The 125,509-nt window shown below is 36.5% G+C and overlaps 5 protein-coding genes and 1 long non-coding RNA gene across 11 annotated transcripts in view; 4 read left to right on the top strand and 2 right to left on the bottom strand.

Moving 5' to 3' along the window:
- Positions 1 to 4,148: 4,148 nt before the first annotated feature.
- LOC575737 (26S proteasome non-ATPase regulatory subunit 4) lies at positions 4,149 to 17,505 on the top strand. Its single transcript, XM_030986316.1, has 11 exons — positions 4,149 to 4,273; positions 8,251 to 8,391; positions 9,301 to 9,412; positions 10,357 to 10,443; positions 10,991 to 11,059; positions 11,821 to 11,882; positions 12,344 to 12,512; positions 12,940 to 13,039; positions 14,384 to 14,536; positions 15,022 to 15,110; positions 15,755 to 17,505. The coding sequence occupies exons 1-11, from the start codon at positions 4,248 to 4,250 to the stop codon at positions 15,920 to 15,922; spliced, it is 1,176 nt and encodes a 391-aa protein (XP_030842176.1). The 5' UTR covers positions 4,149 to 4,247; the 3' UTR covers positions 15,923 to 17,505.
- A 1,236-nt stretch (positions 17,506 to 18,741) lies between these two features.
- Positions 18,742 to 57,882, top strand: LOC577778 (nicotinamide/nicotinic acid mononucleotide adenylyltransferase 1). 3 transcript variants are annotated; one of them, XM_011662792.2, is made up of 9 exons: positions 18,742 to 19,395; positions 25,815 to 25,903; positions 29,725 to 29,841; positions 38,656 to 38,818; positions 49,330 to 49,401; positions 51,929 to 52,065; positions 52,850 to 52,951; positions 57,046 to 57,104; positions 57,721 to 57,882. In XM_011662792.2, exons 1-9 carry the CDS (start codon positions 19,056 to 19,058, stop codon positions 57,836 to 57,838), a joined length of 1,197 nt encoding a protein of 398 aa, XP_011661094.1. In that variant the 5' UTR covers positions 18,742 to 19,055; the 3' UTR covers positions 57,839 to 57,882. The 3 variants fall into 3 exon arrangements, with proteins under 3 accessions (XP_011661094.1, XP_011661095.1, XP_783084.3); XM_011662793.2 differs by lacking the exon at positions 49,330 to 49,401 and adding an exon at positions 39,340 to 39,390; XM_777991.5 differs by lacking the exon at positions 49,330 to 49,401 and having other exon boundaries at positions 18,747 to 19,395.
- A 6,663-nt stretch (positions 57,883 to 64,545) lies between these two features.
- On the top strand, positions 64,546 to 75,856 carry LOC583302 (tetraspanin-33). Its single transcript, XM_783217.5, has 7 exons — positions 64,546 to 65,004; positions 67,064 to 67,258; positions 68,683 to 68,757; positions 71,140 to 71,235; positions 71,633 to 71,809; positions 72,333 to 72,449; positions 73,240 to 75,856. The coding sequence occupies exons 1-7, from the start codon at positions 64,921 to 64,923 to the stop codon at positions 73,363 to 73,365; spliced, it is 870 nt and encodes a 289-aa protein (XP_788310.1). The 5' UTR covers positions 64,546 to 64,920; the 3' UTR covers positions 73,366 to 75,856.
- A 7,529-nt stretch (positions 75,857 to 83,385) lies between these two features.
- On the bottom strand, positions 83,386 to 100,342 carry LOC100888634. Of its 2 annotated transcripts, none has more exons than XM_011662794.2 (5): positions 99,521 to 100,342; positions 90,052 to 91,797; positions 89,193 to 89,466; positions 85,810 to 86,074; positions 83,386 to 84,054 (listed from the first exon to the last, which is right to left on the bottom strand). In XM_011662794.2, exons 1-4 carry the CDS (start codon positions 99,998 to 100,000, stop codon positions 85,836 to 85,838), a joined length of 2,739 nt encoding a protein of 912 aa, XP_011661096.2. In that variant the 5' UTR covers positions 100,001 to 100,342; the 3' UTR covers positions 83,386 to 84,054; positions 85,810 to 85,835. The 2 variants fall into 2 exon arrangements, with proteins under 2 accessions (XP_011661096.2, XP_011661097.2); XM_011662795.2 differs by lacking the exon at positions 99,521 to 100,342 and adding an exon at positions 94,550 to 95,292.
- Positions 100,343 to 111,959: 11,617 nt separating this feature from the next.
- LOC115924253 lies at positions 111,960 to 112,635 on the top strand. Its single transcript, XR_004064236.1, has 2 exons — positions 111,960 to 112,045; positions 112,237 to 112,635. It is a non-coding gene; the product is annotated as an uncharacterized LOC115924253 (long non-coding RNA).
- The window catches only part of LOC583358 (WD repeat-containing protein 34), a 21,160-nt gene continuing 8,076 nt past the window's right edge, over positions 112,426 to 125,509 (bottom strand). For all 3 annotated transcript variants that reach the window (XM_030986312.1, XM_030986313.1, XM_030986315.1), the window contains 5 exons: positions 124,757 to 124,910; positions 124,115 to 124,222; positions 121,387 to 121,544; positions 119,085 to 119,293; positions 112,426 to 113,312 (listed from right to left, as the gene is read on the bottom strand). In XM_030986312.1, coding sequence (XP_030842172.1) covers positions 113,180 to 113,312; positions 119,085 to 119,293; positions 121,387 to 121,544; positions 124,115 to 124,222; positions 124,757 to 124,910 — 762 coding nt within the window. In that variant the 3' untranslated portion in view covers positions 112,426 to 113,179. The remainder of the gene's footprint in view (positions 113,313 to 119,084; positions 119,294 to 121,386; positions 121,545 to 124,114; positions 124,223 to 124,756; positions 124,911 to 125,509) is intronic.

The raw sequence follows: 125,509 nt of genomic DNA, 5'->3' as shown, positions 1-125,509 counted from the left end.
AACCCAAACCTTACAATATGATACTATTTATTTACTGTTCTTGAGATGAATACCTACTGTATATTAACCAAGGAGTGTTATAACTCCTTGGCGTGACATAATGTGGAATGAGTGGAACCTACATTGATATGACAAAGGCTGCCATTTACTTTTATCTATGGATTGTTAAATTAGTGTCATGTTTAATAATGTTCCTTAAACTCTTATTTCAATTATTTTCTGTCAAATTAAAATCACAATGAAATATGTATGACTTTCACTTAAATTATCATGCTCGATGCCAGTTGTCATACAATCCTTAAAACAAACACATTTTTTTGAAAGATGTGTAAACAGAGGCTTAAAGCATATGAATCTGTTATATTGCAGGTCATTTTCACAAATGTTAGTTTACATGATTTTGCTCCTGATTTCAGACTTCCATGTTTAATAAACCTTTTGTGTAACGTAAACCCGGCATTATTATTGTGTGCAACAATTGATACCACTATCTATTCTATGTACTATCAGTTAGCATAATTGTTGATATTTCAAAAGTTTCCTAGAAGTTGAGAGTGATTTAGTTGGATACAAAATAAATGTTATCAAATGAGTTCGTGTTTTATGCCTATAGATTGTGTGTAATGATTTAATTGAAATTAAATGTTAACAAATGAGCTCATATTTTATGCCTATCAATTGCGTGTAATGAACAATTGAATTGGAAACAAAAGAGCTCATATTATTTTAGGCCTTATGATTCTGTTGATTGATTAAATATTAAAACAAAATAAAAGATGTTTTTAAATGGTCTCACATCTTATTATTTTGTTTTTATATCAAGAGCAAAAGAAATATTTGCTGAGATACGAGCAAATCCCTTTTTTTGCATTAACGTTGCAAAGGTGCAATTATTATAGAGTTGGGAAGGGAGCGGAAATAGAGCAGAGAGCATAAAAGCGAGAGGGGAGCAAATTGAGAGGAGAGGAAACAGAGTGCAATAATTGAATGATTGTGAGAAGGAGAGAGGGAGAGAGAGCTAGAGCAAATGAAAAAAGAGATATATTAATTAACACTATTACCACTTCTGCTACCACTCATCCTACTACCACTACTGCTACCCCTCCTCTTAATTCCACATCCTCCTACTGCTACTACTACTACTTCTATTACTGCTACCCTCCAGTTCCTCCTCCTATTGATACTATAACTGCTACCACTCCCGCTCCTCCTCCTACTGCTGCTGCTACTACTGCTGCTGCTACTACTGCTACTACTACTACTATACTACTACTACTATTACTGCTTCTACCACTACTGCTGCTGCTACTTCTACTACTATTACCACCAAGAACTGGGCTTATGTCGAATGGGTGCGTGGCGCCTGATCTAGCTGTGAATTGTTTCAATTTTGATTATTACTTATCTAAATTTCTATTCCTTAAAGGTAATACAAAGTTTCGGTATGGGGTCATGAATTTGGTTCAAATGAACATATTGGAAGCTTATGCGATCATACAATATCCAGTGATCGTTGTCGCGGTTGAAATCGAGTCTAAAGTTATGAAATTGTAAATAATAAACTCTTTTTGTTGTATAGCTCCCTCTCGAGGTCAAGATATTAATTAAGCTATAAAACAATGTTTCTTGACTATAATCGACCAATTAGCTATTCCCGTTTGGAAATTATATATCACACACACATATTCTGTGATTTTCATGGTCGCAGCTACCATTGTACGGCCGTAGGCGCTATTTGAAATTTATCAAAATTTACCGGGAGCACCGGTAAAATTTTATTTTCAATTTTTCTCGAAAGCGGAAGTGTTTTAGGGGCTGAATTTGTTAGTGCTTATAATAAATCCACAGGGGCATGCAAATATATCATAATTGTAAAGAATCACTATCCACCAAATTTTTTAAAAAATTTCCCAAAACTTTGTATTACCTTTAAAATATATTATAAACGACTGACGGAGAAGACTAGTTTAACAAACCCTTTCATGAAAAGCCACCCCCCCCCCCTGCTCATCCCGAAATGGTGCATTAAGGCGGTACTCTAGGAGGGGGGGGGGGGGCGTTTCTCGAAAGGGTGCGTTGAACGCACCACCAGGCACGGATACAGGGGGCTGAGCGGCATCAACAAAAAAAGAGCGAGAGAGAGAAGGAAAAGAAGAGAAAGGGAAAGAAAGAAGAGGAAGAAGAAAATAAAAGGGGGGAAATAAGGAGATCGGAGGCCCAAAAGGGCCTTGCCTCCCACTTTTGTTAAAGAGAATAGAAAGAAAGAAAGAATAGTGACCTGCCATGTGTCACAAAATAATGAGGTATCAAAATATGCTCATCTGACCGTAATTAAATGGCTAAAACCCCTGAGCTTCTGAACCAGTGTCACAAATAAGGTATCAAAATATGCTTATCTGATGCCTAAAACCAGGGGCGGATCTACAGGGGGGAGGGGTATTAGGGGGTTTAACCCCCCCCCCCCTTGTGCTGCCAAGTGAAAATGTGCTGTGCATAGAAAAATGCCATATTGTGAGAAGATATTCAACTCATCTGGTAACTTAACCAAACACATGATAACTCTAGATATAACTGTGTATTAAACTGTTACTTGATTTAAAAAAAACGTTATCATGCACTGCTTTTCATGGTCTCCATTGTGTTAGTAGATGCAGACAAGACTTACGGGGATCGAAAATAGCACCCCCCAAATAATTGCCTCGCCGCTATGCGGCTCGTCATTGGGTCAACAACAAAAAATTGCCGCTTTGCGGCTCATTGCAATGCTCTGCATCGCCATTGGGTCAACCCCCTCCCCCCCCCCCACCTTAGCAAAAAGCTAGACCCGCCCGTGAAAACCCCTGAGCTTCCGGGGGCCCCACCCTCTCGACCACACCAGGGGGCCTAAGGTGCCCCTTGAATGCTTATCTGACCGTTATAAAATGCCTCAAATCCCCGACCCCACGCCAATTATTGGGTTGCCAGTGTCATGAGGTATCAAAGTATGTTCATCTGACCGTAATTAAATGCCCATACCACCTGAGCTTCCGGGAGCTCCGCCCCTTGACCCCGCCGGTCCTTTGCCCCTAGACCCCACGCCAATTTATGCTACGCTCTACCTGATCATAAATACTTTTAATTAGCCTCTCCCACCCACCTCGAAAAACGTTCAGCGGGGCCTGCATGTAAGAATGGGGGTGATGTGTATTTTGTGTCTGCCCCCCTCCCAACGTTTTTGCTCATTACGCCAATGCTGGTCACCATTACGTGCCAGTATTTGGCTCGCATAATTTCAAATTTGGGCCCCCCCCCCCCCCAAGAAATCCTGGATCCGTGCCTGCATCCATCATCCATTTAATCATTTCATTGTTTTTGTCTGTGTACTTTGCTTTTTGTTGAATTATTATACTTCTACAAGCTTGTGCTTTTTATTAAGTTCCTTTTTTCACATGTAATTTCGAAATTATTTAGTGTAAATGCAATACAAACTTATGCTATGTAGATGTCTTTATTGTTCACGAATAGCAATTTTGTAAATATGCTATAGGCTATTGTTGTTATTTTTTTCATGTGAAATAAAAGAAACTAAACTGAAACTGAACTGAAGATGATCGAGAAAGAAAGAAAGAAGATTGAGAGAGGAAGAACGAGCAAGAGAGAGAGAGAGAGAGAGAGAGAGGTTGACAGTCCGTCAATATATCCGTTCCTATAATACAGTCCATGTACAATTACTGTGGCCGACTATTACAACGACTCCATTCGATATTAGTCTTTTGATGAACCTAACGTATTTCTTGTAATAATGAGTTTATAATATTGGAATGAAGCTAGAATATTGTGTTATATTCGAAAGTGGCATTCATATTTTTGCTAAAGCATGTCATGGGCGAGGATATGAATCTCACAATGTGAACATCATCATCCGACCAATAGTAGTGAGCACTACTTTTTTTTTGCCACCCCCCTCCCCCCCCCCCAAAAAAATGAAAATGAAAATCCCCCCCCCCCCCCCCCCCAGAGGAACAGGGGAGGGGTCCGACAAATATAGGTAAATTTTACGTGTTTTTACCTTTTTTTTCTCCAGGATTTATGATATTATGATGGCTGGTACCGCTTGGATGCTTTAATGTTTTCTTAAGATTTGCGTTTAGTTGGGCACTGATGGATTGATCCATTTCTCTTTGATCAGCGCGAGATCATCTGCATTTTCTAAGTGCATTTTCAAAGCGCCCTCTCTGTTAGGGTATTGAACACTTGAAGAAGCAAAAATGGTGCTCGAAAGTACAATTGTTTGGTAAGAAATAGTTATTTATGGGAGTACGCATTAATTATTTATACAATGTGTGGTCTTTTAATTTGTTTGATGGCCATATTTATTTATGTGAATCACCATTTTAATTATTGTAACCAAAATTATGGTATCGAATCTACATTCAAAATGATTGTGCACTTTTCTCTTCTTGACTTCGGTCCCACCAATTCTTGTTCATGTAATGTGATGTACATGTACATGTAATGTAATGTTTGATTGAAGAAGAGCTGTGATGTGATCTGTGTGAGCTAGACTAGATCTAGAATCTACATACTTTTTTAAAATCGAAGTCAAAGTTGTCAAGGGCTAAAACTAAAAGTCATCTTATTAATATGTTTAAGACAAACGTCTGAGATTCTAGATCTACACTGTTTGTAGGGTTTGGGACAGGTCTAGACCGAATTTTCCGTCTCTTTCGTTCGTTAGCCTCTTATTGGGGTAGGGTCGGCTGGCTCTCTCTTTAGAGACGGAAGCCGTTTATACACATGTCCTTGCTAACGCCACGGCCAGTTCTGGTCGTAGCGTTTTGCCCCCAAAATCCCCCAAAATGTCATTTTACCTCATGCATTGATTATTTAAAATTAGGAGAAGGTTATACTAACATCGGTTCCACTTACCAACTTGACTGTATAATCCGTTTAATGGTCCCTTTTAAGGAAATTACGGGTCTAAATTGACAGCCGTGTTGAAAATCTTGCAAGGCGTGTTAAACTCTCGCTGCCGGAGTCATCTAAATCAATCTCATCCCTTCTAGTCTACGCCGAAGGCAAAATGATTATGAAGGAAAAACTGTGCGCCATCTACACGTTCGTAATGGCGTTATCACAGTTTTTCCTTCATAATCATTTTGCCTTCGGCGTAGACTAGAAGGGATGAGATTGATTTAGATGACTCCGGCAGCGAGAGTTTAACACGCCTTGCAAGATTTTCAACACGGCTGTCAATTTAGACCCGTAATTTCCTTAAAAGGGACCATTAAACGGATTATACAGTCAAGTTGGTAAGTGGAACCGATGTTAGTATAACCTTCTCCTAATTTTAAATAATCAATGCATGAGGTAAAATGACATTTTGGGGGATTTTGGGGGCAAAACGCTACGACCAGAACTGGCCGTGGCGTTAGCAAGGACATGTGTATAAACGGCTTCCGTCTCTAAAGAGAGAGCCAGCCGACCCTACCCCAATAAGAGGCTAACGAACGAAAGAGACGGAAAATTCGGTCTAGGACAGGTCATGTCTGAACGATTTTTCAATTTTGGGATCGCTTTTCAATATTTTTGTTGGATATGGGAATAAAAAATGTAATCAGAATAGACTAATACATTTCAAATTTTAAGACTCACCAATGTTTTTTATCAAAAGATACAGCCCCTCAGAAACTCTGCAATATTCATAGCATTTTGGTCAGAATGGAAAAAAAAGTGGTTCACGCTGAGTTAAAATTTTTGCTCAAAAGCCGCACAGCTCAGCTAATGCACAGCACGATATGCAAAGCGCGGAGTAACAGTATTTTCAAACTGAAACTGCTCGTGATCCCTTGGGACTACAGACAAAATAAGCGCATGGATATATTCCTTACAGCTGGCCCAACTTATCCCTCACTTTGGGGGCTCACTTCGTGAAATTGGTAAATCTCTAAGTTACCATGGAAACAATGTTTAAATCGCTGTTTTGAGCAAGATATTTTTATTATTTTGGGGGTGGTTCCCTATGGGGAATATGGACAAAAAACGGCTCTTTCATACGACACCTCACTCATTGAGTATCACCTTCAAGATCACGAGCAATATTGGTTTGAATCTAATATTGGTAACAAAAACATTGACCAATTTAGCATGAGCGCGCATCGCACATGGACTGCATAGGGATGTGTGCAATCTCAATGGGAAGGATTTTAGCACACAAAAATGAGTGTGCGATCAGACACCCTATTAGGGTGTCTGGACGATTTTTCAATATTCAATTTGGGATCGTTTTTTGTTAAAAAATGTAGATCTAATCAGAATAATACATTTAAAGTTTCAAGAGTCACCGATGTTTCTATCAAAAGATACAGCCCCTCCAAAACTCTGCAATATTCATATCATTTTGGTCAGACTCGACGAAAAAGACGTAAACGCAGAGTTAGAGTAAAGGAGGGGGTTTTCGGCCACTTAAGACAAAATCCTATTTTTTTTACTCATTACATCCTATTTTTATCATTTCTTGTTCAAATCATGAAGCAAATACTATTATTATTTAAACGAAAAAAGAATCCCAGAAAAAAAATCATGAATTGCCATGACAATATTCATTTCCATTTCGATGTTTCGGAGGTGGTTTTCGGCCTAGCGAGGCAATTTTCGGCCGCATGTACAAAGTCAATAGAAAGCAAGCAAGCGCTGTGCGTTCCCCAGCTGATCTGTAGCAAATGTGGTTCTTCAGTGACTCTGCCATGTTGTATGTGTGTGATATGTGATATGCTGTTATGCAATGTATTTTAAAGGGATTTTACCATGCATCCAACGGACCGGCTGCAAACTGCCACCGACCGAAAACCCCCTCCTTTACTCTAACTTGTTTTGCTAAATTTAGCCAAACAGCTCCATCGCGCAATATGCATGCATATGCATAGCGTACGTATAGTGCTAAGCTGAAAGCGCAACTTGAGCACGTTGTCTCTGCGATATCGCCATTGACTATAACGTGTATTTACTTCCGGGTTTGAGAGTGCAATCTGCTAGCCATACCTTCATTCACTATAATGTGTATTGACTTACGGGTTTCATTCGTACACGATCCTAATGCATATTTATGTGCACAGTTGTTACGCGATGTAACCATTGTTTGGACTGAGCGGAGCGCACGCCTCCCTAATTAGCTGATCCAACAAATAGGGGGAAGGATATTTTTAAACTGTTGGAGCGAGCGATTTCTTGGGGCTAGCGAAAAATAAGTGCATAGATATTTTCCTTACGTCTAGCTGGACATAAGCCCGTGGGGCGCGGTTCAAGAAAGTGGCAAATTTTGGAGCTAGGATGCAAACAACATTTCAATCAAGATATTTTAAGAAATTTCGGGGGTGCGCCCCTTTGGGAAATATGGAGAAAAACCTTTCATATGACACCTCATTTATTGAGTTTCACCTTCATGATCACGAGTAATAAAGGTTTGAATTTCAATTTGTTCATAAAATCATTGACCAATTTTACATGATCGCACAATGCACGTAGACTGCATAGGGATGCGCGCAATCTCTATGGGAAGGATTTTAGCACACAACATCGGGTGCGCGACCAGACACCCTACTGTTTGCATACATTCTGATGTTGAATTATGGTTGAAATAACGACAGATACAGTATGTATGTCAAAACTCAAAAGACAAAAAGTAAAATTGCATGATTCTCCATTGTTTTCAACTTAAAAACATAGATCTAGATTTCAGTAAGAGCATACCTACAACTTAGCCTGGATTACTCATAGCAGCAATACTATACTATTGATTAAATGTAGTGTATACACAGCGTGGAGAGGATCCAAATGAGCTCTGAGCAAATGGCAAGCTATCGCAAGTCGAAGTAGATTTGTTATTTTTAATTTTTAATAAGATTCAGTGTAATATTGCAGCCAAAGTGGATATATCAAGACGTAAAGAGTGAAAAAAACTTGTTGCATATCTCATTCATCGCGGTCTGGCCGAACCAAACCATTCCTTCCACACAGTACCCCATAGGACATACTTCAGTCTATGTATAGAGGCGGTCAGAGGAGCCAGATCTATGCAATCTCAGCGGAACAGCTGTTGATATCAGAGACTGAAGCTTTCGGTCTAATCCAAAATATATTTTTAAACAAAAACATATACACTTACATGTATTAGTGTTGAATGAATGAAGAGTTAATATGAGAGTTATTTCTGATGTAGAATGGCACGTTTTTGCATATTTGTTTTAATCCATTGTCTTCTTTTAAATGCAGTGTGGACACCAGTGAGTACATGCGGAATGGAGATTTCCTTCCAACACGTATCCAGGCACAGCAGGATGCAGTCAACCTTGTGTGTCTCTCCAAGACACGCTCTAATCCTGAAAACACTGTCGGACTCATCACCCTCTCAGAGTGAGTATCAACATACATGTAGATGATGTAGTACATTTCAGGGAAAAAATTAATATTTATTTTTCGGGGGCTACTTTTCAAGCCTGCCTGCATGAAAATAATATTCTAAAATTTGTTTTGCATTGAACTCTATGCAAATTTTTGGGGCTCTTTCTGATTTTCGGGGGCTCTTTTGGACATTTCGAGGGGTAAATCGCCCCGAGTCCCTGCATATTTTTTTCACTGGTACATTTAAGTGATGTGACACATGCACCCCAACAGTTGCTATAGATTGTCTTCCATCATAGGTATAGGGTTAGGGTTGCAATAGAGTTTTAGGTATAGGCACTATGAACATGACGGACAAAGAAAGCAGACAAAATATACAGTTCCTCAGGTAGACAAAGGAACATCCCTTCACTGCTATTATGTAAAAAGTGAATATGCATGTGACACCTGTTTGTGTTATACACATTTTTACATAATAGCAGTGAAGGGATGTTCCTTTGTCTACCTGAGGAACTGTATATTTTGTCCGCTTTCTTTGTCAGTCATGTTCATAGTGAGGGTTGGGGTTAAGTATACTATTGAAGTGAAACAAATTTGGTTCAGTCTGCCTTGAGATTGACAAGGGAATTTTTCTTTAAAAATCAGTTTGTCATTCATTAAAACCAGTTTGGAATATTGCATTTTTAAAAGAGTTTAATCATCTCATGGAAGAGCTGTATTATTATAGGAATGTACATCTTCTTGACGTTGTGTGTAACATGATCATTTGATACACTTTTTCAATATACAGTGTACCCTCAAATTCAGGCTAAAATAATTCATGGTAAAATATTGATTGAATCATGATTGAGAGCTATCATTTCAGGAAATAAAAGGAATGTGTATAATATTAAATGTTTTAACATTTTTTTTTAAATACAGCGTAAAATGCCTAGTAACCATGACAAATGATGTTGGTCGTATCTTGGCAAGGCTTCACCAAGTATCTCCTAATGGCAAGCTGAGCTTCATCATTGGAATCAGAGTAGCACATGTGAGTTTCAACCAGAAACACCTATTGTGTTTGTGTATTGTTTACATTCCAATCTTGGTTCTTTCCATCGCACTTCCTTTGACCCCAAATGTGATACATGCTTGTACGCGCAACATTCTTGATGCACAACATTCCTTTGAGGTAAACTTTCCCACCATTGCCATATGTGTTATGTAATGTGATACACACATCCAGTTAATGTGTAAAGTGAACATACAGAATTGTGTACTAGCGAGAAGCATCTAATAAGGTACTCTCACTTGTTATTTGGATACCGTCAAATCAACTCGTCATGTCTCATTCCTTAGCCTTTCTCCTAAGTACACAAAAACATCTTAAATCAAAATATGAGTAACTTGTTCATGATTGAGCTTAGGCATACAGGTGTCCTACCTTGAAATTTGATATTGCATGACTTAAGCTATTTTTTTTAAATGGGGCTAGCCAAAGGAAGAATGGACACATTCTCCAGTGACTGTTGTTTAGAATTGGTTTTAAAGATATTTGAAAACCTTACTTCCACCTTGGACTGAACAATTTTTTTAAAACCCAATGCTAATCCTTAACATATTAAACATATTTCTTGTATAGGGCTCATCTGCTGACTAAACTTTGTCTAGACAACATCATTTAATGTGATGGCTAGAAGTATCAACACATGACCATGGAATGGATTTATCTGTATTTAAATTTGAAATCCAACAAATTCCAAATTGAAGATATTCACCTTTGCTCTGAATGTTTTTTTTATTTAATTCCTGAAACCTTCCTTTGACATTATTTAGACTAAATTGTTTTTATTGTTTATTTGTGGGAATTGTGGGCAGCTTCAAGTAGATTTTATTGGTCTAAATTCTTATATATACCACCTAACATTTCATTGACCAATCAGGTAATGGATCTCCTCTTGTTTTTTCAACATGAAAAATCTTTCCCATTTCTAGTTGGCATTGAAGCACAGACAAGGCAAGAATCACAGGATGAGGATTGTTGCATTCGTTGGAAGCCCAGTGGAGAGTGAAGAGAAAGAGGTATTATGTCTAAATTAAATCTTTTATTATTTAGAAACATTTATAAATCAGTTATTTATGTCAATATCATAGCTGCCAACCATCCAAGGAATGATTCCTGTTTTTTGACTTCCTAGCTATTGTTTTGAATTCTAGATTCCTCTCTTTTCAGAAATATTCTGTGTGAAAAATATATAAAATAGACTATTCCTTATTTTGCCTTGAGAGATTCTTAACTTTTGCTGTGAAAGGTTGGCAGATGTATGCAATATGATACCCTTTTGGAAGTAGCATATTATCAACAATTTATTTGATATTGTGTTTTGTTAATGCTGATATATTTAAATAAATGTGTGTGAAGCTATGTTGCAAAGGTTTGAACTTGGTAGTGATATATCATTGTACCTTTCTTTGTTTTAGAAGCATCCATGCAACATTCAATTTTTCAAAATATTCTAATGAATTTATCATGATTTGAGTGTGTAGTCTTCAGTGACTTGTATACCATTTTCCTTTGTCTTTAAGAAGTTGTATTTAACATTGATATCTTACTTTCTTTGTTTCCAAGCTTGTTAAAATGGCCAAGAAATTGAAGAAAGAGAAGGTGTCTGTGGATTTGATCAACTTTGGAGAAGATGTAAGTGTTATAAAGTGTTATAAGAGTATGATAAGTGATGAGGGATTACAATTCATTGTAGGGGCAACTTGCCAAACAGTATAACAATTCATTTGCAAGGCAACCTCTATTGTCTTTTAAATCATGCATGTCCACTGCAAGGTCGTCTTATGAACAGAAATATGCCTCCACAAGGTTTCCCTTTTTCCCTATCCTTTTTAATACTGTTATTATAATGTTAGATGATATACAATGTAATTCCTTGCTGCTATTGTAGTTATTTCTATTTTTCAAAATTCTATCTAAAGTTACTATATATGAGACGTAAATTAAAAAAAATTAGGAGTCTGTAATCTTAGCCATACTCGCACCAGTTTTCCCTTGTCAGAACCAGTGGCGGATCCAGGGGGGGCCCGGGCCCCCCCCCCCCCCCCTTGAGAAAAAAGTCATGCAAAATCACGCAATTTTTACCTTTTTGGGGGGTTGGGCCCCCCCCCCTGACGCTCAAGGGGGGGGGGTGCAAATTTTAAAATTTTCGAGGACCCCCCCAAAAAAAATGTGCTCACTACCCCCCCCCCACTGAGCGACTTTTCGGCTGGCGCGATTTTCAAATTTTCGGGAGCAAAAAAAAAAGAAATCCTGGATCCACGCCTGGTCAGAACAGCGCTCAAGAATATGACATGACATACAGATTTTTAGTTACAAAATGCTGTTTTTGTTAAATATTCGTATTTCGTAAGAACTATTTGTTAATTTTGTATTTCATGTTTGTTCATTTGAAGAGCGTGAACACAGACAAGCTGACAGCATTCATCAACACTATCAATGGAAATGAGGGCACAGGGTAAGAGCTACAAGTCAGGATATCTCTCACTCAAATGATAATTACAGCAATATGACATGATGTGGCCCTTTAAACATAATTATGTTTGAGATCACTTTTAACATATCTAACCCAAAATCATACTGTCACCTAAAGCTAGATTATTTTAATAATTGATTTGCCACTGTATTTACTGCCATTATATGTAAAATTTCAAAAGATGACTCATTTTTTGATAAGTTTCATTATGTTATCAGTATTATTTTCTTGCTATTATGCAAAGGTGTTCAACAGTTTAAATATCAGTTCAGTATTCACAATATTGCCAAATTGTATTAATTGATATGGGCACTGATGTTTTTTAATCTTTGTCTTCACCTAAGAAAAGATTTTCATGTTACCAGTCCTCATTTTTTGTTGTGTGTGTGTGTGATTTCAATTCAATTGAACTAACCCACTACCCTCTTCCACATGGTCCCTAGGTCTCATCTGGTCACCATTCCTCCCGGTACGATGCTGTCCGATGCTTTGATGAACTCCCCAATCATTGTAGGAGAAGATGGATCTGGTGCTGTACCAGGGCTACCTGGAGCAAGCGGTGGAGATTTTGAGTTTGGCTTTGATCCTTCCACAGACCCTGAATTGGCCATGGTAAGTTTCATTGTCAATACTGAAATATTGATGATTGAGGGGTTTTCCTTTATGCAGGCCCAAAATATGAAGTTGTTTTCCTGGAAACTTCCAATAGCAGTACTGTTATATTAAACAATGAGACCCGATTCTCTCTGTCCCAGGCTCTGTGTATTTCGATGGAGAAGCAGAGACAGAGTCTAGAAAACGATACCAAGAAATATCATAAAGATTTTCCAAAGTTTGTTTTCCCTGAATATTTCAGTAGGAGTACTGCAATCACAAAAACTAGTTTCTTTCCCCTGTCCCTGCGTATCTATATTTGGGAGCAGAGACAGAAATAAGAAGATGATACCATGAAATCTTTTGAGAAAAAGCTTTATTTTCCCTGAAATTGTCAGTAAGAGTGGTGCTATGTTATCGTGAGAGCTTCTTTTCTTTGTTCCAGGCCTTGCGTATCTCGATGGAGGAGCAGAGACAGAGGCAAGAAGATGTCACCAAGGAGCCTGGTGATGGTACCACCGATAAACCAATTGCTCAACCAGCAGGTTAGTATAAATAAGCAACAGTGCGCACCCCCTCATCCACTGATAAACCAATTGCTCAACCAGCAGGTTAGTATAAATAAGCAACAGTGCGCACCCCCTCATCCACTGATAAACCAAGTGCTCAACCAGCAGGTTAGTATAAATAAGCAACAGTGCGCACCCCCTCATCCACTGATAAACCAAGTGCTCAACCAGCAGGTTAGTATAAATAAGCAAGAGTGTGCACCCCCTCATCCACTGATAAACCAAGTGCTCAACCAGCAGGTTAGTATAAATAAGCAAGAGTGCGCACCCCCTCATCCACTGATAAACCAAGTGCTCAACCAGCAGGTTAGTATAAATAAGCAAGAGTGTGCACCCCCTCATCCACTGATAAACCAAGTGCTCAACCAGCAGGTTAGTATAAATAAGCAAGAGTGCGCACCCCCTCATCCACTGATAAACCTAGTGCTCAACCAGCAGGTTAGTATAAATTAGTGCTCTAGCCGAACCGCCGAACTAAACGGAAGTTCGCCGAAAATGGCACTTCCGAACCGAACCAAACCGAACCAAACCGAACCAAGCCGAACCAAACCAAGTTTGGGTGAAAAAATTGCCGAACTCTGCCAAACCGAACCGAACACGAACATAGCGTCTGACCTACAGCACTATTATAAATAAGCAACAGTGCGCACCCCCTCATCCTCCTTGTTTGGTTCCTAACAGGACGTTGAGGAGTATACTGCAGAAGAAGAAGGAGTATATCATTCCTTACAGCATTGCTACTTTTAAAAAATACATCAGTTGAAAGTAGTCTGAAAACGATATCAGAACTAATAGAATTATATCACAGAATTTGTCTTTGCAATCAAGGAGCTCTATACCACCACCGTATTGATACTACTGCAAATTGAACCTGATTCTAAAGCATTTTAAATCATTTCACTCAGTAGATACAATTCCAGCTGACAAAAATAAGAAAAATAATGACTTATTTCTGGTGACAACTAGCTAAATGATAGTTGACTGGACACTTGAGTTTGAGTTTGAGTTTGAGTTTGAGTTTATTGATTTCACATTTCACATGCAGAAACAATACAGATTACAAAATATACATAAAGACATATGGTTTTGGTACTGTTGGTTCTTGAGGATACTTTTCAAAGCTTTTTTTTGTACTCACTAGATGCACAATTTTATCTGTTTTATCTGAGCCATAAGGACAATCACTCTGTGTTAAAGTACATGAGTTAATGCCATTCAAGCTCCTAAGAGACAATATCAAGCACTAATGCATTATTAATCATCAAACAAGTGAGTATTTTTTTAAAATGTAGTTAAAATATTGTTGGTTGTTTATTTCAGATTCCGAGGAGGCTCTTTTGGAGCAAGCTTTGGTGATGTCCAACCAACCAATGAGTAGCTTTGAGGAAACACCTACACCAGACCTAGGAGCTATGACAGAAGAAGAACAGATTGCTTATGCTCTTCAGATGTCTCTAAGACAAACGGTTGTAGGTAGGTATATTTAGTAAGGAATCGGTATGAAGTTCCCCAAGTTGAAGCGTGGCTCTGAACCGGAAGAGAATGATTAGATATTCATTCACAAAAGAGTAAAGAATTATTGTACTGTATTTTATCATTTGTTTAATGACTTTACATTTGCTGTGCAAGATGGAGTAAGTTTATATACATTTTATACAAAGAAAATTTGTAATACAATTCTCAGGAAATAGTATAAGAAATTCCTTGAAGTATAACCTCAAGAAATAGTTTAAGAAATTCCTTGAAGTATAACCTCAGGAAATATTATAAGAAATTCCTTGAAGTATAACCTCAGGAAATAGTATAAGAAATTCCTTGAAGTATAACCTCAGGAAATAGTATAAGAAATTCCTTGAAGTATAACCTCAGGAAATAGTATAAGAATTTCCTTGAAGTATAACCTCAGGAAAAGTGCTTTATAAATTAAACTGTTATCTTTTTTTGTGTGATCTTCTCAGCTGATCTGCCATCATCAGCTGAGCCTTCGTCTCAACGAGAAACTCCTATGGAAACAGATACACCTGCTACAGACTCAGCAGCATCAAAGGTATGACTACTAGGGGCTCTTATTATATCACTTAATATATTCAAATGTGACTGATAGAGGTAGTTATTGGCTATCCAATATATAACACATCCTTATCAGTACAAAACCAGAAACGTTCATGTGTATTCATGTTGATTCAGATTCATGAAAGTTTTGTGCTGCCAAAACTGAGCCAACACTGACTCTTTGCAATAAAATGCTCTTGTTTAGAAATAATAAACCCTCTGTTATTCACTATTTTCCCTCTAATGGCAATGTGACAGTCTAATCAGGCTTTTGATGAGGAGGTAAAGCTCTTGGATGTTCTTTCAAAGTCCTGGAGAAAACATGGCTGCTCCTTCTCCACTGGAAAGTCTCCTGTATATTTTGTAGAGGCAGAATTGAGCGAGTTAAACTGCTGCTGATGTGTACTGTGCACATTGGCCCGAATTCACAAAGGAGGTTTGTTAAACCTAGGTTTATGTACGTCATATGACACGTTTTGACGCGTTTTTACAAACCTAGGTTTGTCAAAACGCGTCAAAACGGTGTCGACAAACCTCCTTTGTGAATTCGGGCCACTAAGTTTATGATTCATAATGATAGTATAATTGTACATGTGTGTACTCACAGGTTTTTCTTACTTTTCTTTTCTTTTGCGCTAGCCTGACGATGATTTCTCTGAGGTGATGAACGATCCTGAATTCCTTCAGAGTGTCTTGAGCACCCTACCAGGGGTTGATCCTACCAGTGAAGACGTCCAGAGAGCTATGGGCAATCTCACACAACCAAAAGACTCAGACAAAAAGGAGGATAAAGATAGCAAAAAATGATTCAATCAGTTCATGTCACTTTATGTATTTGTTTAGGATAAGCAGTTTGTATAGTAAAAATGTTACTGGACATAAAATGTTGAAGAATCCACATTTAATGAATAAGAGTCCTATCTAAGCCGATGTCGTTTAAAGTGCAGATAATACATTACATCAGCTTATAGAAGACAATTTACTGTAGAAAATTGTACATTGTTAGTTGTAAGCTTTGTAACACAATCCTTTTTCCCAGCAGGGATGGTGGCAATTAAATAATTTTCTTTGGAAAACAGAAAGGTAAAATAAATTCCTTAGCATTAGATAAAAAGAAAATAATTCACTTGGGGCAAAAATGTTTTTTCATGTACGACTCTGAGAGCAGTTATGGAATTCTTATTTGAACACAGGTATGAGGTGAGAGAGGATTTCTTTTCTTAGTTAATACAAGAAGACATTTTAACTTTTCTAACCAAACACCTGCCAATTATTCCACTATTTTATTAATGAATTTAATACACACATGTTTGCAGCAATATAGCAATTTGAAATTACATGTTTGAGATGAATGACTACTACGTAAACCTTATGGCATTATTTAACTGATGTTTATGCCTTTGTTGAACTGAGAATGATATCCTTCTTGTTTTAAAAGAGCTTTCTAGTTGCATGTCATACAGGTAAAAGCTCTGGTGATCAACAGCTGCAATTTGATAATTGCTAAGCTACTATGAATTTTCAATGACAAGTACACACAACGTCCCTACAGTTTGATCGCACACCTTTTTCATTCAAACTAAAACGTATGCTTCTTAAATTGTTACTTGGACTGTTTAATGCCTACAAGTAATTTTGCACAATGAAAATGTTTTTCATTGCCTGTAATTCACATGAAGAACACTCTCTAGCACCACCTTTGACATGTTTTACCGAATCGTTTTATGCAATCATGCGAGATGGTCGTCATACCGGATAAAGTGTTTTTGCATAATTTGAGATGCTATTTAACGCATCCTCCTTTACATGGGAATAGGTAAAAACATTATTTATTTACTGGTTTGCTGCATCACTGTTGGTTGTACCAGTTGACGCTTACCTTTCTGATGGAAAAAAACACAGTAGGTGAACAAAACCACAATGCTACCATCTGTGACATTTATTCTGCTGAATGTATTTGATATGGCACATATATGGCATTCACCCTTAAAATGTTTGAAACATAAATGTATGGAAAATACATGTACCTATATCTTTTAAATCATTCATGCATGTCTTCACTCAGAGTTATTTTAATTTCATCATTATTTATCTTAATTTATAATTATGATCCTCTCCCATTCCATCTCTCTTCTCTGTACTATATTTTGTCTGTTTAGAGGCAGAAGGACGTTAACTATGTGTTTAACGAGTTAACGCCCTTCTGGCTTGAAACAGACAATTCCATTCATACCCTCCATACAACATGAAATGGAGTATTTGCATTTATTGGTAAATGATAAATTGCTTGCACTTTGCCACTCTCATGTAAGTGCAGTTGTTTCTGATTTGTAGACATTTTGATGTAAAGGAATATGTTGGAAGATTAAATGTATGAAGACAAACAAAAAGCTGTATTCCTTTCTCTTTTTTCTATTCATTTGTGCTACTTTTCACTTTGCCTGGTTGAAAGTAATTTAATTTAAATCATTAGAATAATGACATTGATGCTAACTACAGTAAACAAACAAACAATGTAAGTGGTACTTTAGTTTTTGTGTGCAATTATCTAAAAAGTTTAATGAGAAAGATGATGCTAATGATGATGATTATGATTATGATGGTGACATTGACATTTTTTCAATCTATTCTATGGATCATTAATCTACTTTGAATTCAGATGATTATACTTGGGACTTGGGACCAATGGATGATCCATTCTTTCCCAAAGTAGTGATATTCAAATCTCATTATTTACAACTCTGCATACTGAGGGTCTCCTGTCTCTTTTACAGAGAATCATAAATTATACAGTATGAGCCAAAACTCTTTATACAATCCATAAACAGCAGTATCATGAAACACAAACCATATCACCCCCCCCCCAAAAAAAAAAAAAAAATAAATAAATAAATAAATAAATAAAAAATAAAAAAATAATAATAATAATAATAAAAAAATTAAAAAAATAATAAATAAATAATAATAATAATAATTGAACAAATATAAATAAATGATTTTTTTTTTTAATTATTAAAAAATGTGATGACTTTAATGAAATATGTTTCACTAGATAATTGCTTACAATTAATAATATCAAAGTAAAATAAAATAATTCTTGTTTTAGGCAGCACACTTGCAAAATATGTTGAGTTCTTTTCTTTATAACAAAATAAGCTTAATTTCTGGATAAGAATAGAATCACTCGTTTCTATTGTGTGTTTAATTTGTCTTTCAATTAAAAAGCTAAGGTTATTAGTGTGAACAAAGAAATAATAACACCCTCAAAAAGGGTTGGCTTAATATATGTGTACATGTACAATGTTCCTCAAAATACCAACCTTCTTAATAAATAAATATAACAAATCCTTTCTAAATTTGCTCTCATAAATTGAAATCTCGGAAAAGATAGGTATATATGTTGCTATGTGAAGTATGCAAGCACTTCCCTTTATTCAATCCATTCACATAGTTTATACTTTATTCAAAGTTCACAATTAAAATATATTTTAAAAACATGTTCTCATTGGAGGCTTGCTTGGGTTTCTTCCAGATAGAGCTAGGTGCTTTGCTCACCACACAGATTAGAAGAACAACTTAATTAGATAGCAAGTATGAATCGGAAAGAGTTACATGTACAACATGGGTCAATCTCAAAAAGGATTTACGATGTGACGTCAAGATATTCATACATTCCAAGCCGCTTTCTACAACCCCTGCCCACTCATTTGCTGAGAGCGTATTATCGGCTTACGTCCCGACCCGCCCACTCGGGACTTCTCTCAGCCAACCAACTCCGAGCAAGTGACCCGTACAAAATGACGAAAGCCAACTTTGGGATGACCGAAAACATGTCCTAGTGGGGTAGTTTCATTTTACTACTTTCACTTGCTATTTACACTCATGGATTTGTCGTTGGATAATGGAACACTTATCTTCCTTCTGATTTGTTTTATATGAAATGCCGGGAAAGTTTAAGTTTATAACAATCTGTATGAGGCCCAATCGAGATAGTAGTACGAGGCGATCTCGCTCGGTTTCCCCACACTTTTTTCGACCTCCGAATTCGCCGATCAAAACAAACTCAACGCCGTGTACGAAATGCGCTGGCAATGGAGCGGCGGCTGCTACGGCATTCTCCTACGCCGATGAGAAGCCGTCTGCTCCAATATCAGCTGGTGTGCACGCGAAAGTTCGTCAACCTCTGCGATCCATCGACAAAATGGCGGCGCCCACAAGAGTCTTGCTTCTGGCTTGCGGGTCGTACAACCCGATTACAAACATGCATTTGAGAATGTTTGGTGAGTATTTCTGCAGCATATTTGTCCATGTTGTGTTTGGATAGTGTCTAATGAAGATTGAATATGTGTACGGTACATTTTATGTGTGAATTTGATTTTTATTTTCTAAACAAGTTTGACCTTGGCTGCAGCCATCGGGCTTTGGCTTGCATTGGCTTCTGGTGCGAAATGTTGGGGCGGTGGCTAGGCAGAGTCAAACTAGCATTATTAGGCCTACCACAAAAGTACTGGCTCAGTGAATTATGAAATATATGTTTTTGGGGAGCTGTTTCATGCCAATTTTCTTATCTTTTTCGGAGTATTTTTCCTGAAAAACAAAGACTTTATAATGTGCACTTTCTCACATGATTCACAGCAAACTGAAGCACATGCGCACAGTACAAAATACAATTACATGTACATACCGTCCTGACGACCGGGTGCGCGTGCGGGTGCATGCGTGTGTAAGTTAGCGACTGTAATCTTAGTTTACGGCGCTCTGCAGGTTTCAGGTTCTCGATTCCCGCACTGGCGATGCGAAAAAATAATCCGCCTACTTAAAATACCCCCAGTTCGATCATATACTTTTATGGGTCGTCTTTCTTCCTGAGGATTTATCGCTCATAACATGAAAGTCTGTACAAAGTCAATGTAAAATGCATCAAGAAAATCACTGCGGAACCCGTTTTTTTGCATCGCCAACGCGCAGATCGGAAATCAGAATCGTCAGCGTAAATGCAGACGATACAAACTTTTGCGGACGCATCTGTCCGCGTTTTTCGAAGACGATCTTGTTTGTCTTTCTTATTCTCAGACCAGGGCCCTTACTGATATTATAAAAATAACATCAAAAATTAATATTGTATTATAATATTGATTTTGATATAATTATAAAGCATCAACAAATATAACTTTATAAGGAACTTACTTTTAGCTAATCTGTCCATTTTCTTGAAGCTACTGCGTGCAATGAGATTGGCAAACACATACAAATTGCAATGGAGAACCCCCTCACTAACCCGGCCGTACGATGTACTTACATGTAGGTCTCTGTATATAGATGCGGTTAGCGGAGCCAGACGAATCTAAATAGTCTCAGCGGAACAACTATTGATATCAGAGACTGAAGCTTTCGGTCTAACGGCAAACGAACATTGCAAAAACTACCCGGTACCTTTGACGTTTTGCTGAATGATTTTTCTTTCTACTCATGCAATACACTTTGAAATCAGTTTCATATATTATAAGCATTTTTTTGCAATTTACATGACAAAAAACTTTGACCTCTGACTAGAGTTTGCATTGTTGATCCTGGCTGGAAACGTATAACATTCTTGCGTACAGGAAAGGCTGATTTAGCATTGCCAATTTGATGCTGACAATCCATCTACAGTAGAGTAAATGAATGCAAGTTCAACTTTATTGTCACATGTTTTAACATTTAACCTTCTTACTCTTTTGGACATTCAGGAATAACATGAAAATAATCATAAAAGATAGCAGTTCTGCTGAAGTGTTGAAAAATAATCTTAAGAAATATCTGTTTAATTTAGCCTATAATTGATTACCATTACCTTTCATCTCCTTACCTTTCCTATCGCACTTTTTTATATTTATCATTTATTTCATCTTTTGCACAAGCTGCGCCTTGAGCATTTGATTGTCAAGTGAATGTGTTGCCTTACAAATCTTATGCATTATTGTTATTATTCCAGGAATTGTTCCAACAAAATTCTTAACCATTTTCAAGTCTATTCAATAGGGTTGCAGACATGCATGGTGCTTCCTATAATACACTCTCACTGAATCATTTGAATAGTGGAAAAGTTGAAACTCTTGGGCTCGTATTGTATTGTAGTAAGCTTTAAACCTGGGACTTACATGTAGTTGATACTTTTGCCCCAAAATCAGATTTAACAAATGAACTCTGTCTAGAAAGGGTCTTAGTTTTCCTATTATTAGTCCTGAGTCAAAGTTCAGGGAGTCGGTTTTGTCTCAATTTTTCCATTTACTGTGCAGTACTGTGTTGATTTGTTCAGAGATTGATGTGTATGTTGTGAATGAGACTTGTTACTATTTCCTAATCATGGATGGTTTACTCGAGATTGATATCTACATGTAGATCTGTTGTTCATGATTGATACAAAAATAATGACGTTGTAAATAGACCATTACAAAATGATGGTGAAAAGTGACATGATTCTATTACACAAGAGATACTAATTCATGATGCTTAATTATTTGTATTTCATTGCCATTTCACCATCAACAGTGCATTCTGAGTTCCGTGCTCTACCTGATAAAATGCTTGCTGCTCTCATTTTTGTTCTGATTTTTAATATCCATAATTCCATACTTTTATATGTTAAGATTGAAAAAAATACTTGGACTCATAGTATACATGTACATGTACATGTACATGTACATGTACATACAGTACATACCATTTACATGTATGCAAAAGTCATAATATGATGATACAGTCAAACCTGCCACAGTGACCACCTGTCTAGAAAGACCACATTTTTTGTTTCCCTTGAAAATGGTTTCTCATTGAACCACATACTAAATGAACCTGTCTACAAAGAAAACTTTTTATGTTTCCCGTGGGCAGTCGCCATAGGCAGGTTTGACTGTACTGTTCTGGAAGAACTTGCTGCACTGCTGATTGCAGAGGCGTACTATGAAGAATCATGATCAAGAATGATTTAAAACCTCTACCGAGTGAAATTAAATAATTTTAAAAAAATGCCCAATGAGTTTCTTGGGAAATCTGGGAATTATAGTCATTGATATAGAAAATATAAGAGCCAACATGGTTAACAATATACTTCAGATACATATATAGCTACATGTACGTGTAGATATTCATTGCTTTGATATTCTTAATAGTTGGAAGAAGAAAAAAAAAATCATAATCCATAAAGCAATTATACACGTACCTGGGTTCCATGCATGTATTACTGTGTATTTACCGGAAATGCTCAATGCTTTGAACTATGCATTTCAATAATTGTTTTATGTTTTAATAACCAGCCTTATCCATTTTAGAAATTCAGGATTAAGGTTATGTACCACTTTTACAGATTTAAGTTTCAAAGAAATACCGGTAAACATTTAAGAATGCCCCTCAAAAGTATTTTGACTGGCAGCAAATAGATCTTTATACATGGTGGTAGCTTTTTCAACCAGGGATATTTTTCGTGCACAAACCATAAAATGTACATAATCCAGTGGAATATGATTAATCCATAGAATACTAAGCCTGAGATAACTCCATCAGAGATCTCTGGAAAGTATGTGTTGTACGAGTGTACCCAAATCAAAGTGTATTCCATGGGTTAAAATAACTTAAAAGGATGCTGGAAAAGGGAGTGAACAGGATTTCCTCTGACAATGGGTTAGTTCTGCCTGATTTCATCATTTCCTCCACCGACAGGAAACCTGTCCAAGGTTTGCCATGTGCAGCCACTGCCCTACCCAACACCAGGAGGAACTACTGTCCTTTTTATCCTCAGTAAAAATGACCTCACACTTTTAAAGTGGATGCAGTGCTGCAAATGTTTTTTAAGCCTACACTATAAATCACAAGCTCTTCATCTTGAGTGTTTGTGGTTCCAGTTGTCATCCCATTTCAAGGAGGTCCATTAGCTCTTTGTTGACATTTACTTTTCTAACCACAAAATTCATATTTTAGAGAAACTTCTCTTGTAAAGATTTCTCTGTACAAGAATTCCCCATCCTGCATCCAGATCTTTTTTTGGAGAAATGAGTGTAAAAACAAATGAAAATACAACAATAGCCTGAAAATACCTACTGAGCAAAATATTTGCTACAAGATATGAACTTGATAGGCATTTTGTATTTTATACTCATGTGTAGATCAAGTGTCTCATAAATATTAAAAATCTTTTCTTGCTAACACGTTCACCTACATGTAGTAAAGAATATAAGTATGTACCAAAAATTGCATACACATTATAGTATTTGAGGTAACATGCTAATCTGAATCATGACCCACTATAAATATAGAAACATGTACTTTAGCTGACACTACCTTTGATAAGCTGTTGTAGTGGTATTCTACAGGGCAATCTCCTTGATGAAACCTGTGGGACAGTATATACATTGTAGGTGACGTCATGCAGTGCCGTGACGTATTCCCCCAAGTCTGTGAAAATCAACAGCATTGTGCATCAGTGGTAAAATATTTCTCATTTTGAGCATTATGATTAGCAATCTCCAACGATTATCCTGTAGTCTATGTGACAGACCCCACAAGCAGACATCTAGTTCTACTCATAATACACTTTTTTTGTTTACCGGTAGCCTGACAATTTATACAACGTTTTATAGAATAAAAAATCACTAGGTAGTCCATTTATCATGAGATTATATAGTGCATTATTTTTCAAAGTGGTTAAGCCACTCATAAGAATATCGATTTTCAATCAAATTTGTGTTATAATGAAGGGCCTTGTTTTGGATAGTTGAGCCTTAAGATGAGGTATGATCTCTTTGAAAATTGGGGTGTACAGGCTGATATTGAATTGAATTTATTTAAACATAAATATGTAAAAGCAAAACATACAAAAGAAAAAAAGAAAAACATAAAAAATACAAAGCAAATATATAGTCAGGGCTACAAAAAACAAATTGCTTATGAATAGGGCCCCCACATATGTACATGTACAGGGTGTACTTGTACATGTAAAACTAATTAGATTAAATATGATTCAGTCACCATACCTAATTCTAAGCATTAACGAGTTATTCAGTTTTGGAACTTTTGAAAATTACTTTTCTCTAAGGTTACATGTAATTTAATCAGTAAAACAATCCACATTCTGCTTGCATGCTATGAAATATCCATACAGTGTATTATGCTGGCTGTATTCATTTTTTTCCTCTCTGTGTTTTTTCTCACTAATGACCATATGATGACTAGTTTTAAGGCTTGAGTTATATGTGTGGAGAAATCATCAAGTACACAGGGCATTCATAGGCTAGCTTAGGTCCTGGTTTCTAAATCATAGGGCTATCGCAGATAGAACAGCTATTAAAGATAGCTGCTCTAATGAAGTCTGCATCTCATCATCTCACCATTGTGTGCCTGCAGAAGGGTACAAGAGAATGCAAGGACACTGTATATACATGTACATGTAGATGCATTTCAAAGTTATGATAATTATTTGACTTCATCTTTACAATACAGAAGCGGATCTAGAGGGGGGGTTGGGGGGGTTGCAACCCCCCCAAAAAAAAAAATCCGGGGACCATTTTTTTAAATCTTATCTTTTTTTTTAAACTTGTAATTTTATTTTATTCTATTTCTATGTATTTATTTCATTTATTATTATTATTATTATTATTATTATTATTATTATTATTATTATTATTATTATTATTATTATTATTTCTTTTTGGGGGGAGGGGGGGGGGGGGTTGGGCGAACAAATGTCACAGAGTCCCTTGCCCCCCCCCCCCATCAGCTTTTTTGAGGACACGGGCCACCGCCGAAGTGACAAGCTAGGCCAGCGTTGCCGATTCTCATCCCCAAAATCCCCACATTAAAAAAAAAAAAAAAAAAAAAGGAAAAAAAAAAGAAAAAAAAAAAAAAGAAAAAAAGAAAGAAAAAAGAACGCACGCTGGAGAGAAACCCTTTCAAGTGCAAATATTGTGAGAAGATATTCAACTCATCTGGTAACTTAACCAAACACATGATAACTCTGGATATAACTGTGTATTTAACTGTTACTTGATTTACAAAGACGTTATCATGCACTGCTTTTTATGGTCTCCATTGTGTTAATAGATGCCAGGAAAACATCACTTACGGGGTTCAAATAAACACCCCAAAAAAAATCGGCTCGCCGCTTCGCGGCTCGTGGACGATGCTCCGCATCGTCATTATTGGTCAACCCCCCCTGAGCAAAAAGCTAGATCCGCCCCTGCAATAACTTCAATTGATACGTTACTTGTACATTGTCCAAGTTGTTTTAAATTAATATTATTACTTCAGCAATAAAAAAGGAACTACTCTGGAATTAGAACAAACAAAAACATGTGTTTGCACCCAATGCACAGTACCGCTGGGCACAAAAGGGTATACAATGACTCAGACTGGTCAATAACATGGAAACACTATGAAAATGAATTTTGAGATTATACTTTATTAATTTTGTAACATTAATTACAGTTTGGTACACTGCAACCTTCTCTCTATTTTACCATTCTTATTCTTTAATCTGAGTCTGATCAGTTTATCTCTTTTTTCTGCATCAATCTATAAAAATATGAAAATATATATTGTTTACTCTATTTTTACACTAGTTACAACATGTCCCTCTCTTCCCTATCTATTTATCTCTTTGATTTTAATACATTATCTTTCGCTCTTGAGTTTACTTCTTATTCTTCGTTTTTTCTTGTATTTACAGAGATAGCCCGAGACTATCTGCATCATACAGGCAAGTACCAGGTGATTGGTGGAGTTCTATCTCCTGTCAATGATGGATATAAAAAGCAGGTAAGATCAAAATTGAACAATTGAATTTTTATCTTGTTTTGATAGCAAAAAACTTGAACCTTTTCGGCTTTAAAAAAAAAAAAAAAAATCTGCCAATTTTTTTCTGATCATTTTTATTGATCGGCGATCAGAAATTATAATCTGATCTCACCTGATTGGCTCAAGATCGGCCCCCGATCCAATGATCGGTTACAGGCCTATATCAAATAAACACCTTCATAGGTTCAGATGAAAATCATGAGCAACATCATACTCTGTCCTAAAGACTTTCTCTGAAAATACTGTCAACATCTCAACATCAGTACAGTTATGGGATGTCTTCTTGGTCGTGAAATCAAAATGACAGCCACTTGATTCGGTACTACTGGCATTACTTTTTATGGTCACCTTCAAGTTTGAATGATTGAATGCCATAGGGGATGAGTATGTGAAACGCTTCCAGAAGTGTAACGTTAGTGTTGTTTTTAGAGCCTTTTCATGACTCGGTAGCAAGGTAACGCTTCAAGGCTTAAAAGGTTAATCACCTCAATACAGGTAAAGGTATGTACAGTACTACAGCCTGAAATATCCTTGCTTGTACCATGGAGATATAAGATATATATATATATCTCCATGCTTGTACCAAGCATGCTGTACAATGTAATGGTAGCAATTGAAAGAAGTTAATGTATGGTATCCTACATTGTAATTTGTAGTATATTGAACAACAACAACACAATGCTATGTTTTGGTTTTATTTTGGTTGTCTTATACTCCTATTGTATATTTTTTTTCTTTCAAGTTTCAATATGATCTTGTAAATATTAAAACAGAGAATCACCAATAACATTTTGTTATTTCAATGTAGTGTTGTGTTTTAAGGAAAACAAATTTCCTATCTTCATAATATACATATATGTCAGGCATGATGCTGCTTTATCCTGTTTGGGCAGACAAAGTTAAACATCCAAATTTTGTTTCATGTACTAGCAGCAACTTGCTGGCTTTTGAAATAGACATAATTATAAATACTTTGTGGCTCTCAGAGAAGCACTTTGTAATAAAACAGCTGTCATCCCTAATGGTAGGATTCTATCACTATTTGTATTGATTACCCACGAGTTCATCCACCTCGGTCTAATGAAGATGGTAAAGTAGTTTTAATGTTAAAGGAATTTATCCAAGTCATTACAGGTGCGTCTTTAAATGTCAAGTACCTATTAGAGTAAGCAATTAGTATTTAGATTAGGTTCCCATTGATAGCCTGTTAACTCATTCATCAATGTTGATTTGTACTAAGTAAGTCCACTAATCTTGTGGTTATTGCTGAAACTGATCTGGGCTTTTTATCATCTCAGTGCTGGAAATCTCTAAAATCCTTCCATTTTCATATTTTTTAAAGCAGAAATATATTTTATTATCGACTGGCATCTCGCAAGCTAAATACAGTTAGATTTACATGTACATGTCCCTTAGAATGTACGATGGGCATTTCCTATTACATTGCACTCTTTACTCTAAAAGTTTCTTCCCTTTTTGTTTCATTTCTTTCTACACACATATTTATTATGGCCTGGAGTTTATTTTATGTGTGAAACTTATATTTTTTCAGTTTACTGCACAAATTCATGTTTCAAGAAGTAACCCCATAGTGAAAGAAAACCTGCACTGTTATAACTTTCATAAAGTCTGCTGGCAGGCACTATTGGACAATTTGTATAAAAAGGTGTTCCAGCTGACCCCAACAAACACCATGTTACTTCTTCTTACCACTTACATGTAATCTCAAGGGACTAAAGAGCAGACATGTAACTAACACCATGGATACCAATCTGTCATATTTACGACTCTGATAGATAACCAGATACCTCTAGGATGAGGTTGTTTGATGTATGTTCCCCAGTTGGTCCCCAAAGTAACACGTTTGAAGCGAGAGGTTCATTAAGCTGACTTATAGCCGTTATCAAAAATATGACGCCATCACTGAAATAGGATAATTCCATGTTGGACAAGGGAAGAGGTAGACTAAGATTGAGAGTTATGATCTGAACACCATAGATAGAATAAAATACATGTAGGAATAATATTGCCCTCATACTACTATCAAATGTTGTTCACTAAAAAGAATTTACTATCGTCATCATCATCATCATTTTATTAGAGTCAGCATTTTTGCTGTTATGAGGGGTCACTGATTTTCGCGCCATGATGACACACTCTCTCTCCACTTCTTGTCTCAATCATCCTCATTTAGAACAACCTTACTGCTTTCCTTCTTCACCATAACTTTTCATGAAAATCTCCAATAAAAAAGTATAACTTTTACAAAATACCACAGGTCTACAGTAAATCAAGGTGCTTTTAACCATCGCAACCCCCCCTAAAAAAACAGCGTAAATGTGAATGGCATCTCCGCACAACGAAGGTCTTAAATGTTTCACTTAGCTCTCTGTTATGAGATACAGAAATATGAAGCGTTTAAAACATTATGTCGTAATAGGTTGATAGTTGATGTGAGGATGAAATCAACTTACCGTAATTAACGGTGTATAAACCGCCCTCGTGTATTAACCGCACCCCTCTCTTTCACCCTAAAAAAAAAAAAGTTAATACAACGTTAATTACGGTACACAGTTGAGAAACTTACATGTATGGGCCTTGGTCTAAATTCCTTTGTTAAAACTGAATGTGGACATACCTGTACATGTAGCTTTTATAATTCCTACATGGTATTGAAGATTTACCAGTAGTAGAATACAGACTAAAGTTAATGGTATAAATTCTTACATGCATGAGATTCTGCAAATTCATTGTTCTGGTTGTGATTTAATGAACATTCAGTTTTCTACACACAACAGGTATACATGTACACAGGAGGTTCAATAAATAATCCAATAATTGAGATTCACTAATCCAGACATTCTTGACATACAAATGTTATCTAATATTGAGTGTATTGAGAGTTTCCACACGTAGCAGACGTCAGTTCATTACCAGTCATGTTTGACAAGCTCCATCTTGATTGAGACCAATTGCATGCATTGCCACTAGAGCATTCAGTTGGAAAATACAAATGTAACACAACAGCTCAATATTGCACAATGTTTAGAGTTTAGACATACATGTACATGTACATGTACTTGCTAGAGGAGCAATTATCCAGTCTAGCAAAAATACAGGGTGTATGTCTTTGTGAGATAAATAAGAAAAACAAACAAGCAGTTCAGGCCTATGGTTTGGTAAACATGTGTAGAAAAAGCCCTGTACGATGAGATATGGAAATATTGTAGATCTATTTGGCAATGTTTACTTTGTGCTGCTGTGACGTTTTTGTACTATTATCCTAAAATTGGGTTACTGTTGTGTTTTAGTTTAGGTCTACTTTTAATAATTCATTGGTCAAAGTTAGAAAATTGATTAAAAAAATTACAGGTATGAAATGTTAGAAATCAATCCCAAACAAATATTTTCTATGTCACACAGTCATGTACATGTATATCTGTGTTTAGTACCGGTATTAAACCGGATCAATTTGATTTTAGTCACTATACCATATTCAGAATAGCGTGCAAGAGTCCTTTGATCCACAAAACTATATTATAGCATGGCTGCCAACTTACCACATGTACTGTACATGCAGATTTTCAATTCAGCATCACATGATATTGTTTTAAGTGTCTCGTGACACCATTTTAGTGTTTTTAATTTTTTATTACTCACATAAATATTAAAGGAGCTGTATACTTATGTTATAAAACATGAAAGTGAAATCAAGTTACTGTTAATGAACATTATGATTATTCCATGATTTTATCTAAATTATTTTTTTATTATATTTGCAGAGCCTAATTTCAAGCAAGCATCGTATTGAGATGTGTAAGATGGCTGTAGAGAATTCTGATTGGCTGAAAGTAGACACATGGGAGGCGGAGCAACCTAACTGGTTGACTACTGTCAAGGTAAGTTAATAGAAAGAAAGATCTAATTGTATGTAGAATCATTTAAAAAAAGAATCACGCAAAATGTCCAGCAGTGCTTGTAACTGAGGGAGGCGCGATAGCCCAGTCAGTAGAGCACTAGTCTCGTAAATTGGTGAGCCAGGTTCGAAACAAAGTCGATGCGCTAGGGCCCTTTGGTAAGGCATTAATCTTCATAACCAGGTCCCTCGGAGAGGACCTAAAGCCGTCGGCCGTCTGGTTGCTGAGCAGTCAGGTAAAATAACCACAACCAACCATAACCAACAGTCATGAAATTGTTAGAAAGAATCAAGTAATACACAAGAGCCACAGTACCTTGTCAATGGCTGAAAGCGCCGGGATTCCCGGTCGATCTCACCTTGGTTGGCAGCACTGATAAAATGTAATTATCAGCACTCTTTTAAAACCGACTCAAATACTGGGCAATTTTCCAGAATTTGCCTGGCAGGATTGTAGCCTGAAAAAAACTTAATCATATCAATGGAGTGAAAGTGAGAAGAAAAAAAACTGTTCTGTTTTTTTCCCAATACTGCATAGGGATGTAAAGAGTGCAGTGCACCCTGTGTATATGCGACTGTTCTATTCCAGCAAAATTGATTAAAAATTGTGTTTTAAGTAGGATTAAACCGCCTTTCTAATCTTTTGCTTCAGAGTAGAAAGCAGGCTGTCATAAAAACAATTTTCAAGAAAAAGAATACTCAAACTGATACGATTACCTCACGCAATTTTATCAAAGGAACGAGCAAACCTCCATCAAAACACAGCTTTCACAATAATCCTTGGATTACAAAATAGCGGTGTCCATTTTTTTCTAATTGAATTCTGATTACCAAACTGATTTTCTATTTTATATACAACCTGTATACATGATCTGATCAATTTAGAGTCCATTTCGCGTACTAATTGGATTATTTTTATTGTGTGATTTCTGCAATAATTTTTATTTCCTATACACATGAAAGTTACGTCTTACGGTGTGGCTAGGAAGATTGTTTTTCTTTCAACCTCTCATTTGTCAAAGAGATTAATCTTTACAGCAGCTAACTTGTTAAAAATGTAGTATCTTGCTTCTTGTATTTATCTAATAAAATCAAAGAAATCTTTGTGAGTTTTATAGGTCCTGCCAAAAGTTAAAATGGGCTTCAATGCATTGATTAATTACCATGGAGCAAAACTCACCAGAGCATGCATCCTCCAATCTCTTTAGATGAAACCATTTATTTTCTCCGGTCACTCAATGCATGCGTACTTACTATAATCATTATATTGCAATTAGCTCTGAATGATGGTCGGATATGAGGAGACTTGACTATGACCATACATACTTCATTGATGACAGGAAGTGAAGTTGTCAGGCGGGGCGGCTTACCAGCTAAAAAACCCATTTAGAAATCTATTTTACTCTAGAACTTGTTAAAAGTCACTCATCGCATGGTATGCTATGGATACTTTTTAAAAGGAACAGTGTTGGAAGTTTTTTAATTTTTTTTCTTTTTCTTGTTTTTGTACATGATCATCGTTTATCACCACCTCCTTTTTAAATTTTCTTTTTCTCTTTCTTTCTCTACCTGTGTGTCAGTCTCTCTATCTCTATCTTTCTCTCTCTCTCTTTGCATGTAACTCCACCTTAGCTTTGTTCATCTCTCTCTCTCTCTCCTCTCCTCTCTCCCTCTCTCTCCCTCCCTCTCTCTCCCTCCCTCTCCCCTCTCTCTCTCTCTCTCTCTCTCTCCCTTACTCCCTTGCGTGCTCTTCACTTTGCCTTGTTTTTTGTTTTCTCTTTATTTTTCTTGAAAGTGTTACAAATGAATCTTTCAACCATACTCCACTTAGTGGTCTTTCAGGAAGAAGTCTGTCTAGGGATTACAATTAATGAATTAAGTCCTTCTTGCTTGATGGCGTAGCCAAGCATCCATGATTTAATTCACTTTTAAGGGAAAACTGCACAATATTCATTACATCCTATAGTCTATGGGGTTCCTTGATACACCTTGGGATAAAAAAACACATTTTGTAATCAATCTTAACCCATTTATTTTCTAAAGGAAATGTTATTAAATTTTGAAAAATGTCTTCACGATTCTCAGGGTGCAATGATAACATGTATTCTGCTAGCCAAGACAACTCAGGATCAAAACCTAGGCTGTACGTAGAAATATACTGATCCAGATCTTGTACATGTACTCAATTTTGTAAAATACATTTCTATTCAGGCATGTAGTTTGAAAATTCCACATTCATTCAAGCAAATGTAAAATCATGTATGTTAGTAGCACCTTACCAATTGTTGTTTTCCTCTCATATTAGATACACCCCTCATCTTCCCTCCCTTTCCCCATTTCCCTCCCTACATCAGTTCCTTCTCCCCTTTCATTATAGTTTTCAATTTTAATATCCATTGTACTTTTTTTCTTTGATGTAGGTTCAGAACCTAAATTTCAATTTATACAATCTATCGTGCAATCAATCTTTCCCCAGAATTCATTCGCAAAGTACAATTTATTCCCCTGTAACTTTTAGCCTGAATGATTAGTTTTAATCCCATTTTCAATTAGAGTGGAAATTGGAATGCCTGTTAAATTCATGTACCGTACTCCTACCTACATGATATACAGGTGTACTAACTCTTATTTAGTAAAAATGTTAGTCAGATACTAGGATGATTTTTCTTCATCATAACTATACCAATCAAATAAACCTCTCCAAACCGCTTAATTTATTTCATTATGTTTATAATAATTGATTTGGATCATTCTGCTTTCTGTTCAACATCTTCATTTCAATCTAAAATGCAGAATCCAATTCTTTTTTAAAAGATCCTCATACCTAGTGGTACAATGGTCTTGCCATCTAAGATAATACAAGTAAAATGCTAAGAAGAATGAGGGTAGAGTATGAGTATAAAACACGCTTGCTTACAATATATTTTATCACCTGACGAAGTGTAACAGCAGCACACGAAACGTTGTGATCTTTTAGATCCCGTGCTGACCATACATTGCGAGACAAACGAATGTCACTAGCGATATATTTTTTGATACTACATGTATATCCGAATGAGTAATATATTTAGCATTAAGAATGACATCGTTACATCTTGTATGTACACACGCATTTAGTGCCATTTTGATCAGCATTGACCACTATGAATTGGGTCAATCGTAGCCTTCCTCTGCTCTACTATCCCTTTAACTCATCCTGGACACACACACGCTATTCCTCTGGCATTCTTCCCATCCCACGCACCGATGATGGGGCTTTTAGCATCCTCCATCACCGGGATGGCGGTAGGTAGGGAAAGGAGGAGCAAAATTAATGGTGGGAGGGAAGCGAGTGAATGAGAGCGCAGAGGTGTAGATTGTCCTCTGAAAATGAATTATGCTCTGAGACGAGACGTGTTCTACAAAGGAGACTGGCGCCTGGTGGCCTTGAGGTTTCTTGTTAGTGATGGTGCTTTAAAGAAATGTAAATTGTTGACAAAATTTGACCTTAGTGTGATAAAGAAGCGCCTGTATATTACCCTTGGAAGGTATTGGGTGACAGCATAGTGTCTTGAATCTTGATGCGTGAAGATTGGATATTATTGATTAAGATTCATGAGCCTCTGAGTATTTCATATTGTTGCATTTTTAGTGAAAAATGAAAACCCTCATGTGTTTTTAATCAGTTCCTATCTCCTTCTGTATGCATGGTGATACCTTCGTAATCTGAGTGGCAGGATATTACAGGTGATGGCTTCACATTCATTCATAACGCTATTGTGACATTGTTAGCTGACTGTGTGAAGGCACATTAGCCATTGAAATTATCAATGAATTAGGCTAACTTCCATTTCACAGATAAGTGTTGATAAGTCTTAAAATAGCACAAAGTTTGGAATAGAGGTTACTACTGTATGTAATTTGTTTTAAAAAGGAAAAACAATTTTTTTTCTGTCCAGGGGGTGTTTCATAAAGCTGTTCGTAAAATTATGCATGACTTTACGAACGACTTGTATTTGAAGTGCCAGATAGGATGCCCAAAGTTTTTCCTGATGTTTTAACAAATTGTGACTATATTTCCATTAACCTCAATTAAATTATGGCAAAAAATATACTTTGCATTAAAAACGTTTGTTATAGAATTTTAATCTACATCTGCACAGTTCAACTTTAGTTGATGCAGTTAATAATTATTGAGCATCCCATTTGGCTTTTCATATTTAAGTCATTCGTAAAGTCATGCGATACTTTACGAACAGCTTTGTGAAATTTTGCTTAAGTGGGCTTTAAAGATATTTTACTGCTTTGTGTCTGAAAGGGGTCTACATGTAGGGGGATGTGTCAACATCTACTGCTGATAAGCCATAGAGCTGCTATTAATAACTTACTGAATATTCATCCCAACATGAGGTCTGAGTCCACGGAACTTCACAGAAGCAAATATTGCTTTTGATTAATATGAGAAGTGCCCGGTTAAATGCCCTCTTTCTAGCAATAGCATCTAATGTCCTTGGGGGATACATGTTTCCAATGTTCTATAAATAATGCCTATCCATAGGGATCCAATTCTCATTTGCAGAGGAAATAGACAAGATCCATCGATGCATCTGTCGTGACATAGGTCTTGGGAAATGGCATCCCTTGATTCCGCCTAGATCTAACGATGACATGCTATCTTTCAGCGATGTTGTTCTGGTCATTTGCATCTTAAGGCTTCTGGAGATTCCCTGCATGTGTGTGTTATCAAGCCCAATTTGAACTTCAAGGGAATTTGGTCAGCGATGTTATTCTTGTCATTTGAATCTAAAGCCTTCCGCAGATTCCCTGCATGTGTATTGTCAAGCCCCATTTGAATTTAAATGGAATATGGTCAGCAGGGATGGTATTTTGGTTATTTGCATTTAAAAGCTTTTTGATATTTACTACATGTGCATGTATTTACTATCCAGCCTATTTGAGGTTAAAGGGAATATAAATGTATCTTGGTCAGTAGAATGACCAAAGATAGCTACAGATCTCTCCAATTTGAAAGGAAATCCTAACAAATATTTAAAGTTTGAATGGGTTTGCCTTACTAGAGTGTGGCCCTCTGTGATACAGTGTACATTTATTTATTCTGTTTTATTTCAACAGGGTATCCCAATCAGTAGTAAGATACTGTACATCATGATTAGTGGATGGTACCATTACCAAAACAGTGTAAGAGAAGAACTGTAATTAATCAGCGTGAATTGGACATGTGTAGAAGTTTATGCTTTTAGTCACAGGGTAGTGAAGTGGAACATTCCCTAGAGGGTATCACATGATCTTATTTAGAAGTAATTTACTTCCATCTTCCTTTATAATTTCGCACTTCCTTTAATATCATATTCATAAAGATGCACATGGATCTGAAATGTGTATCTTTTGCCAGCGTATATTTGTTGGGAATTACAGACATAACAAATATATATAACAGCTAGTAATATGCGCAGTAAGGAGTAAAATCAAGACCATTTAGGTTTTAGACAATTCCAGAGGGATATATTTAATGCATCCTTGCCTCTAGGCTTCACAGTAGTAGGTACTGGATCAATATTTGAATAATAATTCTGAAACGGATGTCCTTGTCCTTTCCAATGCACAGTATTCAATATGAAATTGGGCATATAACTCTCTTTTTGCTTACATACCTTTAATAGAAATGTTACTCTTGGGAAGCATTACATTGGTAATCTTAAAAACCTATCCTTTTATGTCAAATCCGTTCATTTGCTTGCTTTCAATATTGCAAATTTTCTTTCTTTCCTATCTCTCGGTCGTCCCCTCCCCACCCCTTTCTTTTCTTCTGCAGCACTTGAACAATAATATAAAAAATATTATTTTATCAAAATGCTCATGTCATTCCCTTTGGTCAACATGGAATTTTCAGAAGAAATATTTGTTGTAAAGATATGTGATTCCAATTATTTTAAATGTACTAATACTACAAGCATGTGTGTCGATCCGTAACTGATACCTATTCATCAGGGGGGGATGATCTATTCATTCATCCCCCCTGATGAATAGGTATTACGTAAGTATCGACACCCATGACTACAAGATATCTATTCTGATCCTTACATTTAATAGACAAATTCTTTGTATACTTTCCTTCAACTCTCAATTTCATTTCAGTTGTCATTAGTACGAAACTGAAATTAAATCAATGACTTTCATCACCCTCATGTTCTTACATAACACTATAACAATTCATTTGCTGTAAAAATATTACCAGTGAAAATCATTAATGAGGATCAAATTACTTAAACATTCTTCCTTCAAGTGCATCCTAGGACTGTGAATTTCATACGAGACATGTAATCTCTTCCTTTGTTAGTCATTCATTCATGATCGTGATAGATGGCAACTTCCTTTCTTACATTTGATCAATCGAGTTGATTCCTTCTTGAAATGTTATACAGACACTCTCTTCTCTATCCATCCTCCCACACGTGTTTACCCCTACTCGGCACATACACTGGCAGCTTCTTTATTTACGCATTTCTTGATAAACATCCCATGTCATGACGATATATGGCTCTGTCGCGGGCCGCTTACTCCGTATTTTCGAAGAAGTTTTGCCCCGTCACTTCGCATGATGTGGAGGAGTTGGAAGCTCCCCGATGCAGAAAGTATCCACTTTCTGTGATTTAGTATTTTTTCATTTATTAGATATTACCTGGTATTCACGTCACGATTGATTCACTTCCGATGTTGAGTCAGGTCCTTTCTTTATTAGGTGGCTGTCTCTTGTTATTTGGGTCTCACATTCTGCAATGTTTCTCTCTCTTTCTCTTTCTCTTGATTTCTCTCTTGATCACTCTCACTCTCAATCTGTAATCATTTATTTATTTTTCTTTAATTTTACATTTGATATTCCTTTTCCACATCTGTTTGGTTAATGAGTAAACATAATTTCTAGACTGTTTTGCTTTTTTATGATATCTCTCTCTCTCTCTCCCTCTCTCTCTCTCTCTCTCTCTCCCTTTGTATGTGTTTTTTATCTGTGTGTGTCAGTCTTTCACTGACTCCCTCTCTTTTGTTTTACTCATCTTACTGGCTCTCTCCCTTTATGCCCCCCCCCTCCTCCCTCTCTCTCTCTCTCTCTCTCTATCTCTCTCTCTCTCCATCCCCCTTTCTCATATCCCCACCTTTGTATGTCCGTCTCTACTAAAACCATCATTTAGCATCTGCACGAATTGTCCTTTACCGTGTCAAACTACATCTGTGTAATCAATGATTGCTAACTCTTCCAGAGCAAATCAGAGTAACGATCTGCCAGTCATTGTGGGGGAATCATGGCTAGATTATTCTAAGTAATAAGAAGCATCAATCCTCCTCTCAGTGATCGGACTCTCTGCGATCATTAATACTTGTACCTGTCATTAATCTCAATTGTACCCTATTAATTAGCTCTACCTGTTTCGTGAAGAGCTTAATGTATCATGTGATTTGTTGGTGCAATAGCAAGAGGTTGTTTAATTATTGAGATTGAAATACATTGAAAAAAACATTGTTATCATTTGTCATATTCATCAAAACCAAACATTGGCAAAAGAAACCCTCCAGGCTGCTATTGACTCAAGCATTCATGCTTATGATAGTTGGCCTCTGCATTTATCTTGATTCTTTGGCTTACCTCCATACTTTCAAGTTTTCAATTATATGTGTGCATTTGTTGTGTGTATTTCAATGGTCACATGATGTAAATCATTTATTTTATATACCCTCATTGTTATTTAATTTTTCAATAAATACAGGAACATCTAATGAAAAGAAATATATATATATATTATATTGCTAGAATCAGCTGTCGTGAACTTTTTAAGTTAGGCTTCATAAATTATCTATGAATTTGTCATAGGTTATTGCAACAAACGAAAAAATGCACCCTAAGGCAGCAACATATTTTGAGAAATACGAAGGCCGGGCCATGTCTACAAAGAGTTTATATAAATCGCAACTGATTTGCTGTTGCACATTCTTCTACTTCTTGACACACAAAAATCAGATCCTGGAGTATGAAGACTATCAGACCCTGCTGGTCTCAAGAACACGAAATTGACCTTTTGTTTAGCAGACTCTGCGTGTTTTCATTTACCAATCAAGCTTAATACTTGCACGTCCATGTACAACTCTGCCCCTGAAACAGTTCCTGGCATACACTTCCATATTTATTTTTGTTTTGTGGCTGGAGGGTTTTAAAAACAAGTCATGCCAAATAAAATCGCGACTATTTTCATTCCTGCCAGTGTTTCTCTAAATTTTAATCATGATGTTTATCTTTGGTGACAGAATTGAATTTATTTCCATACAAATTAATGGTACTTTATTAACCAGAGAGCAAATATTTTCATTTGTTTATGATCAAAAGTGAATTAGATTATTTCGGGTTTAGAGATTGGCTTTTGTATTTGTTGTTTACTTTAATAGGGTGATGCTTTTATTAACAATTATGTTGAATGTCAGGCTCCAAGACGGTAGAAAAGATAATCATACTCCCACACACATAACTTTATTAAATATTAAAACTTTCATGTCTTAAAATTTGATTGTTTCAAAAGAAAATAGGGATATTTGGAGCATAAACAAATAAAATTCATGGGTCTCTTTGGTAAGCTTTTGCTTTATATTCACAATTTTATTTCTTTTCAAATGGCTTCAAAATATTACATTTGAGTCAGATACTTAATGAGGTTAAACACAAGTAACTTCTTAAAAGTACAAGTAAGTTTTTTAAATCAAAGTTAGAAGTGAATCAATTGCTCAATTTTGTGTTTTTCCTCATCCAATTTAGGTTCTGACGCACTTTGATAGCGAGCTCAATAGCAACAAAGTGAACAACAATCCTGAACCAGAGTTACCCCTCCTCCACACACCCCGATGTATGACCGTGCCCACTAGAAGAGGCACAAAACGAAGGCGGAACCTCCGGAAGAACGAGCCACCTGCTTCTAATGGTATGTTTCATGTAAAGCACCCTCAAAGTCAAGTTGATGCTTTAACACTTTCTGAACTTTATTTACAGAATTACTAGTGAATACAATGGCTGTTACAGTATTTTCAGATATAGAAAATAGAAATAGGTATAATATTTTCTTTTTTGCGTTGGTTCTTTTAGATCAAATCTCATCTTAATCTTAATTTGAAAATGATATAAATCCTACTAAAATATATTTGTGTCAAATTGTTATGCTGATACAATAATTAATTGATATTTACACCAACTAAGATATTCTAAAATACTAATCTGTCTTCTTTCCAAGATTGTTTTTCCTTCTTACTATTGTTACGTATCAATTGTCGTCTAACTTTTCCTTCAAAATATGAGAAATAGATCAATATGCATAATATATATATTCACTCTATAACGTATGTTGTTAATATTTATATCTATAGCTATATAACATATTTAATTTTACCCAATGTAAAGTATGTTTCTTGTGAAGTTCAAAATGATCCCTTTCATATCCTTTTACAGATAATAAGCTATTTTTAGAACTAAAAATCAGAAAGAGAAAGCGAGAAGCAGGTAAATCGAAATTCCAAATCTCTGAGAAATGGTGAAATACACTCGTTTGCAGTGTTCTTCTTCCCCAGTTTGATGCATGCTTGAACAGATAAAGTTTCCTTTCAAACAAAAACATTACTTGCTTTAAAAAAAAAGACCATTGTAAACAAAATGAAATGAAAGAAGCCTTCATACATGTATTGCCTGTCATATTTCTGCACTGCATCTAGAGAACATTGTTCTATATTCTACTTGTACATGTCTTCTCTGTTCAGCCAGAGGGGCATCAATTCATATTTTAAAAAAAGCACAGAGATAACACCCGTCTGGCCTCAAAAAGATGCATTTTCTACCTCATATTGATATATTGCTTTTGCCATTCATTCACACTTACAAATTTGCAGTGGCTGTTTTTCAGGCAGTTTTGCTTCACTATGTCTGACTTGGGTTAACTTTCTTCACTCATTGCACTAATGAAGTACCAGCCCATACACCCCCTTAATGATCACAGGGCCCCTAGCTGATGATGCATTTTTGCTCCGGGGGAATGTTCTATTTAGACGGTCGGCGATACACATATTTCTTCTTCTTTTTTACTGTGCCATTACGATGAAGATGGGGATGGGGTTAATACAATGATTACTTACATGTAGTGTGTAATTGTTAGTCCGTAGATGATGAAAGTCAATGATCCACAGCGATGAATCAATCAGACAGTGATATAGAAGAAGCAGAAAGAGATAATAAGAAAGAAATATAGTGTACTTGAATGTCGAGCGTGTCATTAGTGTTGGATAGTAAAACATTTAAAATACATGTATTATGAGGAAATTGCAGTACTGATCAGAACCGCAAATCGGTCAGAATCAAATGATTTTAATATTAATTTATGAAATGAAATATGAGTAATTTCATTTATAACTGTTTGAGGTTTACTTCCCCCGAGATGGTGAGCGTGAGTGCATGCATTATAAGAACTGCAGGTGGATATGTTTCTTTTGTGAATGTCAATTTTTTTTAAAACTTGGATGAATGGACAACTGTGACCATTAAAATTCTTCCAATAGATTCAATCAATTAAATGGCTGGATAACTTGATTGGAATTTGTTTGATAATTGAAGATTCCCTTGCTAGAATTTGGAAGTGACCTATCGAATCAGGATCCCCAATGGTAGTGTTACCCAACACAATATATATATATATATATATATACAGGTGATCTACTGTGTTCGTTTCATACACAGTGAATGACAACCCATTGGTGTGGTTGTATTTTAAGGACCTTCTTTCAGACAATCTATATTGGAAGGACATGTAATCTTTGGAAAATCACTGATCCATTTTATTCCACAACCTTGTTTCGGCCTCTTACACCTGAATACCTGTTGGTAGAACTAGAGTGGGTCAGGAATTGGTGATGCAACAAAAGATTGCATTTGCGATGGCATCCGAGTACATGTAATTTGGAATGTCGCCCCCATTTACTTTCACCCCCATTTACTTTCACCAGTGTTCCAGGCTAATGCGCCCTCTAGTTATACTGAGAATGGGCCAAAGCGAACTGTTGTCATTAATCAAGGCGCTCATTCATTTCCCATAGTTCAGTCCAGACGCTGCCTCGATCACTTAAACCAAATTTCCTCACTAAAAACATGTTACCTCACTGAACACGCATTAACTCACCGAAAACGCATTACCGGTGCTTTTAGGAAAGAGTTTGGGATATAAATAGTCAAACCCCATCTACCAAAGGCTAGAAGCAAACAAGCCATTTTGCAAATAAACGACCTTTCCTATTTGTTAAAGATACATTTAGAAGGATTTTGTTACATGACTTGATTCTTGAAGATGTGTAAAGGCAGAGGATCTATCAAGGATATGAACTCACTTTTCATTACACTACCATATATACATTAGAGTAAATTTTACATGACAATCAAAGTAAAGTGTATCAGCACTATAAGCAAAGTTTTATCTTCTTTATAGAAGATTGTTCGGCATAAATCTCAAATTTGTTGAAGTTGAATTATATGATGAACAAGATTTATCACACAAAATACTTAATGGCTTACTTTAGTTTTGGGGGCATGATTTATTTATTGACCAGAAGGATATGACATAATTTCTCACTTCTTAAACTTGGTAAAATTCTCATTTACATACATGTATACATGTATATAATTTGCATATATTAAGTGGTACTGCCATGGCAAATCTCTTTTCTCCAATGTGTCTTTGGGGTTGGTTTTATTTTTCTTTCATGACATTTTTTCTTCTTCTTCAATTGAGCAAATGTCCAGAATGTACTTCTGTTGATGAAAATAGACCTGTTCAAACCTAAGATGTATGTCATGTATGTCATCAGGGTTAGATTTTTTGTTTGAAAGGTCTTATAGCACGGTAACTCAAAATACAGTGAATAAGAATATTATTTACAAGAAGTGGATGAACATGATCTGTCTTCTGGCATATCACATGTGGATGTGCCTCAGAATTCAATTGATTTTCTACCATGGGGTTAGGAGATGCCACGTACATCTCTCTCTCTCTCTCTCTCTCTTGGTGCAATCCCTGTCTTATGATCTTCCCATACTCAGAGACCGTAGCAGATCAATCGATTGTCGCTGCGTCGCATGGTCTGAGGTTTCCGACGTCTTTTAATGCAGCCTTGCAGGGCAGGAAGGGTCCCCGATGGACGAATAAATTAATTGAATAATTTGAATTGATTTTTGCTTTTCGTTTGTGAGTGTCCGTTGTGTATTTATTGGTCTAGTTGTTGTGATAATAGAGTAGGTCCGATTCCTAACAGGTAATTGTATTTTATTAGGATGAATAAAAGAGGAGACAAATCAGGAGAAATAATTTCATTGCTTTGTTTTGCATCTCTATAAAAACAAAATGTCCTAACAGTAATCTAATTTATGACGCCATACATTTAAGTAATTGATGTAGGACTCGGTTATTGTTCGAAAGTAGGCTGAAAGGAGTTACGATATGATTGATAAAAGTGTTTTGTTAGGAAATAAATTTAATTCAGAGTAGCTTATTATTAACTTGACCTTTAAGATGATTTGTGATTGAAAAGAATTTAAAAAAATAGAAAACATTTTTTGATTAAAAATCTTATTTACTAGCAAGTTGCTGCAGTATCTAACAATGCATATGGTGACATTTTGCAGCTCGAGGGGAGAACGGTGCCATAATTACAGAGCTAGCATGCTGATAGTACGTGGCCCTCTACAGGAGCTCAATTTACCCAACATTCGAACCCAATTTGAGCCTCTGCTCGCCCCAGAGTGAAGTGTGCAGAGTCAGGTCAATTGCAACGTCAGGTTCACCGACACCACATAATTTGGAAAGCCTATTTGCCGTGATCCACTTGTAAATAGCAAGGAGATCTCATGCCTTTCATGATTGTAGTGTGAGGTGCTTGATGTGAGGAGGAATTATCAGAAACACAGGAAGGCTGTTTCAAAATGTATCGTTCCTATCTTAAAGGCATCGTTTAACAATGTTAAATGTGAGATGCATTTCCCTACGTGTTATCAGTTTCTGTGATATGGTGTAATATCGAAACCCTAAAAAATTGTGCTTCAAAATGATCAAGAAGTGCCTCAAAAAGTAAAATTCTTTGAGTGACCGGTTTTACCATACTCTTTTTCCCCAATAGAATGTAGTGTCATGAAAATCGTTAAGGAAAACGCAAAATTCAGTTTCGATTTCCAATCACAAATATCTTGATAATCAGACAAGCGATCAGCTTGTAAAAGTCATGGGGTTCCTGACTTCCTAAAGGTTTATAATTATCATTGCAGCATGAGCTAAAGTCAGGATTTTGTTTCAGAATCTGAGACAAAGTATCCGGATCCCTTGTTTAATTCCAGTATTCTTCCATATCATTCGTTGTAGGTACTTGCAAATACACATTACCTGGGATCAGTCAGCAGCATTCTCCATGCAATTCAGCCCAGTCAGCTTTTACTAATTTCAAATTTCATTAGAACCTGCCAGCATGGTCGGGCAATAAATTTAGATCACCCTTCGCTTTCATTATAAGAGGGATATGGGATGGGATGGATGTGTGTTGGTATGGTAAGAATAACCCAGATTGAAAAAAATGTATGTTATGTAATAGTTCTTATGGACTGAATGATAGTAAAATAAGTGTCATAATGAAACATGAATCTTGTAGAACTACAAATAATGGATTTCATATTATGATACTGACATTGCATGTTATTCCTATTTATATGAGCCAATAGATTGTTGAAAACTTGGTAGAAGATGGTATTTTTAAATGTGTTTACAAATACAGTCGGTTAATTTCAGGGAGAGTAATAAATTGCATGCTTGACTCTCTGCCAACCAACCATCCCTGTTAATTTAATTTTGCATCATAAACACACCCATGCTGGGACGCTATGTATTTGGAGCATGTCATCATAAACCCTTCCTCCCCCCCCCCCCCCCCCATCGTTCTATCACTCCTCCTTCTGTATGCATCTAAGGATGCTGAAAAGGTGATGTTCATTTTAATTGTATATACCGGTGAAGTCATCTAGTGTTTTTAGAGAAGAGTAACAAAAAATATTCTTTTAATAGACCTGTGTAAAAATACATACAATAATATCAAGCCATGAAAGAAATAATGCTGTCGAAATAATATTCAGAGATATAAGTACAACTGTATTGTATTTAAACTGAAATTAGGCAAATATACTTTTAATGGGGAAATCTAGTAAAAAGCTAAGCTTTTAAATTGTAGTCGACCCCAAAAGTCTTCCATTAGTACCCTGCCTGTGGGATAGCAATGAACATAGAGCATACATGTCCTCCTTACCCCCTGCTCCCCCCCCCCTCCTCCCCTCTCTCCCTCACCCCCTGGGGTAACTTCTTAGTCCTGAATGTAAGTATGCAGAAGCAGCAGGTGGCGCTTTAATTCCGCCATCCATTGCCGCGTCCAATCAATCGTGGGTCACGCTTCTTCCTGCTGCGCCTTCCTCCTGCGCCACCGGTAACGAGCGAACCAGAGTAACAAAGTGACCATGGTGGTGATCATGTGACCTTGTCATGTGATTAGGTTGTACATTAGGCGTGTCTTCACTATCTCGACATTGCCAAATATCCAGCTATTTGAACTATCCCGATCGCAAACTATCCAGCTAATTTACGTCTTCATTAGACCGAAGTAGCAAATTAGCTGGATAGTTGGTCAGGATAATATCCCAAGATATCTCGGTCTAGTTTGCAAAATATCCCACTATTTCCTAACTAGCGGAATAGTTTGCGACCGTCATCATTACACCGAAGTACAGAGTCAAATATCCCGATCCCATCATGAAAAACGATTTCTGGTTTTCCGTGTTTACTAGTTGTACTAGCGCGCTTAGTGGTATAGATCACATGTGCGCCAGAAATTGTGGTGCATGATGGGATCGGGATATTTGACTCCGTACTTCGGTCTAATGAAGACGGTCGCAAACTATCCCGCTAGTTGGGAAATAGAGGGATATTTTACAAACTAGACCGAGATATCTTGGGATATTATCCCGACCAACTATCCAGCTAATTTGCTACTTCGGTCTAAAGAAGACGCAAATTAGCTGGATAGTTTGCGATCGGGGTAGTTTAAATAGCTGGATATTTGGCAATCTCGAGATAGTGAAGACGGGCCTAGAGTTGTGTTGTTTCTTCTATGTATCTGGCAGTTGGATTCTCCTTGTTAATAAGATTTGTAATGTCATTTATTATGGATCGATAGTAAAATTGTATTTTCTACATGATTGTACAGACTTTCAAGAAATACAATCTTGGGCGATCTTAATAGCTTGTATGTCACCCTTGATATATTTGCTTCCTTCTACATAGTTTGAATGTAATTATATAGGCAGTACAGATTATTGAACCAGTCTTACCCTAGATTCCTGAAAGAATTTGCATTAGCATTTTTTCTTTATTTTAAAGAGATCACATCTTAGAAGAAAGTTTATTTTCTCATGTTTATAACATTAAGTTGGTATTTAAATGCAGATTATTTTGTGTTGGTGAAAGCCTGTTTTCAGGGCTACACTAGACATGGTTCCTGATCTGGTAACATTTGTTATACCTTCCAGCCCTGATAGATAGGTTTACTAACATATTCAAATTGTATGAATAATTCTTAAACAAAGGTTGTTCTTGACAACCTGAAAGCTTGCCATAGGATTGCCCAACATAGCAACAAGTAATGTATGCAGACTGGATTCCAAGTATAGTAGTTCATTCATTAATAACAGGTTAATGGAATACCTCGTCACGAGGTCCCCAGGAAAGAAACATCCATTAATTTGAGTTTGTAACTTAACCCTAGACATAACACTATTACCAAAATTAACGAAAACCCAAACCCTTATCCTTTATCTTTGCTAAAATTTAGCCTCAAGCGATCTCTGTTCTGTTCTGGCAATAGCCAGGCTTGACTTCAGTTCATTGTGAAAACATTTCCCTGTTGTTGTAAGCTGTCGATCCAAACTTTGAGAGAATTATACTGGTGGTTTAATAGTAACTTTGTACTCTAATCATATATTCAACCCATGTTAATACCATCTTGATTGAATATTCAGAGAACGTACCAAAACAAACACCTCGAGCTCAAAGTTGTCATCTCACCACGATTATGCAATTTATTGGTTGCCAACTTGCCATTCTACATAGTCATGGTAAGCCTACTCCTATCATCACATCCATAATTAAAATGGTCATTTCATCTAGATAGCCGATCGCCGATGGTCATCTTGTGAAGGATTGCTGGTAACACCCATCGTCAACTTGGCTTAGAGAGGGAATTCCAATCATTTCTGGCCAGCGATCATAAATTTGCTGCTGGATTCGCGGACTAGCGTATCTCCCATGCTTATGCCTATGCCGTATGTCAGTTTGTGAAACCAGCAACAAATTTGTGACTCCTTTATTAATATCTATAAATGTCTTCTTGTGCTAGGCAGATTTCTACTGAAGAGTTCTTACCAGATGTCAAAATAAAAGGGAAAAAAATCTTTCTAGCATGGAAAATGGCAATCTATTAGGCAAACCTTTAACAGAAAGGTTTATTTGTTCAGGTACATGTTTGACGTGAACATTAAAGGGGTTCCTAACTTCCTACAAGAAAAAGTAGTTTAACTTGATTTTGAATGGCAACACTGGATGATGAACCATACAGGTCTTGTGGAATGTTCTTGAAGAAATGACTCACAAGTCACATCATTTGTTGTCGTTCATATGACAAAAAATATGATATCTTTACCCTCTTGTGGTCCTCCATAAGAATCTTGATTGGAGCTCTGATTATCATCTTACTCTAGACAGAGAGAGAGGGAAAGAGAGGGAGAGAGAGAGAGAGAGAGAGAGAGAGGCGGAGAGAGAGGGAGGGAGAGAGAGAGAAAAAGAGATTGAGTGTATGAGAGAGAGAAAAGAGAGAGAGCGAAGAGGAGAGATGGTGAGAGAGTAAGAGAGAGAGAGAGAGAGGGTGTGTGTTTGTTTATGAGATAGAGAGAGAGAGAGAGAGAGAGAGAGTGTGTGTGTTTGTGTGTGTGAGAGAGAGAAGAGAGAGAGAGAGAGAGTGTGTGTGTGTGTGTGTGTTTTTGAGACAGAGAACGAAAGAGAGAGAGAGAGAGTCCAATTCACTGTTCAGTAGTTACAGAGCTGTAGAGACTTAGAACTAAATCATGATTCTGGCTGCTGTTTTTTGTACTGCCCAATGTTATCTACCCCAGATATGAAAGCACAATGCCTGATATTATATTATTTTTATAGACAAGTCGTTATTGACAAATTGTTCTCGCTCAATGTTATATTAAAGATGTCTGCTGCAAGTAATAGAGGTGATTTTTGAGGCAATTTCATGTCAACTTTGAATATACCAATATTTTGAAAGGTACAATGAGTATATAATGAAATATTTAATTTCCAAAATAAAGGGGGCGGGGGAGGGGGGGAGATTTTTTTCTCCAGAATCATTTGCTCTTTTTGTTAAAATGTTAATGATAAACAGAAAACAAATATTCTGAATTTCATGAGGATTATTTTTTTCAAAAGCAGAGTCTTTGAGTATGGATCTTAAAGATTGCTTATCCATTTTACTATTTTGATGATACATGTATACCCTTATATATCAGTTCTTATTTTTATTTTTAGCTCACATCATCTTCTTATGGATCTACCCATCCATACATCTATAATTAAAACACCCATCATTGGTCCTCCTTAAGCCATCACTTTAATTGGTGATAATCCTTGAAAGCGAAGGGAAGCGTCGCGAGCCTTTCATTTAGATTGCCGAAAATCTTAGCGGTCACCTAGGTGTTAATAACGCAATTACACCACTATCGCTAGGGACCGCACTCAAGTGATAGGGATTTTATAACGTAATGGAAACCTGAAAACCTGAAACGATTGTTCCGCAGTGTGTACATAGTGCTTGAAACCTGCTCCAAGAATGCTCTTGCTAATATGCCAGGAGCAATTAAAACAATGGTAAATCGTTGGATATCCGGTTGCTCAAATGGAACAAGGAATATTATATTTTCAAACACATCCTTTCTAGTTTCATATACTATGAACTATAATGTACGTACATGTAGAGATTGAGATGACAAGCTTCAGGCTTTCAGTTTCAGTTTATTGTTTCATATTTCACATATTTTTAACATTTTGCAATGATTTAAAAAGGTAAATGGTGCAAATAAACATATATTTTATTAACAGAGTCATAAAAGAGAAAGAAAGTGAGTACCTCATATCAATTTGTTTGAATACAATAAATTAAACGACTGAACTAAAGAGAAGAGTGAAATATGGAGAGTTAATTTTATAGTAGCATTTTTTTTAAAGAGGGAACAAATAATTCATGTTAATCACGGTTACGTAATGTGTATTTTAAAAAAGGCAATGTTAGAGATGTAGTAAAAGAAAGGCCAAAACTTTAAAAATGCATATTTCTAGAAATCTGCTTGCCAAGCATGCATTCATGCCCTTCTTCCAAACTCACAATGACATATATACACAGATAAAAACGACGGTATAGGTGTACATACTGTAAGCTAATCTTATTGCAAGGCTTGACCCATCGCTGTAAGCTCGTCGCCGTTCTCTCTTTTAATTTCTTACGAGGAAATCTGGCTCAGGTGATGCATGACGGTCACTTGGGATGGAATTGATGAGAAAGGTCAAGTTTTTAGCTAATTGCATGTACGTCTGAGGGAGAGAAAATAGATGATGCAACGAATCTAGTCATTCATTCACTCATTTCCATCCCATTTCATTATTAAAAGTTATTTGGAAGAAGTTAGTTAAAAATCAAATTCTCAACTTCGTTCGTGACATGTATGATCAAAGGACACAGGCATATACAAGTTTGCTTTGAAATACTTACAGTAAATGAAAATCATAAAAATTACTTTCAATCTGTGAGATTTAAGCACTGAGTATTACAATACATTGTATCTTGCTTAGAGCTTTCTCTTATGATGCAGAATACCTCAATGTTAATTTTGTTTTCAAGATGACCATTCACAAATTTAACAACATTGATGATTATAACAAATTAAGAATGTATTTACATGTATGAATTTCCAAACAAAAATGTTCACTGTATTTAAAGGGAAAACTATTTGCCTGGTTGTCACTTCATTTTTGTATTTTCTTAAAGGCCTATTTGCTTACAAGGATAAGAAGTTGATCACCATTTTGACTTAAGACCATTAAGATGCATAAGAAGACAATATTTTCACCAAAGCCATCCCCTTAAATGTATTACCTGTATAACTCGTTTAATGATCGTGTGTGACTACATGTGTGTCTACATGTGTGTATTTATTTTCATTGTTTTTCCATTATGGATGATAAAATGTTTCCTCTGCCTTTCCGGTCCACTTTCTCATCTAATCCACCATGTTTCTTTCTAACACCTCTTTTTCCCCAAGACTTTTTGGTGGCCCTCAGAAATGTATCTTCTTTGGCCTGCTTTGGGGCCGGAATGTTACCAAGTTATGAGGGTATGGTTGTCTTATTCTCCCAATCTCCCCCATAGATGTAGTCTGTTTTATGCTCTCAACTATAGCATGAAAGTTTGAAGCCTTCAATTGACAAACTTTCTATAATAAGTTTTTTACAATTCTTTCATATGTGCAACCTGCAATGTTTCAACTCCTTTTCAATGTGTCCTTTTAACTTTTGATTATTATTTTATTTATTTTTAGATATCTTTATTTTGAGTGTGTTTACATTCACAGGAATATTTCAACCTTGATGTGCATGCTACATATCGTCGGTGGGGTGACAAAACCTTGTATCTCAATTTTTGAGATTTTGATTTTTTTTTGCATAATTGTGTACCTAATGGCCTATGACACCACCTGATAAATCCATGGAACGCCTCCTGTCTCGTTTTTTTTCACAAATTCCACACAAAGGACGGTGTCACAGCACTAAATCTGTTGAGACAGGAAATGTTTTTTCGCTCTCCTGAAAATTCATGATTTTTGAGATACGAGGTTTTGTCACCCCACCGACGATATGTATAGTGCTGTGGTTTGCATAATGTTTATTTTATTATTTGATTTTTGATAAATATTATTTAGAAAACAAATGACTATTTTCTTCTCTTTTGAATAGCAAGCGCATACACAAAAATAATGTGCACCAAAAGCCTTCATATGCATGAAGTGTTTGCAACTTTGCAAAAAGGTCCCTGCCATGAAAAATCTTTATCACATTTGAAATAACACCAATTTTTGTTTAATTCATGGAAGATTTGCGTGATGTCCCAAACATTTCTGGTTTTAAAGCATCGTGACCTTCCTTTCACAGATCATAATCCTGGTATGAAACAAGATGCTTTAACGATTTACGTCCAATAACCATTAATATGAGTTCAAGGAGGTTTTTAGTAGAGATAATACATGGGTGATATAAGTTTCTACAGCTACTGGTAGATGTTTAAAGAAGTAATAGAATACTGAACAAGAGGTTTTGCTGGTACTCTTGTTTCTTTCTCAAGTGTTCTTTCCCAAATGTTGTCTGTACAACATGGTGAAATGATAAAGAAACTAATTGGACAGACATTTCCAACTCCATTAAACTTACACTCATCCAATGTCTCTATTCATGGGTTAGGAAAGTAATGTTTATGTTGCTAATATCTTTTGATTAGAGGCTAATCTTGCAGCGATCATGATATTATATTGATCTCTTCTGCATGTGGTTGCAGTTGAAGTGAGGTATATAAACATATACTTCTAACAAATATAAGTCAAAACTCATTTGAGATGTGGGTTATTAGCATGACATGATATAGAGTACAGCTTTTATTGTTTGTTGCTTTATTCTAGTCGCCATTTTTTAGAGAAGACAGAAGTTTTTTTAATTTGCCTAGCAAAGAAATTAAAATGTGTTATCATGGCTGATTAATTTCTTATTTTTCAAGTTTCAAGCTCATTTACATTGTATGACAAGCAATTTTCAACAGGTCAAACGTTCATATTTTGCCCCATGCAATGAATGTCTCAAGTGTGTGTTTTTCCTCCAAAACTTACTGTGTCTGTTTGTTTGTGTAGGAATTTCATGAATGTGTTTAATTGTCTTTTTTGTTTGTTTATGTTTTTGATTGTAGATTTTTGTTTGTTTGTTTATGTGTTTAATTATCAATGTTTTTTCTGTTTGTTGTTGATGTGTTTAATTGTCAAAATGTTCCTGTGTTGCCCTGTTTGTTGTTTTCAGCATTGTAACTCTTTGGTCCTCGTATTTCAAAAGACAGAGGTCAATGAAGCAACTGGTACCCTAAAGCCTATATGTATCTGTATGTTTGTTTGTTTGTTTGTTTGTTTATTTGCATTTTTCCATCCCAATCTCATTTTATTCTCTCATTTTAGGTACAGAGATGGATGATGCCTCCTCTGCTATAAAAACTACTCTCTTTGTATGTGTTTGTGTGTTTGTTTAATTGTGTTTGTGTTTGTTTGTTGCTTGAGGCTTGTATTTATAATGTACCTGCCACCACTCAAACAACTCATCCCAGTCTTCTTTTCAATTCAGATAAGAGGTAGATGATGTGTATGCGTGTGTACCTATTTTTTTATGTAAATCTTTGTTCATTTGTTTGTTTGTTTGTTTGTCCGAAAAATTGCATTATATGTTTCTTCCTATCCCACTCTTTCTCTCCTTCAAGATGCAGACATAAATGGTGCCTATGTAAGCTGCTCTGATTCTGAACCCAACTGTGTCTATGTATGTGTGTTTTTGTTAATGCTGTATTTGTTTTTGTTTGTTTGTGTGTGTGTGTGTTTAATTGTCTGTTTGTGTCTGTGCCTATTCAGATGTTAGATCTTAAGAATCTTTCTCCTCTTTCTGATACAGATGTAGATGCTGCGTACGGTTTTCAAACCTCCATGTGTCTGTCTGTTTGTTTGCTTTTTTATGTTTTTTTGTGTAGATATTAAACTTTTACTTTGTTTTTATATTGTTTGTTTTGATGATTGTTCTTATCCAAAGTATCTCACTCCAGTTTTTCTATTCTAATTTCAGATACAGAGGTAGATGATGCGTACGGAGCTCCAAACCTCAATACCAATGCCAACCAATTAGGCGTTGAGGTCAAGTTGCTATGTGGGGCAGACCTCTTGGAATCCTTTGCTGTACCAGATCTATGGGATAAAGAGGATGTGAGTCTTCAATAACTCTCTGCTTTCATCAATAAATCAATGTTATCACTGAAATGACAAAGATTATAATATTGACTTTACTTCTGTCAGTTCAAATCTATGTAGTTATTAAAGTAAGAAAATAAACTACAGTGGCCATTTTGAAAAAATAAACTTCATTACCTGTATGTTTAATGGAAAATGCCAATGAATGCATAAATACTTTAGGATAGCAATTGCAATTGCATATTGTTAAGTTCAGTGTTTTTCTTTACCCCCCCCCCCCCCCCCCCATACAAAAATGAGATGATAACATATTTGAGCTACTGTATGTAGCCTTTCAATGCATATCCTAAAATTTCTGGTTTACCACACACTTTGGTGAATCACCCACGAGTTCTCTGAAATGCTGGCAGTTGACGTAATGAAGCTGTAGTGAAAAACACCAAAAGAGGGAGCTATACCAGAATTGAGATATTACTGCATTCAGCTTGTTCTGTTTTCTCTAGCAGTATTCACTGTAGTCCAGAATCAGGCCGGTTCTTTATATTATTTTCCCTACAATTGATTCAAGCCGCCGAAGATGGTGTTATCAATGAACTCATATATTTGCTTACAAGCCTAGTCTAGGCCGGTACATTGTAAATCTGACAAAAGTTCATTGGACCATTTATGAACTTATTTTGTTAGAATTAAAAGTGTGTAGGAGCACTAATGCCAAATCATTTTAATTAGCAATCACTCAAGCATTAAATCGTGGCATATTTGTTTTGAACTCATTGTATTGACTCTTGATTTGTAACAGTTGGAGACTATTGTTGGGAAGCACGGTCTGGTGGTTATCACAAGGAGCGGTTCTGATCCATACAAGTTCATCTATGAATCAGACCTTTTGTTCAAATATTCAGTGAGTATAATTAATCCTTTCATGTCCTACTCTAGCTCTTTTGTATTGCTCTCTTTTATTGCTCTTTTTCTCTCATGATACTTGATTATGGTTACGGTAGTTCATTTGCAAATGATGTAGGTCGGGTTGAATGTATGTACATTTAGTGTTATTCTGAAATGTAGGGCACTTTATGGTCTACTATCAAGTTTAAAGATAAAGGTGAGTTCTGGTAAAAAAAGAAAATTAATTCTCACAGAATCAAACGAAAATTACACTGAATATTCTAGATTACAAATAAATATCATTTGCCAAACAATTTTGGTAGAAAATGTATACTGGCTGAGTAATGCAGAGCTGCCAAGTCTCCCGGATCCTGCGGGAGACTCCCGGATTTTGACCCAATATCCCGTTTTCCCGACCCCATGCAAAAATCTCCCGGATTTCCAGATTTTAAGTTGTATTATTTTCATAAACGACTGTTTCACAAGACTAGCATGTTGAGTTCGTACGTACGTATACAAACACACGGCAATTCTGTAATATGAATTTTCCTGTTATCCAGTCGTCGAATATAAATTTACCGTGATATCGTACTTTATTTAACAGCGTAATAAATGAGAGTTACGCCGAACGACTGGCGGGCTAATCTAACAAACCATTGGGAACATGTGATAATGTGAGTGGTGTTTGTGTGATAGCAATTCGCCTGCTTGCTCTGCCGGGCGGCTTCCTCGCCGGCCCCCGTAGCGTCCCGGTACGTTGGTGCCGGTTTCCGATCGGTCGCGTCAGAGCAGCCAGAAGTTGCACTGATACAACAAGCAGACTTTGTCTGCTGCGATCGGCCCAAAAAACTGCACATTTCAACATCAGTTTTTGGATTGATTTGGGGACTTTTGCGATGTGATTTTTAAGTGGATTATCATTTGATACCAACATGGCAGTGTTACTGCAGAGTGGATTTTGAAGCCGACTTTTTATGCCTCCGTTACGAAGTAGCCGGAGGCATTATGTTTTCGGGTTGTCCGTCCGTCCGTACGTACGTACGTACGTACGTCTGTACGTACGTACGTCCCGTTCTTGTGATCGCGTTATCTGAAGAACCGATTGATCGATTCCTGCCAAACTTTGGTCATGTATGTATCTTGCAGAGCCGATGAACTGATTAGATTTTGGGGTCACGAGGTCAAAGGTCAAAGGTCACAGGGCTCATTAGGTATGCAAAAACAGCTCGTGATCGCGTTATCTGAAGAACTGATTGATGGATTCCTGCCAAACTTTGGTTATGTATGTATCTTGCAGAGCCAATGAACTGATTAGATTTTGGGGTCACGAGGTTAAAGGTCAAAGATCACAGGGCTCATTATGTATGCAAAAACAGCTCGTGATCGCGTTATTTCAAGAACCGTTTGATGGATTGCTGCCAAACTTAGGTCATGTATGTTACTTGCAGAGCCAATGAACTGAGTAGATTCTTGGTTCATAAGGTCAAAGGTCAAAGGTCATGGGCTCATTATATATGCAAAAATAGCTTGTGAACTCATTCTCATTAGAACTGACAGATGGATTACTATTTAACTCAGGACATCTTGCAGAGCCAATGAACTGAGTAGATTTTAGGGTCATGAGGTCAAAGATCAAAGGGTCATATATGTATATGAGAAATTGCTTGTAATCACGATATTCTGAGAACCTGTCAATGGATTACAATTGAACTTGATTTCGAAAAATTTCTTCTGTTTTGGTTTGTAAAATTGCTCTATGACGGAGGCATCATTTTCGACTGCGCGCAGTCAAATTCCATCTAGTTTTTTCTGATCTCCTTTGCCGTTGGGAACGCATCGATATAACTTGCATCTTCCGAAGGCGTAAGTCAACTTTGTCCAAAACAAGGCTGTATTTTGCTCTCTGTTTGAGTATTAAAATATCATCCAGGACAATGTCGAAGTCGAAATATTATCAGAAATATAAAGATGACTACCACTTGGAATGGCCTTGTGTTGGGAAATCTACGAAAGGCGAATACTACGCATTTTGTACAGTTTGCGGCGCAGATATCTCCATCAAGAGTGGGGGAAGAAATGATGTATTTCGCCACATCACATCTGACAAACACAAGCAAACCGCGAAAGCAAGGGGCAATACAAAAGGAATACAGAGCTTTTTCAGGTTAGTATGAACAGTTCTTAGATTTGTAAAATCGAGAAATAGTCTACCCCTCTATACCATAGACCTGAGTTCATGCCTTGAAAACCTGGCCACTAGATGTTAAGTTCCTTAAGGAGGCTGAAGTGATTGATGTCAGTTCCAGAAGAGATGTGTCATTTTCATCTGTGCAATACTTTGTTGAAAAGTACCCTTGCATTTTGAACAGACAATCAGAGAATGGAGACCTGGACAAGCTTGAGCTGGAATTTGCACAATACCAGGTTGAAGACTTTTCAGGGGAACCAGAGATCCTGAACAAAAACTTGAGAATAGACAAGAAATGGTCTGCAATTTCAAAGATGGAGGATGGCAATGGCTCAAAGAAATACACACTTCTGAGCAAAGTGATGAAATCTTTGCTTGTGATACCACATTCCAATGCTTCATGTGAAAGAGTTTTTAGCATTGTTAGGAAGAACAAAACTGATTTCAGGGGATCAATGAATTTGAAAACACTTCAAGCACTCCTAACAGAGAAAATTGCCAACACAGATGTCCCATGCTACCAAAGGGAGTATAGCAAGGACCTCCTTAGCAAACTCAAGCAAGCAACCTACCAGTCACTTCAAGGAAAACCCTCAAGCACACCCCAGTCCTTGCCTTCCACAAGTACATCCCCCATTTCACAATAGAGGTAACAGGAGTTCATAGTCTGAAATATGATGTGAAGTTCATATGTTATCAATTGTATGCAAATAAAATGTGCCATATCAAAGCCTTCCATTTTGAGAAATCATTGAAAAAATGTGTTCTAAAAGGGTTTCAAAGAGGCTTAAAACCAAGAGCTTTTGGGGGCCTGCCCCCTGCCCCCCCCCCCCCCCCACCAGGGGCACTAAAAGGCCATTCTTAGTTCCCGCCAACAATGAAGTCGTTCGATGCTGCTCTCTCAGAAATCTCCCTGATTACCCAAATCAAATGTTGGCAGCTCTGGTAATGAGCATAGAAAGATTAGGAAATCAAGGTTAGTAGCCCGACACCATTTGTGTAGTCCCATATACATCTTTCTGTATACAGTGCTTGTTACTTTACCAAGACTGGGCCAAATTTATTATGATTTTGATGGCTCAGTATTTTTCTATTCATCTATTCACTTCTCTTTAGATATTGGTATTACCTATGCATTGTCTCTAGCCTTCTATTTGCCTTTCCCTGAGTTATGTCTCTGATTCTCTCTTTCTCCCTCTCTCCCTCTCCCTTTCACTTTCCCTCCCACTATCTGAGCCCCCTTCTCCACCCCCCCCCCCCCCCCCCCCCCGTCTCTCTCTGTCTCTTTACCCCCGCAGTGACTCGTTAAGATGAAAATCCTGTTTGTTGTTGTTGAAAAATATTAATTGAAAGCTCAATCACACAAAGTGCAACTCCCACACGGACATATGTGTGGAGGCTGATGAAACGTGATATGTCAAGGACTTGCTTTTATAATGTGTAGACAAGCTCTCTCTCTCTCTCTCTCTCTCTCTCTCTCCCTCCTCTCTCTCTCTCCCTCCTCTCTCTCCCTCCCTCTCTCTCTCTCTCTATCTCCCTCTCTCCCTCCCTCTCTTTCTCTCTCTCTCTCTCTCTCTCTCTCTCTCTTTCATGTCTTTCATGTTTCATACTAGAGCTACATGTACTATGAACACGATCATACAATGGGTTGGGCTAAACAAAATAGGCATTGTATAGTAAATGTGCATTACCCTTTAAAAAAAAATAGCAATATAAAAAGAAGATTACAAAATGGCATGTGAAACTGTTTGCATCTCTTGCTTTCTGTCCTTTTCAATCATGAATAGAATAGGTATACCAGGGTGTACTTTTTACATTTAGGATAATACCTACAATGTAGTCACATTGTTTGCTGTTGTTTATTTTGAATGATTGTAATGCTTTGTCTGTTTTGTTTTTTTCATTCTTTAATCATTACTCAGGACAACATTCACATAGTTACAGAGTGGATCAGCAATGAAATCAGCTCGACTAAGATAAGGTAAGTGAGCGTGTGGTCTTCAAGTCCGCTTCAAAAAATGAATGAGTCCTGGTGATTCTAAATGATACCCATCAAAAAGGTCTTAAAATAAATAGACCTTCTATTCTAAGTTGATGTGATATTTGAAACAAAGTTTCCTTCCATTGTAACTGAAGTTTAAATACATGTTTAATCAATATGTAAGCAAAGTACAAAATCATGAAAAAATTGACCAAAAAAAAATATTTCAAGATTATTCAAGAAAAAATATATATATTTTGTTGTTTTTAGATTGGAGAAAAAAAATTAGAAAAAAAAAAATTCTTATTCTCACGTGACGAGCTCTGGACCAATCACATCTTGGTATATGTATAAGCTATCTAATATAGTTCTATGCCACATCCAATCAGATTTGTTACCTTCTGCCGACTAGTAATGGCAAACTGAAGTATTAAAGCTGCCAGTTTTACAATGGCAGTATCAAATTCGTTGAACAACTGGTATGTGCTCTGTTATAGAACTACATTGGAATGTCTTCAATTTCTAGTTTCAGTAATGATAAATATAGAAAAAGGAAACCAGTTATCATGTTGTGATTACATAATTCCTATGTTTGATTTGATTTCTTTCATTTTAGGACTGCCCTGAGAAGAGACAAGAGTGTCAAGTATTTGATCCCTGAACCCGTCGTCAAGTACGTCAAAGAAAATGGACTCTACAAGGAGGCCCCCATACAGGCAGAAAAAAACAAATGATTCAATAGGACGACATCCCTTGACTACTGCCCTCTTTGACTAGATTTAAACAAGAATTATCTATGTACTGATACAGGGACGAGGAGACTCTAATACTGAAAGATGATACATCTCAACTGGGTTTTTGATAGTCATTAGGAAAATATTTCAGCTAACTGACCGTATACATAGTTGATTAAAGATCTTAGTGGTGACAATTTAGTGATGGTAGGTAATGACACTAATCAAGGGTCATATTGAAAGATTTAACATCACTTATTTGGGTGGAATCAAATTAATAAAAGTATGTTTTTTTGGAGACATTTCACTGAATCATCCACCTATCAAAATTGTTCATAATATCTGGAAATGAAAATTGGTTGACCACATATATTCCAAATGTTGTATTTTAAAGAAAACAATTTGGCAGATAATTTGTGGAAAGCTTCATAATTGTTCTTAAAATTCAAACTGATGATTCTTGACCAACGGTTACCAGAAAGGAATATACAAGAACTGATATTTGCCCTTTAATATGTGTTATAGAAATGTTGCAATCAATACATAATATCAACCAATCATGTGTATATATTGTGGTGTGTTTATCTTGCAATGCTATGTGAGCAAGTCTCAGGCAAGCTATCAAACAATATATATATACTTGTGTGTCATTGTGATATAACCATGAAATGCTGGCATCTTATCATATCTACATGAAAATATTATTATGTTATGTTGAAAGGGTTATACATGTATATTCACACATATTGATATTGATTTTGTACTTTTCATATTTTGGTGCTTGGCAGACTTTTTTGGGGGGGAGGGAGGGGTGGTATGGGGTTATTTTTTACTGACAGAACAAAAAGCTTTTGTGGTGGCATTGTAACAGATCACTGATAATCATTCAGACGATGTGCAGACTGAAATTTGTTATCAAAGACTTTGGTATGTGTTGCTCACGAAATGTAAATCCATACATCCATTGTCTGCATGTCTATTGATGCCCATCTACTGTGCACACAGGGTATGCCTGAACTTTCTCAGAGAAAACCTGCAATGAATTAAGGGACAAAGTCTTGCGGTAGATGGGCTCGATATGCAGTGTATTGTCTTTTTTTTTATTTCCCTTTTTTCTTTAGAATTCAAATAGTGTTATTGCAAGCTTCATGGTGCATACAATATGACCGTACCGGGTACTTTGTTGAAATCTATTCTATCATTTGAACATTGGCTGATATTTGTTGTTATATTGATGAGCATTATACTGCAACATGTCTGTAACGAGTATAGTTTCCTCTGAATACTGCCACTTTATTTGTAGTTGTAAATACGCTATTTCTACCCCTCCGTTTTTTCTATCAAGATTTCTATAAAGTAAAAGGTGTTATCTCTTTCAAATGCTTGTTGAGACTGTATGAATATCCAAGTCCCTTTGGAATTGTAGAAATATATACAAAAAACTGCAAGGTATGCAAAGTAATGTAAATTTTCTTAAAACCAATGATTTTATCCTTCCTAAACGATACTAAACAATGATTCATCATTTCACCACTATTACATGTAAGAAGTGTTTCAGAATTATTATAGGGTACTGTTTCTACAGAAAGCTTTTTGTTGTCTCTTTCTCCATCCAGTCTTTTAGTATTTGTTAAAGGGATAGTTGAGTTCTGTTGCAGAGGGCGCTACACAAAATAATTTTTGTGTGAGATAATGAAAAACTGACTGTCAAATTTAAAAGAACATAATATTTAAATGACAAAATCATCTTTGTTTGATCAAAATCGGTTCAGAGACGGCTGAAATATAACCATTTCCAATACTTGTGTACCACCACAAATATTAGATATTTTGAACAATTTGAAAAAAAAGTTGAAAAAAAATGAAATAACGCCTTTTATGTCGTATTTCAGCCAATGCCGATGTAGGCTTTTTTGTTGGCATTTTCGTGTTGCTTATATTACCCACAATTAGCCTGCTCATGTATTGTTATTTTTAACTGAATAATTAATTAACGGTCACCATGTTTTTTTTAAAAGTGGAGCTGAATTGGTATGATCGTATCGGCTAAATTTCACACATTTTGGGGGTCTAAAATTACCTTCATAGCAATTTTAGGTTCTAAATGGGCCCTGTAAATGTCATAGATAAGAATAAGAGCAATAACTATGCACTTTGAAGGCATTTGCGGTCTGAAAATAGAACTCAACTATCCCTTTAAGTACATGCCAAAACATATGTAGAAAACATTTATTGCGTGTTGTTTAGGATATATATTTTACAACCTTTTATTATCACCAGTACTACCAGCAATCTTTCATTTTGTTTGTTGATTGCAATTGTTTTGTTTGTTTTGTACTTCTTTAAGTTTGTAGTGCTATCATGAGATGTATATACTTTGTACAGAGATTAATTCAGATAGACTTGTCTGTTTCTTGGATGTCTGAATTCATAGTAGTTTTATGATTTGTTGTATTTCTGTTGGTTTATCATTTGAGTGGAGATAAAGTGAGAATCACTATTGTAGGAGTAACTATGAGGGTAATATTATAAGTACTGTATATAGGGTTTGGATTAAGCCACAATGAAGTACCATAGTGTCAACTTGTCTAAGTACATGTATTGGTTAAATGTAATACAAAGTTTTGGTATGGGGTCATGAATTTGGTTCAAATGAACATATTGGAAGCATATGCGATCATTCAATATTCAGTGATCGTTGTCGCAGTTGAAATTGAGTTTAAAGTTATGAAATTGTAAATAATACACTCTTTTTGTCAAGATATTAATTAAGCTATAAAACAATGTTTCTTGACTAAAATCGACCAATTTGCTATTCTTGTTTGGAAGTTATATATCACATCTACATATTCTGAGAATTTCATGGCCGCAGCTACCATTGTACGGCCGTAGGCACTTTTTGAAATTTATCAAAATTTACTGGGAGCACCGGTAAATTTTTATATTAAATTTTTCTCGAAAGCAGAAGTGTTTTAGAGGCTAAATTTTCTAGTGCTTATAATACATCCACAGGGGCATCCAAATATATCAAAATTGTTAAGAATCACTATCCACCCAATTTCCCAAATTTCCCAAAACTTTGTATTACCTTTAAGATAATTGTGTATCCTTGGGACAAGGGAATATAGAAGTAGTATATCAGTAATATACTTCTGTGCTTATTAGTTTGAGAGAGAGAGAAGATATTTAAATGTAGCAATGATGAGGGTGGTGGTATAATGTATATGGTTCAGAGTATATTTTAATTTCAAGAATCTATATTTTTGCATGTCTTCCACTATACTATTCTTGAATTCCAGCATTGAAATTTGCTGAAAAATATCTAAGCTCAAAGTTGATGAAACTAAGATTGGTACACTGTTTCATTATTTTAGGAGTACCGTAAGACTTTTTTTTCTCGAAATGAACTTGAAGTTGTTAAATCAAGAGCATTTTCTATTACCTTGATTACCTTGATGGCTTGAAGACTCTTTTTTAGTTGCCTAAAAGCTTCAGAACTAGTCAAAATATAAAATTAATTGAAAAATTTGACTGTATTATTAAAAACTTGTTGGTAAGGATTTTGATTTCCTATGTGTCCTGCTGTAATGATAATCTGAACATGCAATATGTATATGATGTCTTGATATGCAATCAATGTAATGCTATTTGGTGGCATGACTGTATCTCCAGTACTTTTAATTTCAAAGATTTACGCCTTGTTCACATAAGATTGGATAAACTGCCTCAAAAGAAATGTTGTTGCTGTAAAATAAAAGCCATTGTACTTGTAAATGACTGGCTAATGTGGTGAAAAATAGTAGCTGCGTTGCTTGCAACAATGGTCCCAGAGTGTGCTCACTTGTCTATGAGTTTCAAGGTACAGGGGGGTGTTTCACAAAGCCTTTTTCCAGTGACAAATGACAAAAATAGGTGACAAATTTGCTGATAACCAATCAGAAGCAAGGATTTCAGTAGCTTATAACAAAAACTGTCATTTGTCACTGATGACAAATTTTGTGAAACGCCCCTCCAGGAGTGTGAAGCGCTCTATGCTTGAGTCATTTTTTTATGGCGGTTCATGATGTCATATGTGAACACAACTTTAGATGTAGATATTCATGCATGAAATGATGATGTAAAAATTCCTCCTGTTTACCATGCAAACATTGGATGAAGATGTGATTAATGTATATTGAGTTTGAGTGGTCAAACTGATTAGGTTTTGGAGTTAGGATAGCTGAAATGTTATGATTTTAGTACAAATGAGATCAAATTAATAGCTTTGAAACTTTAACTTTGGCACACAGGTGAAAGAAGGCATTACACATGTCCCCTCAATGAAAATATATCACTGTTGATCAGTTGGAAATTATCCTTGACATTTATTAAATTTACCACAAAATATTTTCTTCTATTTCGATTAATCTAATTTTAGTTCAATATTGTACATGAACCTTTGAGTTAAGTCCATTTTATTTTATTTTCTTGGAGAATACATTTTAAATTTTCAAATGACTAGATAACAACACAACTTGTTTTTACTATTACATCTCATTAGCTCTAGATTGGTAAAGGCATTCAGTCTGCTGGTCGAAAATGCAGTTTATGTTCACTGTTCAATGAAGAAAAAGTTAATATTGAAATGCAAAAGTGAAATAAATGCATGCTCCATTTATTTCTGTACCTTGCAGCGAATAAAGTTTTATGCAAAAATAAGTGTCTATTCTGTTGTGATTATTTTGTTTTTATATATTCTAAAATGCTTGAGGGCTTTAACATGAAAGCACTCATAATTGATTTAGATGATGTAACCACACAGATAAAATTATGTTGGTGTGCTTTGAGTTATGTTATAGCTTTTTTATTATGTATTTCAAAGTTTAACTTTCAACATTTAAAAAATTACATCAAATAGCTTTCATCTTTCATTGTGGTTTACCCCAAATATTCAATACATAATATTTACATTTACTCAAAGGCTACAGTGCACAACGGCTAGTGTCACTCTTGTGAAACCTTTTTCTACTTTTGTTTTTTGCGGGTTGTTGGTTCACTGTGATGTCCACATCTCAATTTTCTCACACCATCAGACAAGAGAGAAGGAGAGAGGGAAGAAGGGAGTGACGGGGAGTGTGGGAGGGAGAGAGAGAGAGAGAGAGAATGAACAAACGATAAACTGCATGGTACCTACTTCTTTTTTTTATAAATGGTGTTTGTTTTCATTTTAAGTGACTGAATTGTTGATATTCTATCTTTAAGATTGATGCATGGATTAGGTTTTACTCCATACACTCTAGCAAGTGTTTGAAATGGAACATCTAAAAGTTTCCTAAAAAATACCTGATTTGAAAATACACCAAAGGCAGATTCTTGTCATATTTCTTCAGTGTACTTTTCTTTGAATAATTTTTCAAAATATTATGGGGGCACAAGCTATATCCTACCCCCAATTTACCCCTGTAGCTCTCGAATGTATGTAACCTTATTTTGAAAGGCTTTTCAAAACCTGAATCCGTGAATATCCTATCATTGAGACATCTCTCTCTCTCTCTCTCTCTCTCTCTCTCTCTCTCTCTCTCTCTCTCTCTTTCTTCTTCTTCTTCTTCGTCTACTTCTTCTTCACATTCTTCTTTTTTCTTCTTCTTCTTCCTTCTTCTTCTTTTTCTTCTTCTATTTATTCCTTCTCTTCTTCTCCCCTGTTTCTTTTTTTCTCACTTTTTCCTTTCTTGATCCACCGTTTTAAATAGCAAGTAAGAGGGTGTATAATCATACCCCTGCTTTTGATTAAACGTAGGTCAAATATCAGACGGTTGAGGGTCGTATTTCATGGAAATCTTTTTTTTTTCTTGCAGTTTTTCGATAAGGTATATCTCGCCATCTCTCTCTCTCTCTCTTTCTCTCTTTCTTTTTTTCTCTCTTTTTATTTGAGTCCCTCTAATATTCTCTCTAGTACGTATCTCTCTCCTTCCCTTTCGCTCTTACTTTCTCTCTCTTTCTCTTCTAGTCGCACATCAAAACAAACAATCTCCAAACGGTCTACTTGTTTTCGCTTCCTAAAGAACGTTCGGAGTGATGAAATTAACTTGACCCAACTTTGGGCCTTGGTCCTTAAAACATTGACGTCCGGTTCCCGACAAATGTAATAATCTGAGTATGCCTACAATAACCTCAGCTCTAATGATTGTATGTATATTATATATATATATATATCTCTCTCTCTCTCTCTGTGCCTGTCTCTCTCTGTCCGTCTCTGTCTGTCTGTCTGTCTCTCTCTCTCTCTTTCTTCCTTTCTCTCTCATTTTTATCTCCCTCTCTTTTTTATCTCCCTCTAATATTATTTCTAGTATCTCACTCCTTCCCTTTCGCTCTTATATCTCTCTCTTTCTCTTTTAGTCGCACATCAAAACAAACAAACTCCAACGGTCTAGTTAGTTTCGCTTCCTATGTGACAGTTATTGTTTCCTTTCCGAAAGAAAGTTCGGAGTGATGAAATTGACTTGACCCAACTTTGGGCCTTGGTCCTCAAAACATTGACGTCCGGTTCCCGACAAATGTAGTAATCTGAGTATGCCTACAATGGTTAACCTCAGCTCTAATGATTGTATGTATATTATATCTCTCTGTGTCAGCTCTATAGCTATGCCCATTGTACAATGATATGGTTCGGTGCATAGACACAAACAATTCACGACCTACAGCATTCAACCGGTTGCAAGCAGCGAACCCACGCGAAGAACTTCCTTGCCTCTTTTGTTGTTTACTAAGAAAAGAGTGATAGCGGTGGTGCCAATAATGTTGGGCGGGGGCATAGGATAAGTGTTATGGTCTATTGTCATTTCTTGAAGCGGGTTCAGTGAGCTACATCAGTATTCAATCTACATATTGATGGAGAAACTGCCCACAGTTGTATAGTGGCGTGAATACTATACACGGTTTGTTGGGGAAACCATACAGCACTGGATCGGGTTAGTGTTCCTAGATATCGTAACAGGTGTTATCTACGTTAGATAGCTGTTAATTACTGGCAGTGGAAGCCTTGCGACCAGCACTACACAGCTAGCTAGCTATCGTCCACACATTCAACGTGGAGAGAGTTCAAAATGGTGGCGCCTGAGCGAATACCGAATAACGTCATCAACCCGTGTGTGAAGTATACACTGTATGCCCTCAGTTTTCTCTTCTGGGTAAGGAATTTTATATTATCACGAGATCAGAAGGTATAGAGGTATAATATATTGAATGAACATTACACGACATACGACATGGATTACACATTTTTTATACCACCTGTGACTGAGTCTTGTGTTTGCTTTTGATTAATGATAAACAGATCATGTGTTATTATTTTTTGTGCTATTTAAATTTTAACATTTTAATGACGATTCCGCTGTATGTTTGAAATGGAAATATCTGTATTGTGTTACAAGTATATGGTCGAAGTTTAACAGAACACCAAAAATAATATATGAACAAATAGGCAAATATTTTTCTTTTGAATGAGAAATATTGCATGGAAATATTCCACCTTCGGTTTAATATTGTTTTTCTTGTCCAAAAACAAAAGAGATGAAAAACCGAAATGTCAACTCTAGCTCTCTCTTTGAATGGATTGATTATGTGATGTTTTTTATATGATAAATTTTTGTATTAATATTACAGCAGAGCACCAATAATAATATCTGTAAAAATAGGGAAATATTTGTCTTTGGAACAAGAAATATTGCATGGAAATATTCCACTTTTGGTTCAAGTTTTTTCCTTTGCCAAAAACAAAAGATATGAAAAACCAAAATGTCAACTCTAGCTCTATCTTTGAATGGATTAATAACGTCAGATGTTTGTGATACGATATCTTTTTGTATTAATATTACAACAGAACACCAATAATGATTTCAGAAAAAAATATGGAAATATTTGTCTTTTGAATGAGAATATTGCATGGAAATATTCCACCTTCGGTTTAAGTTTTTTTTTCTTTTCCAAAAACTAAAGGGATAAAAAAAAAAAAGGTTGACTCTAGCTCTTTCTTTGAATAGATTGATGAAATCAGATGTTTTTTATATGATATATTTTGTATTATTACCACAAAAAAATGTCAACCTTAAATGGGACAGCATAAACAATTACATTCTTCCAACCAGGAATTTATAAGTGATGTAATGTCTTATGTTTATGAAATCATTGCATTATATCAGAGGTTTCTTCAAAAAGTGTGCTAAAGACTTCCGAGAGAGAAGAACCATGAGTAAAGCATTTGCTAAAATATAAGATTTGTAGTAAAAACTGAAAAGCAAAAGAGTACAAGGTGCTACTTATTTTCAGAAACCTTGAAAAATGCTGTCATGATTTTCTTTTGTTTATATTTAGTACATCTATCTGTAAAGCGCATAGAGACATTTTAATTAAGCGCTATATAAAAGCGGAATATTATTCACTAGAAAATGCTGAATTGATTTTACAATGTAAGAATTGTTCTCTACAAAATTAAGATGAAAGTTGATTTTGTTTTGGTTAAAAATGGAAATATACATAGCATGTGTTTAAGGCCAGACAGGCATTAAATCTTTTGCTCCAAAGAGATAATGGGGTTGAAACAATAGAGTCATTTTCTCTTTGCACTCATTGCTCCAAACTAAGTATGGAAATGTCAATATATAGGATATCATTTTCTGCAAAACATGTTATTAAATGATTCTGTCATGTCAAATACCCGGTTTCCTTGAAGAAGAAGAAATTGGTTACAATACATGTAATTATAAAATTAAGTAATGTTTGGAATTTAAGTGTAGAGTGACACTATCATTCACCGTTTTATAACAAGATGTAAAGATGAATTTTATTAAATTAGATATTAAATTTCAACTCTATGAAGCCTTTATTTGAAATGAAAAAAACTCTGTGGAATATACATTTACTTACAATGGAAGAAGAACTAAAAAAAAAAAGGAGAAGAAAGATTGAGGAAAAGAAGAAGAAGGAGAATAAATAGAAGAAGAAGACATAAAAGAAGAAGAAGTACAAGGAGAAAAATATGTAGAAGAAGAAGAAGGAGAAAGAGAATACATAGAAGGAGGAGGAGGAGGAAAAAAGAATGTCTGTCACATTCCTACTGTGTACATTTCAATTTTTTTTTAAAATCCAATGTGGGTGGTTCCTGTATCAAGGCTAGACAAATTAATGTGAATAACAATCAACAGATTAACATTTCTCTGTTTTCAAATTTGTATCCATCCACTCCACCAGCTGGTATGTTGGTTTGTATTAGGTATAGGTATCTGGGCCTTGGTGGAGAGAGGAGACAATGTCAAAGTCACATCATACCTGGACTTCTTCACAGATCCTGCCATCGTCATGGTGGTCGTCGGCGGTCTTGGGATCATACTTAACTTCGCTGGGTTCATTGGCGCCCTCAGAGAGAACTGCTGTCTTCTGACTTTTGTAAGTATTCCACTTTTATGAGTTCATCCCTCAACAATATATTTTAAAGAGAATATGATTTGTTTAGAGAGCATATTTCCACTTTGTTGAATACATTAATACTTATTTTGTGACTGCTTCTTGCTTAGAGCAGAGGGTGTGGGGTTATGGTAGCATGCAAGGAGAACTGATGTCTTCTGACTTTTGTAAGCATTTCACTTTTATGAGTTCATCCCTCAACAATATATTTTAAAGAGAATTGTTTTGTTTAGAGTCAGAGGAGCATACTTTTACTTTGTTGAATACATTAATACTTATTTTGTGACTGGTTCCGGCTCAGAGCAGAGGGTGTGGAGTTATTGTAGCAATGAAAATTGTTGAATACAGTGTCATGAGTTTGCCAGATATTTAAAGGTAAAGACCAGTATTGGAAACGCTCCAATTTCAAAAAATGAAAAGGAAGCTCTCATTACCAATCATGTGAAAGAATATGTTTTGACTAATACATGATGATAAAAAATTTGCCGGGAAACTGCCTACTAATTGATATATTTGGTATATTAGTTTATCTATTGGCCTGTGAGAGATAAATGCACATGTCGCGCACGTGTGCGTAAAGTCCCATATACATCTTTCTGTGTACAATGCTTGTAACTTTATCAAGACTGGGCCAAATTTCTTATCATTTTGATGATTCCAGAACCTTGCAGTACACACCAATACTTATATGCTAGATGAACAACTTTTTCTGATCGATTCCACAACGTTTCTTTCACAATGCAATCGCATGACCATAACTGGTCCTAATCTTTAATGATACATCCACAGTTAATAATTATAAAGTTGCATTTTATTATTTTTCCTATACGTTTGAAACGTCTAATATTGTTCAAAAAACAATAGGCAAATAAAGAGTTTTGGCATCAAATGATATAACATGATGGTATTAACTTATAAAATTTCCTGGACATAGTTTTCTGATGGAATATAAATTTGGATATCAAAGTCATTGATATACATGTATTTCTATCGATTTTGGCTTTGGCAGCTTGCCATTATGTATACACTGTATATATCACCGAACAAGATTGACCGTATCAGATATACCCAATAATATTCAACCTTGAAGGGTGTTTGTGGTCTATGACACCTAACAGAGCAAGACAAAAAGAGAGAAGAAATTCTGTTCTAGACTGGAGCTTAAACTTACAATTTCAACCTCCATATTCTGTTCAATGTGTGAAAACAAACCAAAAAGAAATGGGAGCCTTGTGCTGCAGACCTATTGCAAGTCATACTATTTTTGTCCCTTTGGCCTTCAAATGGGGGCTGTTATGCTGGATAGGAAACTGTGTAGGAGGCACCATTGAATTTCTTATGTACATTTCTATACTGTTTTACCAGTAGGTCTTTCTTTCTTATTGTATTTTTATTTTGTCTTGCAGTTTTATCTGTCTATGATCCTCATCTTCATCTTAGAAGTTACAGCTGGTATCCTGGCATTTGCTTTCAGTGGACAGGTATGTTGAACCTTTCAATATGGCATAGTGGGAGGGGGGCAGAACCTTTCAATATGATATAGTGGGAGGGGGGCAGAACCTTTCAATATGATATAGTGGGAGGGGGGCAGAACCTTTCAATATGACATAGTGGGAGGGGGGCAGAACCTTTCAATATGATATAGTGGGAGGGGGGGCAAGAACCTTTCAATATGATATAGTGGGAGGGGGCAAGAACCTTTCAATATGATATAGTGGGAGGGGGGCAAGAACTTTTTGATATGATATAGTGGGAGGGGGGCAAGAACCTTTCAATATGATATAGTGGGAGGGGGGCAAGAACCTTTCAATATGATATAGTGGGAGGGGGGCAAGAACCTTTCAATATGATATAGTGGGAGGGGGGCAAGAACCTTTCAATATGATATAGTGGGAGGGGGCAAGGGGCATGTCCTTCCGCACACTAAAGTGCCTTAAATGAATTGTTATAAGAAAGTGGTATGAGAAGCAGTATGCCTTTCTTAAATAAAGATTCTGAATATGGAGATTAATATATCAGAGAACAATTAAAAACTGAACTCCACCATCAAATATTTACAGTTCTCCCCTCACTCCTCCTCCTCCTCTGCACAGAGTGGGATTTCCCTTCCAACAAATATTCAGGCTCACTATTGTAAAGTCAAAGCTTTACAATAGCGCTATTGTGCACTATTGTAAGATGACTGACTGATAGTTCCAATATTTGCATGCCAAGTAGTAGACCTGGGATGTCTGCATGTAACATCTAACAAAGACATAGGAGCAAATATTTTTACAGCACACAAAGTTACATGTATTTCAACTCTAAAGCCCCCGCCCTTTTTTTGTAGTTTAAAGTTCTGGATGTATGCTATGTAAATATTTTTCCAGACCGAGTCACAGCTAGTGTAATGTTTCAATTACCAATTAAAGTGCTATATGTCACCTAACATCTGTTCCTTCATGACCATGCACTGCACTCTAATCCAACGGGGTCTGCCATTCATAAGGACCGCTATTCATAATTTGAGAAAAGAGTCGTTATTCATAAGGATCGCTATTCATAATCGAAGTAGAGGGTAGCCATTCATAATATAAGAAGAGGGTCGCTATTCATAATACAAGAAGACGGTTACTTCTCGTGTTATGAGTAGCGGTCCTTATGAATAGCGGCCTTCATGTATAGGAAGTTATATAATATGAATAGCGGTCCTTATGACTAACGAGGTCACCCCAATCCAACGTATAAAAGCGTTCAAAGTGAATAGAAAGCAAATATGTTTCAAATAAAGTTGAGTGTCTATAAATCAAATTTTGCATGAAATAAAAATGTATTGTATTTGTGTGATGTTTGATATTCAAGGACAATTATATAATCAACTCTCTCTCATCTCTGTATAACTCATTCATTTTCCTTTCCTTTTCCATGTTTTCTATATCTCGCTCCCTCTCTTTCTCATCTCTGTCACTTCTTTCTCTCTCTTTCTCTGTAATTTGTTCCCTTTCTCTGCTCCCTGATGTCCATATTCTCTCTCTCTCTCTCTCTCTCTCTCTATCCCTCTTTCATTCTCTCTTTATCTCTACCCCTCTCTCTATATCTTTTATCGCTTTATTACTCATTTTCCTTCCCTTTCCCATATTTGTTATACACTGTATATCTCGCTCCCTCTTTTTCTCATCTTTTTCTCATCTTTGACTATTTATCTCCCTTTCTCTGTCTCTCCCTTTCTCTCACTTTATTTTTCTTTGTCTCTCTCTTTCTCTTGTCTCTATAATTTGTTTTCTTTCTCTGCTCTTATGTCCATATTCCCCCATTTCTCTCTCTCTCTCTCTCTCTCTCTCTCTCTCTCTCTCTCTCACTCTCTCTCTTTATCTCTCTCTATGTCTCTCTCTCTCTCTCTATGTCTCTCTCTCTCCCTCTCACTCTCTCTCTCTCTTTATCTCTCTCTCTTTATCTCTCTCTATGTCTCTCTCTCTCTCTCTCTCTCTCTATGTCTCTCTCTCTCTCTCTCTCTCTCTCTCTCCCTCTCACTCTCTCTCTTTATCTCTCTCTCTTTCTCTTGTCTCTATAATTTGTTTTCTTTCTCTGCTCTTATGTCCATATTCCCCCATTTCTCTCTCTCTCTCTCTCTCTCTCTCTCTCTCACTCTCTCTCTTTATCTCTCTCTATGTCTCTCTCTCTCTCTCTATGTCTCTCTCTCTCTCACTCTCTCTCTTTATCTCACTCTCTCTCTTTATCTCTCTCTCTATGTCTCTCACTCTCTCTCTTTATCTCTCTCTCTATGTCTCTCTCTCTCTCTCTCTATGTCTCTCTCTCTCTCTATGTCTCTCTCTCTCTCTCTCTCTCCCATCTGACCATATGTCTTTGTCTTTGTCTACCCGTAGTTTTTTACAGCAGTCGATGAGGTAGTTGAATCAGCAATAATGAACTACAGACAGGACGGAGATACAACAAACTTCATTGATTACGCACAAAGAACGGTAGGTACCTGCATGCATGTCATCTAGTCCAGTAGTGATTTATAGATTTACGTCAAGGTTTCTACACGTATCTTATTACCTGGGATATTACAAAGTCACTTCAGCTATTACATCTCTGAAATTGTTCAGGGTTTATTTGCGAATTGCACTAAGTGTAAACAACATTTGATGCATGAATGTATTACTCATTGTTCCAAATTTATTTTCAATCTTATTTTTCACTGCATGTGTTTGAGTTTGAGTTTTATTAACAACAAAAATAATATTAAGTAAAACATAATCAAGCAATATTATATAATTCCTCTTCCCTTGACATGTTCCTCTCTTCTTTTACGTCTCAATAAACAATTTTCTTCAAACCATATTTTTAATTGTTAATGATTAAATCCTGTTTTAGCTTGAGTGCTGTGGTGGTGATGGAGGTTATAGGGATTGGACCCTCAATCGATACTACAACTGCTCTGACTCTAACCCAAGCATAGAGCGGTGTGGCGTTCCTTACTCATGCTGCCGTACTGTATCCGATGATGATATTATCAACACACAGTGTGGCTTCAATGTCCAGAGATCAGAGGTATGTCTCGTATCACAATGATTACAACGTAGCCTTCATTATTGCATTTTAATGGTAAGATGTGGGAGAATATTTGGAAACAGAATTCCCAGTAAATTGCTTAGTGAAAGCATCCTATAACAAGTCTATTGTTTGATTTAGAAAAACAATTAAAGCCCCTCTAAAGTGTTGGGACCTCCAACAATTTGATGGCAAAATTTCACTTAAATTGTATCATAATGTGAAATAGGATGTCATTCAAGACTCATTCCTGCAAGGATTTTCAAAACAAATGTGTTTGAAGTCGAAAATTGATTGAAAATTAGGTTTTCTGTGTACAACAGAAAACCCAAATTATGTAACTTTTATCAATATTTGTCTTCCAGCCTACTTAATCTACCTTTTTAGTATGTTTGGCAGTAAATAGAGTGTGATATTTACCCATTTTTCATATGAAGATATTTTCCACTCCTGCCAAATTGACAGTTGACTCCCTTCTTTTAGCGACCATTACGAGCACATATATTTAAATTTCTTTTCCTAGTCGGCTGAAATTATTGATACGATATATATCATTGGATGCGTCGACGGTTTTGTGCTATTTGTGAACGAGAAGAGCTTGATCGTTGGTCTGACTATCTTCGGAATCGCTCTCATTCAGGTGAGTAAATGACCTATCTACTAGTATACTCAGAGAAGAGAGACTGACTATCCAGAGATAGTCAAGTATAGACTTTCCTCTGAGTGGAGAGAGTGACTATCTTTAGAGACGTTCTCATACAGGTTTAAAATTTGTACTGAATCAGCCGAATTTGACTCTCTTTGGAGTTAATCATTATATCAACTGGTACTCACGGAGGAAAGACTGACTATCTTTCGAGTCAATCATTATATTAACTGATACTCAGGGAGGAGAGACTGACTATCTTTGGAGTCACACTCATACAGAATGAGTAAATCATGACTGTATATACTAATTACTCAGAGAGGAGAGTCCTAATATCTGTAGAGTCACTGACATGGAGGTTAGTAATTCCTCAGTGTTACAGTACTAATTGGGCACTCAGAGAAAAGTATATTTACATCAATGATGCTTCATGCAGTTATTGACTTGTCTAAAACCATATGGTTGTTTTCAGTACATTAGGAGCTATTTACCAATAGATATTAACTAGTAGTATTTATAAATAAAAGTATTTCTTCTTCTTTTTTTCTTCTTTTTCTTCCCCTTCCTTTTCTTCCCCTTCCTTTTCTTCTGTAAGAAATATGAAAATATGCTTGTTTCTGCAATTTCTGGGGATGTTTTTTTTAAAAATATTATTCAAATTTAAAAAAAAGTGTCTGTTAATGAATTAGCTTGTCCTATTTGTATTCAGTCAGGACATCTAACTTTGCTTCTTGACAATAATACATTTTTATATCTTTTAATCTTTCTCCATTTCTTGATTTAGCTGCTGGTGATGCTTCTGGCCTTCATCCTGAGCAGACAGATAGAGAAGGAATATGAATTCTATGAAGAGTTTAAAAATAGGGGCCTTACTGGAATATCCACTGTGTCTGGTGGGAACCGTTTCTAACTGCTTTGAACCACTTCAAACCACATTTTCAGAAATGTGGACCCTGATTTGACATCGTATAACTTCAAAATTTATCTTACAAAAGGTAATGAAAATTATATAATAAAATACAGGTATGCAGTGGTATACATGTACTAGATACATGCTTTTAACCACTTTCTGAATATTCAACGTTGTGTGAGGTTTTATGGAAATGGCAATACATGTGTATAAATATCATATGGTCAGTTTTTGTTTTTGAGGGATGTTGTCAGATCTGAACTTTTAGAATTGATTTCCATATGGGCGTCCGTTTAATGCATTCTCTATAAATTTAACTTCATATGGTGTCTATGAAGTTGTTTTGCAGTCGAAAGTAAATATATGCTATATAGTGAGATGGATTTGCAATTTCATATAGTGTGATTGAATTGAATTGAAATTGAATACATTAATATAGAATCTTATCTATGTTGAGAAATTCAAAGAGGTCGATTGTAGGAAAATATGTCAATTAAAAATGTCAATAACATTCTTGGGAATGTATATGTTTTTTAAGATAACAAAATGGCTGAATATATATTGTACATTTACATTAAAAATGTATACATCTACATAAAAAACTTAAGGTATCGTCAAACATACTGAGATATTTGTTAAAACTACGATATGTGACATTCACAAAGATGTGAGTTGTTTTGGGGTAACTCAATCTCCTTTAAAGGAAGGATGTCTGCAGTATTAGTACTGTTACCCATAAAGTTGGAATAATTTCATTGCTCACCTCTTTTCATGAAATTATTGTGACTATATGGTTTATTCTCGAAAGATATATTTTATTTCTTCTCAAAACTTTATTTACAAATCTCTATGATTATTTAGATTGAACAATAACGTTCTGAGAAGTTATCAGCTTTAGCTATCAAGAATGTACCATATTGTCAAAATTATTTCATGGAAAGAGATGAGAGGGCAAAATTACCCGTACTCCAACTTTATGGGAAACAGTGTATTATCAAACTTGTAAATATGACCTGACCCAGGAGGAAATAGCAAACTATCGCTTACAATTTGTAATGTATTTCTTGTAAGTTTGATCATAGGGATGTCAAACTGGCTACATATTTGAGCTGCTTTTTGATACTTTACCTTCCATTTTATTTGTCTTTCTAATCACATTCCTGTGCCTTCAAGTACTACATTGTTAGTGAACAAATCAATTTGTTTGGAAAAGCAGAGCTTTTTGAAAATGATCATAGTGTTAAAACCGTTTAAGATAGTTATGAAAGGCTTCATACGCTTACTCTAAAATTGTGTTAATTTGACGCAGCATAAGAGCATGTCAAAAGGAAAAGAAATGATGAGGTTCATGACAAATTAAAAATAGAGAAAAATAATGTAGTGTATATATTCTTAGTAAAAGACTAAAGGCGATTATTATTTTTCTTTGCAGCTATTGCTACTTATTCCACAATTTTTTGTCTTATATAACTTTGTAAGTGCAAAGAATTGTATGGGATGTAAATGTACAAGCTTTTATCTATATACATGTATTTGTTAATGAGTCCGGCTATTCAAGATTATTTGACTTTCAAATTGAAATTGATGAAATCTATATATTTATATACCCCGTAATAATATTGTAACTTAATACACCACTGCGCTATGGTTTTGGACATGGTATCCATATAAGAATATTATTGTTGTTTTTATTTTGTTAGCATTCTAGTGTTTCAAAGAAGAAATTGTCACACAAGCAGTATATTCATAGTGATGCAGTATTACTTCATACTCTTCGATGTGACCAACTGATTGTAGCTATAAAGAATAGTCAGGTATATATTTGTTTAAGAAACTTTTTTCTGTACCGGGTATCTTATTTTATCTGTTCAGAAGTATATATATATATATATATATATTGCAACCATTAACTTTATCTAAATCAAAACAGATACATGTATTGTACTAACAGATCAGGGTTTATTGAGAAGATACAGATACAATTGCTTTAGAAGAAGATATAATTTCTGTGGTCTGTGACCAATAGAATATGTGTAACTTTACATATTTGTAATATTGATTTTAAAAACATGTTGCATTTTCAAATTCAAAATAACCGTTTAGAGATGGAATTAATAAAGTCTGTATAAATGTGAGTTTAATGACACCCTTCTGGCTTTCAGCAGACAATAAACTTACAACTGTAACCAATTTTTCATTCCTACTTTCTGTTTAAAAAAAAGTACTTATACTTCTCGAGTGTCTTCAAAGTACACCTATAAACCTACAACTGAATCCAAATTAGATTAAGTATTCTCTATATTTGATGTTTCATATATTTTGATATTGAAATATTTGAATGAGAAAAAAGCTTTTGTACAATTTTTGAAGGGCTTTCAATGAATAAATCTCTTTCATTCTTTGTCTTCCCCATATGTGTATGTGCTTTGTACTAGTTTTGTATGAGCCTGAAAGACTGAAAACCAATTACATACATGTATATGCATCAATATATGCCTACTGTGTCTGTTTTATTTCATTGAGTGGTCTCTTCATGAGTTTCATTCATATTGATTAATGATGCTGATTCTGGGAATGAACGTGGTAATCATCAGCTTTCGTTGATCATTAGTTTCAAGGAGGAGGTCAATGTACATTAATTTAGATAGAAGTGATAAGGAGAAAAGATTAATGGCCAAAATATGAGCATTACATGACGGAAACAGATTGTGTTTTTAGGGAAATATATATCTACATATGTATACTGTTACATATAGTTGGTGTATTGTAGCAACTTTGCAGCTAAAATATCAAAGTATGAGACTTGAGACAAGTCCAATCTCCTGCAAACCAAAAAAGCGCAATTTGGAATATATTGTTATCCATAAAAAAAAACAAGTTAGAAGCATTAAAAGGTAATATTTTCCAAACCAGTTCACAAAATTGAAATTTTGAAACGAAATTTCTGTGTTTAAAAACAAATAATTGTCCTTCCTTTTTTTGCAATACTTGCCAAATGATTACCGGTAACCCTTTAATTTGAGACAGCTTCTACCTTTACAAATTTGCACCATTAAAAAGTTTGGACTCATATGCATATATTTGCTTCAGAGAATGGGGAATTTTGTAATGCAGGTATATTCCATGTTTGTTAATGGTTAATGAAGAGAAGGATAATCTGAATAAAGGAACAACGGCAGCAAGAATGGGAGATTGTTAAAGACAAAACACACTTTTAGATTAAAAAAGACAGAAAAGGCAGAGGTGAAGGGTTTGTATACTGGGAAACTGTGTGATAAAAGAGGACTTAAGACAAGAAGACAGATTGATACAAGATACAAATAGAAATGAAAGAAGGTGAGGTGAGGGGAGGGGAGGAGGAAAAAAATTGGGAGAAAATCTTTATACCGCTTACTTTGAATCTTTAGGTTATCTCGTCTGGTCGGGTGGTCGCATTACACAACCTTTTCATAAAACGAAAGCGTAAGATGATGCAACCTTTCATAGATTTGCTGTAGGGTTTTCACAAAGTGTTGGGTAAATTGGACCAGACCATTTTGTAGATGAGAGGGGTTTAATTCACAAACATTACCCATGACATTTCATGAATAAAGAGGCATGTTTTCACAAAAAGGCATTTCGAAGTAAGCTGGTACGATGTAGAATTGAGATTTTTTGTTTACAATGAAATGTACCACTTTTTTGAAAAAAATATATGCAATAAGGCCCTAATAATCCAACCAGTCCAATTTTCATTCTTGATTTACGAAAAACACAAAAACCTCAAATTTAGAAGGGGTATGAATTATGTAATAGTACATGTAGTCATCACTTCTCAACACCACAATCACATTCATTCACCCTCGCTTACTTTATTCATTCCATACCACTTATATTGAATACACAAAATAAAGGATGAAATATTGAAATGCAAAATGAATTTTTGTAATCAATGTTGCAATGAAAGGCAACAATTTTAATATGTTTCAGTTAAGCTTACTTTTAGCAAGACTTCTTCATATCAAAGAACTGAGCAATATATACAAAATCAATATATACATCTCACCAAGTAAATAACAGAAAGACAACGACCCGCAATTTGTTGAGTATCAGAGGAATTGCAAAACAAGAGAGAGCGAGAGAGAGAGAGAGAAAAAAAAAATAAAGTTCTGAAAGCACTAAGCTTACCCTAGTCTCGATACAGAGCCCCTCTATTCCTTCAATAATATTAGCATTGTGGGCATTTCAAGTTTGACGTACATGAGGTTTCTCTTTACAGGTATCGAGAAGACTCCCGACAGAAAAACATGTAGTACCAAGTTCATTGAAGAAAATATCTACTTCTATATTCAGATCATCCACAATGCATCTACAATGCATGTATGTACTAAATGCTAATACTCTTCTCCAGACGTTCTTACTATGGTTTACAGAAATGTAAAATACAGAACAAAAGTAACGCCAACAGAGCATGTACACAGGAGTCTGACTTACAGGTTTGAGTATTAAGCCAACAGAAAGACTACACACATGAGGCAGTAACTGGCTCTATATGACAATCAATTAAAACAAAAAAGTATCAAAAAATGTAAACTAAATATAAACAAATAATACAACATGTGTATACAAAGTATACAAAATATGCATAACAAACACACCCAAAATATTTGCACAATTTGCATCTGCAGCATGAAAATAATACATAATACATTAAATGAAACAAAACAAAGAAAAAGAAAAAGAAAGATAATTGCGTTTCGATCTGTTATGTTTATCTCTAGCATTTATACCATCTTGTGGCACCTACATGTACATGTTTATCAGATTAAATAGAACCTGTCACGTGAGGAAAGTATGAAGTTGCAAAATATCCTGCTATTTTAACTAGCCCGATCTCAAATTAGCCAGCTATTTTGCGTCTTCATCAGCCCGCAGTTGCAATTTGTCAAGAGAATATCCTGAGAAATCTTGGTCTTGTTTCCAAAATAGCCAGAGGAGGTGCGATAGCTCAGTCGGTAGAGCAGTGGTCTCATAATCCGGTGACCCGGGTTTGAAACCAAGTCAATGCGCTAGTGCCCTTTGGTAAGGCATTAATCCTCATTACCGGGTCCGTCGGAGAGGACCTAAAGCCGCCGGCCGTCTGGTTGCTTACTTACAAGCATTTATGCTTTCTTAGCAGTCAGGTAAATTAACCACCACCATTCAATATTGAGGGTTAGTTCTTTGAAGGCGTCACTGTGCTTTTGGGGAAATAGCGGGCTAATTTTCGCCCGTCTGAGCCAATGTGTGATGAGCGTATCGGTCTTGTGAAGACGCAATTTAGAGCTTCAGGAAAATATCCCAAGTCTGAAAATAGTGGGTTATTTTGCAACTTTGGACTGATGAAAACAGGCCTATATGGCAAAGTACTTCAACAGTATATTTTCCAACTTGTTGTGGCAGGACAGTATTTTTGAAAGCGTTTAAATGCACACATGGAAAGGCCACAATAAAACAGAATGGTTCTTATCAAGAATCATATGAAATTACATCATAGCAGTTAATACTTGTTCTTACACTGTAAGTCATATATCAAGAAGATTACAGGTACACGTATGGCTATAACAAATTATGTCAAGTCACAAAATTTTCTGTATTGAACAGATAAAGTAAGATTAAAAGAAAAAGAAAACAAAATAGATTAAATGAAACCTGTTGGCATGAACAACACCTATGATCAAATGGTGATCTGATATTTGTTCCAGCGACAATTATTTCAGGCTTTGTTTTATTGAAGGGATAGGGTTCGGCATAGGGTCGCAATTAGGTTTTACATTAGGCTTAGGGCAAGGGTTGCCAGTGACCGACGGCTTCAATTGTCTTGTGGTCAGAGTCAGGGTCAGGGTTAGGGCTAGGGTTTGGTCAAGGTTGGAACCACTTTACACAGGTCTGTGTGTTGTAAAACCATTACACTACATCTAGACCACACCACATGTTAACTGTCTTTAGAACATCAGGACATTACCTAACCTAAAGTTCAAGCTATTACATGTGTTTCAAGGTGTTTTCAAGGAGAATGATACAAAAATATAAATTTGACATATGAAGAAAAAATGTTGTATTTACATATAGAACTTCTGACTTTCATGTACAAAATTATGAGATATATTTTACTCAATAAACCCATTGGTATTACATGTAAGAATACAAAAAATATGCCCAATATCTATGAAAATGAAGAAGTTCTCTGGAGTGAGGTTTTGATGAAAGAAATTTTCAGGTCATTCAAAGTATTGGAGATCTCATATGTTATGATGTTGGAAGAATAATACAAAATATTTAACTTCGAAGAACTTTCAGAAACCAATTTAAGGGCAATTTGAATACCCCCTATTATATTACCTATAGATAGAAACCCATGTGTGAGCTATGGCTCAGTGGTGGAGCAGTGGTCTTGTATTAACCGGGAGGGCCCAGGTTCAAACCCAATGCGCCATTGCCCTTTGGTAAGGCATTAATCCTCATCTGACCAAGTCCCTCGGAGAGAACTTCAAGCCAAAGCCATCGGTCCCCTGCTTGCTTAAGTTCAGGCATACCCATGCTTTATTTTATAGCAGTCAGGTAAAACAAACAAACAATATGACATTGCTCACATATTAAAAAACAGGAGGGATATTGAAATTGTGTTAGATTGATTTTTCAGTCTTTGCATTTGTTGATTGTTGTGTTTGTTTTATTTTTAAATGAGCCGAAATGATCCCTCCATACACATGTACATCAACAGGAAATGTCTATTCTCTAAAAGATAATTCTACCACTCATTTTCTATATCTTATTACTCATTCTTACACTGAATTATTTATTCACAGGATTGTGTAAAATGCTACCGGTAATTGAGAACAGCATAAAAAGATGATTTCAAAGAACTTTAACAAATGGCAATACTTCAGTTTCCTAGCAACAGGCAAATTTTATGAATGGAAATAGGAAATTTAACTTATGTACATCACAAAATTACAAATATAAATGTTTTATAAACTTCTTTACAAATACATATTGCTTTTATGAAAAAGAAGGCTCAGGGAATAGTAAAATATGATCATGAAGACCAAATGCTCAAGATCGCTATAACTCTTATGCTTCCTATAAACACTGCTTGTTCCAGTCAGAGTTCAGTATTTTAAATCATTCAGATAGTATTTAAAATCGCTCTTATACCAAAATATTATTGAATGCTGATGTTTTGAGTATAGCATACAAGTTTATAACCCATCAAAACAGTTGTAACAAAACATTTTCTTTTATCAATTGGTCTCCTATAATATTTCAAGTTCGATACAAAAATTGCAGGTGTCAGGTGCAGAAAAGGTATGAAGGTGTACATTGTAAATTCTTTTGGGGTCATGAAATAACATTGTAGCACTTTTCAAGGTAACATGTCGTTTGAGGAGCACGCATGGACAGGCTTTTGACTAGAAAAAAGGCAGTTTCTTAACCCATCTGAGATCACGAGACAAATTTTTATGATTGGAATTTGGAAAATTTTGAATAGAAATTCTACTTTATCTACACACATGATTGGGCAGGAGAAAGGAGGAACCACGTACTGCAACGTATTGCTGAATGGAGCAATGAAGCGCAAAATAAGCAACTGACAAAAACGTTCATAGGAGGACCATGTAGCAAACAACTACTACTGTACATTCCTCGTTACACATTTGATTGATATATTACAATTAACAACTAAATTATTCATACTCCTTGTAAATTTGATGTTTTTTAGTTTTCATATTAACTCATGAATGAAAGATGGACGGGTTGAATTAGGGCCATTGTTTAATAAATACTTTTAGATGTAAGCTTTAGTATGTCAAATTCTCAAGAAACATAAAACGGGATGGATACATTTTTCACATACTTCAAATAATTACAAAACTTGTTCAGGGAATGAATAATTTAGTTGTCAACTGTACCTTTAGATCGGAAATATTCTTTTTATCAATAATTTGATAATAAGAGAAGAATGCGAGTAATAGCGACAGAATATACATGTACAAACAATGGAAAACTCTTATAAATATTATTTACAAACTAGTGCTTCAGTCACCATCATATTTCAATGTCAGAACACCAAATTGCATAGAGTAAATTGTGTAAAAGGTGTTAGCATAAGAACATGAATGAAATGCATGATCTTCAACCAGTGCTTTAATAGACATGTATTGGGGGAGGGGAGGGGTTGTGATCTACCAAGTAGCAACACTCCTATGTAAAAATACATAACCAATGTCTACCTCACTGACTTCTAAACTCAGTGGGCCTCTGAAACAGTGCTCTGGCATCAAGTGCTCAAACTTCATGTCCCCAAAAATATAGGGTTAGGGTTGAACTTGGGTTTAAAGATGAAGTTGAGTTCTGGTCATGCGATTGCATTGTGAAAGAAACGGTGTGGTATTGATCAGAAAAGGTTGATCATCTAGCATATAAGAATTTGTGTGTATTGCAAGGTTCTGGAATCATCAAAATGATGAGAAATTTGACCACGTCTTGGTAAAGTTACAATCACTGTACACAGAAAGATGTATATGGGACTACACGCACACGTGGCGTAAAAAACCTACCCCCCCCCCCCCCCCCCCGAGTTTACGATGTACATGACATATTTAGAATATGAAGGCATTTGAAGAGCCATGCTTTTCAGGGAACATGTCTTATCTGATGTTCTTCCACACTTGCATACACTGTAATAAAAATGATAACGCTCACAATTTATTTTTTACCTCTTCCCAGAACTCAACCTTCTCTTTAAACATATCGTTTAACAATGTTCAATCTGAGATGCATGGCCCTACGTGTTATCAGTGTCTGTGATATGGTGTTATATTGAAGCCCTAAAAAAATTGCGCTTCAAAATGATCAAGAAGTGCCTCAAAAAAGTAAAATCTTTGAGTGACCGGTTTTACCATACTCGTTTTCCCCAATAGACTGTAGTGTTATGAAAACCATTTGGCAAACGGTTTTCAAAACTTGTAATTCCAATCATAAATATCTTGATAATCAGACGGGCGATCGGCTTGTAAAAGTCATGGAGTTCCTGACTGACCTAAAGGTTTTTAATTATCATTGCAGCATGAGCTAAATCCAGGATTTTGTTTCAGAATCTGAGACAAAGTTACCGGATCCCTTTAAGGTTGTAGGGTAAGGGTTAGGAATTGTGTTTGGTCCAGGGATAAACTTCATTTGTTTCGTATTTAAGATTGACCTCAGAGCAATTTAAGCCGAAGCATGTGACATACAGCCTATGTCTGTGATTTACAGGTATAAAGTTTACCAGGATTAATTTTCTACTATCTACATGTACCATATTTCTATGACTCATACACCTTCCCTACCATTACATGTTCATGGTACTGCCTAATGTATGTTTTTTTTAACAATTGTTTACACTAGAGTGGGCTTGTGACATGTTGATATATGACTTTGATTAGTTCCGTCTATTGTCCGTGCTTCTCATTCATACTGTGTGGAGTTGGCCATCTTCATTTTATCATATGTTTAACGGTGCGTTCAAGCGTCACTTTTTCACAATAAAACACGGTTTTCAAAGCGATCAAGGCTGCGTTCAAGCGTTCAAGCGATTTCAATCAATATTTTGCTGGTCATAAAAATAACTATGTTTCAAACAAGAAATGCCGAAAATGATGCGTTTTGTAAAAAAAAAAAATCATTTGAACACAAGAGAGATCTCAATCATGATTTTACGACATCATTTTTCGTGGCCTGCTTCCGGTTTGGCCGACAGGCGTCCGTAAACCAATTCAGAAAGCGCATGCCGAAGTTATCCTATACTTCCTGGGACCATTAGGGACCATTACGGTTACAGTGATTTAGTTTGCTTTCCTCTTCCCTGGCAGCCAACTGATGCACTCAGAGGACCTCCAGGAAAATTTGCATTTGTAATTAATATTATTATTAATGTTTGTTTACCTATATTTACATTGTTATATTTTTTGTGAATTGCCGAATAAATAGTAAATAAATAAAGTGCGCAGTGTGATGCGCAGTGGCTGGGCTTTAAATGAGTGAAAATCAGCGTTGATGGAAAATCGCTTGAACAATCTCCCGCAGTAACCGTGTTTTGTAATAGCGTTTGATTTGTGATTCTAGCTTCAAAAAATTGCTTGAACGCACCTTATGACTCATACAACTTCCACGTCATCATTATTTCAATGAATGGCCATTAAACATGTATGCATACTTGTTCACCACTACTCTGCTAGAGATGACAAAGGAAAGAACAACCTCAGAATGGTCACACATGATCACGTTATTTCAGTGAAATACAAGGTGTGCACTGTTCAGCTCTGTAGACTTTGTGTTGTTATCAAATATCAAATAACACAGGCTTGTGGCACAATGAACAGGAGTGTGAACAGGAGTCTGAACAGGAGTCTGAATGCTTTCAGTATTCAAATGAATCCTGGCACGGTGAATAGGTGATGCTTCTTTTGTTGTGCACAATGTACTTGATGAGCTACTCACATATCATGTTTGAGAAGATCAACCCGAAGAGGAATCCATACAGTCACCTTGTCTTTATATTACTTTGTATTACTCACTGATGATAAGTTCTATGAGAGGCTTTGAGAGCAAGGGGACTGACGATGACGATGTTCCTGGAATGATTTCATGCTGAATTCGTCTTTGATGTTGTATCTGCATCATGGTGACCTGCGAGATGAATATTGTGATAGGTTTGGTTAAAACCTGGAGTAAAACCTGGAGGGTGTTTCACAAAACTTGTCATCAGTGACAAATGACAGTTTTTGTTATAAGCTACTGAAATCCTTGCTTCTGATTGGTCATCAGCAGATTTGTCTCTGACTTTTGTCATTCTACATTGAAAAAAGGGTTTGTGAAACTCCCCCTGGAGTATTAAAAACATCAGTCATGACACAACAGGAATCCCTGGACTATTCTAGATTTCACATGGCTGCAAGCAACTGAAACATCAAAGTACCAAATGCTTTAATATCTGAAACATTTTCTTTGTGTGCAAAAGAAACAGGCACTGTTTTTGTCTGGCTGAATTGAATTGAAGACAAAACAAACAAGAAACCAAAACAAACAAAAGAACAAATACCATGTCAATATTACCACATAAAAAGATGATTCAAACTACAACACAATTCTATGTGACAAATCTATTTGTAAAAGAAATATACAAATATTTGTTTTCCTAGAATCAAAATCATCGATACTGTTCTCTTTCAAAACAAGCATTATAAGGAAATACGACAACTACCTATGAGCCAAGTGTTACATGACAGAAGGGTATTCCCCCATGCATGATAGTAAAGAGGAAACATACAGAGATTAATTACTATCATAACATAAAACTCTCTAACTCATTGTTTTTAAACTGGAGTACCAGTATTTATTTCTTTCAATTAAGACTTCACAGCAAATGATAGGCATGACTGCTGACCGGCTCTTGTTCGTAAGTGACCACATTGCGGTAAGCCGCACAGCTTTAAAACCACTCTTACTTCGTTCATCTTAGAGAAGCGATACCCATCATTCTGCGGTTTATATACATGTGCGAGTACAAGAAGTCCGACATAGTACACACCGGAGCATTTATTCTGACTCTCTCTCTCTCTTTCAGTGAATTATGAGGGCAGGTCTGTTTCAGTGAATTATGAGGGCTGACAGTATGCGGTATTAAAATTTGCCAATCAAGGGAAAAAGAAATTGTCAGATTTTCAGAGGTTCAAAAATTTCTAGGTGTTCAGAATTCAAACTTTGGCACCAGAATTTTGAATGGGGACGTAATTTGTCAAACACACGCTAAATCCCGTTCCCCCAGCTCTGCCTGTGGATAAATTTGTTGCATTGGTGGTAGATAAACAGGTCCTGTAATACATACTTTTCTTGCCAGAATAAGAGAAATGAACTCAGGTGATTCTAAAGTTTGTTTTTCTCCTTCCCCCCCCCCCCCCCTCCCTGAAATATGCTCCTGGGTAAACTGTGATGACCATTACCTGATAGAGTTGGTAGACACTAGACACTACATACAATCATGGAGATCACACATCTTTGCCAGACAGACCTTGGTCACCATAACAGTCTCATCAGAATGAGACGATGAACTCGAGCAAGAAATTAGTTCAGCAGCCCCCCCCCCCCCCCGCCACCCCCTCGGATACGCCCCTACATAAGGTTAAATGACCCCTACCTGACCTGAGAATACAAATAAATGCTACATCCATTCATAAAGGACACTCATCTGTGCTAGACCGACCTCGGTCACCATACTCTTCTGATCAGGGTGTGTAAGGATGGACTCGGATGGTTCTTTAGCTGTTCCACACTATCCCCCCCCCCCCTTGTATCCCTGCCCTGGATGGAGTGCACACTAACCCCTCCCCCCCCCACCTCCCCCTCCTTGTACCCCTGCCCTGGATAGAGTGTAATGGCCCATACCTGACATGGTTGATAGAGATGAAAGACTACATCCATTCATATAGGACACTCATCTGTGCCAGACAGACCTCGGTCACCATGCTCATCTCACTAGGGTGCGAGGATGAACTCAGATGGTTCCTCAGCTGGTCCACATAGTCGCCCATCTGCAGGAGGCAGATCCTATCATCTTGGGAAAGCTGCTTCCGGCACACTGAAGACCATGGTGAAGAGGACTTGGAAAGAGAGATTGACTTCTTGCCTTGCTCAACCTTGGACAGGTATCCTATCAATAAAGAGAGTGAGAGAGAAGGGGAGAGAGAGAGAGAGGGGTTAGATGATAACAGTTCTAAAAATATAAAACAAGGTAAACGCTCTCGGCGGTCTCGCTTGCATAACGCATTTCAAAATGATAAACCAGAACGTCAATGACGTAGCACTCATCCGCATCTCGCAACAACAAATATCGTAAATTTTATGTGGTACACTTTTGAACTGGTCAAAAAATAAAAATTTGATGCCCTGGAAGGGACATAATTTCATTTCATTTGCATAAAGTACCATAAATAATCAAAGGAGCAAAATCTCACAATTCTGTGTAGAAGTTTAGTGTTCCAAATTTAGCTCTACTAGATACGGCAAACCAAATCAAAATCAGTCAAGAAATGAGGGAAAAGAAGCAATTTTTGTTATTTTTGGAATAAATTTGCATAAATTACCATAATTAATTAATAGAGAGCAACTTCAAAATTCTAAGAAGAAATTGAGTGTACCAAAGTTAGCTCTACGATATAAAGCAAACCAAATCAAAATCGGTCGAGAAGAAGCCTTTTTTGTGATTTCAAATAAATTTGCAAAAATTAGCATAAATAATGAATTTCACGATTCTGTGTAGAAATTTTAAATCCCCTACTAGCCCTATCATATGAAACAATCAGAATCAAAATCTGTTGAAAAAATAACGAAGAAGAAGCATTTTGAAAATCTTGATGTTGATGCCACAACAAAGTCTAAGTTTGTTGACCTTAAATGACCTTTGACCTTAACTTAGTGACCTGAAATTCTACTCACATGATTGGAGAGACTTGATAACCCTATAGTCAAAGTTTTATTGACTAAGAACTTATACTTTCAAAATTATATCAAAAATTCTAAAAAACTTAACCTTAGGGATGATGCTACAACATAGTCCAAATCTGTTGACCTGAAATGACCTTTGACCTTGACTTTGTGATCTAAAATTCTACTCACATGATTGGGGATACTTGATAACCCTATAGTCCAAGTTTCATTGACCAAGAACTTATACTTTCAAAATTATATCAAAAATTCAAAAACTTAACCTTAGGTTAAGTTTTTGATGTTGACGCCGCCACCACCGCCGTCGCCGTCACCGGAAAAGCGGCGCCTATGTCTCGCTTTTTGCTACGCAGGCGAGACAAAAACGACATGAACATTAGCTTAATGGTCTCATTCTCAAAGCTACATTTCTAAATATGCAACTTCATACAATCATGACAAATTAAAAATATTATTTTCAATAGGATTGAGCTATTGCCTTGTTTATCCCACAATCAACATCCTATGAAAAGAAATACATGTAGACGGTATGATGCTAAAGATCCTTGCAATAAAACCATCATTACAAACAAATGGCCTAATCTAAGCCATGTTTGAATTTTTCCATGACCTTGACTCTCGTCTTTTGGCACACGGAAACGCCAGTAGCGTTCAGGTTTGAGTAAATGTGTGGACTGTTTTGTTTATTTTTCTTTTGTTGTCTGTTTTGTTGTTTTAATATAATATTTGACAATTCTAATCTGATTTGTTCAAATGTTTAGTTATTTAATTTTGTTATGAATTGATCTTCAATCGTTCAGTTCCATTTGCTAGGCTGTTTGTCATGTAGTTTCATGTCGTCATGGGCGATTACAAATGATTGATGGGTTAATGTTAAATTGGCAATGATCGGATAAAAGATGACGGCATTCTCCAACTTCAAAGGCTATAACTGAAGTAGTGAGGCGCTACATATAGTATAATTAATGATTGAGACACCTCTTGTATTATACAAAGTTGCTTTTCTATGTCATTTCACACGATTATGACAAATTAACACTACATTTAATAAGGTTTCTAAGAGCCCACAGGGGTATTCTTTCAAAGTGTTCAGCACTATACAAAAAAACAGACAATTAAAATCATCAAAGTATATCCTGTGAAGTTAAAAGTAATGATAATTTGTTTTCAATTATTGAAAGTGGTGCTGAACGACTCTTAGAGACAAAGAGAGAAAGAGAAAGAGAGAGAGAGAGAGAGAAGGCAAGGGAGACAAAGAGAGAGAGAGAGAGAGAGAGAGAGAGAGAGAGAGAGAGAGAGACAAAGAGAGAGAGAGAGAGAGAGAGAGAGAGAGAGAAAGAAGAGAATGAAAAACATTAAGGCTGATCTTATTCTAATAATATAAAAATTGAAGCTTGTGTGTAAATCTATGATTATATCCTGGGCTAATCTAGACCATTTGATTGCATGAAAGTGTAAGTGTGGAAGCAAAATTGTTTTCCCGCTTAAACAATTATCAGGAATGATTGCTTTAACACATTTTCTTTTTAACAAAAGAAAACATAAGTCTTTCAAATTGCAGCCTCTGCCAAGGTAATACGGGGAATTCATCTACTTTTCAATTTATCAAAAACAAGGAAGCATGGAATTTTGCCAACACTGTCTGTCACCTATAATGGTCTATATCAAATAAACGAATTTGTAAACAAAATGTGATCACATAAACCACTGCTTTTCAAGTCTCCCTTGTACAGACTTTATGTCTGTCTCTACTTTCATAAAGTTCTCTGTACACAATCACAATTTGCCAGAGGGGGGGGGGGGGGGGGGGGGGGGGGGGGGGGGGGGGGGGGGGGGGGGGAGGGGGAGTGTTTAAGGAAGACTAAGATCGACTTAAGTTGGACTTGAACTATGGCAGGCCATTCATGCCACTCACCATTGGTATCTCAAGGGACATCACAAATCTACAGAATTTACATTTGTTGATAGTTCATTGTTGAAGGAAAAAAGTTATTTTTGTACATTTAAACTTAATTAAGTTAAATTTAGGACTTGGACTTATACTACGGTAGGCGATTTATGCCCTTATAACATCTTGAACCAGATGTGAATTCGGTATATAAAAGATATATGGACTGCTTTAATGTTCGAAGCATACATGTAGCTGTTTCTGTACTGCCCCGGCATGCCTCAGGGTCTTAGCAGGATGTAACGTCTCCTTGAGCCTATAGAAACAGCGATGTCTCTCATAGCAGTCAATATATCTATACTATTGCCCTGCAGTTATTATATAGCAGTCGATAGTAAAGTTGTTAGATCCTACAGTAACCAAGCTGTGTACTCACCACTGCAGCATCTGAGGTAACTCTGCAGCATGACAAGCAGAAGATATGCCATCTCTTCTTTACCGCCCCTGCTAAACCCAGTCTCGATCACTTCATCCTCCTCCTCCTCATCATTGGTGTTCACCGAGGTCGGTCTTGGCAGGAAGAGGAAGTACTCCTGGACGATTCTTGAGATAGAGATATTATCTCTTGATAGACTGAAGATCTTGGATTCAAAGTGTGTGTTGAAGATCAGGTCACTGAGTTTGAGTCTAAGCCACGGCTGTTGGAGCGTCTGTAGATGGATCATACAGAAAAATGGTTGAAAATAGAAATAGCACGAAAAATAAATGGAAGCCCCTACCTTGCTTCTTCCCCTAACCATGTAACCATTTAACAAAGTCAATCATTCAGATAACCTATACATTGCATCCATCCAATACATGTAAAACACAAATTAAAATGCTCAGGGGCCAAACTTGGTCAAATGTAAATTTAAATTGATCTTGATGACTTGTGATAATACTATATCTCCCAGTATGGGTGATGATAATGTCGGGCACTAAATTTAGAGTCTGTGGATTAAGAGTTCTTGGTATATATTATACATCACATTTGGCCTTTGCCATTAATACATTTGAGGTCAACTCTCCGTAGAAGAGGATACATACAGTACATAAATATATAAATGAATTGATGTTTTGCACTGTCAGTAATTGATGTTCAAGACTGTTGTATCAAGTGTAAATGGTACACACATCCATTTACTTTATTGATATATTATTACTGTATGCAATGTTGTTGAGTTTTATTTTCAATTTAAAAAATATACCCCCCCCCCCAAAAAAAAAAAGTGTAAATGGTACATTGACTGGATTACCTCAAACACAAGTCTCAGCTGCGGTAGTCCTTTAAGGCCACAGCTGTTCAGTTCATCAACAGTCCTTTGGACGTATGTCTTCAGGGTCAAAGAGGTTGCCATCCTAAAGCTCAACTCCAACAGCTTTCCAAGCAAAGGAAGGACATAGTTCCTGTGGCAAGCACTGTCTGGGCATCCACAACTAACCACTGTTGAACAGGAAGTAGATGCCTCAAATCCCTGCAATGGTTCTAATTCAGAAACTACCTTGTGGATCCAGTCAACAACTTCTCTGCAATTGTTCCTGCAGATTTCTGGGTTAAGAATGGAGAAGGCAAAGGACTTCTTCAGTGTTTTCCATCTTGCTTTACGCTCTACATCATCCTCAAGAACGGACACAAGGAAGTGTAAAGACAGCAGGTCTATGTGCCACTTAATAGCTGGTGATGCGCTATTATCCAGACTATCTTTTGATGGTGAACTAACTAGAGTGGTTGCTACAGATTTGATGAGATTCCATTCCATAGGAAAGTCCCTAGAACTTGGATGATGTAGGTGTTGGATGTTCTTGAGGCATCTGTAGACTACCGAGGCTTCTAAAGAACTACTGCTGCACTTTCTCAAGGTGTCATGGAAAAGGTCCTGAAGAAGCTGTGGTGGTGGTTTATGATTCGTTGTTGTGAATTGCGCTATCAAGTTCACCGCTGCCTGAGTGAACTCTTCCTCATGGCAGGCATACACTGTGTTTCGCTTGTCCTGGCTGAAGGGCTTACTAATACACTGACTGTGTTGAAAGTTCCTCACAGAAAGATCACTAGCCTTTGTATCTCCTGATGGGGACAAGAAAGACACCCAACATGCATCTGTTGGCTGCTCCACCCTTTCACCCAAATCTGCCGAAGAATGTCTTGAGCGATCACTACCAGGGGGTGTTGAATCAGGGGGTGATGAGGGCCATACATGTTCTTGTGGTGGTGATCTTTCAACATCATGTACTTGTAGTGGTGATCTTTCAACATCATTTCCACACAAAAGTTGTTCATTGTAGCTGGATGTAAACTCCGGTAAATCACTGGAGTCTGAATCTGCACCTTTATTATCATCATCATCACGGGGAGTATAATGACGTGAGGAATTACTCAGTGGCTCCGCTTGGATCAGATTCGGTGGTTCACAAAAGAATGTCTCATCACGGTCAATCTCTGCATCCGCATTGCTTGTATAGCTAGCATGATGTAGGGATTGATGGAAACTTTCTTTCCTGTGATCAGAGTCGGAACCTAAACAAATCACATCCGAGTCGCTTGATCTGCGCCTTGGGGAGCTTTTAGTTCTCACATCTCTCTCATCATCGTCTGGAGAGCTGTCGGATATGGTGAAAATCTTCTCAAATTGTGGCGAACTGGTAGTTCTTCTTTCATTGACAAGCACAGGCTCATAATTGATCTCATTATTTGATATTGCTTCTGAATCTGATGACAGTGACATTTTCTTTCGCCTCTTCACTGGAATCCCATCGTCTCTTCCGATAAGGGAAGGGTGAATCAATGCACGGATATTAAAATTCATATCCACAGGTATCAAACCGCCGTTCATACTAAGGCTCTTCCTTCTTGTGAGTAACGAGATGTCATTCGATGTCAAATGCTGATGCGCTTTCTTGTAAGACCCCATATTCTCCTGATTGAGAGGTTTCATTTTGTGTCCGGACCTCTTATGTCGGTGGTGATGAGGTTTCTTCGTCGGCCTGAAGATCACAGCACCCTCCTGCAAATGTCAGGGGGAAAAAAAGAAGAAAAAAATACACGATGTCAGTGCTACTCATCAAAGGGCATCATGGTCTGAGCATTATCTTATGTCAACTGTTGGGAGTAGCAAAGCACGTACACCTGTACATGTACTCCCAAATCACAAAACTGCATGTGCATGAAATGTTCATGAATTTCAGGACTGATTTCAAATGTAAAGTGAATCACAAACGTAACAGTTTTTGAGATTTGTGAAAATTGCTTTCATTCACAAATAGTGAACATTTTAGGTTGCAAAAGTATCTAGTTTTACAGAATTATAATGCAGGATAACTAATACATTGTTGAACAAGTTGATGATGAGGGTTTAAATCATGAATTTGTACTGTGTAGGAATACCGGGTTGACTGGGATCAACATTTGGAAAGTGTCTTGATATATAAAATCTCTATTTCCGTGAATTATGCAGAGTGCATTTTCATTTCATGTCATTGCTTCTGTTGTACAATTAAAGTCGCTTCCTCTTCTTTTTGTGGGTTTTCTCTCATCAATTTCTCTGTGTTTGATCAGTATACCCAGTATTTTACTTCTGACTAATGAATAATAAACTTCAATGAAGCAAATCAGTAAGTATTACAATTTGACGCATTTCATTGTAATGTACACTTTGACAGTTACTGTATGTATTGTCACAGTACGTGTAATAGATAGTACCTTCTTCTATAGCTCTCTCCCTCTCTCTCTCTTTCTTCCTCTCTCTCCCCTTCATCAAATTACATGTACCTGGAGGTCGTTGTAAATCATGAAGTTCATGACAATAAACCCATAAATCAAATTCTCATTGGGTTATCTACTACATGTAAAGTGTACATGTATAATAGAACTACCCTAAAACGGTAAATAATATCAGGTCAATAGAAATGGCTGGTATAAATTGTATGTATAGTTACTGTATAAACATGTACCGGTAGTTATTATTAAAAACCGCTGAGGTATACTGCGGCATATCTGAACGAGCATGTCATACAATCATGGTCTTTCTTCCTTCCGTCGCCGTTTTTATTACCACTTTGTAAAAGGGAAGATATGAGCAAGCCTGATTCAACTTTCAAGCCATTATCTGAAAGCTCTTTCACAGGCTGCTCTTTCAACACCCAGACAATAGTGTGTTTAACAGAACAAATTACATAGTCTGCATAGCAAAATAAAATCTTTTGTTCAGAACTCACATCAAAGGTATAATATACTGTATGTAGGAGTACAGAGTTAGATGTAATTTGATATACTGTACAATGTACATGTACACTGCTTGCTATCTCTGTGTTAATGACAGATCAATTATCTTCAGATGTTGGGGTTCGTAATCAGATAATAAATAAGTACTCCAAAGGCGCGTCTTCATCATCTCGAGATCGCCAAATAGCCCGCTATTGCTGAATTGGGAAATAACCCCGATGTTACAAATCGCATCTTCATCAGCTCGAGATTCGACCTCGAAACTTGAAACTCGACCTTGAGAAATTAGCTCAAGATATTTTGCTCAGCGTTCACGCATAGTGCGAGTCTTCTGTCTGGTGAAGACGCACCGGACAAATAGCTGGATATTTTGCAAACTATCCAAAGATATCTTGGGATGACAATCCTGACCAAATATCCCGCTAATTGCAACTTCGGGCTAATGAAATCGCAAATTAGCTGGATAGTTTGCAATCGGGATAGTTCAAATAGCAGGATATTTGGCAATCTCGAGCTAGTGAACACAGGCCTGGAGAAATATTTCCAGACAGAACTGAAGGCTCAAGAACATGTCACATGTTTTTTATTTTGTTATTAATTATCTCAAAAATTCTTAACATATTGTTCTCATATATTAATTTCTCCTTTTTTTCTGACATTTCTATTTCATTTTTCTTTTACATGGTCGTGATCAATGCAAGGTACTCGTGTAGTACCTTTATTACACAATCTTACTTCAATAGAAAGCAGGCTTTTTGTCTTCTGGCATTCACTGTAAAACTGCCCTTCACATGTCATTACTCCCTAAAAAGCCAGCTCATAAATAGCTTCTAACGCATGTCCCCAAAAGATCCACAGATCTTTTACACGATACATGTACATGTAGATACGTCCCACTTGTGAATTTTAGAATAATCACTGCCGAAGTGATGGATACCTTTCATGAATACCTTTTGTTTGCCTCTTGAGAAGAATACTTCAACCAGTGAATCAGATGAATATACTGTCGGTCAATAAATGAATACTGATTACATAACTTTCATAGGCATGATGCCAGTATTTGCCTCGATGGGTTTTACAATTTGGGAACTAATGACCTTTTTTTCTGCCCATGCATAGAAAGTATTTACGAACTGGCTTCAACACCTCAAAGTGACCATTATATGGCACGATACCCTATGAGGGCCTCAGCCATGGACACTGGATCATCTAATCTTCTTCAAATATATTTATAGTTATACTAGTGCATTCACTGACTGTGTGTACAATGATACCTTGTTGGAGCTATAAACATGTAGCTCAATGGAATATGAAGAGAAGAAAATTACTACATGTATATGAGTCGGTGGCAGATAAGGAAGGGGGCACAACAGGTCCATGTCTCATCCCCTCCTCCCCCCCCCCTCACACCCAAAGTACATAAATATCAAAAGAAATAATGAATCCCTTCCATGAGTAATTAATGGAATTCTGCCCCCTCCCTTTATTTGACAAAATACTACATGTACTGTAGCTCTGCCCCAGTTGGTACTTACCAGTGTGCCCGAACCATAATAATCCAACACTGGTAGCTCATTATCGGTAGATGTAGCACCCATGTTTACTACTGCTAGCACGTATCACATACAGTACAAACAAATTTATTTCCTCGTTTAAGCTTCCCTCATGCTCACTTGCAAACCATTTTCCAAATATAAACACGTCATCCGTGTATGCAACTGGTATTCAGGCATACTTCCTGCAAATTTACATGTAGCACTGTGTCCCAATCAAACATTGGTGTAGATATTCCAAATATCGGAAGTAATATTCATTGCATGATGAGGACAATGTGAATCCAACACGATATCGAAGAAACAGCATGGTCCAAAAGAGTAAATATACCAGAGAATAAATATTCAACAGCACCAAAGAAGCAGTATACAAATCATGCTGTAGGTAACCAATTTCCTCTGACATTGGTCATGCTTAATTAATGCAAAATGGATCTTATAACAATTAATGAAGAGTCCATCCTAGTAGTATTCGAGCCACACACATGTACATACAGTGTTAATTGTGTGCAATCAAGCCAGATTGATACTACTACCAGAATGTATGAAAACAACCGAGAGGTATTTATCATTGTGGGCGGACACCTTTGTACTCAGACTAATATTCATTGTAATATCCAGCCAATCACAAATAGACAGGTTGCTCTACCCGTTCTGCTTCAACATATTGCTTTCAGACTCTCTCATTCTCATTCAGATTCTACATACTTGTACATTCGTGTATGTTTGATTCTCTCTCTCTCTCTCTTTCTCTCTCTCTCTTTCTCTCTCTCTCTGTGCATGGAGCAAAATGTTTTTATTGCATTGCTTTATTTCCCCTTTTCTCTCTCTCTCTCTCTCTCTCTCTCTCTCTCTTGAATCTCCCCCTCTTCTTCAGTTTCCTGTTTTATTGTGCATGGTAATATCCATGGACTTTGATATGTACCATGTCATACCATGGGCCCAGCAGTACACCTCTCTCTCTCTCTCTCTCTCTCTCTGGCAGATATTGCATCATCTCTGTGGTTTTCTGTAAAGAGGGGTTTTTTTGTATGGAGACCTACATGGTACAGTAAACATCTTCAATAACAGAAGGTGCTGCTGTAAATGTATGTATTTTGTTGACTACTGTATGTACATGTAGGGCCCCACTCATGAGCTTTAAGTTTCTAAAGGGGTCCTAAAACCATTCAGTTTATGATGTACACTGTACATTTAATCAAGTTATACCCTTTTCTAACTGCACTGATTTTGATCGGATGCATCCGGACGCATCCGATGAAACGGTCAGTTAGAAAGCAACAGAGGAGAAAAAGGTGATTAAATAGCCGATGAAAAGAAGAGAAATAGGCGATTAAATTCTCCTGCTCAAGAGCAGGAGAAATTCTCATTCTATCGGTGTGACACCGATGAAACGGCCAGTTAAAAAACGTTCAGGAGAAAAAGGCGATTAAACCAGCGATTAAAATGGTCAAAGGTCGCAGTATACGCACGCTTTATCGTAATCAGCTGTGTTTATTGACTTATGGTTGAACATGCTGCATGCTAGCTAGATGGAGCGCGGGCTTAATAATTACGCAATAATTCTTCACTTCCGGCAAGGGCTCGCCACAGCGAGTGAATTTCACCGGCAGTTAGAAAGCGACAGGGGGAAAACTGCGGTCATCGGTGTGACTCCGATAGAACCCAGTTAGAAAGCAGTATTAGAGTATGTTGATTGATGTACTAATACCAGTCTCCTTACTTCGCATCTGGCCAGCTGAGATACGCTCCATTGTGTAGTACCGGATTATTTTTCACTTCTGTTCTCATTCATTTGCTTGGCACCCCAATTGCGGAGTTAGCACCACAATTGCGGGGTTAGCCCTGCTATTTTGCAGGGCCAGCTAACCCGTACTATAGGTGGGGCTATAGCCCACTTCGGTAAATACGAGTCTGAACAGAAAGTGGAATAAGCTTAACCCCTGACTATAGGTGGGGCTAAAACCCCTCCTTAACCCCACCTATAGTACGGGGTTAAGCAAAATTTTGCCAGTGTGAAAACAGTAAGAGATACTTTCATGATAATCATGACAAGTCAAACACCAAATCCACGTAACCATTTATCTCGACCCCAAAGCAGACCTTCAATTCGGTTCCTTTTGGGAGCAAACTTTATATAACAGAGCACAAAGAAAACCATAACATAAAGTGAATGGCCCCTGATTGAACCCATGATCATCTGGGCGTGTTCACACCGGTCTAAATCTACAGCGCTACATGTACATCTGTATGTACTTTGTATTTCATATTAAAGGGATCCGGTAACATTGTCTTGCATCCTTTTAAAAAATCTTTGATTTAGCTCATGCTGCAATGATAAACCTTTAGGTCAGTCAGGAACCCCATGACTTCTACAAGCCGATCAGCTGTCTGATTATCAAGATATTTATGATTGAAAATCGAAATCAAATTTTGCGTAAGCCAAACGGGTTTCATAACTCTACAGTCTATTGGGGAAAACGAGTATGGTAAAACCGGTCACTCGAAGGTTCTTACTTTTTTGAGGCACTTCTTGATCATTTTAAAGCGGAGTTTTTTTTAGGGCTTAAATATAACACCATATCACAAGACACTGATAACACGTAGGGTCGTGCATCCCAGATTTAACATTGATAAACGATCCCTTTAAAGAGTACATGTATGTATAGAGACCGAGATGAATTATTGATTCACATACATGTACATGTACATGTACAGAGATGCACGTGGGGTCTGTTTACTAACCATTGTAACCAAGCCCATTATATATATACATACAGTATAAGGGTTGTTTTGTGGGTTTTTCATTGTAATCGTTAGGTATGACTAATTGAGCACTATCAAAGCATAACAGAAGAAAAAGAATCAGCGACCCAATTTTAGGTACAGTAGGAAAGCTTCTGAGCTTTGTTAGTGCTTCTCTTGCATAACAAGCAAAAAGGACTCTTCAATTCGATTCAAATCCATGATTTATCCATCTTATTAACATTACATACGGAACATGCAAAGTCCATATACACATGTATGAAGACTGTATACATTTGAAATAGCATTACTTTTAAGTATAAATGGCACTCCTTGCAGCTTCTCGTCTCACCTACATATGTACATGTATATGTACATGTACGGTACATGTACAATCCCAGTATAGCTTCTTGAGTGAGCTGCTAAAGGGAGTACTCCATCAATAATAATGATAATAATATTCAGTTCTTTTATAGTGCATAACACATTACAGGATAGCATGTCCCTATGCGCTTTAAATAGAAAAGAAGTATAGTGATAGAATTGGATTGGGTAAAGCTGTTCAAAAATCATGAGGATGCTTTACAAATTAATCAGATATTTCATTCTGTTATATATAAAAGAGTGGGATTTCTGAAAACTGTACCTTTATTGAAAGAAGAGACTCTCTATCTCTATCATATCATGGTATTTCCTTCAAGCTTGGAGGTTGATTGTAACATTTTTCCTGTTCATTGACATTGCAATTCTAGTGCTCTCTTTTGATGTTGGTTCATAGCTCTAGTACAAACAAGGCTCGACGGGCGATTCCCCCCCCCCCCCCAAGCTACATGTAATCACCGCCGTCAGGTTGCTCATGGGGGTGATTGCAAAATTAAAAATCGCCCCTCTTGAATTATAAATAAAGATTAGCTTTTCTTTACACAATATTGAGTTTCAAACATTAAATCAATAAAATGGAACTATGGAAGTACATTCATTGTACATGTCAGATTAGCATGCAGGATTTCTCGCTCAATTTTTTTTGGTTTCTGGAGGCCGCCATATATCGCCCATCTCCACATCTCTATGAGTATTACAAACAACGGAAGCTCACAGTGCAGTACAGTGCAGCCGTCAGCAGCGGCTATACCACGCTGATAGTAGGCATACAGGTGTGCACGCTTCCGCGCCATATCTGCTGGAGCTAGAGGCGATCGCAAGGACCAAAACATGGAGAAGTTTCTTGTTGTAAGAGGGAAAATGCTGACTTGAATAAATGATAATAATGAAATAGCAAAGAATTTGGGATTATCATGGATGATGGTTACCAATTAAATGAAAATTTACAAGTATTTAAAAAAAAAAAACATGGACAAAAAAGCAATTTGAGGCTTGAGTACATACATATCCTTCAATACTGAAGGTTATTGCAGATGCTGTATGTATTGGCCTGATTGGGGCGTGCAGGTGGACCACTACACCGGGGTTCCCTCTACTCTTATACGAATAGTGCAATGGGTTCTTAACGTGCAAGGGTGGTGACTCTCCTGTACACGGGGCCTCTATTTGATGTCCTATCTGAGGGACGGAGTGTTTTACACTAACATAGTCTGCGTCTATGAAGAGGCACGTTAACACACAATCCAGGCTTCAGACATCCGTCTGGGTGGGAGTCGAACCAGGGATCTTTGGTTCGAAATTTCCAGTATTAAACTAAGTTTATTTAAGGAAGTTTCTTTTACGGGAAAAAATTGTTGGCGCTAGTTCAGAATCCCATTGTACAGCAGTTTGCCGTGAAACCTGTGAGAAAGTGTTATTATAATGTCTTCATTTTTAGGAAAACTACTCCCAAAGAGTCAAGAAAATTGACATGAAACAGGTAAGAAACATAACTACTTTTAATTAAAGTACCATTATTTGAACAATTGTTGAAGATTTAGATTTTTGGTACGGTCAAAGTTTGGATACGACAATGTCGTCAAAGAAGATGAAGATGAAATACCAGGCAGTAGTGCCTGGCACTAGTACTAGTGGCAGTACATTGCAATTTTGAAGAAGTCAAGATTACTGGGCATGTACAGTTAAGCAAAGTTAAGCTGATCAGAGATATAGATCTAGAGTCTAGAGTCTATTTATAGGAATTTTCTTTTAGTTTTATATCAAAAATAGGTCTAGACCCTAAGTTCAAAAGATAACAATTGTCTCCTTAATTGTTCATCAAATTACCTGCATCCTCTTTGACTTTATTTCAGTTGCTCTGCCATGACTTGAAGTTGAACTTGAAAGTGAAACCAGATCATTCAATTGCTGCTTAGCAATGCCAATGCTGCTGGACTTTGTACCCTGATATTTAGTTTCTCCTGATGTTGTAGCCCGATGATTGTGGTATTTGATGCATCTGATCTCTGTCTTAAGATCCTCTGCAGTTAGTTCTTGACCTGGATCTAGATCTGTTTCTGATTCACTAGAAGTAGAAATCCAAGACTGCCGATTGAGACGTTGCCGGTGGCCCTGGCTAGAGCTGCCGGCGCTGTCGGCGCCAGGGTTGATGCTTCGGCGATCATCGTGTTTGTTACGTATTCGACTTCGAGGTCTCTTTCCTGAGACACGTTTGCTTTCGTGAGAATCAAGCTCAGCAGCTTCTTCATCATCATCAGTGTCGTATCCAAGACTTTCAGATTCACTTTCAGACTCTGATGTTGCCATGGCCAACGGCAAATTCTGCTACCTGTAGATCTACTAGAACTGTTAGAACTTGATCTTGATTTTTTGATGAGCGTCAAATTTCAATGATCATGTCCGTCGTCAAGGGCAGCTCGGTCAAGCTCGTCTACAAAACTGACTGGGCTGGGTGAGAGGCATGCCATCCATGCATGCATGAGATGCACTCCAAGTTGTCTCCTCGATATATCAAAGTTATCCTCAAATCTGATCCAATGTGGACTTGTGTCACTGTTCGATGTTGGTTATTCAAATCATGGCTACACTAGACTAGATCTAGAGGGACACTCCATGTTCAAACAAACGGAAACCTAGATGGAGTTAAGCCTAAGGGCTAAGGCGCCGGGAATCACGTAACAATTAGTACCGTATACGTACAGAAGATCGGTCAACGCAGCCACCGGACAACTCGACCCTAAATTAACCGACCACATACCCTGGATCATTCGACCCCATCGAGTTGTCTCGGTACAGGGCCTTGAAAACAAACACATACATTGTAATTTATAACAACAGCTAATTTGATTTTTCTCAAGAAAGAAGGAAATAAAAATACCCGGGGGAGGAGATACTTACATATTAAGACATACAGGGATGTGCCGCTCTAATGGGACGCTTTTTTACACACAAAAACTCACAAAGCCTTAAACATGGGTCCGTTTTTCAAAATTTCAAAAAATTTCGGATGTTTGCATGGCGAAAAAATGGGCCTATATTTCGAGAAAAATCTGCCCAAATAACCTTTTAAAATGGGTAGGGGTTTCAAGACAAGGCTTGAGCGGTTCACCCCTTCCAACCCCCCCCCCCCCCCCACATAACTGTAGCATACTAGCGTTCTTCATTCACGCATCCAAGCATCACATCGTCAGAAGAAAAGGGGGAAGGGGCGCTTCTTACAAAGAAAAAGGAGCGCTTGTCAAAGTAAAAGCGGCGACTCTCAGATTTGAAAAGGCAATTATCAGAGGTGAAGGGGGCACTTATCAAAAGTTAAAAGGGGCACTTCTCGTACCCGAAATGGGGCACTTACTACTAAGAAAAAAAAACACTTATGAGAATGTAAAATGGACCCTTATTGCAAAAGAAAATGGGGACTTGTCGAAGGGAAAGGGGCACGTGTCAAATGTCAGAAATCATTCAATATATGAGCTCTGAACTGAATTTGAAGATGTTTACAATTATATTATACACAAAAACCCTATCCTGCCCCGCATTTGCAGCCTATTGTCACGATGAAATACGAGTTATTTGGTAGATTAAATTAACGAACAAACGACTGAATGAATTAGTGAATGAAAAAATTAATGAATGAATAAATGATAAAGGAATGATGATAAATGAAGTTGAGGTGTCGTGGTCTAGTGAATACGCCGCCGGCTGTGTATCGCATGGTTCGAGGTTCAGGGGCGGATCTAGCTTTTTGCTAAGGGGGGGGTTGACCAAAATAATGACGATGCAGAGCATCGTCCACGAGCCGCGAAGCGGCGAGCCGATTTTTTTGGGGTGTTTATTTGAACCCCGTAAGTGATGTTTTCCTGGCATCTATTAACACAATGGAGACCATAAAAAGCAGTGCATGATAACGTATTTTTAAATCAAGTAACAGTTTAATACATAGTTATATCCAGAGTTATCATGTGTTTGGTTAAGTTACCAGATGAGTTGAATATCTTCTCACAATATTTGCACTTGAAAGGGTTTCTCTCCAGCGTGCGTTCTTTTTTCTCTCTTTTTTTCTTTCTTTTTTTCTTTTTTTTTTCCTTTTTTTTTTTTTTTTTTTTGGGGGGGCCGCCCAAGGGGGGGGGGTTGCAACCCCCCCAACCCCCCCCCCTGGATCCGCCACTGAGGTTCGAGTCCCGCCGCGCGGCACTAGCCCTTTGGCAAGACATTAATCTACATTTGTCACACTCACTTGAACCACGTGAGGTAAATGGGTACCTGGCAGGAATGAATTCCTTGAATTAATAGATCTAGCGCCATTACGGCAGCCATGCTAAAGCCGCCGGGGTAACGTGGATCCGCAGGATCGAGCGTCAAAGAAGACAGGCCGTGTGCGCTATACAAAAACCCACTATTATTATTATTATTATTATTATAGTTATTGTGAATGAATAAGTGAATAAATAAATAAATTAATTAATTAATTAATAAACAAAATTAATAAAATAAATGAATAAATAAGTGTTTCCCTACTGACCCAGCATGAATGCCACGGGTCGAGTGCACACAAACGAATTTATGCTAGACGAGGTTGTCAAACCTGTACTAGACGGGGAATTCCCATAGATTGTTATCGTACACGCTATCCACTAGCACTGCCTGGACTGGACATGGATCATGGACTGTCTCCGGATTGCGCGCCATATGCAATCAGCTGAGAACACATCCTCAACGCTAAAACGGAGACAGTTTTCGACTAGTACATTTTCGGGGGTCGCGCGATCTATGCACGTGGGATGCGTGAAAGGCCCGGCCCCCCCACTCAGTGTTATTTAGGGTACGCATATGCTCGTACCCTCTTTTTGAAAGCACCCCCTATCTGAGGACTGCCAACATTTCCGAACCCCCCTTTCGCGGGCTTTTCGCGGGCTTTTCCTGCCTTGGAGACCCCCCTAAATCAGGAAAAATGCTCAATGTACCCCCCTAAATTCGGAATAATTTCTCAGGAGTCCAAAGAGATGAGAGAAAAAAAGAAAAACACCCCCTTTTTAAAGAAATCTCCGGGTGAAAAGTCAAATACACCCCTTTTTTTACAATTCTCGGGCCGGACTTTGTCGCACGAAAAGTACCCCTTTACCGGACATTTTGGCAACACGCATGCGGTCATTCCGACCTCTGAGTGGGGGGGCCGGGGTGAAAGGGAGGAGTGAGGAGTGAGGACAGAAGAATAAAACCTATACAAACGGACATAATCTGGAATAAATTTACTCATAATGAGTCATATACCGTTCGGGTGTGTAACTGTTGGATAGTGCTTCTCAGCGTCTATTCAAGACATTCGATCGCTGGCTTATCCACCTGTTGCAGTTCCCACAACAGTGATCGGTGGGGATCTTTTGGTTCAAATCTCAAAGCATTGTTGGGATTCGGCCACACCCAAATACAAAAGGCAGTACAATTTTTGCTAATCATAAGATTTGCGAATGATAGGGGGAAAGTGGCCTAAAGCTCCAAGCTATAAGAGCTAGTATAATCTTCTATGCACTTTGTCAAATGACTGATTATAAGAGCAATAGCACCGCATTGCTATTTTTGGAATTAATTTTTAAAACAAAATCTTCATAAATATGTTTGTCAATGAGAATATGTACGGACATCATTTCACATTAATAAAATAAAAAATATTGCAACTAGACCTCTAAATTGAAAAATAAACTTAGTGTGACCCTGCCTCATACGAAATAGACCATAATTATTTCTACTCACTATTGGCACACTTCGCTCGCTAGCATGCAGATTGGTCATGCAATCTGATACATGTGAAACTAGCTTTCCTTTAAAATAAATGTCATGCATCGTCCTTTCACTTCCCGGCTGAAGGACATTCTTTCATATTTCTGTGTGAGTCTTCAGTAGGCATATACGAGGAATTCAAGTATAGCTTTATAATATTAAACGGTTCATGATTGATGGAGACAATCCAACAGAAATCTGTGTTGTTGAGCTGACCAGTGGGCACTTGAGATGACGGCCAATGGTCAATCAATTTGGCACTATTTTCAATCATCATTATCAGTCCGAGGACACTGTGCATCTTGTAGTTTATTACATATTAGCCAGCAACTATAATGGCCTATATATCTATCCACTCGCCAGTACGGGATTGTACGTGTATAGCAGCTATAGTGTATAAATTATGGTTGATCCTGTACATTCTAGATTAATATTATTAAAAATTAAGTTAATATGATTGTATACACGTATATAGGCGTATGTATACCATAATACCTCTCATCAAAGTCCCCCCCCCCCCCAATCAGAATATGGATCAAAGCATGGCTAAATCGTTTAATTTGCTTCCCGTCTGTTTGAAACTGAATTGGTAATGTGATTTTTTTTCAATGATGATGTTTTCATTGTAATGAGGCCTATCCCGGTGTTAGCCTATATTGTGAGACAAGGGTGTGACATCACCAGCGGCAGATCCAAGGAGAGGGGGAGGGGGAGGGGAAGGGGGAGGGGCGTTCCCCGACAAAACTTAAAAACTGACATTCTTGAATTCAGTATACAAATATAAATATGTGCTCCTGGTTCTGACCCACAAGAAGTCAACTGAAAACGTTGAAACTTTATCTTTCCATGTAAGAATATATTGGAGTAGCATAAAAGGGCGTAAAAGATTGTCAATGGACAGACAAGGAAATAATAATAATATTAATAAATTGTTTCTTTTATAGCGCTATATCCAATTTACAACTGATCAAAGCGCTTTACAAAACAAATACATCAATGAAACATGTTCACATTCTATAAAATGAATAACTCCTCAAGTTATATTTCTTGTGGTCAATCCGATTGTGAGGTAGAAACTTAATGAAGTGGTCACTATACAACACAACTTGTGTAAAAGAATGAGTGTGGTCAGTGACTGTATTTAAGAACACTTGTCTAGTGGTCAATTACATGTATACAGATAATGATGAATGTATACTATAGTGGCGACGTTTATGACGTTTCGTTGTCTCTTAAAGGAAATCATAATTTTGTTCATTCACAGTATCAAAGACGATTCAAGATAATGACTTTATCAACAATTGCGTATTAATGAAATCAAAGATCAGAAATACTGAGTTGAAAATAAGTGTTTCTATTTATTCATTTCATTTCAAGATTGACGTTCTTTCAAATAATTTATTTGTATATAGTACCTCCCGAAGAATAGCTTCGGTATAAACAAATTCAGAGGTGAACACTTTTTAGTACATTTTTAACCTATGACAAAAATGACATTTAATATGGTTTAAAATTTTAAAAAAAATTGTAATCGACACACTACATAAGACAATAATGTATACAGGCACCTCGCAGAGGAGTAAATATGAATACAAAAACTCATATATTATTTTAGTCACCTCGATACACTAATATGAGGATATTTTGGCCATGTCATTGCCAAATGTTGCAAACGAGAAAAGCAAATGTAATTTCGATCTCAAAAATATATAAGATATAAAATTATGTGGGTACCTCGCTGTCAAATAGAAGGGATTTGGGGGCACCTCGTGGCCCGATTGTCAAAATTGTCAAAATTCTATTTCCTCGTGAAAGTACTTACTCGCGGTTTCTAACCTTCAGTTTTCACGATATCGACGTTATTACATCTATATTTTTTGTCTCGTGGCACTCCTATATAATTATAGAGATGGCTTGCAGCACCCCGGGTTAGCCACGGCCTCCCTTTTGAAAAAAGTTATACCAGGGAGGTGAGACTTTATTGTCGAAATTATAGGGGACAATTGACCAGGGCCGGGAGGGATTACCGCTTTGGAATGGGAAACAGTTGCATTTTAAAGTGAAACTGACATGAATACATACTCTCGGTGTCTCTTTTCCCGTATTTCTTCTATATGTTACTCATATCTCCATTTCTTTTTCTTCTCTGCCGTACAACGTGTTGAGGACGTATATCTGATCACCCCAAAGCATTATTCGATAATTTGACAAAAAAATATGTATCACCATGCAGGGAGTTGTGAGTTTTTACAGTTTACATATTCCTGCTATCACTGTACTGATGATACCTAATCAGCTATATATGTTAGTAGTGATCGGGTATAGGCCCTACTGTGCTTTTACTAAACTTTACCAACTACGATGTATTCCCTAAAAACATGTCCTAATTAAATAAACTGGATTCGAACTGTATACTCACTTTTACTCAGTCTGTTGTTTGAAATATTAACAGCAAAATACAAATCCAGGAGCTTGCAGCACATTTCAACATGCAACGGTCGAATATATATATTTATTGCCGCCCCTCCAACAGAACAACAGCTTGTATAGGGCTCTACACATAATCATTCGTACATATTGATTTAGAAAATGCTTTACGCTGTGAGAAAATTATATATTCAGTGTCTGTGAATACAACCTTGAAATGTGTGATAAAAACACAATACCTAACGCTATTTTCTCAGCTATACAATCTATACAGGCAAACCAAAAACGCAACATCGGCAGATATGCTTTGCTCACATAATTATATACTCCTAGTACACGTATTTGCAAGCCCCAAACTTGACAATTAAATTGTATTTGATAATATCAAGAAACAATGGCGGTTACTTCATTAATCCAGAATGTATCATTACTCTAACTATTACTATAGCTATCGTTATCATCATCACTAATAATTATTGCTTTGACCACAAAATTTAGATATATAAGCATAGTATACTAAAGAGACTGAAACTACCATCATTTTTCAACTCTGTTTGTTAAAAAAAAATAGAATTTACTCAATCAAGGACCCCAGATTGGTCACGGAGTGGTCTTTCACGGCTCAAGTGAATATTCATTTCCATAACTATTATATATTAATCAGTGTGATTATAAATAGAAAATGAAGGACACCTATACGCCAGGATGCAGTTTGGGCACGTATTTGTGAATAAAATTAAATGCCAGAATAGTACCATTATGATGGATATACTCTTTTCACCTTTATGCCTCTTATACTGATCCAATTCAACATCAATTACTTAAAGCAAAAGAATAATCGAGTGTCTTTTCTTCCACAATAATATTATTGATATACTGATGTTTAACCTTGGTAAAAGAATTATGGTAAAGGTAACGAAATTATAGCCACTGTAGCAAGGATATTAACGAACAATAAACTTTAAGAGTCAGTTTCTGTTTACAGGTTTAATATTCAATATGAAATCAAATCGTGGTTTTTCGTTATCATAATCTGTTGTATGAGGTACATTCACAATAATAGTCTCATGAATTATTTGAAGAGCATTTTAGAGCAAACCATCTCTTTATAATTATAATCTCATGTTCCTTTTCCTTTTCCTTCATCTTTCCCCTCGCTCTCACGTTCTTTCTCTCGATTTTATAGGATGGGGGAGGTGGGGGCACGTGCCCCCCGTCCTCCCCCTCGTAGCTACGCCACTGCCTCCCCATATCTTCCCCCTTTAAATGTTTTACATTAAATATTTATAAACATTTCTGACCCGAATCCAGCAATCTAGCTCTCCCTGAAGTCGGCCAAAATATAGAAAGGACGTAATAGGCATATAGACTAAGTTACAAAAATGCTATTGCGTATAGAAATAGATGCCCGCCTCGCTGTGTCCCAAACTAATTATCTTCAAATCTACCACCGCACTCTCATGACAAACAAGAACATCAACAGAAGTTAAATCAAACATTTTAAAAGGGCAAAGAAGTGCGAAAAATGTAAAAGGTTTATTTCTCTATAGATTATCACTTTTAACATGACGAATGCAACGTTAAATACTTTTGGATCCCGCTTTTAAAAAGTAGATTTTTTTTGTTGAAATTTTGTCCCTCCTCTGCCACAGTAGATGGTGATTTAGCACTTTAGTGTTTAGGGTGTGACATTATAGTACTTTTATGCCTATTTGATACTGAAATATAAGTTTGTTTTATTGTTATTCAGTTAAGCGAATATATAGACGGTAATATATAATGCGGTATTACATAATCCTAACAACCATCAATCAATGTTATTATTATTATTATTATTATTAATTTTATTATTATTATTATTATCATTAATATTAATATTATTATTATCATTAATATTAATATTATTATTATCATTAATATTAATATTATTATCATTAATATTATTGTAATCATCATTAATATTATTATTACTATTAGAATGAAACAAAATGCTTTAATCATCATCGAAGAAAAAACATGAGATGCAAAAATTCAGAAGCCTCCCGGATCCGATTCAACAAGATTGAAGTACATGTATAGCATTTAGAAGATTATCTCGACATCTGGTAATTCAATCATCATAGCCTATTATATCAGATTTTGTTTCATAACATCAATATTGAGAATTTTTGCCTTTTAGGGATGCATGAATATTTCCTCAGCGATATACTTGTATTACATAGCCGGGGTTGCATTACTTTGTCAAGATGAATTCCTCCTTTGCGATGCGGTCTAAGTAATTGGAGTTGATGAAATGAAACTTAATGACATGAATGAAAGTCCATAGACACTTGGGATAAGTGGGCTAATATATCAACAAATAATAACAGCACGTAAAAACGAGGAAGTATTAAACATGATAACGGTGAGAAAGGCGGGAAAACATAATGTTTACATATAATGAGTAGCCAAGTTGTGCATCGTGAAAGATTAAAAACACATGCAGCTATGATAAGTGATCGATTAGGAATCCGAAACGTGAATGGGAGGGGCTATGAAGAGGCGGTATGCCCCACCCCCTATATGATGTCATGAGATTTTTAATTAGTATCATAATAATGTGTGACCTAAATGGTAAGCCCCCCGAATGAACGGATAAATACTTTTTAGATTTGGCGGGAATTTTAGCCGCTGTCAAGCATCAAGACTTGTTCGTTCAGCTATGGCGCGGAAAACCACCGCAAATAAGCCGCTTTTTTGGGGGGGGGGGGGGGGGGGGGAGGGCGTGTAAATGAATGATAACAGCACTGCGCGTACTCACGGAGCTTCGTGTTATAAAGTTCGGAAATATGAAGGGTATTATATAACTCATAACAAATATAACAAAACGCCGTGGTTTTGCCCACTATCTGAACGAGCCTTCACAAACATTATCCTCCATTACGTTTGAACAGAATACCTGATGAAAAAGCAGATTATTTACCATGAAACATGATCATGCGGCAATTAACTGCTCCGCAATAATCTCTTACACCAACCGAATTCCTTATATCAGCTATGGACCAAACACTATACCCAACCCTAATCCTAACCCTAACCTAGAACCCGTTTGTAACCCTAACCCTAAAGCTTTGATAGCAATTGGCGCCGAAGCAAAATAATGTCAATTTAGAGAGTATGGCATTATACATGCAACATGCAAACCCCAATGCATTAATCCTGATTTTGATCTCCAGAGTTCAAATAAACGGCATGCATAGTATATACCTCTGATTCATATCTATTTATTTTCAATGGATATATCATGCAATAATATTGTTTGATTATTTTGATTAAGTTGATTACTATATACTAAATAAAGATGTTCTTAATCTCTCGCACTCACCTTTTTAACTCCACACTGTTTCATTTCAAAGTGCGATCGTATCAAATTACAACTCAGTTGCGCTATACAGCTACGTGATTCTTAATCAATCATAATTCCTTTTCAAAAGAACTACCTAATGTTTGTTTATGAATCTCCTAGGCTAATAGCCTATATTTTATCGCGCCAATAAATCACTTTCAAACGATTAACTGTTTGACGGATAATTGGGCGCGAAAAACAGATTGCGTGTTATAAAGGGTCCCTGGATGACTTATAATGGCTATCATGTTCTGTTCTATGATGCACATTTTTTTTTTAGATGACAGATAGTAATTAATAAGTAGTAAAGGTGGACAAGTGTTTTCCTGAGTGGTTTTGATTGCCAAGAGGCTGTTTACTTCTTTTCTCTTGTTTATTTGATTCGTTCAAACATTTTTATGGATGGTACACCGATTCCAAAAGTAAGCATCTTCAGCCAGTTAAGAACCTGGTATCCGCGCTTTCCAGTTCTGCTATGTCGGGGCTAGCTGACGTATGATGCCTCTGCCGCTTCGCCCCGGTGTTCCCTGTTGGTGGTTCGTTTATGTTACCTAATTGTCGAGTTCCAGAGCAGATTATCTAAAACACACACAATAACTGTAGGCAGAGGAGTAGCATTAGGTGCAGGCTTTAGTCCGTGAAAGTTATTGTCATCTGTATAGGAGATCGATCGATATTGTGCCTACAGATTTCAAGGAAGGAAACACTTCTTCGAACTTCATTATTATGTCTCATATACCCATTAAGGTTCCTAATGTCTTTACAGTCAATGAGATGCATCAATAAAAGTGTTCTTTCACTCCGTCCCTATCATCACTCTTTAAAATATGTTCATTACGAACTGTTAGCTATATCTTTAAGATAAAAAAAGTGTTTCTGCAGTTTTAGCTCTCATCGACGGTTCATAGCTTTATATAAAAAAGATGCATCATAATTATGTCTATCACTCCTTGAAATGGTTCTCATAACTTCAAAATAGATTTCATAACTTCAAAATAGATTTTATAACTTAAAAATAGATGTTATAATCTAAAAATAGATTTCATAACTTAAATTTTCACACTGAATAATTAGTCACGAGTTCCTTCACACCCTTCAATGATATTATGCATCTATATGAAGAGTAAAAATGGGAATGAAGATGTCTACTGTTGCAGCGGGTGCTGTTCATTGTCAAAGAACCAAAATAAGTGAGGGATTCTGTTTCTATGGAGCCGAGCCAAAGCATCTCTTGTGAGGCAACTATCCTATAATATAATATAATATATAATAATAATAATAATATTTTTGCGCGTGAAGTATTCTCAATTTTGATCTCATTTCCCTTTTCCAACCTTTTATACCCACGTCATATTATATTGCCAAAGCAGCTAAGGATAATTGACAAATGAGTATCGACCATATTCTGGGTAACAATATTTTTGGTCGGGCTATTGTGGATCTCGTCGGTGTGACAGGCTAGCTATCGTCATTGGGAGACAAGGCCCCACATCTTGGATCTTTGCCTTGGAAAGGGGGATTACCAACTACTATTTACTCAAATTCGGAACAACCAAAGAAAAATCCGTTTCATACCATTTCCTACATGTTCACCCAGCTGCAGACAAAGATCACTACACACCACAGAATCGTCTCAATCAAAACACATCTACCCTATCAAGACAGAAAAAAGATAGGTAGATAGATGTATAGAGTGGTGAAGTGTGACGTCATCAAAAATCTATTTTTAGATTTTCTCTTTTTTTTTTCTTCATTTTTCAGAAAGAGCATCAAAAACAATGTCCAAATGTCGAAAACCAATTTAATATGGTAAGTATTGGCTGAGATATAACCATCTGAATAAATATATGTCCTATGGGAACTCAGTGTTATATGCTCTGGCTCCTAATGGTTAGGAGCCAGAGCATATAACACTGAGTTCCTATGGGGAATATATTTATTCAGATGGTCATATCTCAGCCAATACTTAAGATATTAAATTGGTTTTCGACATTTGGACATTGTTTTTGATGCTCTTTCGGAAAATGAAGACAAAATTGAGAAATTCTAAAAAAAAAAATTTTTATGTCATAGCTTCAGTACTCTATAGATAGAGAGATTTTTTAAAAAGGAGGAAGAGGAGAGGGAAAGAACTAGAGGGAGAAAACATGAAGGTGATCAAAAGCGAGAGAGAGAGAGAGAGAGAGAGAGAGAGAGATTTCATTGAAGTACATTTAATCAAGAAGTGCTTGATGCTTACCATTATATCTTGCATACCATGTGACAATAGAGTTTATACTGAAACCCTGTCAAAACCACTTTCACAAACATCTTAAGTTAACCTTCAAACGTAAGTGGTAAAACAACTTGCTTCAACTTAAACATTCATTCATAAAAAATACAACAAAGTGTCATTCACAAACAGAATTCAAAGTGAAAGTGAAAATGAGTTCTTGTTACAATAATTTATTGTGCTACGTTCAAGTATTACCACTGCACAATACAAAAACCATACAATAAAATCTAATTATAAACATGACATTCATAGAGAAATATGAACAGAAATAGTACATACATAAATATACAATTATATAATATATATATATATATATATACATACAGAAATATACAAGTGTCTATACAGAAATATACAAGTAAAGGCATTTCAATCTAAGAGAGAGAGAGAGGGTGAACAAAGATTATATTTTTTATGGAAAGTGTTAAAGTTGATATCTGAAGTAAATATGAGATAACGACCTTCACACTTTAACCGGACGCTGTATTAGATGGTTTAAAGGCCCACTGCACTACTGGTAGCTACTTGCGCCCTCTGTATAACAAACAATGCCTAATCGGTGACCATTGGTCCCCCATGATCCTCTTTTTCTTATGTTAACTGAGAGCTGAGTTGATGAGATAACCACCTGTCCAGTGACCTTGCAGAGCGGTCTAATCCCTCCTGTAAACTACGGCAGATAAGCTTTAATATACCTAACTAAACATGCTTTTTCTAAAGTCCGACCAAGATATCCACTTTGAGACTTTTCAAGACATTGTAATAACAGATTAAGCAGCCTGATGCTCTAGAGGTGTGATATGATCTATAATGTCTGGTATTAATCTTTCTGAACTGTCTCCATGTGGTTGACAATAAGTGTACATAAAATTCTTTGAGTAAACAAGAAATTTGTAGTTCTAAGATCTAAGGTGCTAATAATAAATATACACCTGTGACAGAAACAGAGAGCTGATTTCATCTGAATATTTCTTTTTCAAAAACAACTAAATAATTTTTGTTTTCATATACATTCCTTACATGTAAATTTATTAATAACTATACTATTTACATCAGCCCCCCCCCCCCAATGAAAAAATCGCAGTAAACAATGTAGGAAAAAAAGGATTTTACCTCTGTAAATATCAAATTACTGAATTTCTTATATGTTTCAATTATGAAAAACAGCTCAACCAATCACAATTAATTTCTGCCAGTAGAGGGAATTCACAACAGAATCTGAAACCTATCTTAGCTTACCCATTATGCTCTTTCTTGACTTTGATCCATTTTTAGCAACATTATTTGGCAAATATCATCCTATTTGTATTCTTGAATCGGCAGTTAAGTTTCATTTAGTTATATGAGAATTTATTTTCCATCATTACTACAACTCAGATTACGGTAAAAGCTATTACTTATGCGAGAGTCTCATTTCACAAACTTTGTGCACTGTTGTAGGATCCAAAACCCAGCAACATGAAAATTAGCTGGCAATGCACATATGAAGATGACAATGGGTAGCCTAGCTGGGTTAATAGTCACAAACAACAACAACTTGGGAATTCTGCTTCTTTGTCATACAGCTGAATTTCCACATGCAAAAATAGTGGCCCTTTAAAGCCTTGTATGAATGCCACAACCATGTTTAAAGATCAAGAGCAGAGTCAGCAATGTCAGCCAAGGACTCCATCTCCCGATTGGCTTGAAGGGAAAGCTCATCACTAAGCTGCCATATCATGAGCGTTCCCAAAGCATCTCCGGTCGCTAGAAGGCGACGACTGAAAGGAATGAATGAAACAAAAAGAGAGGGCAGAACAGAGAATTATTATTATTCAGAGATGTGACATTTCCTCTTGTGGTATTGCTCTAGGCTATATTTAAGGTTTGGGTTGCGATTTGGTTTTAAGCTGAACTTATAGTTTAGGCTAGGAGTTGGGTTGCGAATGAGTTTTAGGCTGATTGAAGGTGAGAGTTTGGATTTGGATTGAAATTGGGTTTAGGGTTAGTGTTAGGTGTAGCGTTGGGTTCAGAGTTAGTGTTAAGTGTATGTTGGGTCCAGAGTTAGTGTTAGGTGTTGTCACGTGAGAGACTTTTTTAAATTTTTTATTATTGCTACGGACACACAAAATAAAGGGAAATAGAGCTCATGTTCACGCTCTCTTTCCCGGTCTTCTTCTCTTTCTACCGCCTGACAGCGTTCAGAAACGAAACTACTCAACTCGCCTCCACTAAGACCCATTTCCCTACCTAAAGTAGAAAACTCTTTAATTTGCTCGACACTAGCCATAGCGACTAAACATCGATTCCAAAACTACAAAAACCTAGGCTTTAACACCGGCAACAAATGCCAACCCCTAGTGCCTTCTAACAAGCACACTAGAATGTATCTCCCAATGAGCATACAATTAATTCAACCATGCGAAACACCGGTCCGCTTCACACCAGACAATTAACCCCTAGTGCCTTCTAACAAGCACACTAGAATTTCTCCTAACGAGAACCCAAAATTCAACCATGCGAAACACCGGTCAACTTCACAACATGAACATTCAAAGCCTATAGTAGTTCAAACCTGGAATCTCTAATCGAGCAAAAATACCATGCATAATGCACAACTCGCCTAAGCACTACCCTAGTCTATAGGCGTTACCAAGGGCTTAACCTTGGGGAGAATCCACTAAACTCTTGACATTATTGCTTTTATCAACCTAAACCGAATTTCTTTTAACCTATATTTCAACCCCAAACATCAATTAAACATCAAATTCGTATGCGGGGAAAAGAGGGGGAGAAATATCCAATTCCCTTCTTGAAATTATTTATAAGTAGCAATGTCTCGGTGGGACCTCCAAATTGTCACGTGAGAGACTTTTTTTAATTTTTTATTATTGCTACGGACACACAAAATAAAGGGAAATAGAGCTTGTTAATTAAAGTTAAATTGTAACGTTTAATTTCCAATCATTTCTCCTGTTTCACACACTTTGTTTTGGTTTCAGTAATAATACAGTATGTAATTAAACTTATCTTTAACAAAATAATTCTGGATGGGTAGTTTCCCGTCTGACATCGACGCCGGTCACAGCTCGTGTCGTCCACTTGGCCCTGGCCTCCGCAGACAGCGTCTTTGCTCCACTTGGCCCCGGTAGTCGCCCCGGATTCTTGACCTCCGCAGACTGAGATATGATGGTGTGCGTCCCGATCCCAGACAAGAGCTAGCCCCCGACGAAAGCTATGGAGAACCACCTAAGCTATAATAGACTTAACGTCATGTTAGAAGTCGGCAATTAAAGTCAATATCTGAGGGTAATTCCACGTCGGGACGAGAGGCTAGCTCAACTGCCACCCGGTTCTCCATAGCTTTCGTCGGGGGCTAGCTCTTGTCTGGGATCGGGACGCACACCATCGTATCTCAGTCTGCGGAGGTCAAGAATCCGGGGCGACTACCGGGGCCAAGTGGAGCAAAGACGCTGTCTGCGGAGGCCAGGGCCAAGTGGACGACACGAGCTGTGACCGGCGTCGATGTCAGATGGGAAACTACCCATCCAGAATTATTTTGTTAAAGATAAGTTTAATTACATACTGTATTATTACTGAAACCAAAACAAAGTGTGTGAAACAGGAGAAATGATTGGAAATTAAACGTTACAATTTAACTTTAATTAACAAGCTCTATTTCCCTTTATTTTGTGTGTCCGTAGCAATAATAAAAAATTTAAAAAAGTCTCTCACGTGACAGGTGTAGTGTTGGGTTCAGGGTTAGTGTTAAGTGTATGTTGGGTCCAGAGTTAGTGTTAGGTGTAGTGTTGGGTTCAGGGTTAGTGTTAGATGTAGCGTTGGATTCAGAGTTAGTGTTAAGTGTATGTTGGGTCCAGAGTTAGTGTTAAGTGTAATGTTGGGTCCAGAGTTAGTGTTAGGTGTAGTGTTGGGTCCAGGGCTAGTGTTAGGTGTAGTGTTGGGTTTAGGGTAGCAGTTTGGAACTCGGTTAGTGTAAGAGATTCACTGCGGAGCAATCGTTGCTGGTATGATCATTATTTCTACCTGATACACAACACTGATTCAGGGAATCGGCACGTTCCTATCTTTTGCTTGTCGACCTGGGTGACGTCCAGCACTCGGATGCCAAGCGTAACAATTTTGGCGGTAAAGTAAGCTTAAGTTTCTTTTACTTGATTCAGGCTTGGCAGCTGGTGGCTGGAGAGAGAGAGCTCAGGATATCCTGCCATTCATTTGATGACGCACTTAAATTGAGATTATAGACTTATAATAATCAGGCTTGTGCTATCTAAGAAAACACTTCATTGTGTGCCAAAGACAGTTCAAGCTATGAATAGAAAAGATGCATTGACAAGCTCAGGTGTCAAAGATAAGATGAAGTGTCACTTACAGTATGTCATAATGATATTATTCAGCTTTTACATCAACAATGTCTCCAAGCGTTTTTTTTTTTTTTTTTTTTTTTGTTCTGTTTTTTTAAATCTTGTCTCTTTTTTCCCTGTATGTGTGTGTTTTGGGGGTAGGCTTTCATATAAAGGAATCCCTCTTTTCTGCCTACCAGTATCCCAAATGCTCTCATAAATTGCCATTGTTGTTTGTTATCACTATCTTGTTTTTTTATCATTCCATTCTGTATGTGTATGTTTTAAATGTTTTTATGAAGAGTGTTGAATAAACTTTGAATTGAATTGAATTGAACTGAACTGAACTGAATTGAATTGAATTGAATTGAATTGAATTGAATTGAATTGAATTGAATTTACAGATATATTATTACCCCGGTCATTGGATTCAGGCTTGCCTACACACAATGTATGCACATTCTCAACTCCCTGGGGAGCATTCCACCCGAGGCGTTATTTTACAGACGCTCACAATGCTGAGAAAACTACATTAAATTTCTCATCCTACCGGGTACGTACCTGGGTGGAGATTGGCAAATGTAGACTAACGTCTTAGTATCGGGCTGGGATTTGAACCCCGTACCTTGTGATCTGCAGTCAAGTGACTTATCCACTAGACCACAACACCTCTACAATATAAATGAATATTTCATCTTTTGGCAGTACATAACACAAGAAGCCAACTTTGGCTTTCAAAATAAAAAAATGGACAAGAAATTCTTTTATTTCTATCCATATAGAAATGATTGCCATGCTGAGTAAAATTTGATTCTTAGCACAGTAATAATGATACTTTTTCATTATAGAACACACAAGAGAGATGCCACTAAGTGGTTCATCGATCATAACATAAAAAACTTCATATGTTTCTTACACTTTGAATGATTTTCTTAAACTGATCTGCGCCTCAAATTTGAATGCTTCAAATCAAGCCAGAGGGGAGTCAGGGGACTTCCCCCTTGCCACCAAGCATCTTGCTAGAATACGTGCACTGTCGCACTTAACAACTGCAGGCTAATTTACTTGGTTTCAGATGGATTGAATGGTTCAGCATTGAAACAAACCCTTTCAAAGAATGCAATGAAAACCTGGGAATTCCCAAAGACAATTGAATAGATTCAGTACAAGTACATCATTTTAAAATGGGAACCCCTGGAATCTCTGAACATGATCTCATATATTTTCAAGAAATCAGTTCCTAGGTAATTTCAAAACTGTATTGTAAAGCCTATAGAAACATATTCTGGATCATACATTTTATTATGTTGCACAGAGCTTCAATTTTATTTACTTCCACTTGCCATTCGTGTCTGTATTTAGCCATGGATAGTGAAATGAAAATCCTATTTTTCAATTATTAGTCGATATGGTTAACCCTATGTTAACTGGGGGGGGGGGGGTCAATTTGACCTGTAGAAATTTCGCAACTTCTCCGAAACCGTGGCAGATATAAAATTTTCCTTTCATGACTTTTTTCTTTCAAGTCTTACGCATCTTTTGAAACAATTTTTTTGAAAATCGGACGAACAGTTACAAAGTCACGTGACCCTTTGTCTTTGCATGTCAGCCCGAAAATCGCTCATTTTTGTGATTTGTGTACAAAACATAAGGAAATGTAATTTTTCCTAAAAAGAGATAAAACATTGGTTATTTTGTCTTTGTCTTAAAGTTAACGTGTTTGTCTTGGGGTCAAAATAGTTGAATTGTAGTTATAAATAAAATAAAATAAAAAAAACAATGAAATACATAATTTAAAAAAACAAAGAAATACATAAGAAATTATCAAATCAAAAAATAACATAAGGAATAACCTGGCTCTTTCAATTTTTTTTGTGCTGTAGTATTATTCCAAATGGTCTAACAAATATATGTAGTGAAAAAGAATGCTTAAATATGAATAATGTATGATTTATGAGCAAAAATGTGAATTGTATGACCTTATTTGCATAAATTACCATAAATATGCAAATTAGTGAATTTTTCAAAAAAATTGAAATTACCATAGTATTCAATACACTTCACTCGACATGTATGCAAATTTTTTTGGCGATCGGTCATTCCGCGGCCGAGATCTTAGGGGGGAGGGGGGGGGGGGGGGGGGGGGGGGGGGGGGGGGGGGGGGGGGAGGGGGGGGGGGGGTCAAATTGACCCCCCCCCCCCCAAGTAAAAACCTGGTCTGAAATAGCCCAGTTAAAATAGGGTTAAAAGTGCTTATAAGTAAAACTTGGATTTTAGAATTGGTACTTTTTTAAAGAAGTATTCCAGAAAGGAAAGATGAAACAATGTCCTTCTCAAAAGAGGACAAAGAAAATTGTATGATAAACATGAAATGATTTAAAAAACAAAAATATGCACATTGACATTTGATTTGTATTTTTTCTTGATTCATGAAAAAAGGAATGTGAGATATTTTGTTGCAATAAAATACACCTGTACGGGTGAAAGAAATGGTTATATTGCCATGGCAGTATCTGGAGGGTGTTTATCACATAATATTGAAATGAGCCGTTGATTGACACAGCTTCTCTCTTTGTACCTCCAGTGGCCCTTAATCTAGGTGAGAAATGATTCTTATTTTACCCAGCTTTTTGTTTAAAGGCAGTTCATCAAGCGGGTACCTGGCAATGCTGAGGTAATAAGAATTGCATGGCCCAAAGGAAGAGCAATATCAATACTGATGTGCCTCCCCTGGCTAAATACGAGCAACTTATTATAACTTGCGTGAACAGAGCTTTTGTGGTCATTCTTGTGATACATACCCAGGGAGCGGAGCGTGTGCACTATCATGTGCGGATTAGCAATTGAATCCTATGACCAGAGTAATAATGACCAATTCAAAACTTATCTTAAGACACATTTATTCAAAATTGCTTTTGATGATTAACTTACTCTGTTCACATTGATGTATATTTCATATGTATTTGTAGGTTCATTTGCATTTTTTGTTTGTTTTGTTTAATATGTAATTGTTTATCATTGTATTTTGTTTGTCCGATAGAGCTTAGAGACTTCGGTGGTAAGCGCTTCATAAGCACCGTTTTTATCATTTATTATTATTATTATTATTATTATTACAATGTAAGGCACTTAGAAATGTGGTATTAAGCGCTATACAAATATGACTATTATCCTCATCATCATCATACTTACTGTCTCTGGTTGAACTGTACAACGTGAACTGGTTTCTTCTCAAGGCTGGCATCCAGGATACATACAGGCTTCACTTTACTCTTCTTGAGATCGTACAGTAGAAGCTGGCCTTGACCTGTAGCTGCACCAAACACTAGAGGGCGCACCGGCGACCACTGAGCGGAGAAGAGGTATCCTGACGCAGGCTCGATTGAGAAGATTGGTCTCGACTATGAATGGGAGGGTAGTTCAAGATGAATACAAATCATATAGACAATCAGAAATAAGGACAAGATTTAACCGCTATAATTTATTCATTTGTACGCCTGATTCTTCTGTCAAAATACTCTATACGTATCTGTATATACTTTCTTGTTGCTACAGATTACCAATCCGCTAATATTATGACAGCATATGTTAACATTTCAATCTTGTTTTACCCATCATGCCATTGCCTAGGGAGCGAAGTGGTGCCTTAATTTAGCCTATGGGAGCGAGAGATTTCAGTTATAATTAAAGATTTGAATGACTATTTCATGTACTTTCTAGAGATAATTCATCACCTTTCATTTATTTTATTTATTTATTTATTTTGTTTTATTTCAACAGGGTAGCCCCATCAGTAGTTAAAATACTGATATTCTTGGGGGCCCTGCATAACATAAAATACATATATAGACATACATATACATGAAAACATCATCACATGGTGAGTATAGTAAACATACCAGAAAGAATTACAGATTAAATCTCAAATGTAAATTTAAACTCAGCAAGTAAACAAAAATCCACAAACAAAAAAATCAAGTCAAAAAAAAAAAATCAAGTCAAAAAAAAAAATCAAGTCAAATAAAATCAAGTCATCAAGTAAATCATACATAAACAAATTTTGAGGAAGAAAAAATATTATATTGAGGGGACAGTGTGTCTAAACATAATTATTTGTAATTTATAGGATATTTATGAGAAATACAATGATCTGCAATTGGTAATTAACTAAATATTGAAGTTTGTGATAGTGGCTACTTATTTGCGAGTACTTGGGTTATATTTACATGTTTCTAAAATAACTGGTGCAAAATGACTGCTTAGTTTGTGCATTTCGTAACTCACTAGGGAGGTTGTTCCATGTCATTGCACCCTCAAAGGAAAAGGCCCTTTTACCATTTTCAGTTTTAACTTTGGGGATGACTAATCCACGAGTATCAGCGATTCTAGTGCTATAACGATGTGTTGCTGCAGACTGAGTAACATATCTTGAAGATATGAGGGGGAAATACCGTTTACAATATCGAACATAAGTTTACATTTCTGGAATTGCCAACGTTTTTCCATGTTCATCCACTTGAGTTTTGAGAACATTTCTGAACTTGGTGTAAGTACATTCATTTAGAGAACAATCCTAGCCATCTGTTTATACAACTTAATCAGTGTATCCCGAAGACCTTGATTACAATTTGACCATGAGGTTCAGCAATAATCAAAATATGGTAATACCAGTGCATTTGCTAATAACTTGGCACTGTCTATCGTTAGATATTTTCTGACACGTCTCAACAGTGCCAACCTTGAAGCAATTTTGCTGGAAGTATGACTCTCACCTGAAGCACACTGCAGTCCGACATGAGAGGAAATATATTCCTATGATAAAGCCAGTATTGTACAACACGTACTGGTGCTCTCATGAATAGCAGAACCATATCTCCTCTTATATTACCCCTTCTCCTTGATACCGCTTCTTCCTACACCCTCCCCCTTCCCCCCAATTTAAGGAGGCGCGATAGCTCAGTTGGTAGAGTATTGGTAATGTAATCCAGCGACCCGGATTCGGAACCACGACGATGCGCTTGTGCCCTTTGGTAAGGCATTAATCCTCATTACCAGGTCTCTCGGAGAGGACTTAGAGCTGTCGGTCCTCTGGTTGCTTACTAACAAGCATTTATGCTTTCTTAGCAGTCAGGTAAAATAATCACCACTACACTCTCGATAACCCCAACCCCAATATACTATAGACCTTAAATGCCCATATTGGTCTCACATGACATGAATAGATTAATGTGAAACAGTGAGCATTGTACAGCATGAACAATGCACTTATCAAAGGAGGACCCCTACCCCCTCCAACAGCCCCCCTCCCTTCAAATTAAAATTGACTCTTACCTCCAGCATACTATAGACCCTAATACTCATATCGGTCCCACATGACATGAATAGATTCCTATGAAATGGTGAGCACTGTACAGCATGGAACTGTGCTCTCATCAAAGCAGGGCCCCTACACCCTCCAACAGCCCCCCTCCCCCAAATTAAAATTGATTCTTACCTCCAGCATACTATAGACCCTAATACTCATATCGGTCCCACATGACATGAATAGATTCCTATGAAACGGTGAGCACTGCACAGCATGGACCGGTCCATTGTGAGGTTGAAAGGCAAAGGTAACGGGAGAGTAGAGGGGTACTGACAGCAGGATCTCACCTGTATCAAGCAACAAAATAGAAATCAATGGTTCATCCATGGTGTAATATATGTCAAAGGTCATTGTCAAGTAAGACGATGCCATTTCAGTCCGTCTAGTGTGTGTAACAGGGTTCTTACAGACATGAATGTATCAATCAGATTTCACTAATAATAATAATAACAATAATTATTGGATTTATATAGCGCCTTTTTCAAAGGATGCAAGGCGCTGTCTCTTAGACTATCAACAATTCAAGAGGAGTCGTACAGGTCTGGAGACTGAACTGTAACATCCCTATCCAAACGATATGACCCAGTCTTGAACCAGGCTCCGTACAAATCAGTTTGTAGGTAAAGACCACATGGCAAAGACAGACAGCTCACCAAGTGTTTTGGGGGCTGCAAGGTAACTTTTGACTAACAAATATAAAATCTTGGAAGAAATTTTCTTCCAAAGCAAAGAGATTTGCAGTAAAACACAGCAGATTTCTTGCATTTCATTCTGTTTACATTACAAATACGAATAAAAGTTCTTATTAAAGTACAAAATGTTGGCATCTTCTTCTTTTTTCTTCTTTTACACTATGAAATAAACATTAAGCTTTCAAAAAAATAATTCATTGATTCCTAACCAGTTCGGATTCAGAATTGGTCATTCTACCGATTACGCAATTCTGCATATGTATGATAAAATAATTGAGGCTTTTGCGAACAGTGAACATATTGTTGGAGTATTTATGGACTTGTCAAAAGCTTTCGATACGATTGATCATAAAATATTAATACATAAATTACAATACTATGGCGTAAGAGGTCAAGCTCTTTCATGGTTCACTAATTATTTACAAGACAGACAACAATACGTATCTTTCCAAAATCATGAATCAACAAAATTAACAATTAAATGTGGAGTACCGCAAGGATCTATATTGGGTCCATTGCTATTTATTATTTATATAAATGATATTATTGAAACCTCTTCACTTTTAAATTTTATCATCTTTGCTGATGATACGAGTATTTCTTATTCCCATAAAAACTTTGATACGCTCATAACGCGGTTAAACTGTGAATTAATGAAAATTTCTAGGTGGTTTAAATCTAATAAATTGTCATTAAACCTTAGTAAAACAAATTTCATTCATTTTAAACAGACCAACGTACATGATATGAGAAATTGTAATATTGAGATTGATGGCTTGCCTCTCATTGAAAAACAATCTGTTAAATTTTTAGGAGTCTCTATTGACTCTCATCTAAATTTTAATGAGCATATACGTAATATACATACATCAATATCAAGGAATATTGGAATACTGTATAAGTTAAAACAAATTCTTTCTGAAAGATCTATGATTATATTATACAATTCTCTAATTTTATCACATGTGATTTATTGTAATATTGTATGGGGTAATTGTAGCTTAACAAGAATTAATTCCTTATTTTTGCTTCAAAAGAGAGCGATTCGCATGATCACTAACTCACATTATATATCACACACGGAACCTTTATTTCAGCGTTTAAAAACATTAAAAATACAAGATATCCACATTTTTCAGACATGCATTTTTATGTATAAATATTCTCATAATCAATTACCATCCCTATTTCACAATATTTACAGTTTAAACTCAAACATTCACACATACCCCACACGTTGTTCAACAAATTATCACTTAGAAAATCCTAAAATACTTTTAGCACAAAAATCAGTAAGACATCATGGACCAGATGTTTGGAACTCCTTACCAAATTCAATAAGGCATTGTTCATCTCTCTATTCTTTTAAAGCATCTCTCAAAAAAACTCTTATCTCGAAGTATCTACATAACTGATTTCAACATGCAGTAGGCAATTGTCAAATTTCGGTCACATTGCAACTCAGTTTTGCAAATTTTGTTTTCTATTTCGTATTTCTTAATTTCCTTTATTGTAAAGGCTGTATTTGTTTCTACTCGACTATACCACACAGAGCTACGTACACTTCCACTATTTGTTACAAACACATACAAACACGCACGCTCGCGTGCACGTGCACACACACACACACACACACACCCACACATGCACACACGCACACACACAATATATATATATATATACACTTGCACAACACACTCACCAACTCATACACAAAGATCGCTTGAACACTTTTTCATTTTAAGTTTTACCTTAAGATTTTTTTTTGTTTTGTTCTTGTTTTTTTTTTTTTTTTTTTTTGAGGCCGCCATCCTTGTCAAGCTTTGCTTATGATTGCGGTCTCCTGCACTTTTCCACCAGAATAGTTAGGATAATACTTTAAATTTATGATAATATGTTATGGAAATAATAAGTTTCATTATTATAATTATGTACATATATTATGTAAAAAAACATTTTGACATGAAGAAATTATTGTTTGTTTATGTTGTATTATACCTTACATGTATATTATGTTATTTGTTATTCAGTTATATTTTATTTGGAAAAAATGCAGAAATAAAATCAAATCAAAAAAAAAAAAAAAGCTCTTACTCTAAATATCTCATCACAAGAAATGATAATAGACCAATAAACTCATACAGAGATATAAAAAGAAATCTTACCAGTAGGGGCAGAAGCCTTTGAGTTCATGGAGCATTTGAAGACTCCTCCCGACTCTGAACCTAAGACAAACTGACTCTTGTCCTCTTCAACAAACGATATTCCATTCACTATAATAATTCAAAGATAAAACAACAGAGAAAAGTTTTGAAACACATGCTTCTTGTAATTGTATTACTCATCTCCCACCTCTCCCTCTCTCTTTGAATACATGTATAACAGGATGTGATATTGTTTTTCAATACATTTAGCTCAACAAATGAGAATTCATGATTGAAATTTTGTGACATATGTTTCATCATTATCTTAGTATCAAACACACCTCACTTTTCCATTTAATAATAATGTCAAAACGACAGGCATACCCATTGCTTCTATCCATTTAGCTTGAAAAAAAGACACTGATATAGTGGAGCCCCATATGTTTGGTAGAATATGAATAATTACAAAAATAAAATAATTTGTAGTATCTAGTAAAAATGCTTTTTACAAGGGTTTAAAAGAGCAGTGCCATAAAGCTTGAACAAGCTTGAAACAGAGAGATGATAGGACTTTAAATCAGGTAAAAACATGATAAAACTGACTATACTGCAAAGTCTGTATAAATACTGATCCGTTCAAAGGATATGACGAGTTAAACTGACCTCCCATCTCTCCGTCACCCCTTGACCTTGACCCTTGGTTGACCATGGCAGGTAGAGAGCTGGCCAGCAGGACGAAGCCTTCTTCTAGTTTGAGGACGCCCTTCTCGTTGAACAGCCAGTGTAGAATCTTCCCATCGGCACTGGTACTGATGATCTAGCCAAAGGAAAATGGTTACAACAACATAATGATTACCAGTGAATCTGAATTAGGCCTAAAATAAAAACTTGTTGTATTGCCCTTTGCGACCGACCCAAATATCTGAAAATCTTTGGTCGGCATTTTAAAAAAGTTTTTTTAAAAAAAACGTTTTTAGGATTTTTCTTAATTAATGAATAAAAGTATACGGTATGTATTTTGTTTGTTTAAATGGGATATAAATGCATAAAATCAAATTATTCAAAAATTCTCACTCGTGCAAACCATGGATAATTATGAGGTGAAAAAGATATCAATAGAATGATGACGCTGAAGCACATGTATTAAAGCATTAAAAACTGAGAAATATCAGCTAAAAGACATTTTAGAAAAATCTGAAAATATCGGCCCAAAGAGGGCGACACAAAAAAAAACTTTTCTGACCGACCGACCCATGTTTTGGCACACAAAGGGCAGTACAACAAGTTTTTATATTAGGCCTTATTCCCCTTCCTTTGATGGTTATCATTGTAGAGGCATTGTGGTCTAGTGGATAAGTGTCCGGACTGTGAACCACAAGGTACTGGGTTGGAATCCCGCCAAAGCAGTAATGTCCT

This window comes from Strongylocentrotus purpuratus, unplaced genomic scaffold (genome assembly GCF_000002235.5).
Source record: "Strongylocentrotus purpuratus isolate Spur 01 unplaced genomic scaffold, Spur_5.0 spur5_scaffold_15, whole genome shotgun sequence".
Lineage (NCBI taxonomy): Eukaryota > Metazoa > Echinodermata > Echinoidea > Camarodonta > Strongylocentrotidae > Strongylocentrotus > Strongylocentrotus purpuratus.
Note: the sequence above shows the minus strand (reverse complement) of the source record. Positions and strands in the feature narration are given on the sequence as shown.

Bases quoted from the DNA above. Each gene is read 5' to 3' on its own strand.
- LOC100888634 (XM_011662794.2), bottom strand. From the start codon at position 100,000: ATGGCAACATCAGAGTCTGAAAGTGAATCTGAAAGTCTTGGATACGAC. The intron at 91,798-99,520 runs GTAATTTGATGA...TGACATTTGCAG, and splicing joins TAAAGTCAAAGAGGATGCAG to GAGGGTGCTGTGATCTTCAG. The intron at 89,467-90,051 runs GTAATCCAGTCA...ATCCATCTACAG, and splicing joins AGCTGAGACTTGTGTTTGAG to ACGCTCCAACAGCCGTGGCT.
- LOC583302 (XM_783217.5), top strand. From the start codon at position 64,921: ATGGTGGCGCCTGAGCGAATACCGAATAACGTCATCAACCCGTGTGTG. The intron at 71,236-71,632 runs GTAGGTACCTGC...ATCCTGTTTTAG, and splicing joins TTGATTACGCACAAAGAACG to CTTGAGTGCTGTGGTGGTGA. The intron at 72,450-73,239 runs GTGAGTAAATGA...TTCTTGATTTAG, and splicing joins TCGGAATCGCTCTCATTCAG to CTGCTGGTGATGCTTCTGGC.
- LOC577778 (XM_011662792.2), top strand. From the start codon at position 19,056: ATGCCGGGAAAGTTTAAGTTTATAACAATCTGTATGAGGCCCAATCGA. The intron at 29,842-38,655 runs GTAAGTTAATAG...CATCCAATTTAG, and splicing joins ACTGGTTGACTACTGTCAAG to GTTCTGACGCACTTTGATAG. The intron at 49,402-51,928 runs GTATGGTTGTCT...TTCTAATTTCAG, and splicing joins AATGTTACCAAGTTATGAGG to ATACAGAGGTAGATGATGCG.
- LOC575737 (XM_030986316.1), top strand. From the start codon at position 4,248: ATGGTGCTCGAAAGTACAATTGTTTG. The intron at 10,444-10,990 runs GTATTATGTCTA...TTTGTTTCCAAG, and splicing joins TGGAGAGTGAAGAGAAAGAG to CTTGTTAAAATGGCCAAGAA. The intron at 14,537-15,021 runs GTAGGTATATTT...TGATCTTCTCAG, and splicing joins TCTAAGACAAACGGTTGTAG to CTGATCTGCCATCATCAGCT.